Source organism: Pinus tabuliformis, chromosome 3_1, assembly GCF_031772625.1.
Source record: "Pinus tabuliformis cultivar Carrire ecotype Pingquan chromosome 3_1, CPIR1, whole genome shotgun sequence".
NCBI lineage: Eukaryota > Viridiplantae > Streptophyta > Pinopsida > Pinales > Pinaceae > Pinus > Pinus tabuliformis.
This window is the reverse complement of record NC_142301.1, coordinates 839,676,990-839,821,168: the sequence shown is the minus strand read 5'-3', so window position 1 is coordinate 839,821,168 and position 144,179 is coordinate 839,676,990. Positions and strand designations below refer to the sequence as shown.

Here is a 144,179-nt window from a genome sequence, read left to right as displayed (position 1 = left end):
CAATATTGTAGTGGTACTGTCTATTTATGAAACTGGTCTCTCCATTCTTCATCCATCTTCCAGCTTGGAGGTATAAGGATTGTAAATGCATGTTGCTTGTAATTTATCTCTTTTTATGCCACTTAATGAAAGAAGGCCTCCCCACTATTGAGCAGGGCCTGCAAACATAGTCCAAATTGGACGAACTCCATAATCAAATCCTTTTCTCAAGGTTTCATGCTTATCTTATTATTTCCACATTGTTTTATGTTATTTTAAGTTCCATGGTTAATAAGCTATGTTTCATGTAATTCTGATGCACCTATAAGTAAAATATCTTGGATCAAGTTTTGTATCAGAGTAGGTCTTTGTCAATGAAAATTGTATGAGTATATGCTAACCCAGAGCAAGATGCGAAAAGGTGAAGGAAAGATTGAGTCCTTTGATCCCGAAGTAGGATGTGCACAACGAAGAAGAAAGATGGAAAATGAAGAAGCTCGTTGGGAAGAGGAACATAATTTCTGCAAGGTATTTTAAAATATAGAAGGCAAAGTGGACAAGATGTTTTCAGAGTATGAAAGGAACTCGAGCACGAGAAAAAAGATGTCGATGACAATAGATCAACAAATCATGAGGGTGGTGGAGAAGAGCCTCCTCCCTCTCCTTCTTCAAGTGATATTTCCCATCACTCGAATCGTGATTCCAAACATACATCTAAGAAAGCATTCTTCAAGCTAGATGTAAAGTTTGACCTGCCCATGTACAATGGAGAGTGTAGTGCAAAAAAAATTAATAATTGGATAAGACAGATAGAGGTTTACTGCCGGATTCAGTAGATCGAAGAAGATGAGGCAAAGGTCCAATTAGCATCTCTCTGTTTGAGTGGCACTGCTCTCGTTTGGTGAGATAGAAAGTTGTATAAGGGCAACAAAAAGTTAGGTAACCTTCTTTCCTCTTTGTCCATTTTTATTTCTATATTGAAAGACAAAATTTACCCTTTGGGTTATAAACAAAAGGTACTGATGGAATGGAAATATCTAAGCCAAGGAAAAAATGTGCAAAGCTTCACTGAAGAATTTCAGAAACAAGCATTGAATTTGGGCATCTCATTAGCTTTGCCTGAGACGATAACTAAGCATGTTGGTTCACTACATAGTTTACATAAGACACTCACTATTATTGTTCGAGCCTACTATGATTGATGTGGGTAGCGTAAAGGTGATTCATATTGAAAGATGAGGCAACAATGAGAGAGATGATCAAGCCATGAAAACACCATTCAAACCTTAGCATGGAAAATTCCAGAAGAAAGACAAGGGGAAGGATAAAAAGGTAGCTGTAGCCAAGAAAGAGGACGGAGCAACATCATCTTGCAGTCATTGCAAGAGAGAAGGACATGATGAGGACCATTGTTGGAAGCTACATCCGGAGTTGAGACCAAAGAGATTCAACAGAAAGGGCAAGAAGAAGACAGTGGAAACAACGCAGCAGGACCTTGGATCAGATTCCAGGGATGAGACATTGATCACAACCGTGGGCGCAAGAGGTACTCTTTCTATTAATAATAATTATGATTTGATTGCAAGTATTAGTTCTTTGAATGAGCCTGTAAGTAATGAATGAAATAGAATTGAATTATTCCACATTAGGGTTATTATAAAACACAAAAAGGTGGAAACTCTGTTCGATTCAGGTTTCCAAGCAAATTTAATCTCGTAGTCCTTAGTTAAAAAGTTAGGCCTCGAAACTAAGCCGCATCTGAGTCCATACCTGCTTGGTTGGGTAAGCGATAAAGACAAATTACAAGTAACCAAGAAGTGTAGGGCCATATTTGTTATTGCTTCCAAATTAGTTGATGAGGTAGAGTTAGATGTTGTGCCTTTGGATATCTGTGGAATTATCTTGGGAATTCCGTATCTATATGACAGAAAGGAAGTTTTATTTCAGCATGAAAATAAATACCACCTCACAAAGGATGGGGTGGAATATATAGTTAAATCTCATCATATGAAAGTCAGTGCTAGCCTTGTAAGTGCAGGATAGATTAAATGACTGTTTAATTCCAGCAAAGGGTGAATGCTCATGGTATTGAGAGAGAAAGAGGTTGAGATGACTGATGCTTTCAAAGGTTGTGATCCTGATCATAAGAAAGAATTGTTTGAAATTATTTTTGACTATGATGGATTGTTTTAGGAACCGAGAGGATTTCCCCCAAAATGGGGAATCCAACATGAGATCCATTTACAAAAGGATGCTCCTTTACTGAATATTGGCATGTACATGATGGCCTTTATCGAGATGGAGGAGATCAAGAAACATGTGTATGAATTTCTAAATCAAGGGGTCATCAGACCAAGTTCTTCTTCGTGCAGCTCGCGATCGTGTTGGTTCCAAAGAAAGATGGCACATGGAGAATGTGCATAGACTACAGGGTGCCAAACAAAATTACGGTGAAGAATTGATACCCTCTCCATCGCATTGATGAATTATTAGATCAATTGAAAAATGTTGTCTATTTTACAAAACTAGATTTGCGTAGTGGATATCACCAAGTTAGAGTTGTAGAACAAGAAATTTGGAAGACCGCATTCATAACCCAGAAGGGGTTGTTCGAATGGATGGTGATGCCATTTAGGCTGTGCAATGCTCCTGCCACGTTTATTAGGGTAATGAATGATCTGTTTAGGCCTTTCTTAATAATTGTGTTCTTGTATATGTGGACGATATTGTTGTTTATAATAGGACATGGGATGAAAATGTATGTCATGTGAAGAAAGGGCTTGATGTTCTCTAAAATGAAAAACTGTATGTAAAATTGTCAAAGTGTGAGTTTGGGAATACCTCTCTAGTTTATTTAGGTCACAAAGTTGGTAATGGGAAATTGAAAATAGATCCTTCTAACGTAGATGCAATTATGAAGTGGCATAAGCCCACAAATGTTACAGAGGTCCAAATCTTTTTTTGTGCGGTATAGTATTGGAGAATATTTGTTGTGGACTTCTATGTTATCACAAACCCCTTACATGCATTAACAAGTGTGAAGCATGCCTTTCAGTGAGGAGGAAAACAATAGAAATCCTTCGACACGCTGAAATAGAAGATCAGCACAACACCAGTGCTAGCCTTACCAGACCTTCAAAATCCTTTTGAGATTGAAACAGATGTCAGCGGATATGCCATGGGCGATGTATTGATGAAACAAAGGAAGCTTGTATGTTACCATTCAAAGACTTTCTCTTAGGCTGTTGTGAATTATCCCATGTACAACAGGGAGTTGTACGACTTGGTTCAGAGTGTAAAGAAGTGGAAACACTACCTAATCGGCAAAGAGACCATCATCCATATGGATCATCAACCCTTGCAGTACCTTCAGGTATGGACCAAGCTTCAACAAGCCCGTCATTTCAGATGGATGGGATTCCTCCAACAGTTTCATCTGGTAATAAAATACAAGAAGAGTGCCAACAATAGAGTAGCAGATATGCTTTCTTGCCCTCTTATTTCTACATTTGTAGTTTTGCAAAATGTTTCTTTATCGTTAGAAGGTAATGTTGAACAATATGCTAACGATAATGATTTTAAAGAGATTTATGCAAAATTGACTTGTGGATCGCAGGTGGACAATTATTATTTGTAGGGAAAACCAAAACTTCACGATGGGGAGATGTGGAGTACTTTCGTGTTGGCTTCAAAGGAATGCATCCGAGTAAATATCGATGGATGGAGAAAGAAAAAGTGAGGGAGAAATTTCCTCACTTGCCAATTGACTGAAAAGGCTTTTGGCAGTCCAAAAGCTCTTAGTGGGGAGGATTGATCCAGGTGGATCTCTAAAAGGTACTAGTGGCATGGTAAAAAGGCTCAAAAATCAAAGTGGTAGAATATGGATAAACTGAGCATCATATCAAAGTGCTCGTCATCCTGATTCCAACGATGTGAACGACACTCGAATTTGAGCTCATATGAAGAGGTTAGAGCAAGTCAAATTTCATGTTTGACATGGACAGGTGGTAGGAGAAGATGAGATGGCAGAACTATCAGCAAATGGGGAAGCGCCAAGTGGTAGGCCACCATTGGCCCCACATATCGTAGATCATAGAAGGAAGAAGCCTCACCTTAAGAAAATCAGCCCCAAGCAGGTCAGGGTTGTGATGAAATAAATCACAGATTGTAAAGGAGGGAAGAGTTAAAGAATTGGCCCTGGAGCAAAGCTAGGTTGCGAAGAAATATATTGCATTCGCAAAGTCAGGTTGCGATGTGATATATCGCAACTGCAAAGCAGTTCGCAAAGGGAAGCAGTTGTATAGAGTACCACCCTAATCCCGCCGATTGCGATTTGTGATGATTCTTCTAGACCTGATATATTATGTACTATGGTCTAACAACCCGTTGGGTCTACCTTTATCGTAAGTTGCTTGTTGTAAAGGCACGATTCTATCCACTGATTGAGAATTGACGATTAAAAACATCGATTCAAGCACTGATGTTAAAATCCACCGAGATTAATGTGTGGTTAAGAGGTTCTAGAGGTTTTTCCATTTATGAAAGGTTTGTCACCTACATGCTATCACATGCCCAAGAACCTTGGTGTAGGAACCGCCGCTTGCTAAACTTGTCGTTTGTTCAAGAACTCCCCGGGGATTGAGGAGTTAGCCACTAGCTTATATAAGGGACTGTCCGCATTGAAAAAAGGGTAGAGACTGGCATAGTTCAGAAACCATTGAACGATAGTAACCTGACCTAGCAGTAGGCCGGGGCCTCGCCTTGAGCAAAAGGGAGGTTCCAAGAGGGTGCAGAAGTTTTATTTCTTCGAATTGGGTGTTCGGATAGGTGATTCTGCATGATTTTTCGCCAGGATTTCAGTGGTATTGTTTGTTTCTGAAGCTAGTCTCTCCATTCTTTGTCCATCTTCCAGCCTGGAGGTATAAGGATTATAAATGAATGTTGCTTGTACTTTATCTCATTTTATGCCGCTTAATGAAAGAAGGCCTCCCCACTATTGAGCAAGGCCCAGAGATGTAGTCCAAATTGGACGAACTCTGTAATCAAATCCGGGTGTCATGGTTTCATGCTTATCTTGTTATTTCCGCATTGTTTTATATGCTTTTAAGTTTCATGGTTAATAAGCTCCGTTTCATGTAATTATGATGCATTTATAAGTAAAATATCTTGGATCAGATGGGCAAGGAAAAAATATGGTTTTGCAGCCAGGAGAAATCCTACTTTAGTAAGGTTGATCACAATAATGCAAGCCAAGCGTAGCAACATAAAAGGATGTGTGTTGTTTGCGGTGAAAATATTAATTCATGAGAAGGTTCAGAGTGATGTTGGGAGTGAGGAAAGTGAATTTTTTAACAATTTCCTAGTTCGCCAACAGTTTGTAGATGTGTTTCTAGTGGAAGTACCTAGATTACCTCCCCATAGAGAGAGAGGTTTCTCTTTTGAGTTGGTAGCTAGAGCAACTTTAGCATCCAAAGCACCTTACAGGATGAGTACTCCTAATCTGGTGGAGCTGAAATTGTAGCTAAAGGAGATGCTAAGCAAGTGCTACATAAGGGCGCACATATCTCCATGGGGAGCACCTATATTGTTTGTAAGGAAGAAGGATGGAATCCTTAGACTATGCATTGACTACATGGAATTAAATAAGGTGACCGTAAAAAACAGGTACCCATTGCCAATGATTGATGATCTCTTTGATCAATTGAGAGGAGAAACAACCTTCTCCAAGATTGACGTGAGGTCAGGATATCATAAAATAAGGATCAAAGAGGAGGATGTTCACAAGGCTGATTTCAGGACAAGGAATGGGCACTATGAGTTTGTAGTGGTACCCTTTGAGCTTACTAATGCCCTTGCCACATTGATGTGCTTAATGAATAGTGTGTTGCACCCTTATTTGGACAAGTTTGTCACTATGTTTTTTGATGACATATTAGTGTACTCATGGACATAAGAAGAACATGGAAAACATTTGGTTGTAGTGCTGCAATTATTGAGGGAGCACAAACTCTAGGGAAAGCTCAACAACACATACCTAGATTGGAATGTACGAGCCAACCCTTGGGCCAATCAACCACCCATAGGGTTACACCCACAAGACAATGTTTAAACCCTTTACCTTAATCAACTCACTTGTCTACCAACCAAACTTCTATTCCCATCAAGGCTATCAGACAAACCACAGTAACACAAAGAGCACGAAGACCCTAGGGTTAACTCCTTCAAATAATGGTTGAGCAGAGAACATTCTGAAACTCTCACCTTGTCCCCTAAACGTCTCAACCAATAGAAATAATGAAATATTACTCAAACCATAGAAACTTCCACCAATACAACCATTGTCAAGTCTAAAAACCTTAGTCCCAACATAAAACTCTAAACACTGACCTACCACCCCAAAATAGACATATGCATACCCATTTCTAAAAGTATAACATAATAACCATACAATAATCTCGAGGGACATTACAAAATCCCTATAAACATAGGTTTACAAGCTCACCTCCCTCTAGAGACCCTAGCTTCCACACTTCTATATTAGAAAACTCAGCTAAAAATGTCGAAGACAAACTAGCTAATCTAGAAAACATAACCTCATCACAAATTATAAGAATTGTGTCGATAAACCATGTTGTGGGCCTAAAAAACCTTACCGAAGGCCAGTGACAAGAATGCATGTGAGATGGTCCTAGGAGGCTACCATGCAAAGAATTTGTTGCATGGGATTTGTTTACAAAATTCACTTCAATGAGCTTCAACTTACACTTAAACCTCACGTCTGAGTCCTAGATTATTCGTTGCTCTTATGCATATCAACTACGTATCAATTAAATGCTCCAGCTAGGGGTGAGGTGGCAAGCGCATCAATCCCAACGTAACCTTGTTCGACCACCCCATGAGGGTGTGAAACCAGAGCTTTTTTTTTTCTCTGTAAATACTATTCTATTAAAAAGTGAAAAAATATGTACAATGAGGTCAGAGCCTCAGAGGAGGCTGATGCCATTCCTCAAACATAGACTCAGGGAAAATACAGTTTAACCTGTCAACCGGATTTGCAATGCAGACCTCAAAAATATGATTTAGGTCCCTGACATACTGACAAAAAATACCCGGACTGCAACTAACATACCCTTCAGTGATCTTAAAAACATAGTAGCACCTATCATGTCTGACTTTACAATAAAGATTGCAGTCTGAGTTGACTGAAATTACTATCTAAAGCATAAGACTAAAAACAGACAAGAGATTTGAACTGTAAAACCGAAGACACAGAATCAAAAAGCATAGCATGTGCACCCAGTGGAAATTCAGTCCGCCTGACTTGGATCAGCTTGCATGTCCTCCTTCGCTGGGCTTGGAGAGGCGACCCAAGTGACAAACCCCTCTTCGTCCAGAAGCGGCTCTCCATCGAAATCAGTGACTAAATGAAAACGGCCAGATGGGCGTTGAAGTGGCTCGCAGACATTCTCATCATCCTTGTCTGGGGCTGGATGCTGAGGCATTTCCTGAGCAGGGGCGCCCTCATTCCTGCGGTCGACATGATAGACCAGCCCAGCCATATCTCCAAGTAAAATGTTTTTCTCCTGAGAGTTTGAGGAAGCCGGGGGGGTCGAGCTGAGTTGGTAACTCTCCTCCTCAGAAACAAAAACTGTAAAATTCACTGTCACCGTTGGCCTGTTGAGCCGGCTTTGGAAAACAAATCTGGATGTCTGGTAAGAGTTGTTTGGGATGGATCTCTCTTGGTTTGACAACGGAGAATCGGGAGGGACCAAGGCCATTGGGGCAATTTGCTGGGGCTCAGAATGGGTGGGGCTAGCTCTGATACCAGACCAACCCCCCCCCCCGACGCGGAATTCCTCTACTGCGTGGCATTGCAACAGAGCCTTTAAACCTGAGCAATCGACCAAGACAGAGGAAACCCGAAGAGGCGAGAATGCTACTGGTATCCAGACAATTCCGGAGCCAACCCACTAAAACGACATGAAAAACCAGATAAGGGAACGGAGGCGGCATGGTTTCATATAGAGCAAAGGCATTTACTGCAGCAGAGGAATTTAGGCGTTCCATGTTGGGGAGCCGAATCAAGGACAGAGGAGCCATGCGCGCATTGAAGTTCAGCGTACTTCGAGACTTAACAGGCTTAAATTCACCTGCCTTAAAACTTAAACCAGCTTTGATGACGCGTACCCGGTTGATCTCCCGCCTGCCATCCGTCAGGCCAGGTGTCTACGAGGTAGGCACGATCATTGATTGCGAATATGAACACCCGCATCCAGGTTGAAACCAGAGCTTTAATAAAGAAAGATTTTCAACATTAAATTTTATATTTTTAAATCTATAAAAGGAATCAAAATCATTGTGATGCAATAGAATGAGTCCATATAGTAATGAGTAGTTTGTATTTTGTATCAGTCTATATAGTAAATATGTGTTGAGTAGTTTTTATTTTTATTTCATTATATTAAACAAATTACTAGCAAAAGTAAGACGACAAACCTCATTACAGTATTGTTGTTATTACATATATTTTAATTTTAATTTCTTAACTAATTAATATTAGGTTGAATTTTTTTAATTAAAAAATTATTATTATAAGAAAAACACAAAAAGTTATATTGAAAAGAATTTAAATCAACTAAATACAAAATCTAGAGATAATTTAGTGAAAATCAATGGCACCTTTTAAATTAAACTAGCAGCGGTAGAAGAAAACTCTTCTAAACAGTAAGTTATTTCTGTTTCATTCTTGAAGTTCTCCTGGCTTAATGAAAGCTGACGTGGAAGATGTTAAGAAAAATATTATTTCTCAAAGAAAATATCTCAACAAAGTTTTCTTACAACTGTGCGTTGCATTTTCTATTTGACGTGATGATTAATCTCGTGTCTCTTTTTTCATCCAAAAACTAAAATGCCCACATCGAAATGACATTTCAAATTAGATATTGCCTCGGTGTTATCAATACCCATTAATGCAGTAATATGTTACTCTTATATTAAATTAGGTTATGAGTGATAGCAAAGTTGGAATTTGGATTTCTCTTTACTTATCATACAATTTTATTTTAATATTTTGGGTCTTTATGCTTCTCGTCAAGGAACGGTCTCTCTAAAATGTTTCCTTTCCAAAGTGATGTTTTCATAATAAATTAACACTTCACCAATAAAATTTTCATTAAAAGGCTACCCTTCAATAACAATGTGATGTTAAAAAAATTTGCAAAAAAAAAAATGACCATAACACACAAACTACTTATTAAATATTGAATCTTGTTTTGAAATTTCATGGAACACTCACAATAAAATCTATGAAAACTAAAATCAAGTGTCCTTACCGAGACATGCCACTGCATGAGTATATATCTTCACTTATAATTATAAGTGTATGTTATGTGTTTGATGTGATGATAAATGAGAATTAAGTATCGCATTCTTGTAATGAATTGGATCGAAAAATTAGATATCCCAACATTATAAATAACTGTATATGATTTTTAATATTTATTTCAATATAATATAAATTCATTAAATATGAGCCTAGATCCATATAACTCTGGATCTATCATGCGCCGAGAGGTATCAAGTCCCTCGAGGTGTAAACCTTCTTTTTAGAGTGTAGAATTTGAGGAAAGGTTTGCACTACAAGGGATTTGATCCCTCTTGGTGCATGATACATCCAAAGTTAGATGGATCTAGGCTGGTTCCAATTGAGGGAAACAATGACACTTTTTTAGATTATCATTATTATGCATATGTTTGAGATAAACTTCATACTTTGAAATTTATATTATGTTTTCTTTGTTTGACATGAATATATCATTCTCTTCTTTAATTTTGTTTTTGTTGCTTGCTTGAATGGTTTGTACATCTGTGCTTGGATGCTTTGCGTGGTTTGTCTGTTTATGTGTTTCAATTTAGATGGTAATGTTTGTGAATGTTACAATTGTTGTGTTATATTTCTATATGGGTATGTAATTATCTGTTAGTAATTAGTTAGTGATGAAGAAAGGAGTCAACCTTGTCAATAGTTTGCAAGAAGATTGATACTGCACATTTATTTCATTTAATTTTAGATATCAAAAGTTGACAATTAATTAATTCTTAATAGTGTCCCTCTAGGTATTACTAAATATATCTTGAAGAGTAGTTTTAATAATTTACCACATCAATATTACTCTTGAAATAATTTGTTTCATTGTGTTTGAAATAATTTATTTCATGATTTTTTTATATCTTTAGTTTATTTTGCAAAAGTTAAGAAATAATGTAATTTTGATTTTTTTAATGAGTGGTAAGATTTATAAATTATTTACATTATTTGTTAATTTTTCCATCTTTTCATATCGATTATATGAAAATGGTAGTTTAGATTGTAAACCATTTAATTCTTTAACTCAAACTATTGTAGTAAACATCATATCTTGTCTCTTTTGCTCTCTAATATTAATAGGTTGAATTACTTTAACAAAAATACAATACACATTGTCAATTATTTTTGTTTACTTACATTGAAATCAATGCACATTGTTAATCCAATCACTTTAAGTTAATGTACCATCATACATTGAGTTACATCAAATTAGAAATCATCATATGCATTGAAATCAATGCATATATTGCATGCAACCAAATATGATTATAAAAAATCTACACTGAAATCAATGAATCTAATTCAAGCAATCAAATAAGATTACAAATCAACATCTACAGGGGCTTAACTGGGGGAAGAATAACCTACCACATGGGTTCATCTTGGGGGATATATATTGAGGAAAAAATGACACAATATATTGAGCGTATAATAGGGGGTAAAGGGTTTTTATATTTGTAGGTATAAAAAAGGAACTCAAATAAGTGAAAAAATATAAAGGGGTGTAAACAATGTTAATGAAAAATTGATACCTATAATATCTAGTGAAGGTAGGGGTTTTTTAAATTGGGAAGGTGTATTGGGTTTGTATTGGTAGGGGATTAAATAATGTGATTTTTAGAGGTATTTTCCAATATATAGATAAATTAGAGGTATTGTTTAGTATGCCACGAAGACACGTGATATGTTAGAGGTTCATTGAGTGAAGCCCCTCTGCATCTACACTGAAATCAATGCATCTAGTGCGAGCAAAAAAATAAGATTAGAAATCAACATCTACACTGAAATCAATGCATCTAGTGCAAGCAATCAAATAGGATCATAAATAAACATCTACATTGAAAACAATGTAGCTAGTGCAAGAAATCAAATAGGATTAGGAATCAACATCTACACTAAGATAAATGGATCTTGCATAAGCAATCAAATAGGATTAGAAATCACCATTTACACAGAAATCAATGCATATAGAGCAAGCAATCAAATAAGATTAGAAATCACTATCTACACTAAAATCAATGCATCTAGTGCAAGCAATCAAATAGAATTAGAAATCACCATCTACACTGAAATCAATGCATCTAGTGGAAGAAATCAAATATGATTAGAAATAAACATATACACTGAAATCAATGTATTTAGTGCAAGAAATCACATAGAATTAGAAAAAATCTACGTTGAAATCAATGCATCTAATGAAAGCAATAAATAGGATTAGGAATGAACATCTACACTGAAATTAATGCATCTAGTGCAAGCAATCAACTATTATTAGAGATCAGCATCTAGACTGAAATCAGTGCATCTAGTGGAAGCAATCAAATAGGATTATAAATCACCATCTACAATGATTTCAATGCATGTAGTGCAAGAAATATTCTTCCCTCTCTCCCCCCTCCATCTATATTTATATCTCTCTCTATCTCACCCCTAAACATACTCTCTCTCTCTCTCTCTCTCTCTCTCTCTCTCTTGATGTCTTTCTTCTTCCCTCCCTCTCTCCCCTTCCAAATCCATCTCTTTGTCCTCCTCTCTCCTCCTCTATCTCCATCCCTCTCTCTTCCTCCCTCTCAAGTCCTCTATCTCCATTTATCTTTTACATCTCTCTCTCTCTCTCTCTCTCTCCAACTTTGTGACTACCCCCCTCCATCTCTCTCTATTTGTTACCTTCTCTCCCTCTCTCACTTCTCTCTTTCTCTCTATTTTTAGTCATCCTCTCCCCTCTCCTTCATTTTATCTTATTCAGTGCAAGAAATCAAATAGGATTATAAATCACCATCTACACTAAAATCAATGCATCTAGTGAAATAATTATTCTTCCCTCTCTCCCCCCTCCATCTATATTTATATCTCCCTCCATATCTCCTTCTTTGTCTGTTTATCTCATCCACCCCCCAAACGCACATTCTTTCTCTATCCATATATATATATATATATATATATATATATATATATATATATATATATATATATATATATATATATATATATATATATATATATCTCCCTCTCTCTCTCTTCACCTTCCATCTAGATACCTATCTCTCTCTATCTCTCTTTTATATCTCTTATGTATCGCTATGTCACCCCCAAAACATACATACTCTTTCTCCATATTTATCTATCTCTCTCTCCCTCTTCCTCTCCCTCTCTCTCTGTCTTCCCCTTCTCTCCCTCTCCCCCCCTTCAATTTCTCTCTTCCCTCCCTCTCCATCTCCCTTATCACTCCCTTTCTCTCTCTCCACCTTTCTCTCTATGTTTCTTTCTTCTTACCTTCCTATTTCTCTCCCTTCCTCTCACTCCGTCTATCTATCCAACTAGATCACTCTATGTCGTTGTTCTTCCCTCCCATATATATCTAGAATTAATATATATATCATGATATATTAAAATATATTATAATATAACAAATTTAATATTGTATTCATCCTGAGTTATTAAATTTATAATATTAATATTAGATTTAATGATATTTTGTATATGACATGATAAATAAAATTCAAATATTACAACTTTGACATGGAAATATTTATGTCTTTAGATTTTTAAATATATCCATAGGATATGTTTTTTCTTTTAAAGATTCATTTTACAAATATTTATTTAAAATAAATATTAAAATATTTTGGAGCAAGATTTTATTCTTTGTGTTGAATTAAACTTTTTGCTTTAATTTAAGAAATGATATTGACTTTAGTAGAGAGTAAATATGTTTAAAATTTTACCTTATTTAGAATTTTAATGTGGTAATTTTTTTGTTCAAGGTAACTTTATGATCCATTCAAATATAATGTATAAGATAAGTTAACTATGAAACTCATAATATAATTGTATTCTAGTTTTCTCATTGGTTTCTTTGATAAAAAAACTATAGTACAATTATCTTATGCGTTTAATAGCTATTTTATCATATATGATGAATTTGAATAAAAAATTAAATAACTATACAAAACATTTTTTTAATTATTATTATTATTTTGGCAGACATGAGCAAAATTTCAACTTTGGTGATGAACTAACATCTTTACACATCATACTGGCCTAGAGAATGGGCCTCTTGACACAATGAAATTTATCATATTTTTTTCCAATGAGACACTATACCGACTTAATGTATACCTATCCACTTTATGAAATGTCATTGTCCATATGTGATTATGTAAGTTGTTAATAATTCGAAATAAAAGAATAGCTTTTCTATTTTAGTGCACCTATATGGGATCAAAGTGTCTCACTAAACCCTATCATTAAAGAATTGTTGTTGTGTATATGTAAATAATATTAATGCATCATATAATATTAATATATTTACATATTAAATTTTCACAAATTTGCTTTTGCATTCTATTTGAATATATCATTCCAACTATAACACTTGAACAAAACCTAGCATCACCAGGATTCGAGAGGAGGGGAAGGTAATATGTGTGTTATGAAACCAGCTCACAAAAAGATAGAAAAGATAGATCAATGCCTTAGAATTAAGTCTCTTCGAGGGGAAACCTCCTTTACATTACACAAATGAACAATTCTTAGGTGATACAATTGAAAAGACTTCCTTTCTATATATAAGAGTCTAAGGGGTCATAATATAATCAGAGCTGACATAACAATAATAATGTAAGGGCATAATTATAACAGTAGTGGGCTTCTATGGGGCACAATAATAACAGTATGGAGACAACATGGGCACAACAATATAATAAGGGGGTTGTACTAATAACAATAAGGGGCTACACTAGTAGTATTGGGACCTAACCTGCCCCTCTCCTTCAAAAAGTGTTGTCCTCAACGCTTGAGTAGTTCTTGATGCTCCTATATAAAATTATTGTCCTCCCATGTGGAATCTTTAACTGGTAAGTTCTTCCACTTGATGAGATACTCTTAAATTGATCGATTTTGTAGTTGTTGGGTTCTTGTTTCTGTGATTGCTCTAGGCTCCAATATGATTTTTCCTTCCTCGTCAAGTTCTAGAAATATTGTTTGAACTAGGATCTTCTGCACCTTTTGAATGAGTGACCACACTTCTTCGTCCTTCTTCCATTCATACCTTGTTTCATTTATCCACTCTTGTTGGATAATAGAAATGGTGCACAATAATGCTTCCACATCCTCATCCTTTCTTGGGAGTGCATCTGCCACAACATTTTGCTTCCCCTTTTTGTAGATGATTTCAAAGTCATAAACCAACATCTTTGTGACCCATTTTTGTTTCTCTTCAGAGGATAATCTTTGTTCTAAAAGGTATTTAATCTATCATGATCCGTTTTTACCTTGAAGTGTCTTCCCATTAGGTAAGGTCGCCATTTCTTAAGGGCATGTAGTATTGCCAACATTTCCTTCTCATAAGTAACTTTCTTGAGGGATATTTGTTTGTATGTATGTAACCATAAAATACCCAATCGCCCACATCAAAACTTCTTTCATTGCGATGTTGATCTGCCTGTTGTTTCATTCGATTCTGCACCAAAGTGGCATTATCCTTTAAAAGTTGGAGAACTTGTTGTTGATGCTCGATGTGATCTTTCACTGCTTGAATCTTTTTCTTCTTGATACGTCCTTCTATATTTAGAGTTTGAGGAGTGGTAATTTCTTCCAGTGCATTACAAGATATGGTCGAATTCATTTCTTGATGCTCTATGTGATCTTTCACTTCTTGAACATTTTTCTTCTTGATATGTCCTTCTATCTTGATAGTTTGAAGAGTGGTAATTCTAGCCATTGCATTACAAGATATGGTCGGATGAATTTCTTCTTTCTTGATGTGGTCTTTCACTTCTTGAACCTTTTTCTTCTTGATGTGTCCTTCTACCTTAAGAGTTTGAGGAGTAGTAATTATTTCCAATGCTTTACAAGATGTGGTCGAATTCATTTCTTCTTTCTCTATGGTTGGTTCCTAGTATATATACTCTTCTTTTGACGTTTCTTGATCCTTTTCTTCCTCCTCTCCACAATCAATATAAAATAATTTCTTCTCAGCACACTTATGGCCTTTAATGTATTTTTTATCACAATTGTAACAAATCCCTTTTTCTCTTTTTTCTTCCAGTTGTTGTGGTGTAACCCTTGTAAGTTATGGAAGGCTAGGAGAAACAACACTTCCATCTTTCTAGTTGTGAGGGGTAGACTTCCTTGTTGCCATAATGTTTCTTTCCACTTTGTAACAAAGCCCTTTTTCTCTTTTTTCTTCCAATTGTTGTGGTGTTTCTCTAAAGAAGGTGTTTCTCTTTGTATCTTCATAATGTGCTATCATTTCCTCCGTGAAAATTGACCACGTAACAAGTTGTTTACGAAAACAAAGCCCTTTATACCATAAAAATTGATCCGGTTCTAAATATGAAGATGCAATACATACCTTTTGTAACAGTGGTACACCATGTAGATCAAAATATTGCTCCATCTGTAGTATCCAATTTATTGGATCCTTTCCATCAAACTTCCTCATATTGCCTTCTCTTGATTTCATGAGCTCGATCTTGAAATGATTGTAACTCTGTACTTTCAGATCTCAAAGTTCTGAAGTTGTCTCTTGCGTTGCCCTCTGAGTCCTCTTTCTAACCACACAAGTCTGATCAGAATTTGATTCTCCAAGAAAGAGTTATGCCCAATCTCCTAAGATGACCTGATTATATAATGTTTTAGTAGAGCGAAATTTTACGACGTGCCACGTGTCACTGTTTTGACCTTCGGATCTGAAAACTATGCACATAAATCTACAGTCTGTCCTCTTTCTATAACTTCTTAAGAAATTTCAATTTGTTGCTCAGAGAGAAAGTTATGACGATTTTCCCAAGGTCACCTATTTAGGATGTAATTTGGGAGTATGCAAAAACCCTAACTTCCTCAGATTATATCTCCGAAAATATAATGAGACAGGATCTAAAATTTGGAGTCAAGGTTCAAATCGATTTCTTCTCAAATGGGTTTTTGTTTTAGCTTCTGAAACGTTGTGGCAAAAGAGTTATAGTGAAAATCCCACGATGACTTGTTTTAGCTTAAATTCTGGAGCTTGCAAAAACCCAAACTTCCTCATATCGTATCTCCGAAAATATAGTGAGACAAGCTTTGAAATTCGGATCTAAGGTTCAGCATGGTTTCATCTCAAATGGGTTTTTCTTCACTTCTGAAACGACGCAGAAATGTTTTTATAGTGAACATACCATGATGGCCTATTTGGAGCAACGAAACCCTAGAATCCAAAGCTCTGATACCAAATGTTATGAAACCAGATCACAAAAAGATAGAAAAGATACATCAATGCCTTGGAATTAAGCCTCTTCGAGGGGGAAACCTCCTTTACATTACACAAATGAACAATTCTTAGATGATAAAATTGAAAAGACTTCCTTTCTATATATAGGAGTCTAAGGGGTCATAATATAATATGGGGACAACATGGGTAAAACAATATAATAAGGGTGTTGTATTAATAACAATAAGGGGTTACACTAGTAGTACAGGGACCTAACAATGTGTGACTGAATAATATAAAAGCCTATTGTTGGATTTGGAGTTGAACCTTCCATTCAAAACCCAACGAGATGTAAAATATTGAACATTTGATTGTGCCTCCTATTTTCAGGAAGAAAATTCAAAAAAAGATGTGAAATGATTATAGTTGCCTATAATATAGATATAATTTGTTTATTTTGGAGGTTTGTAATAGTGTTTATAAATCCTACAACATATTCTACAACACATCTGATCCTCTTTCTGTGTTTTGCAATATACAATGATAAAATATTTCAAAGAGAGCTTATATGTACCTAAAAAGAGTTCCCTTCGTGACAATAAATCAAATTTATCATGGGCAGTTCTCTAAAGCATAGAGGAAGTTGTGAATTCAATTTGTGACAAGATTTCAATTTGATATGGTCTACCACAACCTTTCAATTAGATGTTGATGCAACAATGCTACACCTTGTCGATTTGCAATTCGATATTACAAATATGAGACTTGATAGATCACTAAGATATTTGAGGGAAGTGAGTAATCAATACTACATTATATTCACATTGCAATTTTACAGAACTAACGATTCACTTGTAGGTTGGAGAGTTCATGTAGATTTTATCAATGCACTTCATTTTTGGAATTTATTAGTGAACATCTATAAATATCAACATCCTACAAAACTTAATTCTTTTCTAAATGTTTAATTAACCAAATATTTTATATTTAACATGATATTAATCTAACCTGCATTTCCTTCGAATAATCCTCTTGTAATTTCCATAATCCATTTTTGTCAATATTCACTAAATCACATGATTTCATTAAATCATGGTTGGTCGTACTCTTTCTTGAGGTCTTCTACCTACCTATATTTAATCACAAATGGAATCAGTCAAAAAATTGGCATTTTAGTTGTGAAGCAAGTTGCTATGAAGTAAGGTCTGAATTTGGATTTCTCTTTACTCGTGACACAATATTTTTTAACATTTGTGTGTGTCTTTATATTTATATTTCTCGTCAAGAAATGTTTTGGTTAAAAATTTTCCCTTCCAAAATAAGTTTTCACAAATAAAGAATTTATTAAAAAATTATTGGGCTTGACACTTCATGATTATGGATAGAAGTTTGGTAAATCCATCATTTAGACATGGAGAATAATTTCCACAAAATTTCCAAAGGGTCTCGGCATTTTAATCCACCTACTTTCGTTTCAATCATCTAATTACAATTTTTGATAGATATTGGCAATCTCAAACATTTTGAACTCCTCAATATCATATATTTGTGTGTTTCAATTTCATATATCTTCTTGCTTCAGTCATCTACTTATTATTTTCTATATATTTGGGAACTATATGAGGTTTCTATTACATAATTTCTATTTTTGTGGAATTTTGAATTTGTAACTTGTCACGTTTGAAGGTGACTATTTAGAATAGTTAATGAGAAGGGTGTGAGCACCACAACTCCAGTGGATATGCTAGTATAAGTGTACACATTCTTCCCTACCTTCTTGGATTCCCATGAAGAATTTAAAAGTTTTGGAATTGGAAGGGAAGGAATTATGAGTATTATGGGAATGTGAATATCAAGTATATATATTTTTTCTTTTTTCCATTGTTACAAATCATTTTCTAACCAAAACTCATTATAGAAATTTTCCTGATAGTTGAAACGTAAACATTGAAATTTCATCGCTAGTTGTGAGAGTTATGTATCCTCACTCCCCTTTCGAGCTTCCCCATATCCATAATGAAGATGAATCACTTAGTACAAATTGATGTAAGAAATGTGCTATTCAAACTTTTCCTATAAAACTTTGTAATGTACACTCCTTGAAATAGAGTGCTAATAAAATTTTCCCATCTACTTATTTTAGAAGGACTTCATACACTTTACAAGAACACTTCTTAACTCACCCCTCTCCTACAAGGGATTTCAGACAAGTGCAATTGGATCCTCTTCCTTTCAGAGGAAATCACTAAGCCCCCATTGTGAAAATGTGATTATGACTTGCTCAGAACTTTTAAATGATAAGTTTTTGCCTAGAACCTAGAACATTTGCAAGGTTCTAAGAAAGAACCTATCCTTTAAAGGTTCTGGACAGTTTTCAAAAGACCTCATAATGGAATTTCTTAGTGGTGCTCAACACTAACTATCTATAGAGGCTTTTCCACACACAATCAAAACTCCACATCCTATGTCTAAACTATCACAGATGAGACTATCAAATAAATGTAATTGTGCATGATATTTAAACTTGCCAACACAAATAAATGTAACTAATTTCTTTTAAGGTTCATATTGCACTATTAGTTCCTTGGAAAGTTTTACCATATAATTATCATCTTCATCTTCAACTAGTTTTAATGTTTCTTCATTCCCTTTCGATTCAATAATCAATATTCTCCCTTTCGTCCCACTTTGAGATTTTCTTCAAACATTTGAATCAAATATACCTACTTTCACCCTATATCCAACTTCATTGTTTTCATTGCCCACAATGTCATTAGTCTCTTCACCATTGTTCTCTCCTATGATCCATATGCCTCACAGTTCTTATCCATGTAGGACTCCCTTACCATTGACAAAAAAATAATAGTGAAATGAGTAGCACTAGTATTATGTGAAACTTTGATAATAAATCGTAACTATAAATAAAAAAGTTATAAATTTAGGTGAATTAATATTAGTACAAGTAAAAACTACAAAGAAAATTTTCAAAAAATTGAACTTATTGCACGTATGATTTTATTTTTACCAGTGAATATTCACATGATCAGTTTCAAATCATCAATATATGTTCACTTCTCACCACATGCTAATTTCAATGGAAGATTGGTATTTTAGACAACTCTCTTTCTACCACTCAGAAATTTTTCCATGACATAACTATATATAGCCTTGAAAAAAAATAATATTATTCTATTCAGCTTAAAGTTATTGCATATGTATAGCACAAAGTATGGTGTTTGAAAGAAAAAAAGAGAACAAAAATACAAATAACAAGACCATTTAAAGTGATAACCGAAGATAAAGACTAGAAACAGATTCAAGAAAGTAAATTAAGGAAATCACTTGGATGTCACCCACATCCTAGATGCAGTAAAGTCTAAGTCTCATGTAATCTCCTCATATGTTCAAAGACTGGTTATAATAAGTATAATACCTTTGATGTTAAACCAGAGGGTATAATAACATTTCTTTTTGGCATTTGGAGGCTCCTTTTATATTTAGTATAAAATTATTAAACATTTGTTTTGGCTACATACCAGGGATTCTAGGATTTCACCATATCTGAGCTCTAAGTGTACTTGGAATTAGATACCACACATGAAAAGACACTGAGTATGCTAAATAAAAAAAACCGATGTCAAATTACGTGCACCTAAGATGATAATTATGTCACAATCATTTCAACATGGCCAAATTATGAGTCCAAACAAAATTTCCCCTTACTAGGGCAATCAAATTCCATTAATGAATCAAACAATGTAAACTTTGAAACGGCGACCCATACTGTTACCCTTTTTGTAGAGATAGCAAAAAAGTGACCCGATTTCGAAAAGGGGTTATGCAGAACACACGTGTTTTTTAAAGCTTAGTTTTTGGCACTATAAAATTTTTTATGTACATTGTGTTTTATAATGGTAGTGTTTTTTATGTTGATTGAAAAACGTGGTAATTTTGCACCAGACTCTTTTTTTAAAAGATTTTTTTTTTTTTTTTTTTTTTATTTTTTTAATCTAATGTAAATGTAAATAATTATTTTGTAAACTTAATTTTTGAAGTGGTCTTTTTCTTCATATTTTCTTGTTTTTTTTTTTTTTTTTTTTTTTTTGTAGTGAGGTTTTTATTGTGTCGCATATTTAAAAAAGAAGGTTGATATTTTGAATTTTCAATATTTTACATATTTATACATTGTTAATTAATTTTTCAATCCACAAGAAATAGTTGTTTCTAAAAAACAATATTTTCTAACAATTGACATAAAAATAGCCATTTTTAACATAAATATAATTAAAAAAACTACACATTTTGATACTTTTTTGCTACAATTGACATGCGAAAATCACAATTTTTATACGAAAATTTTAACTAAAAATAGTTAAATAATAGTTTTTTTTTTTATGAATTTCATATCAAAACAATAATAATAATCACTTTTTTTCTCAAAAAATAATGGTTAACTTAAAAATTAATGCGAAAATCACATATTGAAAATATTCAACGCATAACAACCTTAATTGAGTGTATATTCTTCTCATAAAATGTCAAAGTCAAAACATTGCAAGTATAACTACTTAATAGTTACAAAAAAATGAGCTTGATTTCCAAGCATAACTTAAATTTAATCAACAATGTCACATAATCCAAGCTCTTCATCCTCTAGAGTTTCATCATTGTTTTCTTCCTCAATATTTTCTGCTTCCTTTTTCTCATTTTCATCTTCTAATGGATCTTTCATGTCTGCCAATCTCCCAATGTATGTCTTTCCAAACATCCCATGTAATGGTGGTTGAGGTTCCTTTTCCTTTTTTGCGACACGTGATTCACTAAAGTCCCCTTTCTTCAACCCAATTTCTTGCATTGCATCTGGAAGAAATTGAAGAGCATTAATTCTTTGCTGAATGAAATTGCATTGTTATGGATCTTTTTCGATTGCAATGCAATTTCTTCCTTTTTGAAGGCAGCATGCTAGTGTTGTACCTAGTTATCAAGCACAAAAGAAATAATGAAGTAAATTAGTACAATGACATATTAATTAAAAAAATAACATATTGAAATTCAATTCTATATAATAAAACTTACCTGAGCCAGAAAATAAATCCAGAACCCAATCTCCTTCATTTGAACATATGTCTATAAGATAGTTAATCAATAATTGTGGTTTTTGATAAATGTTAACTATCTCTCCTTTTGCTTCTTTGTCTTCATATGTTAGTTTTCTCACAACAGCATCATAACTCAGTATTTGGCTATGACTCTTTCCGTCCACCCGATTAAAAATCATAGACATACAGCTATCATCTTTTGCCCAACTATCAATATGAATGAACTCACAATCATTTATAAATACTTGATCATCACAATTAAGAAGATTTTACTTTTGCCTGTAACATGAAATAGTAAAAGTTCAATCAACTTGTACATAAATGAATTTTTCAACATTAATCACATATACATTTTAAACGTCTTACCATGTAAGCTACATCCTTGAATTTGTTTTCCCTTTGAAGCTTGACAATATCATTGCCAATTGTGTGTCTGAATGAAATGTCACAAATCTCCATAATGGTAATGACGTGACTTCTACAAATCTCGCGACCAGTTTACTAAAAGCTTGATAAGTATAAGGGTCACTATCATAGTCAATATTTGGAACATTGAAACCATGGGGAATATCTACAATAACTAGGGCATACTCCCTTTTAGGTATGAGTTTAGCAATGTCTTCACAGTCATCTTGTATTAGTTGATATTAAACAGTGTCTAGCCCATTCCAAATGAAATAAGTAAGAGTTGGATCCAGTTCAACATTCTTAACATGTTGCTTCCTCAGTCTTTCGGTCTTTATTTTTTCAATAAATTTTATGAAGCTAGTTGGCGCTCCACTATCATCCTTCTTCATCTTTTATAAAATAAAAAAATATATGTGTAAGTTATAAATTAAAAATAGGATGAATAAAAACGAATGTGTAAATCAAGATACCTTTTTAAATGCAAGATAAAAAACTTTTAATGTTGATGTAGAACTTGAATCTAGATAGTACGACATCATCCCAACTATCTTCATTCAACAATCTAACCATTTGTTCTTGAATTTTCATGTAAACTTTGTGACTACATAGATAAAGTAACAAAAAGTCAATATAATGATATGTATAACAAATATTACCAAGAACAACATGTTTTATTTAAAAGAAAATTATAATCTAGAAATAAATAAAAATAATTCAACAAACTTACTTTTGAAATTCCTTGGACATTTCCTCCAATGATAATTCCCCTCACTTCACATGAGATAATATTTTTTTGACATTTTTCTCATCTTTTACTCCTTGCATTGCTCTCCAAGGTGTGATAGTCATATCTTCTAGAAGCTACTTCAAGTCAGGACCTAATTTATTGCCGCCACATATCAATGGCTTAGACTTTTTAACCTTCTGGTTTTTAATGCCAATGTTTTCCCACATGCTAAAAATCTCATCAATCAAGTTCCAAACATCTCCAGTTCTAAATTCCAATTGGAAAATGTTATCAACACCTCTGAATATGTCACTAGGAAGGTTTCGCTTTCCACCTTTTGAATTGGGTTTCTCTTCAATTTGATAGCCTATTTCCATACAACATTCCCTTCGGAAATTTGCAGTAACATTTATCCTATCCCCACCACATTTTTCTTGAAATTCAGTATGAATAAATATAACCCTTTGGATGAAAGTCATAGACATCCTATATTCATTATCTGAATTATGATCCCATGCCACTAACTTTGCTTCTATATCTGATAAACCAGCGTAAATGATACATTTCATTGTTTCAAAATGTGGGTTATTTGGATATTCCTCCATCAATTGTCTTTGAGCTTCTACAGAATGGTTCCCCCCAAGCATATAATAATTGTATTCAAAACATTTTGACTTATCAAATTCTTCTTTGTTGGGAACTTGAACTGGATCAACAAGAAGCACATAATTAACCACATGAGCATATGATTATAGCTCATCAATGTCTTCAAGTTGTGAACATGCAGATGGTGTGGCTTTCTGACTTGATATTGACATTGTCCTTCACTTGCCTTATAAGTTTGTCTGACATTAAGCTGAAATGTACGACCACCATCAATTAATTTTTCTTTGTCAAATTTTGTCGAATGGCATTTTGTTTTGTTTTGATAATGCCATCCTCTAAATTAGCTCCTGGTGTAATGATTTCTCTGCTTTCTTTTGAAGTTTCACTAGCCTGTTCTTGACTGCTGGTAATGACTGCTTCAAAATCTTCAACTTTACTTTTCTTCGTCATAACATTCTCAACAGATTTATTTTTTGGCATTGTTACTTTTGGTCTTTTATGGCTCTTCTCAGTTCCAATGTCATCTTCAGTAACGACAACATATGCTTCACTGTCAATTTCAACTTTATTGCCATCAAAAGTAACTTGTTTACCCTTGCTAGATTTGTACACTAGAGGCCTTTTTTTTCTGATCCTTTGGATGTAGTTTTGTAGCATCATCAATTACTACATTTTTCTTGTTTTCCATATCTTTTTCTGACACTAAGTAAAAAATGCTGACAACTTTCATGATATCATGCTCTATGAAATGAATGCCTCCCAACCTAATTGAAAAACTTTCAACAAAATTCTGCCAAATAAAATATCATATGTCAATAAAAACAAAATTAAAAAAATATAGTGAGACACTTTCAAGAAAACAAAATAAAAATATAAATGAAAATACTTACGATGTTTTGTTTCATCTCATTTACAATTTATTTACACAACTTTGAAGATACATCTCTCGTATCATACAATGAATATGTTAGTTGATATTTAATCCTTTCATGTGACTTGGGAGCTTTTGTAAGTATGTAAACAACTTCCATGTCTGGTACCGAACACATATCTCTGACTCTTCCCATCAACTCAAAAATTCCATTTTCATTCGGTATATCAATATATAGATATATGTTCACACTTTGACTTTCTTTTTCTTTCACATACCATATTCTTGATGGGAATTTCACCTCTTTTGAATTCTTCCAGTCTGAAATCATCTTCTTATCATTTGAGGCACTTGAAAGATTTGTAGCCATGAGTTCAGGTGGAGTTCGTTCACCAATGTTTTTTGAAGATGCACCTTTAAGTGTCTTGGGTCCAGACATATTCACAGAAATCTTCTTTGATGCCATTTTCCTGAAAAATAGAAACACAAATTAGTAAACAATGAAAACATATTAACTTAAATCCACAATGAAAATATATCCTAAATTTTTAATTTGTATAATCAGATAAATTGAAATTAAAAAAATATTAACATTAAGAAATGGCAAAAGCCCACTGACACCACCTTGTCCATCCACGGAGTGGCGGGCGATTTCCCCACCACTTACCCCGCACGCCCCCTACCCCTCTTCCTCCTCAACCGACCCACGGCACCCCACCCTGCAATTGGGCGACCATCCAACCGCACCCTTACCCCCCTTCCACACCTCCCCCCTACCCCCACGCCATGCCACCCCACCCCCCAACCACTTCCCCTCCATGCCCCCCTCCACCCCCTATCCCCACTACCGGCCCACAACCCCAATGCCACTTCACCCCCTTTCCGCTCTCCCCAACCCCCAACAGCCTACCCCCTTCCCCCCAACGTCCGCCAGCCTAGCCCACCCTTACCCACCTTCCACCTATTCCGCCTACCCGCCTCGCCCCCAACTGAACCACCCCTCCCTGCAATCGAATGGCTATCCCAGCCCACGTTTACCCCTCCTTCCCTCTACCCCTAACCCCCCCCCCCCCTACCTCACTCCCCCCGGACTCACCCCTCATCCACCCCTCCTCCCTTCCTCTCACCTCACCCCTCATCCCCCCCTCCCCCCACCACTACCTGTGGCCACCCCTACCCCTTGTTCCCCCTCACTCTACCCCCCCTCACCCCTCATCCCCCTCACTCCCCTTGTTCCCCCTCACTCTACCCGGACCCCCCTCACCCCTCACCACCTCCTCCTTCCCAACCTTCCCTCTCACCCCTCGTTCCCCCCTGCCCCTCTCACCCCCACCTCACCTCACTCTACCTACCCATCCCCGCCTCACCTTTCATCTCTCCCCTCACTCCCCTTCTCCCCACTCACCCCTCGTTCCGCCTCATACCCCCTCACCTCACCCCTCATTCCCCCCCTCACTTTAGCTCCTTCTAACCCTGATCCCTCCCCCTCACCTCACCCCTCTACCAGGGTCGCCCACCCTCCCCCTCATCCCCCACACCCCTCGTTCCCCCCTCACTCTAGCTCCTTCTAACCCCTCATCCCTCCCCCTCACCTCACCCCTCTACCCGGGCCCCCTCGTTCCCCTTCATCCACCCCACTCATTCCCCCCACTCCCTCTACCCAGCCGCCCCCCTCCCCCGAACCCTTAACTCACCCCACCCACCCTACCTCTACCTCCCTTAACACCCTCAATCCCACTCCCTCCACCTCACCCTTACCCCTCACCCATCGACCCCCCTCCATAACCCCCCCAACCCACCTCCATAACCCCCCCAACCCACCTCCATAACCCCCCCATCCCCTCAGCCCTCCCCCTCTACCCCTGGGACCCTACCCTCACCCTCACCCTACTCCCCACCTGAGCGCCCCCCACTAAACCTACCTACCTGTACCCCCAACGGTCCCCCCTTAACCCTACCCCAGGCCCACCCCCTTAACCCCTCGCCCCCCCCGGCCTACCCCCTTAACCCCCTTCCCAAAACCACCCCCCCCCCCCATTAAACGTACCCCACCCCAGCCCGCCCCCCACTTAACCCCACCCCATGCCCCCAACCACCCAACCCACTTAACCCCCCCACCCAACCGATACCCAAACCACCCCCCGCCCCCCCTTAACCGTACCCCATCCCTGCTCGCCCCCCCCTAACCCCCCTCCCATACCCCCCCTCGCCCCACCCACTCAACCCCACCCAACCCATACCCGCCCACCCAACACATACCCACCCGTGCCCGGCCCCCACCCAACCCCGCACCCCGCCCGCCCAACCCATACCCGCCCCCGCCCCGCCCCCTCCCAATCCCGCCCGACCCCCACCCAACCCCGCCCCCCGCCTGCCCAACCCATACCCACCCCGCCCCGCCCCCACCCAACCCTGCCCTGCCCCCACCCAACCCGCCCTGCCCCGGCCCACCCAACCCTGCCCCGCCCCACCTCGCCCCCTCCCATCCCCTCTCGGCCCCCACCCAACCTCGCCCCCTGCCCGGCCCCCTCCCATCCCTGCCCCACCCCTCCCCCTCGCCCTCCCTCCCTCCCTCCTTCGCCTCCGCCTCCCGACCTCCTCCCGCTCGGACGGCCACCCGGGCGCGCCCGCGGGCTGCCGGGGTGGCGCGGGGCAGGCGGCAGTGCCCCGCCCCGTGTCACCCCAGTGGCCCGCCAGCCCGCCCGGGGTGGTCGTTCGATTCTGGCTATCGCCCGCCCCGTGCCACCTGGGCCCCACGCCACCCCGGCGGCCCGCCGGCCTGCCCGAGGTGGCCTTCCCATTCCCGGAATCGGACGGCCACCCCGGGCGGGCTGCAGGGGTGGTGCGGGGCGGGCAACAATGCCTCACCTAGCGCCACCTCAACGGCCCGCAGGCGCCCCCGAGTGGCCGTCCGAGTGGGAGGAGGTCGGGAGGTGGAGGCGAAGGCGGAGGAGGGAGGCCGAGGGGGAGGGGTGGGGCGAGGATGGGAGGGGGTTAGGCGGGGATGGGAGCGGGCTGGGCGGGGGCAGGGTTACGGGCGGTGGGTATGGGTTGGGTGGGGGGAAGGTTAAGGGGGGGGGGGGGGGGGTGGGGGGGTATAGGGGGGCAGGTTAAGGGGGTTGGAGGGGGGTGGGTATGGGGGGATGGAGGGGGGCGGGTATGGGGGGGGGTGGAGGGGGGCGGGTGTTGGGAATGGGAGGGGGGTTAAGGGGGATGGAGGGGGGCGGGTATCTGGGGGTTAAGGGGGGTGGGGGCGTATGGGGGGGGGGTTAAGGGGTGTGGAGGGGGGTTGGGAATGGGAGGGGGGTTAAGGGGGGTGGGTGTGAGGGGGCAGCAGGGGGGATGGGGTGGGGGAGGAGTGTGTATGGGTTTGGGGGGGGGGGGGGGGGCTGATGGGGTAGGGTTAAGGGGGGCCTGCCGGGGGTACGGGTAGGTTTAGTGGGGGGCGCCCAGGGGGGAAGTAGGGTGAGGGTGAGGGTAGGGTCCCAAGGGTAGAGGGGGAGGGCCAAGGGGATGGGGGGGGTTGGGGGGGTTATGGAGGCGGGCTGGGGGGTGAGGGGTAAGGGTGAGGTGGAGGGAGTGGGGTTGTGGCGGGGGGGTGGAACAAGGATGAGGGGTGACGGGGGGGAGTTGGGGGTTGTGGTGGGGGGGTAAGGGGGCTGTAGGGGTAGAGTGGGGAGAAACGAGGGGTGAGGTGAGGGGGAAGGGAAGGGGAGTTGGGTAGGGGGGCAGGTGGGTGGCTCCAGGGGAGTGAGGTAGGGGGCTGGGTAGGGGTGGGGGTCGTGTGGGGTAGGGAGGTCGGGCGGAAGGGGGGTTGAGGGGTGAGGGGGAAAGGGGTTGCTGAGTTTGGGGAGGGGCCCGGAAGGGTGTGCGGAGGGAGTGGGTGGCCGGCCAATTGTAGGATGGGGTTGCCCTGGGCCCACCATGCTCACGTCGAAAATATTTGTTAATTTGGTTGACAAAAAATTTTAAGTTTATAAAAAAAAAATCTAGTGGCTGGTCGATTGCAGGATGGGGTTGCCCTCAGCCGACCATGCTCATGACGAAAATATTTCTTAATTTGGTTGACAAAAAATTTTAAGTTTAGAAAAGAAATCTACTTCGTTAAACTAATTTAATATGAGAAATTTCAAGGAAAAAAATTTAACTGACCTTTCAATTACGGAAATTCTTCGTTGAATAATAGTGAGTAATAGTGATAATGGAATATATAGGTGAAACTACGAAGATGTTTTATCATACGGTGAATGCGGGATTAATTAGTTTTAATAAATTTTAACATGTTAATTTTTTTATGGCGATGAATGAAAATATGATAAAGCGAGCAATTTGGAATTGTTTTATAGCGGGGTGAATGTGGGATTACCTTGTTTCTAAATCTATTATAAAAAATTAAAAAAACATTCAATTGTTTAGTAAAAATTATATACTCTGACTATTAAAATAATTTAGGTAGAAGTTGTAGTTTACAATTTTAACTTTAATGATTTATTTCATCAAAAAATTAAGTTTAAATACATTTTTCATTAAATTGCATAATAAAATAATGAAGTGAAATATATCTCACAAACTTTTAGGAGGGAAATATTTTTGCAAAATTTTTTGGTTGGAAATTTTTGGAGGGAAATATTTTCCCGAAATTTTTTTGGAGGGAAATTTTTGGAGGGAAATTTTCATTCTCTAAGCTATATAATATCTTTAGGAGACTCTCCATTTGTATCATTCAACATCTTCTATTTGAAAAGGATGGATTGTCCTAATAGTGAAGTTTCGATTTATACAGCATCAACATATTCATCGCTTAACAACTCTATTCATATGGATGAATATAGTGGGAATTCTTCCACTATGAATAGAAAGTCAATTCTTCCACTTAGTCCTGATCCTAAGGAATATGAGAGCAGCACTGATGAAAGAGGGGATGGAGAATTTCAAATAAATAAAGAGTCATAGATTCCACTTAGTCTGAATTCGAAGGACTATGAAAGCAGTAGTGATGATGAGCTTGATGACAAATTTCAAAAGAATGGAGTCCCACGGTGTCCACTTAGTCCTAATTCTATGGACTATGAAAGCAGCAGTGATGAAGAGCAAGAGGGTGAAGTTCAAAAGAATGGAGTGTCACGGTGTTCACTTAGTCCTAATTCTATGGACTATGAAAGCAGTAGTGATGAAGAGAAAGATGGTGAAGTTCAAAAGAATGGAGTGTCACGGTGTCCACTCTGTCCTAATTCGAAGGACTATGAGAGTAGCAGCGATGAAGAGCGTGATAACAAATTTGAAAAGAATGGAGTCTTAAAGTGTCCACTTAGTCCTAATTCTAAGGACTATGAGAGCAACAGCGATGAAGTGCATGATAATGAATTTCAAAAGTATGGAGTGTCACGGTGTCCAGTTAGTCCTAATTCTAAGGACTATGAGAGAAGCTTTGATGAAGAGCGGGATGATGAATTTCAAAAGTATGGAATGCCATGGTGTCCAGTTAGTCCGAATTCTAAGGACTATGAAAGAATCTTTGATGAAGAGCGGGATGATGAATTTCAAAAGTATGGAGTGCGACGATGTCCAGTTAGTCCTAATTCTAAGGACTATGACAGCAGCAATGATGAAGAGCGGGATGATGAAATTCAAAATAATGGAGTGTCATGGTGTCTACTTAGTCCTAATTCTAAGGACTATGAGAGCAATAGTGATGAAGAGCGCAATGATGAATTTCAAAAGAATGGAGTGTCACAATGTCCTCTTAGTCCTGATTCTAAGAACTATGAGAGCAGCAGTGATGAAGGACATGATGATGCACTTAGTCCTAATTCTAATGAGTATAAGGTCGCAGTGATGAAGGACAAGATGATACACTTAGTCCTAATTCTATGGACCATGAGATCAGCACTGAAAATGCACATGAGGAAGAATATCCAATAAACATCGAGTCAAAATTTCCATTGAGTCCGAATTATATGGACTATGACAATCGCATTGAAGAAGGGGAAGATGAAGAATATCCTCCAAGTCAGTATTTGAAAAGCACAGTTGATCATAGTGTGGATAACATTCCTCTTAATGATGATAAAAATCCTTATACAAATGATGATCTAATGATGGAGATGTTGCCAAGAAAAATTGTATCGAGGAGTATGACCAGACCTTTTCGTATCAGCGCACTCATTTCAAGTGAATGTTGCCAAAAAGATTGCTTGAAACATATGGATTACAAATTTGCATTTGAGAGCAGGAAGAGATATTTTTCAATGAATAAAAGCATGCAAAATTCACATTTAGTTGGGTGCATGCAATCTACATTGTCAGGTTATGATTATCATATTAAGACTTTATTTATCTATAGAAAAACTTTAAAAATGTTTCATTCGATTGGGAATTTTCGTCTCTGGAGAATTCAAGAAAATTTGGAAAAGGATCCCACATTTTATTCTGAAATACGTCATAAAAGACAGTTTGGGCCATTATCAAACATTGCAATGTCATGGATGAAAGATTTCTTTTCAAAGCATGGAGAGTGTATGCCAAATAGAGAGACAATACATATTCCAGATAATTTTTCCAGATGCGAAATCTACAACTTATGCAAAGAATATGCAGAAGGTGCTGAGGGACATGGCCGGTTTATTACATATCAATATTTTGTAAAGATATGGGAAAGAATTCAATAATGTTCGTATTCCTAAGAAGACAAGGATGGGGATTTGCAGTACATGTGCTTCTCTTAAATAAAAAAGGGACAAATATGAAGGGTCAAAAAGAGGTAGGCATTCATAACTTTAACTTTTAAGATTGTATATTCATCAAGTATGAAAACATATTTCTTAATGTCTTTCTTTTATGTTGTGTAGATTCAATTGTCAAAGAACTTCAGGAGAATCGCAAACAACAAACAAATGAACGGAAAAAGTTTTACAAGCATCGAAAGAAGTGTTATGATAATCCGAATAAATATTTGGGTTTGATAATTGATGGTATGGACCAGAAGAAAACACTTTTACCACATTTTGTTCGCACACCCAAAAATTTACAGGAGGAAAATTTTATTCAGTATCACTTGGTCGGTTGTATGGTCTTCAATGGGAAAATGTTGCCAAAGGTGTACTTCACAGCTCCAAATATTCATAATGATGCAAATCTGACCATAACCATAATTCATGATGTGCTTTCTCATTGGTCTGGTAATCTTTCTAAAGTTTTGTATCTACAATTGGACAACACTTGCCGTGAAAACAAAAATCAGGTTGTTTTTGGATATCTAAACATGCTTGTTGAATTGAGAATTTTTCAGAAGGTAAAGGTTCGTTTCCTTCTTGTTGGGCACACTCATGACCATATTGATCAGATGTTCAGACATTTTTCAGTCACATTAAGGAGGAAGGAAGCTGGGAGCTTGCCATCATTAATTGAATGTATTAAGAAATCATACATGCCAGAGCCTACTTTTGATGTGTTGGAAGAAACTGTTGACATGCGAAGGTTTATTATGGGATCATATGGCGAGGGGAAATGCATTGAACAACTTAATGACATTAGCTTCCAACATCAATTTTGTATCAAAAAAATTGATGGGAAAACACTAATATGGGGCAAGAAGTATTCAACTACTACAGAATGGGCACCGGCATCAGGTTTGCAATTTTTGAAGTTCATTCTAGATCATCCAATATTTGCATCGAAAATATTGTTATTACAATCAGTTGGTGAAGTTCATAATGTACGCAAACAAAACAGAGATATAAATTATTCTGATTGCCTAGAAGAAATTAAAAAATGTATTATATATGCACATGAGTACTTTGACATTGCTGATTCAGTTTGGTGGGAGTCATTTTTCAATAATCAAGGTGAAATCATTTCAACAAGAACAAATGAAGATATACCTTTGAAAAATCCATTTATTTGGCCAAAAAATGTGTCGAATGCACATGAGGAAATAAACATTGTTGAACAGCAACAATCTCAAGGTATCATTAATTCTTCACAGGCAGAGGAAAGAGAGATGTATATTGGTTCCAGAAGATCTCGTGCACAACGTGAAGCCATGGAAGACCTTTACAGGGGTTCAGTATAGGATATTAAGGTTGTATGATCGCAGTGCTAGCAGATGGAGATCTCAATGGCTATCCATTTTGGGTTGCTAAAGTTATAAAGGTCTTTACAGAAAATGAGGATGTTGCAAGTGTTGAAGTACATTGGTATGCCACAAATACACACCCATTCAATGGTGTGTATAAGCCAGAGATGGTAGTTGACAAAAAAAATGGCGGAGAGAGAAAAAGAAAGGGTACAAATATAAATTATCGCCGCACAGACATATTGAAATTGGAGGATGTTGACATACTTGTTTATGACTTCAATTTAACAAAGAGGGGAACTCTTCGCTTCAAGATGATAGAGATTCTGAAAAGGTTGTTACGAGAAGCAACAATATTGAGATGGGAGTCTGCTAAAACAAGTAGTAGATCTAGAAGAATTTTGAAACCTGAAATGATGGGCATGCATGTGGACTCAGATGGGGCACTAGTTGATGAAAGAGAAGAATATGGAACATCTTCATCAGCATCCAGTGACTCATCTGAAGATGTGAATTCTGATGGTGTGCAAGAAAATATGAGTGATTTTGAATAATTGTTTAAGACAGTTTATCTAACTGATGTATGCATCGTCTCTTGAAATAAAATTTTTGATTTCCATATGGTGTTAAATGAAAAGTTATGAGTGACTTTTATGTTGTTAGATCATTTTACTAGCATTTTTTTTAAATTTTGAAGATTGACCCTAAAAAAAAAATCATCGTTCCAGTATAATCACTTTTTCATTTTCAGGCTATATTTTGCACAAAAAATTTGTTTTCACTGCCATTTTTAAAACATGTTCAAAATTGTCCCTAAAAAAAAAACCATCGTTCCAGTATACACACTTTTCGTTTTTAGCACTGTTTTTGATGTTTTTTGGCTTTTTTTGGCCAGAGTTCCTGTTTTGAGTTTATAGTTCCCGTTTCAAAGTTTACATTGTTATCAACTGAATTGAAGGCATTATCTCCTTTTGTTGACAATGGAGATTAAAAATCTACAACTGGTCCTGAGGAGAATAAAACCAGTAACCTCATAGATAGGTCTAGGTTGTGATGCAACAAACAATCATGAAATCTAGCATGTTTAAAATAAGTACATGATCACAACCAACCAGAAGGAAAAAACAAAATACGAGGAAAGCTTAATGAAGATAACAAAATTCCAACTTTTCACTCCAGTTAAATTTTCCCTTAGTGTCAAAACCAGTACCCATTGAAAATTCCCAATATGAAACTCAGAACCAAAGAAGAAAATGATATAACAAAGCATCTTAAATTACAAATTCTTGTGTTATATCCAACTACAGAATTCATTCAGGTGTCGTGACTTTTCCAGCTCTTCCCATTCCAGAAAAGAAAGTTATCCCATTTGGAACAAATTTATCATTTTGTGTAACATAACGAAGCCTTGGAGTGTCCCACGGAGCTAGGTACATTCCCATTATTTCATAAAAATTGGATGGACATTTCAAAGGACTAGACACTTTGTTTCTGTTTAATAACAAAGAGCAAACATTTAGTCAATTTTCTAGCTTTGAAGGAACTTTCCTAGTAAGGTTATTTTTTTAGTGTAAACAATAAACGCCCTATTTATCAGTATACTCAACATCCATCCATCCAACTCCATTCCCACCACACCCTCGTTCTTGTAAAAAATGGTTGGCCACATTAATAGAATCGACTAGACTCCATGTAGACCCCAAAAAATTATTTTCAATAAGAAAACCCTAAAACAATTATATTTACATTTTCTAAGTCCTAAAAAAATTAATGAGTGATAACATGGCACAAGTTTGGACAACACATGTCAAAATTTAACTGAAATGTTTCTGTAAATTGTCCATTAGAATCCACTGCAATCCAATCTAGTCCCATCCATGCAACAAGTTGAGTATGGTTAAATGTTTCTGTAAATTATCCATTAGAAACCACTCCAGTCCAATCTAATCCCATCGAGGCAACAAGTTGAGGAGGGTTAATAATTCCAAGTAGATGAATATAGAAAAGAATATCCATAGTAGTGGAATAAATAATAATACATTGTTTCTCCTTCTGCGTCTACTTTATGTTTTCCTCACTAGTATATGGAAGACTAACCTCCCAGACCACTAGCTTGTTGCCACTTTTGCAAAAATGGTGGTGGTGTTGTTGGTCTGTTATTCTCCTACCCAGTAAAGTGTTTCTTGTCATGTACTAATTTTCTAAATAGCATCCCAAATTTCATGTAGCAATCTTCTTCTTTTTTTCCCTTGAGGATTTTAGGTGGTCATGGTCATCATTAAGGGAGTAGGATTTTGACCCACAGCTTTAATTTTCTTCACTACATTTCCTTTTCCTACTCCTAATGGAGAAAGATGAAGATGATTATGCCTTGGTTTCCTCCTCTTCTACCATTTCCACTGATGTCAACCCTGACCCCACCTTCTCAATAATCATAATAATAACAAACTTTGTTGAATATCTGCCTCATTCATTTTTTTGGTAACCTCACTCATTTTTTGGTAACCTCAATTGCCTAGAGAGACAAATAGGAACAATATAGTTCTCGGTGAGATTATTATCATTTAAGGCAAGGTACCTAAGCATATTCAGTCCCCCAAATCATTATAGAACGATTCCAATAAAATTTGAGGATGAAAGATCCAAATTGATCAAGGACTACAAACTTCCCCAGTGAAGAGAATCAAGTGGTCCTGTTAGGGGATTGTTATTAAGGTAAATCCCTTGTAAATTATTCAGCTTTTTCAAGGAACCTAGAAGGTTTCCATGAATCTTATTTTTCCTTATATCCATAAATGTAAGGGATTTCAAATTCCACAATGTCCTAGGAATCGCCTCTTGTAATCCATTGTCACTCAAATCCATTTTTACCAAAGAATTCATACTCCCTAAAGATGTTGGAATTGGGCCCTATAATGCATTAAAAACTAAATCCATTATTAACAGTTCCCACAAATTCCCTGAAGAAGGAGGTATAATACCATAGAATAGGTTGTGGTTGAGGATAAGCTTTCATAGTTGGTTTAAGTTCTTGCTTCCCATTGGAAATTTTCCATTCATACTTCTCTATGTAACAATAAGTGATTAAAAATTTTCTAGGTTACCCAACTCATGTGGTAATTCTCCAAATAAAACACCATTGTTTTGGAAAATTAAGGTTTTTAATTCTTTAAAAATTTGTGCGTCAAACCGTTGAATTTGAACTCTTCGATATGGAGGTGGTGGCATTGAATGCATATTGCTGATGTCATCAGAGCATTGGAGCATGTTGAAGTTGAGCTTGAGCTTGAACCTGAGCAGGGTAACATACATAGTGACTGATAGGCCCCGGTCCAGATGGAATGTGTGTAGCATACATAGTATCTGATAAGCCTCGGTCTAGATGGATCGTTTGTCGAAGTCGAGCTCGAGCTTGAACCTGAGCAGGGTAGAATACATAGTGACAGATAGGCCCTTGTCTAGATGGAATGTGTGTAGGATACATAGTGACTGATAAGCCTCGGTCCAGAGGGAACATGCCTCTAGGATATTAATAACATTTTGGAAAAAATAAATTGTCAAATTCCAACCCCGTGGTGAAGCGCAAAAAATAAATATATACAACACTTATTATTACTCAGTTTGGTTAACGAGAATCTAATCATTCATAGGAGGTAATGGAATTGACAACTTCTTTAAGAAAGAATGGAAAGTGCCAAAGTGAGGACTTGTGCAAAATCTACATTTGGATTACCTAGGTGGATGAAGTTAATTTTTAATTACATAATGTGTGGTTTTAAGTTAAAAACACAAAAAAAACTAGATTTGAATTATCTAGGTGGATGAAGTTATTTTTTAATTACATGATGTGGCTTTAGAATAAAAAACACACGAAAAAAAAGAAGAGAAATTACATTTACTTCTCACATTTATATCTAACTAGCTTAATTCATTACATTTTATAGTGAATAAATAAAAATTGGTACTTATCTACTAGAGAAATTTATTTATCATTATTATTATAAATTAGTAATCATAATTATAATTATTGAATTGAGGCTTCTGTGATCCATATCACGTTTATGAGAGATTTTTCTGCGTAAATCATAAGATCTAATCTGTTTCTTCAACTTGTCGTGACGATGAATCACATTGGCGACAAATGATAGATCTCCCATTATCTAGTAAAAAAAAAAGAAATAAACTTTTTAAATGAGACACAATTAACAAATTGAAAATGATGAAAAATTAATATTCTCCTTATAATATTTAATTTTAATATAATAAATTTTTATTTTATTTGATTTGATTTTAAATCATTCAAATTTTAATTTAATTTATTATTTAACTTAGGATCTAACTTATTCGGAAATATATATATATATATAAATTTAATGCAAATTTATTTTAATATGAATATTTTTAATTATCATATATAACAAATTTAAAGTAGAGCTTTCATAATATTAACAATAATTTTTTTTCGCTATGTTTACCGTGCATCCATCGTAAACTAAAATATATTTAAAAAATAATTATTTTTTAAAATTATTAAAACTTAATATTGATGAACATAAATCCATTTTACTTAATTTACTATCTTTTTAAATCACTAAAATCAAATATTAATCTTCAAATAAACCGTTATCAACTTAATAAAATACAACATTATTGACTTAAAACAAAACACAGCAATAATTATCTAATAAATTCTCATACTTAAACCCTGTTATCCGCTACGCGTATTATACTTGCAACTAAAATGGGTTTGCCGTATAAAGCTACTAGCAACTTGCATGTGGACACTAAAAAATAAAATGGGTTTGCTGTATAAAGCTACTGGCAACTTGCACGTGCACACTAAAAAATAAAAAGGGTTTGCGGTATAAAGCTACTGGCAACTTGCATGTGCACACTAAAAAATAAAATGGGTTTGCTGTATAAAGCTACTGAACTTGCATGTGCACACTAAAAAATAAAATAGGTTTGCTGTATAAAGCTACTGGCAACTTGCATCTGCACACTAATAAATAAAATGGCTACCTGCATGTGCATTATTTTGGCATTTTGTATTGTGTTTTAACTAGCATTTGCATCCAAAGTTGCAAAGAAGACGCCGTAAAGCTTAGCGTGTGGAAGAATATCGAAATGTGAATAGGCTTTTGCGGGCTTTTCTGAAAGGAAGGGACGATGATTTTGAGTTTTAATTTGAGGAAGCCATGAAAAAAAACCATTGAAATGGAATGCAAGTAGCCATAAATATGCATCAATATTCAAATGGGAAATTAAGTTAATATGCGAACAACAACTCGGAAGCCATATTGATTTGGAAAGGGCTACTTAAGAAATCATTAATCAAATGGGAAATTAAATTAATATGAAGATATATTGAAAACATGTATTATATTCCTTAAAATGAATTGACTTTGTCAACAAAAATATGTTAAAACCCATTGACAATGAATTGGTTGTGAGGACATAAACTATCAAAATGGTAGTGATCTTGAAACATCCCTTCTTAAGTTTGAAACATAAAACAGAAATAGTTGTGAAGACACAAACTTTGAAAATGGCATTCGATGTTGAAACATCATTTTCTAAGTGTGTAATGGAAAATACAAATAGTGTATTGTAACATCCTTTTTAAAATTTGAAATGGAAAATACAAATAGTGTATTGTAACATCCTTTTTAAAGTTTGAAATGGAAAACACAAATAGTTGTGAGGAAACAAATCATGAAAATGGTATTTGATCTTGAAACATCCTTTTTCAAGTTCGAAATGGAAAATACAAACAGTGAATTGTAAGAAAAGAGGTTCGAAACATCCTTTTTCAAGTCTGAAATGGAAAATACAAATAGTGAATTGTAACAAAAGAGGTTCGAGAAGGAAGACAATAGTCTAAAGAACATTGTGCTTGTCATTCCATATTTGAAGTTGTATGAAAAAATGGTGGAGGTAGTGAAGACCTAAAGAAGCAGTAAAGGACCTGTAAAATGTATATTTAGTTAGAGTTAGCAATATGTAAATCAACTGCGGAAATTTATTAGCAATACTTTGCATGTGAGCTGTGTTAAAATGAATCTGGAATGAATGGAAATGAAGTTACCTTTGCTATGGGGATTTATATACTGTTAGTGGAAGATGCATGGAGGATAATAGCGTAGTGAACACCATTGGAGGTTAACGCGTAGATGGAGATGCAGTTTTTTCGCTTGCCAGGCGACCTGTAGTTGTGCAGGTATGTTATTTCTGAGGCCATGTGGCCTGTTGCAAAAGAAAGAAAAGGTTAGAATGAGATGTACAGACAATATAAAGACATTCAAATGTTTGCTTATTTACTAATATTCATTAAAGTTGGTTGTTGTTAAAAGATATGAAAAGTATGTTATGGAATAGAATGAGGTAAATAAATAGAGGAGACCTTTTGGCGAAGTCAAAGTATGGGTTGGAGCAGATTATCTGGGGGCGGCATTGAACGGAGAATTTCTTCAGCGTTTTTTCTGCGAGCAATGTTTTTGTTGTCTTTCATTTTATTGTAACGATCAAAACTGAATGCGGGGTTAATCCGAAGACCTTGTAGAGAAGGCACTCTTGAAATAGCTGTGAATGTGAGACCTTGACGTTCTGTTTTTCCAATGTCAATTGTTGCTTTTGGAAGCGTCATACCTTGAGATTTATGTATGGTTAAAGCCCAAGCCATCTTCAGTGGAATTTGTGTACGACCATTTCTTTTTACTGCTGGAATAGGCAAGTGAGTGGGGTTTCTTTCATCCCAAGGAGGCCCAATGTATTTGGGGAAATCTACAACAACAAATGTTGGAATTTGGGGTGGTGCAGTTGAATCTTTGTAAAAGATGGTAACAATTTTTCCGAGGGAACCATTAACAAGGCCGGCTGAAACCCAAAGGTTGGAAGTCAACATAACTTTTTCGCCATTGCATAGTAATAAAATTCGTTCAAGTTGCTCGTCTTCAGAGGAATTATTGGAATATGTGTTGTCATCTTCAGCAATGGACCGTGCAATAGGAGTGTTTAGAGATTTCATCATTTGCTTATTATGGACCATTGTTTGAGCATTAGTTGGAAATAGATGCATGGAATCATGGAATGAACATATTTCTTCTTCTGATAGAAAGGAATCTGTGTGCGACATGAGTATGTTGTAGTCGGCGATTGTTGGATGTGCATCTCTAATGTTTTGGAAAATGTTCCTAAAAGTAACCTGTGCGATATCGTCGCCTTGTTGATGAAATATTGTGTCTAATGTGATGACTATGTTGAAGGTGTTCCATAGTGCGCTTCCGTGGCTCGTCCCTACATACAGAGGTATGTCTTTGACGGGCGGTAGCTGACCGAGATCACCAACCAATATTATGGAACAGCCACCGAAAGGAGTGTTTCTTCGGTGGGGAAATGCCTCGCGAAGACGTTCATCAATATGGCTGAGAAGCTTTGGCCCAATGAAGCTCATTTCATCGATTAGTATGTATCTTATATGCCTAAGTTCTTCTTGGAATTTTGCAAGAGCATTACCTTCTAAGGGCATAAGATCCTTTATAGGAAGGTGCAAAGCAGAATGGATTGTCGATGCTTGTATGTTGAAGGCAGCAACCCCTGTAGGGGCGAGGAGCATGATCGGCGAAGGTTCCAGGTTTGCAAGGCGTATGAGCATATCTTTGATGCAATTTATAAGGAGGGATTTTCCCATACCAGTAGTGCCTTGTATTATCATTCTGAGAGCGGGTAAATAATCCTTCCTAGCAAAATGATTAGAAATAATATTTAGAGCTTTTCTTTGCATTGGAGACAATGTAGCAAGGATCGGCAGGACATGTTGATTTGTTTGAAGAATGCGGTGGATGGAGCGGCTATTCTCAATGAATTGTATCGCACTATTTTGTAGATCGAATGGGATAGTGGTATGATTCCAGTTATGGGTGTCATCAAAGCCACGAAGACCAAGCATGTCAAGGTCATTTATGAGAAGCTCATTCGTAGGGTATAATTGGGAAAGAAATTCCCATTCATTTATTTCCATGGTGTCTGTTGGACTGGTTTCATGTATAGTTGAGGGATCATTTGTGGCAGATTCAATATCAGATAGTGTGCGGTGTTGATGCCAAGGAGTGTAGAATGGACGAAATGTTTGCCAATTTGCGATGAATTCTGTAGCAGAATTTCCTATATCTTGTACGATATCGTGAAAAGGTTTGTATAGCATAAGCTCAACCCTGCAAAAGTCAGCGTAGCAAGGTTCTGTAGTGGATGGTATGGAGGAGTAACGTGGCACGACCCGAACAACTGCTTCTGTAGGCCTTTTTTTCCATTTGTTTGTTTTGCGACGAGGATCATATGACCAGGATCTTGCCAATTCTATTAGTGATGTGGACTCTAGCGTATAAGGGCGTTGGATATATGTATCTATGATGTGCGGGGATGCAGTGGAGGTGGTGTTCATTTGTGGAAGGCGCATAAGAATTTTTTGGTTTACATTTAAAGAAATGAATGGCCGACTACATAATGTTAATGGCAATTTTTGCAGCATATGGCAGGTTTCTTGTGCTCCAATGTCACGATCAACAAGGGTTTCTGCAAGAAATTTTCGAAATGTAGATGTTGCTGGGTCAGCAATGGGTGAAGCGAGGACAATTCTACGTAGCATGTCGTGGAAACTTTCAGATTTTTTTCTGCTTTGGATGCATATTTGGCGATATATTTTTGTACAGCATGTATGGACAGTACTGGTTGGCAGTCAACATTTGCACGCCAAATAGATAGGATGGTAGGGTTATGGCTATTGAGTCGATCGTCGTTGCGAGCAGGGGTGTATGTTTTTTGGCCTTTGGAATCAATGAATAAGGCCGAGTTTGGATGCAATTCCCACGGTGCTTTATAACGACATTGGAGTGAGGATCCATTTTTTTTTAGGCACGTGCTTTCTGATCATTTTGTGTGACGTTCAACACAATTGACGAGTTGTTCATAGTCACTGAAAGGATTGGTTCTGAAGATTTGCGGTGTGGACAACAGACAAGGATCTTCAAGATTTGTCCAAGGATTTGGCTGGTTTGAAGTCGCAGGAGCACGAGGGTTCCAAGCAGAAATATATTTGTCGAAGAACTGCCTTGCAATATCAACTGCTTATGTTTCTTCCCAGTTGAGGTTTTCCATATCAGGTGCATTTTCTAGCCAAAGGAATCCATGGATGTGCGCAGATCCCCTATGTTGCCATTCATACCTATCAAATATGCGTTTTTGTAAGATAAATTTGCAATAGGTGAGGAATGTTGTTTAGAGTTATTGGAGGAAAAAAAAAAGTGGTAGAATGCGTACCTGTACCAGTAATCTTTTGTATTCAAGTGTTTCTCTAAGATAATCTCATGAAATGCTGTGAATCTATGGTGCATATAAAGTGATGTTAAATGTGGGTTAGAGATAATGTTATCATTTCTCCACTTTTGTTGTTTTGCAATATCAGAAGGAAGACATCCGGGCATGATTGCATGAAGATCAGGCCATTTTGTATCAGCTGCACTTAATGTGAAGAAGAACGTCGGGCAACCGAGTTGAGATATCATGTCGGTTAGTTCGTTTTTAGCTTTGTGCCAAAATGACCTTGTTCCACGCAAAGAGCTACCGAATCGCATGACTTGCTCTGCCAATTGTTCATCTGGAAATTGTTCTAATCGGATGTTCAAATCTTGAATAGATATTGGAAAGCTATCTGAGATGTTTTTTTTCACAAAAAACGACGCTGTTGCTTGACTGCAATGCCGCATCATGAGATTATATACGTAATAACGAAAGCGTGGGTGGTTTCCAAATCTGTTTTCGTAGTAACGTATGAGATGAAGTGCATATTCATGTAGCTAAACTGCTTTCATTCTTGGTTGATTTGGCATTGCAGCGCCTGTCGGGAAGAGGGCGGGGAAAGCCATAGAGAGTAGACCTTATGTGTTGTATTCATTGACTGGCGATAAACCAATTGTCGGCCACTCAATTCTAGTATCAGATTGGTGGTTGTAAGCATGCAAATAATGGCAGATTTCTTAGATTTCTGTATTTGTATTAGGTATGATGGGTACGAACGATGATGTTTGGTCTATGGATGGGTCTGTGAAATCTTCGGTGAGCTCATGGGGTGGCTCAAGTGGAAGGTGGACAATGGTTTCTGTAGTATTGGAATGGTGAAGGGAGGAGGAGACATCGGTGGGGATCGCTGGTAAGGATGCCAGTGCATTGGTATCAATACGAACATTCTTATAGTATGGGTCATTTTCCAATTTGTATTCTAATGCAGCGAGAACGCGATGTCTATTGACAATGAAATCACAAGTCTTATGGTCATTACTATGACGCGTGACAATTAGGATGTCCAAGTGTTCAACACGACGTGGCAACATGTCTGCGATTTTTGTAATGTCCTGAGGAAAACAAATTGTGTGGCCACTGTATTTATACTGGCCACCGCGTGCATGTGTTACCTGCAGTATAGGGTTAAACCTAGCAATGATAATTTCTTCTATTTGTGAAAGAGATGTAAGGGCAGCTGGCTGAGGACCAGGGTCCATGTTGTTTGATAATGAGAAGCGATGACCCTTTGTTTCAGAGGTGCATCTGGAGCAACAAAACATGTGGTTGGAATTGCGGATATGTATTCCAGGATATGATTCAAGACAAATGGAGCATGGGCATTTAGGTAGAAGTTTATCAAGCTTTGCACGGAAATCTCGATGTGCTTGATTAGTATAAACATTGTTGAAAGCATGTGTGAAGGAGGGGTTAGGGCAATGAGGCATGGATGTATTTGTTTGAGAGGCTTGCTGAGAAGATAAAGAGTCTGATAGTTGCAAGGGAGGATTGTTTTCAGGGAGGGCCAATGTAGACGAGGAAGGTTGGTCAACCTTTTGTTTTTTGTGTTTTTGACATTCTATGGTGTTTTTTTTTGCTTGGTAAAGCTCACGGCGCTGTGCATTTATTCGTTCTTTATTTGTTGCATAGTATCTCCGAGCACGTTCATTATTAGAAGAAGAAGCCATTCGCAAAATTTATGGTACCTATAAGCAAGAGAGGGGAAAAAGAAGAATGTTATTTGGAGACAACAACCATGTTATTTTATGAAAGCGAAAGAAGCATGTTCAGTTTTTTTTTTCTAAATGAGTGGCCATCTAAGGTTGAAAACATAACGAAAAAAGATATTTATTACAACAACTGTTATATGGCCATTTTTTTTGAAGCATAGTTCCACCAAGGGAAGAGGAAGAAGGAGAGGGAGAATCAAATGAAGTAGAAGGTTTGGGGGAAACTCTAGTACCATCTGGTTGTTCATTTGATTGCCCAAGAATCAGGGTGTTTTAAACGACAGAGGTCGAGAAAATCCATACCGGCGGGCGAAGTGCAAGGCCTGGAAGGGACAATGTAGCCATGTGAGATACACCAACATCTCCCCTAGAGGAAAAGGGAGTAATGAGGGAGTAATGTGAGTAATGTGAAATCCTTGGTTGGCGGACTCCATTTTCTCAAACTGAGACCAATGAGGGAGGAATGATGTTATTTTGATTAGAATAAATTTTATGATGCTTTGACACAACTTGCTTTTTCAACTTGTAAGAGTCAAGGAAAAGCTAAAGATGACTCTAGTCATCTTCGATTTGGGCCACTCTAGTATTATCTGGTTGCAAAGTTGACTGTTCAAGAGTCACGGTGTTTTGAACTGCATAGGGCGAGAAAAGGGATACTGGCAGGCCAATTGCAAGCCCTGGAGGGAACAATGTAGCCATATGAGGTGCACCAACATCTCCCCCTAGAGGAAAAGGGAGTAGGATTCTCCAAAGGGGAAATCCTTGATTGGTGGACTCCATTTTCTCACCCTAAGACAAACGAGGGAAAAGTGAGTTTATTTCGATTAAAATAAATTTTATGACGCTTTGACACAATTTGTTTTTTCATTTTTTAAGAGTCGAGAAAAAAGCTAAAGATGACTCTAGTCGCCTTCGATTTTTAATGAGCCTGAAGTGACAAGTGCTCAGATGGTCCTTTTCTTTTAAGGAGTCAGAAAAGGAACGAAAGTGACTACTCTGGATATCTAGACAAGGGGATTACCAAACCAATCGCAAAACTGCAGAATACTTTTTACGGTACGGCAGTCAATCTTCCCGAATGTTGTGTTCAATGCATTGCGATCGATAGGACGGTAGACACAGCTTCCTAAGGATAAAGGATATAGCCTACTGTGGTCTCCCAATATATACTCGACGGTACGTGGGAGCACAAGTCCGTACTGGCACTTGTCGTTTCAAAGAGGAGGAATCACCCAACCTACGATGAAAGTGATAGTTACCAGGCTTAACGACGCCGGAACACGTCTCTAGCCTAGACCTCTAAATGGTGTGCGTTAGGTTCCAAAGCGTTTTTATGTTTATTGAAATGTATTTTACAGTTGATCTTTCTTAAGAAGTTTGCCTTTAAGGTTGATCGCGTGATGTACATATACAATTCCTAAATATGCAATCTAAGATGATAAACAATCATTTACTTTCTTTTTGCAGTGAAAATCCTAGCTACTAAGGAAAGAGAAGTGAAATTGTTCCATAAATCAATTTATGCATGCATTCTAAATGCAAATGTACATGCATGTATTTGTTTTCTGCTTTCTTAATGTGTGCATGACAAAAAAAATGCCAAGTGGAATATAATATCAATACAGGGATATGACTATTCAAGAATTCTGACAGACATAAGCAAAGCTATTGAAGTTTGTATATAAGATGTTCCAGAGTTTGTTCACTAGAAACAAGACAGACACGATGGCACCACTTTGCATTAGTTTAACAGAAAGGGATAAAGTTTAAATTATCAAGAAAGCATATATATAACTAAATCATTTCAACCAGGAAATAATTTTGAATCAAATTTATAAGGCTCTGTAGCTACTCAGTGGCTAATGTACAATTGATGGAAGAGGATTTTCTATCATGGTTCATGGATGAAATAGGAATGAAGCAAAAACTTGGGAAGGAGATTAAGGCTGTTACCGGAGAAATACAGAGAACGCCCAAAAAATGTCCTTCAATGCTGAAAGTTGAATTGCCGAGTGAGAAAATAGAGTAGGCAAAGGCAAAGTATCTGTATTTAACATTACTGTGTGAGCAACCAACATAAGCTGCAAAGTGCTATGCAAATTAAGAAGCGATTAACCAACATAAGCTGCACAGTGCTATGCAAAATAAGAAGTGATTATTATATCAGAATAGTTGAAAAGCATTAAGGGAGCACACGCTTTCCTAAATAGTTGGTGAGATTTCCCAATTTTTAAAGTGATGCAAGAATTCTGACCAGCAAATGAAGAGCTTCTATCCACTTCTATATATTTTGCTTGGTTGAAAAGTTATGAAATATAGCAGACGCAAAAAAAGACCTAGAATGCAAAAAAACAACAACTACAAATTAGTTAATATCACATTTAGCTTGCAAATGCGTGCTATATAGAAAAAAATGGCCATTGTCAGATAAAGGTAGGGAGAAACAACTGCAAATTCAATAACAGAAAAGGGATTGGACAACATGCAAGATGATCCGAGAACAAGTAGTAAAGAAAAAAATTGCCAACACTTTCTCCAAGGTGCGCAGATATCAAATTCAGCTGTGCCCTGTTCCCATAAAGGCACTGAATAGCTTGCCTCGATCCTACAATTTCTTTTGCCAAATTCTGCCCAAGAAGATTTTGACTCATTAAAGATAAAAGCGAGCCCTGTATCTGAAGAACTCCTAGCAGCTGCAAAGACTACTATGAATGCAAGTGAAACTGCATGATCATGACCATTTTTGAATAAACAAGACAGACACAATGGCACCACGTTGCATTAGTTTAACAAAAAGGGATAAAGTTTAAATTATCAAGAAAGCATATATATAACTAAATTATTTCAACTAGGAAATAATTTTGAATCAAATTTATAAGGCTCTGTTCTCTGTTCTCTGTTAGGTGTGGGATGTGCTCATACATATATCTTGAAGAAAAAGTCTTTTATAACATTGGAAAAGACTATACATTGATCTGTCTGTGCAGGGCTTGCCTGAACTGCTTGACTTCTTTGACCATATATAACAGAAAAATGTATCTTTACTCTGCCTCCCTTAATAGAGATCAGCAACCATATTCGTGAAACAACCAAAAACTTACAGCTTTTCCATCATACCGAATGACTCCTTCAGTATCTTGCTTATCACTACAACAAACTGAATTTTCATTTTTATCTAGTTCATAACATGCAATAAAAATAAAAGACAAAGCAAAGGCTAAAAGAAAAACTCCATTGCTTCAACTTCGTGGACATCAAGAATTTAAGAAAGAAAGATGTTAACAAAGCAATCAATAAGTTTTCACGTGAAGGCAATGTTATAGATACATCTGATGGCATTTGTAACCATTTGTTTTGAAGGTGTATCTTTCCAATTACTTTGGTTTTAGTTTATTATAGTGATGATGTTGTTGTTGGTGTTCTAATGGTTGTTTCTTGAAATTGTTCCTAAACCTGGATCAAGTTCAGGTTCCCCTGCTCCAACTAACGATCTACCTCAAAATCCAAAACCTAAGACAAAGCCCTCTTCAACAAGTAGGAGCTAATATAGGGATGATGGATGGTGCCTACTTTGTAGGCAGGAACGAGCTTCTAGCATGGATCAATTCTGCCCTGCAGCTCAATCTCTCCAAAATAGAGGAGGTAGTCAATAGTCAATACATACCCAATTCATTGTTATTGCCAGTATTTGAATGTTGAGATGTTAAAACATGACAGTAGCAGGATGCCATCATTGAACGATCATTTGTAAGGGATTCTGTATGTATCATTTGAGGGCCCAACACATTTTCATGTCTTGATTTCTGAAATGAGGATGATGGTTATGTGTATATATACAGGCTGCATCAGGAGCTGTTCAATGCCAAATGATAGACATGGTTCACCCAGGAGTTGTCTCCATGCACAAGGTTTTAATTAAATAAAACTCAGAATGGCTTAACTAGAAAACAATTTCTAAAGTTCTATATTTATAGATTACATCCCAACCTTTTATAGTGGGACTTGATGTGCAGATGCCCCATTAGGTGTGGGATGTCCTCACATGTATATCTTGAAGAAAAAGTCTTTTATAACATTGGAAAAGATTATACATTGATCTGCCTGTGCAGGGCTTGCCTGAACTGCTTGACTTCTTTGACCATATATAACAGAAAAATGTATCTTTACTGTTCCTCCCTTAATAGAGATCAGCAACCATATTCGTGAAACTACCAAAAACTTACAGCTTTTCCATCATACCGAATATGAGTCAAGGAAGTTGTAACTTTGATTCTGAAGGATGTTTATAAAAATTGACAAAGTAGAAAAAAGGGATATGTTTTCATGAATACCTATCAAAAATAATGTAGACAAATTCATTTCACTCATCATGCCATTTGGATAAGAGGATGTAAACATAAAAGGCACCATACCCTTCCAACAGCTTCATCGTGACAACAAAGGAGGTCCTTTTTAATACAGGAATCATAATTTGTTTTATGAGCCTTGGTTATATTAGTAATTCCTTTGAATCTTGCAATGAATGGCAGCATTATGCCAAGCCCTTCAAAAGTTTGATCCTAACAACAAATGAGGTCCTTCTAAATACTGGTATCATAATTTGCTTTTATGAACTTTGGTTTTGAGTCTTGCAAAAAAACGGTAGCATTATATTACATCTTTAATAGCATTTAGTATAGGAATGCATAGAGACTGATATGAAATGTGCTTGCAATTTACACAACCAAAAGTTATCATTTGTGCACATTGAAATCAATAATGTTATGAATCTCATTCTCTAGTCAACAATTTTAAACCATATGCAGGATGTTTCCATCAGAGATTTGAGCAAAACTTCCAGGGCATATGAGAAATTAACTGTTCAATTTAACATCATTTGTAATGATTAGTTTTTTGATGTCTTGTACATGGGAAACGACCCTTTCTAAACTTGCAAGCAACAAGCAATTCACAAGCAACAATGTCTTCAACCAGCCCATCCTAATCAGAGTGTTGTAGATAGACATCTATTTCTAGGGAATTAAACTTGTTAAAAAAATGAGTTTTTTGTCTCCCAAACATAAGTCCCCAAAACCATTCGGAACAAGCTTGGAGAAACTTAGAAATATTTCCATTGCTTCCTCAACAGAATTTCTCAGTTTAGAGTGGGTTCTCTTGAAGCTCATGGGAGGTATGTAAACTTGTTGCTTATAATATTAAGCAAGTACAGAGTTGCAGCGTAAGTTACCAGAGAACAATAAATAAGTTAAAAGAAATATATCATTTAATATTCAGTGTTAGATTCACTATGACTAGTGGGGGTTATGAGTTTGTGAAGGACCTAGAAATGAATGATTAAGAAGCTTAACATGGCTCTCTGAATTAGTGAATGAATCCTGCTAAGAAAATGACCAACTTGTGAATCGAATTTGGATGAAAGCATTCTAGTAACTACATATCAGAAAGGTTCATGTAACAGGTAAGGAGATTAACCAAACGAATATCCTTTATTGACCGAAATTGTTTACAATACATTCACATAATTAAAATTTGATCAAATTTTGAAATTCACAAAAATTACTTTCCATCTTATTTACATGAAACCATTACAACAGAGGCACTCTGAAAATGCCTCCATTTTTACATAAAGGAATCGGAACTTGATCACTTGAATTTCTCCAATTGAGCCCAGACTCCATGGCGCCAACCTTCTCAGTTTGGGTCATTTTCCTAGCATATCTCTACCATTATATGGAAAATGCTGAAAACCAAACAACCACCAACTCTCATCTTCTATCAAATCCTCGATTTTTATTGTGGATATCTCTGCTTTGACGGACATCTAACAGTGTTGTTTGATTATAAGAATTAAAGCCGAGTACTCTTAATTTCTCCAGCAATTTCGCAGGTTCTTCCCATACATCATCCAAAATTAAGGGAAACCTCTTTGTCTGCATGCTCTGATTCACCCATCCTTTTACACCTCGTGTAAAAGACAGACTGTGAAACAATCTACCTAAGTAATGGACCATCACATTTTGTCTGCTAAAGAGGGCCATGAGAATCAGAGTTTTGCCAGATCAACCCATCCCAACCATACCAGTGCGCCACAACTCTAATGGACCACTAGTCTTGCAAAAGCCTTTGGTTGAATGCATTGCATAAGCTTATGTGGAAGCCAGGAAAATAGAAATTGATATCGCACAGACATAAACTAAATATCGAGATGATGCCCACTAATGCCAAAGATTTTCTCAATGATATGAGCGATGCAGTGCAGATTTATACTTGTTTCAGTCATAAACCTTCCACTCTTAATGGAATGATAATGAAAAAGAATTAACTTATTTTGTTTCAAATAGCAGGACTTTCTTGTGATTAAACAAAGAATGAAACGAGCAACAAATAAATATATTTAAATTAAATTAAAAACCAACCAACGAAGAAAAAAAAATGAAAGAAGAAACGTTGGACTAATTTAAGATTTCCCTTCACTACAAATAAACAGGCCCTTTGCACAGTTTGCTTTTCGTAACTGTTACTTCAAATGAAAACTCAGCAAATCAGCTCTAAGAGAAATTTGTACCTCGAAACTAAGCTGAGTTCCTAATTGCACAAGGAGAGAGCAGATTAGACAAGAGCAGAATGTTTTTCTCTGGGGACCCATCAAGGTGAAAGACTGTGGATTTGGGAGGGTGGATCTCAAGAGAGAGGGAGATGCAGAAACATTTGGAACAAACTAAGCTTGTGCGGGAATAGCGCCAGATGCTTCGTCAGTAGACTCTGAGTGCTCTGGTAGTCCAGAAATTTTTTAGAGGAAGAAGGGAAGCTCTTGCTACAAGGTCAGTGATACATAAGAGTTTTGTCTTAGTTATGGTGAAAATAGTGGAAAGTTTGAAATAAATGCATTCAAACCCAGTTCACAATATTTCCACCAGTTGTTTTTCTTTAATGCAACTGACAATGGGGATATTCTTCATCGTGTAAGCCTGTAAATTGCCTGTAAATTGCTTCATCGATCTATCCAAGTTTCTAGCAATATCCTAACCGTATTTATAGATGGGGATTATAATAATTCTTCTGATCGAACCATTATAAAATACAGAGTAAAACATTTTGCCATTTGCTGTCTACAGGCAATGCATCAAAACGTGGAGCAACTAAAGTCTGAGCTTTTAAGACCACCAAGGGAATTTGCTGATTCACCAAGTTGCAGTTGTTAGATACAGCTATCAGTTTAACAGATTTTACACTTCCTTGGGATGGAAACACTTTGGACTATATTTTGCAGATATACATTTAGTCAATTCCAGAAGCTAATCTTCACCCTGCAGGGCATTTAAACCAGCATTGCTGGAGATGGGATGTTTTGGGGAGAGATTTTACTTACAAGACTCGCTTACAAAAGTGCTCAGAAGACCTACAATAGTCACAATAAGCATTTGAGTTTTCCAGCACAATTTTTCTCCATTCCTTTTCAATGGAAGCAATTCCTAAAACTTAAGCAGGCTATTGTAAGTCAAGGTCTCTGCCTTTGTTACATTCAACAGATAGCAACTTTTTTGCCAAGTCTCCTCAATTTTCTTCCTGCAGATACAACTTCACAACTTCCTAGTAATGCTCGTTTGCTCAGTGAGGTCTTGGAAATTGCTGGTTTTGCTTTATCTAGGCCAAATTGTAATTTGCAGACTTTTGGAGATACCCCATAATTTTAAGCCTTCAACTGCAAAACAATCTGATAATGATATGGGAGAGGATGAGGGTCAGATAATACTGCACAAAGATTTAGAGAAGCAAATCCTTAGTGCCGTTAATATAGATTTCCTGAAACAGTCTGAGATTTATTTATGGAGACATGGCAGATTTTGGTGAAAGCACTAATTCCAATGAGGAGACATGGCAGATTTTGGTGAAAGAACTAATTCCAATGAGGAGCCATCTACAATAGAAGCAACAACTGTTACTTTAATTTGTAGATTTTTGCATCTTTCTATCACAATGTTTCCCCTTGAGAATGTAATGACTGGGCTGGCATATACAACTGAACTTGTTACTACTCTTTGGCATTACATGAAAAGGCATCACTTGAGCCAAAAGTGAGCATTTATGGAGGATTTGGCAACATTCCTATAACTAGGAGATCCTCTTTCAAGTGGTTGGTTGCTGTCTTTTTCTGTTTTCTGTCCATTTTATAAGCGCATGTTGACAATAACTGATAATGAGGAGTTATATGAGCAACAGAAGCCACTTTCATTCCAAGATGTGAAGGAGCTAGTTAACATTTTGAAAGAGGCACTGTGGTTACTGCTATAGGTGGTCCCCTCTAGGTTTCCTAAACATCTTGAGAAGTCTGTTCAGTCTGTATCAAATCAAAAAGGATTTCAGTTATAGGGAGAGAGATTAAGCATGTTAACAGCTGTACTATTGGCACAGTTGCAGGATTGGAATTGTAGGAAACAATTTTACATCGCTAGATGACCTTCATGCTCGTGATGCAGTTGAGGGAAGATTCTCCTATACTAAGGCTGGAAATGAAAATCCAATTGTCAGTGACCTGCTGAAACAAACACCATTGTTAGTGCCATTTATAAAAAGGGTTCAGAATCCAGATTTATACTTCAGTGCTAGCCTCGGCCAGAGAAAACAGAAGCTCTCACACAGTCTTTTGAATGATACCAAATCAGGATAAGGCAAGACCGGGTTGTTGAGGATTCATTCAGGGAATTAAATGGATTGACATGAGAATAACCTAGAGGAATAATTCACGCAACATTTGTGAATGAATTTCGAGTTGAAGAGGCTGGAAATGATGGGTGTGGTATTTTCAAGGAAACAGCTGATCATCTGCTCTATCCAAATCCTGCCTATGCCAAAATATATTGTGAAATCAAGTTCAGGTTCCCCTGCTCCAACTCATGATCTACCTCAAAATCCAAAACCTAAGACAAACAGACCCATTGGAATTTGCTACATTGCAGGTAAATTTCGATGCAAAAACAGAGCATGACATGATCTAGAATTATAAAATTCTGCAAGACGTGTTTACTAAATTGAAGATAGACTATTTCCAGACGCATGTTATGCAGAAATGATCCAATACGAAATTCCAATGTTGACATAACATTTCACATGGCATCAAGTAGCAGTGGTGTGGTTTAAACAATGACTTGGTGATTTCAAGTAATGTTCGATGGCGTTGTCATAGCGATGACATGGCTTCACATGTAGCAGTCAATGGTGAACAATAAGAAGTGACAAGTACTCATTCCAGGTGGATTTCAAACGGTTTAAGTCCTTGATTTAAGCCTCAGATCATAGAAAAAACAATTAAGGCACAATTCTAGGTATCTGGTATTCGACAGTTGTAAAATAAACGACTATTAATAAATCCAAAATAACCACATTTAACAGTTAACAAGAAACTGATACTGGATTATTTGATGACCCTTTGGAATTTGCTACATTGCAGGTAAATTTCGATGCAAAAACAAAGCATGACATGATCTAGAAATATAAAATTCTGCAAGACGTGTTTACTAAATTGAAGATAGACTATTTCCAGACGCATGTTATGCAGACTTGTTTTGTATTATACATTAGAAGCACAACAGATCTGATAAAACCTATTCCAGCTAAGAAAAATGTTTGTGATCAAGTTGAAAGTTGAAACAGAATAGACCAAATATATGTTTGAGGTGTGACATTCATTTAAGGGAAATGACATTTTGTTGAACGACAGTCATTAATAAAAAATAGCAAGGAAACCAGAGAGGAGTTAAGAATAGGCAGAGGAACGAACCGAAAAATGTGAAGGTCGGCCGGATAAACAACACTGGTAATCTACGCAGACAGCAATTTTGACATCAGATCCCTCCAAGGAGCGCACAGGGTTGCTATGGACATGGATAGGCCGAAGGAGCTTGCGATTCGTGAGGCAGGTGAGAATAAGAATAACCTAGAGGAATAATTCACGCAACATTTGTGAATGAATTTGGAGTTGAAGAGGCTGGAAATGATGGGTGTGGTATTTTCAAGGAAACTGCTGATCATCTGCTCTATCCAAATCCTGCCTATGCTACATTGCAGGTAAATTTCGATGCAAAAACAGAGCATGACATGATCTAGAAATATAAAATTCTGCAAGACGTGTTTACTAAATTGAAGATAGACTATTTCCAGACGCATGTTAGGCAGACTTGTTTTGTATTATACATTAGAAGCACAACAGATCTGATAAAACCTATTCCAGCTAAGAAAAATGTTTGTGATCAAGTTGAAAGTTGAAACAGAATAGACCAAATATATGTTTGAGGTGTGACATTCATTTTAGGGAAATGACAATTTGTTGAACGACAGTCATTAATAAAAAATAGCAAGGAAACCAGAGAGGAGTTAAGAATAGGCAGAGGAACGAATCGAAAAATGTGAAGGCCGGCCGGATAAACAACATTGATAATCTACGCAGACAACAATTTTGACATCAGATCCCTCCAAGGAGCACACAGGGTTGCTATGTACATGGATAGGCCGAAGGAGCTTGCGATTCGTGAGTCAGGTGAGAATAAGAAAAAACAAAGCATCAGATTTTCCACATAGCCTTCAAATACGTACAAAGAGTAGGGAAGAAGGACATGAAGAGTCTCATTGAAGAGTCTCATCGCCAGCAGAATAGTCTCATTTGCCAGCAGGCAGTCTCTGCAAAGAGTCTCATGGCCAGCAGAAGAATCTCATCGCCAGCAGGCCAAAAAAACCATTTTTTCTATGAAAAACAGAAAAAACGAACGACAGAAAACACTCCAATCATCTAACACACAGAATCAATGGCTCAGGTTCGCACACGTCACATTTTAGGGATGTCTTTCTCAGAGGGAACGCCTTACGGCGTAATTATATAGTTCTTGGAGTTGGTGCACGCCAATAAAAAAGACGGAAACGTGTCAGCTGACCACTATTTTGATTTTAATGGAATCAATATTTTGATTTTAGTGGGTTATCTTATTTATCCATTGATATTAAATTATGTTTTTGAAAAAAAAAAAACGGATTAGGCTATGGAGGTCGAAGAATTGCTTGGACTGTCAAAAGTAGCTGTAAGTTAGGTAAAAAAATTTCATTGTGAAAATAAATCCAACACCATCAAATACTTCTAAGTCACTTAAAATTATAAAATTTGATAATTTTTACTTAAATTTACAAAAGTCTCTGTCAAAATTTTTCAAAATATGACCAGAATTTCCATAACTTAACCAAAAAATCATTAAACTACCGCCAAAAACTATCAAAAATACTTTTTACATACTTGCCAGCAGATCACAAAAGCGGGCCTTATAAAAAATTTGAACTTCAAATTCCATCACTGACCGAGACTGATCGTGCTTACATAAATGCCGCTGCATTTAATCAATGTTATAACATCATATTGAATATATTGTATTCATGGAAAATAAATAAACGAAATTTCAAAAAAAATCATATATAAGGCTTACCCATATTTCAATAATAAAGAATACAAATATATATATATATATATATATATATATATATATATATATTTCCCGGTAGCCTTGGTATTTGTAGTTGCATTAACAATAATACAAAAAATCTATATATAAAAAATAGTTTTTTTTGTAGACATCGTATCGTAGTTGTAGCAATAATAATAATACAAAAATTATATATATATATATAATATATATATACATTATTTTAGAACAATATGAAAATATTTTTAAGAATAGATATTCACTCCAATTTTACCATGTATATTATTCATTTGTAAATAGACTTTGTGATGACAGCATAGCTGCTTCGAGGCAGCAAAGCTGCATCTTTACTTAATTCCGCGTGGACCTATGGGTTATGGACCCACGTATATATCAAAAGCTTTCAAATCAACGGATTTCAACAAAACCCGACCAATCACCGTCGATCCTTCTCTAAATGCATATGGTCAGAAACCAAATACAATTAAACCCTCTTTGATAACACATCGGGTCTGCTCAGGCCATTAACCCACACACATGTTTGCGGGCAATTACCGTCCATTCAATCAACCAACAGACGGTCAAGATGATTGGAACTCAACGAGGTTTTAAGCCCATTGTATAAAGCCTTATCACATCCGTTTTCTGAATTGATGTCCGCGCTTATTAGCATGCGATATGCGTCCGATCGCCATTAAACAGACAGTCTGATCACGTTAAACTTTAAACTCTTTTTGATGATTTTCTCAGTCCCGATAGCCGAGGTAACATACTCACAAGTTTCCATGCGATCACCATGGATCTTCTTCCATCGGACGGTTATCAAAGTCGTCTGCTCACCAACCAAACTGGTCAATCTCCACTGTCGATGTGACCCCACTCAATCCAATGGCTGTCACGCTATCTCGTGGTCCAACTAGCCCGATGGTTAATACTTCGAATGCACGCGAGAAAAGTAGTTTTGGCATGCTACGTATCGAGCGCTAAGGGCAATCACATAGAATTTAGGGATAGCGCTTCCCACCTTTCGGGCACACGAGATACCACTTACCACCTTTCTGAATATTTCCCACGTGCTCGATATAGAACTTAAAGAAACTTGGCTTAACAAAGGGTTAGCACTTAATCTTGGGTTAATCCTTCATATGCTAATTGACTGTGATTGTTGATAAAAACACACAAATAATACATAAACCTGAATACATAAAAATACAACGATTTCATTAATAATTTGAGCTCAATTACAACTATGTGGCCTCGATGGGCAGACACATGGCTTGGTATTACATTGCATCAGCCTCTCTATCACAACACGCGGGTTCAAAATTTATAGAAATGACTCCAGAATCATGGATCATTCTAGATCCATGATCTTCTCCTAAGATCGTTCACATCTCTCAAAATCTGTGTAAAATAACAAGTTACAAACAAACTCAATCCAATTTGGAGGAAACCTCGTCCTCATGCCACGCATTCTCCTTTCACAGCATTGGATTCCAATTTTACTAAAGGGTGCTCGGATGCTTCTGCATCAGACTCCCGAGATACAAAAATTTATGACCTCCTGGTCATATGCTTCTCCTTTGTCCCTTAGCAATTCTACCCACATCCTCTGTGGAATTTCCTTTATTATCTTTCTGTGAGCTACAACGAAAACTCTACAGTAACAAGTCCTCCCTGCTACACGATACCTCACCAAGCTTCTCTCCTCTGAGCTTAGTCTTTTAGTGTCTATCTAGTTCTCTCTTCTTTGGAACCATTTGAGCACTCCTCGCTCTAGGTTGCTGCAATCTTCTCACTTTCTTCTATCGTTACCTGTATGACAAGATAAAGACCACAAACTCACCAATCTTCACCATAATTGTATCTCCTTCTTTTGATCACAACTCTTTCTTGTAGGAAACCTTTCCCTACTCTAATACCAAAACGATGACAACATAGCTGCTTCGAGGCAACAAAGCTGCATCTTTACTTAATTCCATGTGGACCTGTGGGTTATGGGCCCATGTATATATCGGAAGCCTTTAAATCAGCAGATTTCAACAAAACTCGACCAATCACCGTTGGTCCTTCTCTGAACACATATAGCCAGAACCCAAATACAATTAAACCCTCTTTGATAACATATCAGGTTTTCTCAGGCCATTAACCCATGCACATGTTCGTGCGTGATTACCGTTCGATGAATCAACCAACAAACGGTCAAGATGATCAGAACTCAACGAGGTTTTAAGCCCGTTGTATAAAGCCTTATCACGTCCATTTTCTGAATTAATGTCTGCGCTTATTAGCAAGCGATATGCGTCCGATCACCTTAAACTTTAAACTCCTTTTGATGATTTTCTCGAGTCCGCTAACCGAGGTAACATGCTCGCAAGTTTCCACGTGATCACCGTGGATCTCCTTCCATTGAACGGTTATCAAAGTCGTCCACTCGCCAGCCATACCGATCAATCTCCACCGTCGATGTGACCCTGCTCAATCTAACGGTTGTTGCACAATCTCGCGCTCCAACTAGCCCGATAGTTAATACTTCGAAAGCACGTGAAGAAAGTAGTTTTTGCGTGCTACGTGTCAATCGCTAAGGGCAATAACGTAGAATTTAGGGATATCGCTTCCGACCTTTCAGGCGTGCGAGATACCACATACCACCTTTCCGAATATTGCCACGTGCTCAATACGGAACTTAAAGAAACTCGGCTTAACAAAGGGTTAACACTTAATCTTGGATCAATCCTTCATACGCTAATCGACTACGATTGTTGATCAAAACACACAAATAATACATAAACCTGAATACATAAAAATACAACGATTTCATTAATAATTCGAGCTCGATTACAACTATGTGGCCTCGATGGGCACACACTCGACCTGGTATTACATTGCATCGACCTCTCTATCACAACACGTAGGTTCATAATTTATAGAAATGACTACAGAATCATGGATCATTCTAGATCCATGATCTTCTCCTAAGATCGTTCACATCTCTCAAAATATGCATAAAATAACAAATTACAAACAAACTCAATCCGATTTGGAGGAAATCTCGTCCTCATGCCACGCATTCTCCTTTCACAGCATTGGATTCCGATTTTAATGAAGGGTGTTTGAATGCTCCTGCATCACTTTGTTACAACAAGTTGATCCAATGCCATGGCTTATCATTACTACATGAGCAAAAAACATAGCTTATTTCATAATCAAAATTTTTCATAACAATATGACAAGATTGTTAATCATGGATATTCACCCCCACTTTTCCATTGACATTATTAACTTGTGAATAAGCTTCATTATAATAGCATGGGTTAATGGTTTATCAATACCACATGCCAAAAAAAAAATTGACAATCAAAATAATTTTCAACAATATGACAAAAACCATGGATATTCACCCTCACTTTACCATGAATATTATTAACTTGTAAATAGGTTTTGTTACAATACCATGGCTTATCAATACCACATGCCCCAAAATCATAACTTATTTCACAATAAAAATATTTTATTTTAATTTAATTTTATAACCCTTTTCTTAGTTGAAGCTAAAAGGAAAAATGGTATAATTACGTTTGAGATATATCTAAATCATCTATCCTCACCAATACTAAAAATATTCCCATGGAAATTAAATTAATGTTTTAATAAAATTGAAAATGAGAATACTTTCATATTTAAAGATGTGGAATTTATATAGCATAAATAATATTAGCAAGAACCAACATAGATCTATCTTGGCTAAGGATCCAAGTGATGAAAAAGTGAGATAGTGTTTGAATTATATTTGTGATGGTAAAAATGAATTTAGCATCATCAAAAAATTTTAAAGCACTTAAAATTTTGAAATTTAATAGTTTTTACTTGGATTTACAAAAATCCCTATGAGAGATTTTCTAAATATGACAAGAATTTCCAGAACTTTCAAAACAAAAAACAAACAATGTGATTAGACTACGGCAAAAAAAAATTGTCAAAAATACTTTTTACATACTTACAAACACATCACGAAAAAACACTGATCGTGCTTACATAAATGCCACTACATTTAATCAAATGTTATAGCATTATATTGAATATATTATATTCATGGAAAATAAATAAATAAAATTTCAAAAAATATCATATACAAAGCTTAGCAATATTTCAATAATAAATTCAGATGCAGAAAGGAGAATACAATAATTATATATATAGATGCAGAAAATAGTTCCTTGTAGACTTGGTTTCTGTCGCTGCAGCAACAATAATACAACAATTATATATATATATAAAATAGTTCCTTGTAGACTTGGTATCTATAACTGCAGCAACAATAACTCCTCTTATCGATATCTGCACGCTCTAAGCCAACTATTTTGAATTGATCATTGCGCTCCATTCCGTTAGAATTATGAAGATTTTGACTGACAAAGTGAGTCATTATTATATTACCCATTATCATTATTTATACATCCATGAGCCAAAGAGTCAATAGTTATGCCCACGGATTGCTTTGGGATAAAATTTGAATGGGAAAACATAAGAATGCCGCAGGCCCTCAAATTAAACACTGATACTACTATTTGAACGATTGCTGACCCATATTATTTCACTTCCCTAACCTTGTTAAAAGGTTCACTCGATCTATATTGCTTTTTCACTTCGTGTAGTCTTCACCCAACTGTTGAAGCTTTTGAATGAAATCATGGACATAACTCTGCTTATTGGCCGCTATAATCTCACAGGCCTTGGGCCGCGTTCGATCTCCATTTCTCCCCCTCAGCTCCAGACATTGCAATTGCTAGTGTTTTAGATATCTTTTCTCTTAGAAAAGAGCCATCGTCTCCCGTTTCGATTTCGATCCCCGCCTTTAATTCCCCGGCTATTAGCGGAGCATTCAAGCCGTGGTCATATTGAAGGGGCAGAAACATGAGGGGTATTACGAAGCTCAGTGACTCCATGACGGAGCTCCATCCCCCGTGGCTGAGATACCAACCGACCGCTGGGTGCGAGAGAATCCGTACCTGCGGTACCCAGCCCTGGACGACAAGCCCCCGGTCCCGGGTATGACTCTCGAATCGAATCTTTTGGGAAGGAATCCCAGCAGGGCTGGAGTTAACTAGCCATATATTGGGTATTTAATGCCCTCATAGCAGTAGGTAACTTAAGGAGTTGGCAAATATTATTTAATGCCGAATTTGCCAGCTCTCGTGTTATTGCGTTAAGTGCGTGCTGCTCTGAGAACATTAAATACCCAATATATGACGGGTTATCTCTTTCCCTCCTTATCTATACTCACAACAACTCTATGACAAGTACAGATTTCATTGGAAGAATACGTTGCTGTCACAGTAGTATTGCCAGCTTTAGGGGAAGTGCATGATCAGTTCCTGTTGAAAGAAGTTGAGAAATGTTGGGGAAATTATCACAACGTGCTGGTTAGACTCATCTCAAATATGTTCTTTTATTTGGATCTTTACTTCGTGGGGCAAAACTCCCTGGTTTCGCTAGTAAAAGTTGGAGTGATGTGTTTCCACGTGGTGTATCACGGTATCAAGATTAATGTGAAGAATGTGGTGATTGAGTTGATTAATCGAGAGCGCGAGGGAGAACAAATTGATCGCGCTTTGTTGAGAAACATTGTGAATTTTTTTGTGGAAATGGGAATGGACCGCTTGGATTTGTACCAAAAAGACTTTGAAGCTCCCATGTTGGAAGACACTGCAGCTTACTACTCTAGGAAGGGTTCATTATGGATATTAGAGGAGGATTCGTGTCCTGACTATATGATAAAGGCCGAAGAATGTTTGAGACGTGAGAAAGAAAGAGTTGCTCACTATTTGCATTCCAGCAGCAAGCAGAAGTTATTAGAGAAAGTAGAAAATGAAATCCTCTCCCGCTACTATATTCAACTTCTGGAAAATGAGTATTCGGGGTGTCATGTTTTGCTTACAAATGACAAGAAAGACGATCTTTCGAGAATGTACAGGCTGTTCTGTAGAATACCTCAAAGCTTGGAACCTTTTGCAAATATTTTTAAACAGCATGTAATCAGCGAAGGAATAAAATTATTTAAATGGGTGGAAGATGTTGTCAAGAATAATAATATAGATGACATTCCAGCACATGAGTTTGTGGAGAAGATTATTGAAGTGCATGATAAGTGTAGTGCATACGTTGTGGAGGCATTTCAAAGAAGCAGTATTTTTTATAAAGCCTTGAGGGAGGCATTTGAAGAAATATGTGATAAAAAAGTCGAAGAAAGCACATGTGCAGAGTTTCTGGCTACATTTTGTGACAACGTGCTTAAAAAGAGCGGTTTAAGTGATGATCATATTGAGGGTATTTTTGAGAAGGCGGCGAATCTCCTTCAGTATGTTAGTGATAGAGATTTGTTTGGTGAATTTTATAGGAAAAAACTAGCTTCCAGATTACTACACCATAAAAGCGCAAATGAGAGCCATGAACGAGCCATGTTGTCAAAGATAAAGCATCAATATGGTCTCCAGCTAAGGTCAAAGATGCAGGGCATGGTTAATGATTTCACACTGGAAAGGGAGACTCAACTTGACTTCAACACATATCTTCATGATTATTCAAATGTGCATCCTGGAATAGAGTTGACTGTTACAGTATTAAATAATGGGTTCTGGCCAACCTACATGGATGTATTGTTTCGGAAGTTGTAAAATTATAGGAAACTTTGATACTAAGCCAATAGAAATTGCAGTATCAACCAACCAGGCAGTCACGCTTTTATTGTTCAATGATTTTGAAAGATTGAGCTGTGAAGAAATCAGTTCACAATTAAATTTGCGAGAGGAGGATGTTATTAGACTCCTTCATTCATTTGTATGTGGAAAGTACAAGATTATTTTGAAGCAGCCGGTGACTCAAACAATAACAAAAACTGATAGTTTTGAATTCAATGCTAGCTTCACCTGCAAATCTGCGAGGATTAAGATTTCACTTCCACAAATGGATGAGAAGAAGAGAGTCAGCGAGGTTGTAGATGGCGATAGATGCCATTCCATCGATGCTGCAATAGTTCGGACAATGAAGGCTAGAAAAGTCTTGAGCAGTCAGGAATTATTCGTTGAATGCGTTGAGCAAGCCACCTTCAAACCAAAAGTTAAATTAATGCAGAAGCAGATTGAAGATCTGATTTCAAGGGAGTTCATAGAACGGGACAAAGAAAATTCTAATATCATTCGATATATTGTTAGATTTAATTTGTGAGTTTTCCTAATTACTTTAAACCCCAACCAAGATCTACTCCTTTGTAAGAAATTGAAATTAATGCACAGCGGAACTTACTTTCCATCCTCAAAGGCTCCTGGTCTTGACTTGAGTTATTGGCTCTTGAATCCTTCCAAGAACTTGCAATCCTTTTCTCTGGCTATCCCAAATGACAGAGTATCTAGTCTTCAATGGAGCAGACAATTTTTCTGAGATGATTGCAAGCCTTGGAGACTCAGCCCTTTTATAGCAGTGCAAAACCCCAATCCTAGGGCAGCTGAAATTTAGCTGAAACAAGTCTGTCAAGAAATCTGAAATTTCAGATTTTGAAATCAATCAATCAATCAATCAATCAATCAGAATAGATTCTGATTTCCTTATTCAGCTCAAATTTATTACTGCTATTATTTTAATCAATTATAATCGGTCCATTAACAATTATAATTGTTTAATATTATTCTATATGTATTTGTATCCAAATCCTTATTTAAATACGTATAATGCCATGATTTAATTAATCACATTATTTGGCATATTTTAATCATTACATAAATGTAATCTCGCTGACAGTATTTGACATTATAATCACAATGCACGTATGTCCAACTTAATATTTGTAATTAGACGTCTCTAAATCCAACAATCTCCCACATGGACAAGTGCAACCTTTTGATTATATATCCTTAACTTTATTGCATGCAACTTTTCTGTCTTTACTTATCGTATTTCTAAAACAATTCCGTCCATCAATTATGCTAACAAAGGACTTAAGCGGCATTTGTCACATTTATTCGCAACTAAACTGACATAAATCACGCTGCCAACATAACTGAATGACATGAATCTGATTTGGACATATAGTTTAGAAATTTCACGCAAGTGTGATTAGACGTGCCTATTTCTAATTGAGTCACCTTTACTTTACTTTATGAGGCCAAAAATTTAAACTTTTAAAGAAAGAAATAATGAAACTGAAACTGAATGCAACTTGTATATATCATCAAAATTGTTTACAATTGCATTACATAGAACATCAAAAACAGAACTTAAAACATATTCAGACTCCCACATTTTTCTAATTATCCTAAACAGATATTACACCCATACAAGCAACATGTTGGTGAAACTTCTTGGGTGGTAATCCTTTAGTAAGAGGATCCACAATCATGGAGTCTGTACCTATGTGTTTTATACATAATTCATTATTCTGCACTCTCTCTTTTACAACCAAAAACTTAATGTCAATGTACTTCGACTTTGACGAACTTCGGTTGTTGGTTGCGTATAACACTGCTAAATTGTTGTCACATAATAATTTGAGTGGTTTCTGAATAGAATCCACAATTTTCAGACTTGTGACGAAGTTCTTCAGCTATACGCCATGATTAGATGCTTCAAAACATGCAACAAATTCAGCTGCCATAGTGGAGGAGGCTACCAATGACTGTTTAGCGCTCTTCCATGACACAACACCACCTGCCATCATAAAGATGTATCCTGATGTTGACTTCATGCTGTCGACACATCCTCCAAAATCAGAATCAGTGTATCCAATGACCTCGAGCTGTTCCGATCTCTGATACGTGAGCATATAGTCCCTTGTTCTCTTTAGGTATCTCAACACTCGCTTGGCTGCCTTCCAGTGTTCCATACCTGGGTTACTCAAATATCTCCCTAGCATTCCGGTAATGAACGCAATATCCGGACGCGTGCATACTTGTGCATACATGATGCTACCCACGGCTGAGGCATAGGGAATATCTTTCATGAGGTTTTTATCTAAGTCAGTTTGGGGACATTGTTTCAGACTAAACTTATCTCCTTTTGATATAGGGGTATCTCCTGGTTTGCTGTTTTGCATGCCAAATCTTGTTAGAATCTTATCGATATAGTTCCTCTGGGATAACCTCAGAATACCTTGAGATCTATCTCTAAGTATTTCAATCCCTAGAACAAATGATGCATCACCAAGATCTTTCATTTCAAAGTTCTTAAATAAAAAATTCTTAGTTTGATGCAACATGTCCTTATCGTTACTGGCAAGCAATATGTCATCTACATATAAAACCAAGAAAATAAATTTACTCCCACAGAACTTAAGGTATATACATTCATCTACTATGTTAGACTCAAAACCAAATGAGCTAATAACTTGGTGAAACTTATAATACCATTGTCGAGATGCTTGTTTTAGCCCATAGATAGATTTCTTAAGTCTGCAAACCATAGACCCTGCATCACCTGATACAAAGTTTTCTGGCTGCTTCATATAGATCGTTTCATCAATGTCACCATTGAGAAACGCCGTCTTTACATCCATCTGATGAAGTTCTAAATCATAATGTGCTACAAGCGCCAATATAATCCTTAAAGAGTCTTTCGATGAAACTGGAGAGAAAGTCTCTTTATAATCAATGCCTTCTTTTTGTGTGAAACCTTTCGCAACAAGACGTGCCTTGTATTTTTCAACATTGCCTTTAGAATCCCGCTTAGTCTTAAATATCCATTTGCAACCAATGGGTTTCTTGTCTTTAGGCAACGGAACGATATCCCAAACGTCATTGTCATACATAGATTTCATCTCTTCATTCATGGCATTAATCCACATTTGAGAGTTAGAGCTTTCCACAGCTTGTTTGATATTAACAGGATCATTTTCAAACATGCCAATGTCAAACTCATGTTCTTGAAGATATGCATAATCCTTTGATTGTGTAGATCTTTTCTCTCTAGTAGATCTCCTAATTGGCACAGGCTCTAGATTTTCTTGAGGTTCATTTACAACTTGATCTTCAACAGGAGGAAGAACATCATTACCAACTTCTGAATCTCCCACAGGCCCTAGGCCATCAACATTTGTCATGTCAATGTGAGGGTTTGGGTTGGGTTCAGGTCCATTTGTGTTCTCTATTCCCTGTTGAGTTTCTAACTGAGTCGTTTGGGATGATGAAGTTTGCACATTGTCAAAAGATGTATTTCTAAACGCAATTGGAATTTGAACAAAACTAGGACTTTGGTCCATAGTCTCATTCGCATTCGTCTCTTCTTCTTCAAAAATACTATCTTTTGTCATATCTCCCCCCACAAACTCATTATCCTCAAAAAATTTTGCACTTCCTGACTCGAAAACTATATGTTCTGTTGGATTATAGAATTTGAACCCCCTAGATCGTTCAGAATAGCCTATAAAGTAACAACTAACGGTTCTTTCATCCAGTTTATTTTTGCTTGGCTTGTAAGGCCTAGCTTCACATGGACATCCCCAAACTCTCAAATGATTCAAGCTAGGCTTGCGCCCAACCCATAACTCGTAAGGGGTCTTGTTAGCAGCTTTAGTAGGCACTCTGTTAAGTATGTATGCTGCAGTCTTTAAGGCTTCTCCCCACAAATTCTCAGGTAGAGTTGTACGAGCAATCATACTTCTCACCATGTCTTTAAGGGTGCGATTTCGTCGCTCAGCAACACCATTCATTGCAGGCGAACCTGGCAACGTATACTGAGGCACAATTCCGCATTCCTCTAAGTATTTTGCAAAGGGACCTTGACGCTGTTCTCCTGATCCATCATAACGACCGTAGTATTCACCACCACGATCAGAACGAATGGACTTTATACGTTTGTTAAGTTGTAACTCAACTTCCGTTTTGAACTTTATGAACACGTCTAATGCTTCCGCCTTTTCTTTTATTAAGTAAATATGACCATATCTTGAATAATCACTATGAATGTGATAAAGTAACGGTCACCATTTCTTGTAGCCTTTGGAAAAGGACCACAGATATCCGTATGAATTAATTCTAAGACATCATTACACCTTTTTGCATCATACTTACGTTTATTAGTTTGTTTTCCCTTTATACAATTTACACAATCACTTAAGTTTGTAAAATCTAAAGGTTGGAGAATATCATTAGACACAAGACGTTCTATCCTTTTCATAGAGATATGTCCTAATCGCTTGTGCCATAATGTTGCAGATTTCTCACAAGTTAATTTACGTTTTCTATTATCTATATGCAGTGCCTCTGAATGTGAAGTGTCTATATCTAGAAAATAAAGATTATCATAAGAAGACAGGATACCAGAAGCAAGAAGCTTAGAATCTTGACACAAACTGAAATTTCCATTACCAAATGAACATACATAACCAATTTTGTCCAAATAAGATATAGAAATTAGGTTCCTTCTGAAAGATGGAACCACTAAAGCATCAAAACTTAAATAAAATCCTGTCTTACATAATAATCTAAATTTTCCTATGCTTTCCACTTCTACTTTATTGCCATTTCCTACGTAAACGTAGCGCTCTGCCTCACTTGGCTTGCGATGGCTTAGGCAACCCTGCATCGACATACTGATGTTAGTCGTTGCACCTGAATCTATCCACCAAGTATATCTAGATACAGAACTTAAATTAACTTCAGAACAAACCAAAGCAAGAGACATACCTTTCTTTGCCAACCATGCATGATAGTTGGTGCAGAATTTCTTTGTATGTCCTGGCGCTTTGTAGAAAAAACAGTTCCTTTCTCCTGCTTTCGCAGAAGTATCTTCCTTCTTGCTTTTCTGCGCGGCATTGTTTGCAGCTACCTTGGTAGGTCCCTTTTCCTTGGCAGTAAACTTGCGCTTCTTGCCTTTACCCTTAGGATTAGATGTTACTACATGAGCACTTTCTCCCTTAGTCATTTTCTGTCTCTCTTCCTCCTGCACCAACCAAGCCTCAAACTCAGGTAATGTCCACGTCTCTTTTTGACAATTATAAGTCATCTTGAATTGACTAAAGTTAGACGGGAGAGACAGAAAAATGAATTCAATGAGAACCTCATCAGAGATGTCATAATTATGCCCTTTCAAGGCACGTTGAAGTCTTGTCATCTCAATAACATGCTCTCTAACCCCTTCTTTTCCCTTGTATTTTATTGTTGCCAACTTCACAAAGAGTGTACTAACATCAGTCTTTTTACTCTTTGTGAATTTTTCTTCAAGGGCCTTAAGGTATGCAACAACGCCTGTCTCTGTATCAGGTATGATGCCTCGAAAGGTCTCATGGATCGTTTGCTTCATCACCATTATGCACATGCGATCTGAATGCTCCCATCTAGCAATATCAGCCTTCTCTTGAGGAGTTACCTCACTCTCTTTATTAGGCTTGGGGCGATCAAATCTCAGTGCTGTGTCCAATTGCATGATCCCTAAGACTAATTTCAGCTTTTCCTCCCACTGTTTGAAATTGTTCCCCATGAGGGGCTTAATCTGACTCAGACTTGACATTATGTTTGGATTTGAAAAATTCAAGAACAAGGAAATAATTTAGATACGATGTGTCACGATTTGATCCTTAATCATAATTCTAAAATCTATCTAAAGGCATGTGTAAAACTATTTGCTCCATTAAAACTTTAGCCAAAAACACCATTCAGTAATGAAACACCTTTGGGTGCAATCATTACCTTCAGGCAACCCTTATGCACCAAACAACTTAGCAGGCGCCAACCCTCCTTTGGGAAAGCTAACACCCACGTCCATTGCCAGCACGTTACTTCAACTTGTCATGAGTCATCCTTGCAATTGTCTTACAGAGAGCGGTTCGTTTGCGAACATCAATGCTTGACTCATGCGAAAACAACACATGTATACCAAACACCGTCTTTAGTTAGATTCCAAAATTATGTCTAAAACCTAATCTAGGACGTATCTATAGAATCTACTCGTCCTATATAGAATACAGTATCTTATAACACTTTTAAATTTAATATGTCAACTATATTCATCAAAATAATTATTAGATTTTAGTAAAACTTTAGCAGTTTCTACAATGATTACCTTTTAGAAATGCTTCAATAATTTATTTAGAGAATACTAAATAATTTATTTAGAGAATACTAAATAATTTTATGGTTGCCATGATTAGCATCATTGTGATCAAATCCGAATTTAGTATTATATCAATAATTAACGTTAATACAAATTTTATGCCATAATTAGCATTATTGTGATAAAATCCGAATTTGGTATTATATCAGTAATTAACGTTAATACAAATTTTTATGCCATAATTAGCATTATTGTGATCAATTTAGAATTCAGTATTATACCCTTTAATTGGTGTTAATACCAATTTTAAATAATATCTAAATCCTAATAATTAGCCTAAATATAGCATATAGTAATTATAGTAATTATAGTAATTATAATTATTATAACCTAAATTACAATCACTTACAATTACTTACAATTACTCTTCTCGATGATAAGAATTTATTCCAATAAACAGAAATATACATGTACATTCTATTTGAATAAAATTCAGACATAAAAATGGCCAGAGTTGATGCACATATGGATAGAGCCAACCTTACAGGGCGCTGGTGGGTTTTTATTGTTTGTAAACACTGATAGACATACATGTACTAAATTAGATAAATGTGCTTGACAGCAATTTAAAGACTCCACAGGTTATTAGAACCTTGGCTGCTAGCAAAGACGCCCCGAGCCAAGTTAGAGCAACAGGCATCTACAGCAATTCTGGAGGGTTTCCTTTGAATGCGGAACCACACCAACTTAGAATCAAAATCATAAAGTTGCTTATTAACTGTTCAACAAATTAGGAATAACATGTTTTTCATGCCATTCCCTAGCTCATCTTTAAAACAATCCCGTGACTATTTTTTTATTTTATTTCTTCCAACTGACTACCAACCAGAAGGCAACATTTTATACAACAGATTGCTTAAAGTAGGTTCATTGTTTGGGAGACTGATTTTCAACAATATATTTGTATTGGTAAAATTATTAACAAAAATTATAGTTCGGAGAAACCAAAATAGTCAATCCCAACCACTGTAAATTTACAATACATCTCAACCGAAACACAAACTAGTGAACCAAATTCTCTTTAAATGAAGGGAGATTTGAAATTAACCTGCAATTAAAACAAGGGTAGAGAAGGAATCGAAAAGTAAATCTCTGAACAATATCGTGTTATGCAAGATTCAAATTCCAACTTCGATTTCGTACTGGCCATATATAAAACGAGATGCAAGAAATCGAAAACCATAAGTGAAAGGAGAAATAAGAGCTGAAACATAAACCATCTAATTTCTCCAGTTATATGTCTGCATATTCGATCCTCTTCTGCGTGAGCATTTGGATTAAAATTGTTATGAGAGTTCACAACTTCACATACGAAACAAAATCAGCTAATCTCCAAAAATCAAGCACGGATTCTTACATAAGGGAGCTCTGATACCAATTGTTAGATTTAATTTGTGAGTTTTCCTAATTACTTTAAACCCCAACCAAGATCTACTCCTTTGTAAGAAATTGAAATTAATGCACAGCGGAACTTACTTTCCATCCTCAAAGGCTCCTGGTCTTGACTTGAGTTATTGGCTCTTGAATCCTTCCAAGAACTTGCAATCCTTTTCTCTGGCTATCCCAAATGACAGAGTATCTAGTCTTCAATGGAGCAGACAATTTTTCTGAGATGATTGCAAGCCTTGGAGACTCAGCCCTTTTATAGCAGTGCAAAACCCCAATCCTAGGGCAGCTGAAATTTAGCTGAAACAAGTCTGTCAAGAAATCTGAAATTTCAGATTTTGAAATCAATCAATCAATCAATCAGAATAGATTCTGATTTCCTTATTCAGCTCAAATTTATTACTGCTATTATTTTAATCAATTATAATTGGTCCATTAACAATTATAATTGTTTAATATTATTCTATATGTATTTGTATCCAAATCCTTATTTAAATACGTATAATGCCATGATTTAATTAATCACATTATTTGGCATATTTTAATCATTACATAAATGTAATCTCGCTGACAGTATTTGACATTATAATCACAATGCACGTATGTCCAACTTAATATTTGTAATTAGACGTCTCTAAATCCAACATATATAGCATAAAACAAATTGCTCAATATACATGGTATCATTTTCGGGTATTGTTTACGCCCTACATTCTCAGTCATTCATTTGCAGGATACGAAACTTTTCAATTCACTTTGAACATATTGTTTTGTAGAATTTGATTTTATGTAAATTATTATTCCTGCCGTTGTAGAATTAGATTTTATGTAGCCGTGATATAACGAGTTTGGTATGTGCATTGACTATTATTTTCTAGATTATTTTATATCTAATTTTTTATGGTGTTATTGGTTGCCTAGGCTCTCATCTTCTTGAGTCATCATTATAAGCTTATATTTGGCTGGAAACAAAAGTTAAACAATGGATTGTTCTGTCTCTTTTGCCAAAAATTGAACCAATTTTATTTGAAACAAATCGTTTTACTTTACCTTGATATGTGGAATTGGTTGAAAGGTCATAGTTTTTAATTATTTACTGCTAGACATGTCTCTTGTGCTAAAATTTGAACCAATTTTATTTTATTTGAACAAATCGTTTTACTTTACCTCGATATGTGGACTTGGTTGAAAAGCTATGGTTTTTAATTATTTACTGCACGACATACAGAATTAGATTTTATGTAAATTAGATTGTTTTGTAGAATTAGATTTTATGTAAATTATTATTCATGCCGTTGCACAAGCCATATGACCTTGCTTGCTAGCTACATTTTCAGCACTCCCTTCTATCTGTTTTTGTAGTTGCTCCTTATGAATTAGAATGCTTCTTGGCTTCTTACTGTGGAACCTTATTTAAAGACTTTTTTCTTCCAACCATGTTCTTATGATCTGAATTTATCACCTCACTCATAAGTGCCATGTACCTTGTGTATCTTTGTGGCTTCTTACTTTGGCTAAACGTGGTATTGGGAGGTCCAACTCTCTCCTCATCATCTTTAAACAATTTTTCTACTCACTTGGCTCTAACTCTCCCTATATTGGGTGTCTCTGATTGAGTGGCTGCCTCCACTTACCCTAGTCTCTTCTCCTCATCATCCTACTTATTGACCCACTTGTGAACTAACCAAGACTCAAACTATGATATTGGCTGAGGGTCCTTCTTGGAAGCTCTAACATGTTCTTCTTCTAAGAACTCCCTCATAGCCCTGCTTTCATCAACCCTATGTTCTTTACTCTTCGCACTTCCTTTCTTGATGCTCAAGGCTATAAATTATTTTTCCTCCACAACAAGGAAAATACACTCTAGTGAGGGTTTTGAGGAATCCCATATGAAAATAGCCCAAAAATATATTTATAGCGGAGGTCACTAGTGGAGTTGGGCGGGTGGATGTTTTTAATGGTGTGTCTATAATACACTAACGCATCAGTGCGTTACTATAAATAGATGCACTGGTGCTTAATAACATATGGTGCATCATGGAAAAGTTAATATATATATAGATCTCTCATCCTAGAGATCCAGGAGGTTGGAGGCTGGAATTTTGTATCTTGTAAGGAAGTGCTGCTGGTTTCTTGGTGCAATATCATAGTGTTGGGTGATCTAAGCTTTTCATGAGGTGAAGAAGGGCTTTCTTGCTGAGAGGATGATGCTGGGTCAGAACAATTGGTTGTAATCCTCTTTGCTCTTTCTTGATTATCAATAAATCTATTCAAGTTTTCTTCCACATTCTTGTATGATTGATGATTTATGCATTTGTGTGGTCAATGTACATCTAGTGATAATAGATCTATGTTCTTGGATAGTGTTATGCTGCTTTGATTCTACAGGTACTCTTTGAAACTAGGTAGACATGAAGCGAGTGGCAAAGACCTATCAGAAGAGAGAGGAAATGAGCAAGGAACCAAGCGCAAGACAGAGGTTGGTCTCCTTATTCTTCTCTCATCTATTTCTCATAAAGGAAAACGAAAGTAGTTTTTAGTGTGTTTGTTCCTAAGGTAGCTACCAGCCTTAGTGGGACTAGCAGCTCTGCATAGACACTAGTTTTCCCGATAACAAAATGGCGACTCCGCTGGGGAGCGAATAGATTGTTTGTTTATTTGCATTTGTTTAATTTATAAACTTACAGACGAAGCCTGAAGTCAAGCCAGCTAGCCTTCGAACTACATTTGCTATGCAAGTGCAAAGTGGATCAATGCTGCTTCAGTCTATCTCTGGGTTTTGTTTATGAATTAAACGATTGCTTTACAAGCTCTCTAATTGCCCTTGTGGTGGCTCTAGTAACCTCTTTAGATCTACCCCTGTGATTGACTTACTCATTACCACTTGCTTGGCCTAAATCCCTGAACTGAGCTGCAAAATGTGACCCGGAACCCAGCTAAAGTCTCGTCCCTGGTCCATCGCACTATGTCTTCTTTGAAACCTGAATGCATTGCACTTACTGAGTGTAGTAGGTGCGTTGCATTTCAGTTTCTCTGTGCTACATGTGTGCTAATCAGACCTCTTCTGCTCTTAGATTTTGGCTTCTGTGTTCATTCTTTTCAGCTCTATTCAGGAGTTTTGTTGCCTGTATTCAGTACACCTCTGTGGAAATCCCCTTCCTTGCCATTATTTTGCCTACATTGTGCAAAGAACTGTAAATGTTTTTATGTATTTTTGAGTCATTTTCAGTTCTCTTTTACAAAGAAGTAGCGTAATTGAACTGTCATTTCTTGATTTGAAAGTGTCGCAAGTGTCGTTTTCAGTCATAGGAAAGAATCTGATTGTTCTTTATAGTCGATTACACTGTTACTCTTGTATTTGATTTGAATTGGTAGTTTCGAAAGTTTCGAAAGTAAGTTTTCAATTCCAAATAACAAAGTGTCATCATTGTCCTCATTTTGTTTTGAAAAGAAGCTTGTTAGCAATTCTCGCTTTGAAAATAATTCAGATTTGCGCTTAGCTTTCTTTTTATCATTCACACATTAAGGAAGCTGAAAACAAATACATGCATGTGCATTTGCATTTAAATTGTTTGTTGGTTTGATTTAGGACATTGCATATAGTGTGTGCTCTCTGCTCTTTGTTGAAAGAACGCCATCTCTCTTTCCTTAGTAGCTAGGATTTTCATTGCAAAAAGAAGATTAAACGACTATTTATCATCTTAGATTGCATTTTAGGAATTGTACATCTACATCACGCGGTGAACCTGAAAGGAAAATTTCTTAAGCAAGATCAACTATAAAATAAATTTAATGAATCTAAAAACGCTTTGGAACCTAATGCACAACATCTAGAAGTCTAGGCTAGAGACGTATTCCGACGTCGTAAAGCCTGGTAACTATTGTTTTCGCTGTTGGTTGGGTGATTCCTCCACTTTGAGACGACAAGTGCCAGTACGGACTTGTGCTCCCATGTACCGTCAAGTATATTTTGGGAGACCACAATAGGCTTTATCCTTTATCCATAGGAAGCCTTGTCTGCCGCCCTATTGATCGCAATGCATTGAACACAACATTTAGGAAGATTGACTGTCATACTGTAAAAAGTATTCTGCAGTTTTGCGATTGGTTTGGTAATCCCTCTGTATAGATTTCCAGAGCAGTCCCTTTCGTTCCTTTTCAGATTCCTTAATGGAAAAGGTCCATCTGAGCACTTGTCACTTCAGGCTCATTAAAAATTGAAGGTGACTAGAGTCATCTTTTGTTTTTTCTCGACTCTTAAAAATTGAAAAAACAAGTTGTGTCAAAGCGTCTAAAATTTATTTTAATCGGAATAACGTCACTATTCCCTCCCGGTCTTATAAGTTAGTCTCCCTTCATCACAAGTTCTTGTAGAATCGCTAGGAAATCTTTTGGATAGACTAGATATGTCTGAACAACCGTCGACATCCAGGACTGTGTCATCTGACGCAGCAGCAGTAGAGCCTCCTACTGCTACTCCAACGATGTTCGACGGTATACCATCTGTCCCGGCAAGTTATCAACAACAAGCCAGAGTCTAATCAGGGACTGTTTCGACGACATGATCAGTTCCTTTTTCTTCATCCGGATTATCATCTGGTATTTCTTATGTTGAAACTCAACAAATTGATCCAATGTGTCTTCAAAGGCCAATCTACCTTGTGTCCTTTTTTGTGGAAATGGGAGTGGATCGCATGGATTTGTACCAAAAAGACTGAAGCTCCCATGTTAGAAGATACTGGAGCTTACTACTCTAGGAAGGGTTCATTATGGATATTAGAGGAGGATTCGTGTCCTGAATATATGATAAAGGCCGAAGAATGTTTGAAACGTGAGAAAGAAAGAGTTGCTCACTATTTGCATTCCAGCAGCGAGAAAAAGTTATTAGAGAAAGTAGAAAATGAAATTCTCTCCTGCTATTATATTAAACTTTTGGAAAATGAGTATTCGGGGTGTCATGTTTTGCTTACAAACGACAAGAAAGATGATCTTTCGAGAATGTACAAGCTGTTCTATAGAATACCTCAAAGCTTGGAACCTTTTGCAAATATTTTTAAACAGCATGTAATCAGCGAAGGAATAAAATTATTTAAATGGGTGGAAGATGTTGTCAAGAATAATAATATAGATGATATTCTAGCACATGAGTTTGTGGAGAAGATTATTGAAGTGCATGATATAGATGACATTCTAGAACATGAGTTTGTGGAGAAGATTATTGAAGTGCATGATAAGTGTAGTGGTTATGTTGTGGATGCATTTCAAAGAAGCAGTATCTTTTATAAAGCCTTGAGGGATGCATTTGAAGTAATATGTGATAAAAAAGTCGAAGAAAACACATGTGCAGAGTTTCTGGCTACATTTTGTGACAACGTGTTTAAAAAGAGCGGTTTAAGTGATGATCATATTGAGGGAATTCTTGAAAAGGCGGCGAATCTCCTTCAGTATGTTAGTGATAGAGATTTGTTTGGTGAATTTTACAGGGAAAAACTAGCTTCCAGATTACTACATCATAAAAGCGCAAATGAGAGCCATGAACGAGCCATGTTATCAAAGATAAAGCATCAATGTGGTATCCAGCTAATGTCAAAGATGCAGGGCATGGTTAATGATTTCACACTGGCCAGGGAGACTCAACTTGAATTCAACACATATCTTCATGATTATTCAAATGTGCATCCTGGAATAGAGTTGAGTGTTACAGTATTAAATAATGGGTTCTGGCCATCCTACACGTTATTCAACCTCAATCCACCAGCAGAAATTCTTAAATGTATTAGGGCGTATGAAGGCTTTTATTCTACAAAATATCAGTATCGTAAACTTACATGAATGTATTGTTTTGGAAATTGTAAAATTATAGGAAACTCCCTTTCATCTGTTTTTGTAGTTGCTCCTTATGAATTAGAATACTTCTTGGCTTCTTACTGTGGAATCTGATTTGAAGACTTTTTCCTTCCAACCATGTTCTTATCATCTAAATTTATCACCTCAGTCATAAGTGCCATATACTTCGTGTATCTTTGTGGCTTCTTACTTTGGCTAAATGTGCTATTGGGAGGTCCAACTCTCTCCTGATCATCCGTAAACAATTTGTCTACTCACTTGGCTCGATAGCACTAGAAAAGGGTTAAATTTAAAAAATATTAGTCATAAAATTATTTTTAACTATATTGACGCTATATTGTAATGAAGCACCAATGTTATCCCTATTTATGATAGCCCTGGTGCATAAACAACATGGTGCACATGGAATAGTTTTTAATTTACAAATGGCAGTATACTTTGTATAAAAGAAGCACTAGTTCAGTTAATAGAACTATATGCCCGATGCTTAACAAACAATAGTGCACTGTGGCATGGTTATTTTTTATAAAAATAAAAACAAGTGAGATCTGGTGCATATATTAATTGATAGCACCAAACAAGGGCTAAATAATAAAAAAATAATGTTGGTCGTAAAATTCATTTTTACCATTTCGGTGTTATAGTCACATAAAACACCAGCTTTCCCTTTTTATGAAAGCCTTGATGCGTAAACAATAGGGTGTACTGTGGAAAGGTTTTTAATTTAAAAAACATTGGTGTGTTACTCATATAATAAGCATTGTGCCATTAATATAATAGTACATGTCGGTGCTTAATAGACAATGTTGCACTATTCGAGGGTTATTTTTTAAATAAAATGTAACAAGGCACTAAGTAACTCTGGAGCACTAGTGAGGGTTTTGAGGAATCCCATATGAAAATAGCCCAAAAATATATTTATAGCGAAGGTCACTAGTGGAGTTGGGCGGGTGGATGTTTTTAATGATGTGTCTATAATACACTAACACATTGGTGTGTTACTATAACTAGATGCACCGGTGTTTAATAACATATGGTGCATCATGGAAAAGTTATTATTATATATATAACTGTGTGTTAAGTACATAAGGCGCCCCGATACATATACTAATCGAGAACATTGGAAAAGGTTAAGTTTAAAAAAATATCGGTCATAAAATTCATTTTTCCCAGTCCAGAGCTATACTCTCATGACACCTGGTCATTTATGTGGTGAAAATGATCGAATGAGAGTTATTGCTATTGGTGTTCTAAGAGTTTATGGTAGGCACTGAGAAAGTCGAAGCTAGGGATCAATGTAGATAGTCTGAAAGTGAGTTGTGGTTAGCTTTTTTATTCATATTGTGTGTTGTAAGTTCGTCTCTAGTTGCTACATTGACCAAAACCGCCATCAATGCTTCCTTAGGTACGAAATGTTATTATATAGGTCATTTCTTGTAGTTCTCTTCGCATCACCAGAATCATATTAATCAAGAGCATAAATATCAAAATGTGAATCTTAGGTTCTATATGTCTAATAATCCTTGCAGAATTACCCCTTATCGTAGCAAGATTTGAATGAAAATCTATGTCTATAGGATGGGGGGGAATAGTGGAAATGAAATACCAAGTCATTTATGTTGAAAAATGAGGCATCTGGGAGGTGCTTATGTTGGTGTATCAAGGGTTGGTTATTAGCATTACATAAGTCAAAGTGTTTTTCTAGCACATCAGAATCTGTTGAATTCGCACCACAAAGATCAGATTAATCAATGACATTGAAAGTTAGCTGAAAATCAGAACTTCTGTATGCTTAAGAACCCTTGTAGAATGACCCATCTGTCAAAGCAAAAGATTTGAACGAGAAAGTGGGTATATGGGATGGATGGGGACATAAAGGCCAAATACCTTGCCATTTTGATAGCTCAAATGGTCATTTGAGTGGTGCTTCTTTTTGTGTCATAAGTAGGAATGTTGGTTATCATTGCAGAATTCGAATAGTTGGTGGTTTTATCGAGCGTTGAAGAGATAGTTGCATTGGTGTTCTTGTGGGCTAGGAATGGTTGCATAATCCCAAGTCAAACCCGCCATGAGTGCCAGGTTTCCTGTTAGATTCCTCTGGTAAATCTATGAAGCATGAAGCATGAAGAAGGACAAGAGATGTCTTAGCCTGAATCTTGTTCAGGGGTCCAGTTTGACAAAACTCTTTACTTGAAGAAACCCTCACCTCTTCCTTAGGTACCCTCACTGTAGGGTGATTTGGCCGTGGTATTTCCTCGCCAAGCTTCCCCATAAAGTGACCCCAATAGCCTAAGCCTGTCCTCTCCACGGGGAGTAATGACTCTCTGGTGTTATGGGTGTAGTGAGAGGGGATGGGACTACCATGAAATTTTGAACCCAATCGTTGGGCTTCTCTAAATTTACTTTAAAGGACTTAAGTTAGTTGTTAGAGAGGGTGGGTTTAAAACCCCAGGGTAAGGCCACGGTACTTGCATCCATGGGTATGGCAACAGAAAGTGGCCAACCACTTGAAATGAGCTCACCGAGTGGGCCTGAGGGGATTACCAGGTTTTCTCTCCCAACCCAACAAGGTTAGGGAAGTCAGGTTCAGGCTTCATCAACTCATCTGGACCTAAGCTTAACAGAACTCCCATTTCTTGCTGGGGTGTCCCTGCTAGCGTCACATCAATTTTAGGACCTCGCTAGGATACCATCTCTAAACGTATGAGGTTAGGGAGCCAGGGGACTACCTTGCCTCAACACGGTGGTTACCACCTGTCCTAGTGATACAACGAGTGGGCCTGATGGGGCAAACATGACTCGTAGCCCATTGTTTGGGTGTCCCTGCTAGCGTCACATATCTTAACGGATGATGTTAGGGAGCCAGGGAATTGCCTTGCCTCATTGGTTATGGTTACCACCTCGTTAGTGGGCCGGAGGGAGCAGACATGATTCGCTGCCCATTGCTAGGGTGTCCATCATTTTAGGTTAGGGAGCAAGGCTGCCTTACTGAGCTATTATGGTTACCACCCGTATATCACTGAGGGGGCCTTCAGGGGAAACCAGGTTTTCTCTCCCAGCCCATTGCTGGGGTGTCTGAGATTCTTGGGGTGAGGTTAGGGAGAAAGCCCACCTTGCCTCTTTTCCTAGGTTACCACCCATCCTCCTAAAAGCGAGTGGGCCAGACGGGGAAACCAACTTTTCTCTCCCAGTCTCCTCCTTATGGGAGGGGGGTGTCCTAGGAAATTGTTGGATCTACCATAAGGTGCAATCATACAATGATTGGACATGGGCCTGAGGGGGCAGACATGACTCGCAGCCCATTGCTGGGGTGTCCATCATTTTAGGTTAGGGAGCAAGGCTGCCTTGCTGAGATATTATGGTTACCACCCGTATACCACCGAGTGGGCCTTCAGGAGCAATCAGGTTTTCTCACCCAACCCATTGCTGGGGTGTCCCAGATTTTTGGGGTGAGGTTAGGAAACAAGGTTGCCTTGCCTCTTTTCCTGGGTTACCACCCGTCCTCCTAAAAATGAGTGGGCTAGAGGGGGCAACCAGGTTTTCTCTCCTAGCTGCCTCCTTGTTTGGGGGGGTTGTCCCAACTTAGCTATTGTGTTGCTAATTTCCATGGCTAGCTGAGCTAGCTCCTCTTGTTCGATCTGGTTATGTAAGCTATGTAGGCCACATGATTCAACTAGCAGGTGCCCTATTCGTTCTTCTAAAGGTCGGGTGTAAGTGCTTCTGCCTTTGCTTTATGAAGTGCTTATTAAAGATCATAGTCAACTACATAATCGAAAAAAAGAGAAGAATCAACTGCTACTGGTGCTTCTGTAGGTTCTTCTGCATTTGGATTTGGAAAATCTGACTAAGAGTTTAAGATGGATGCCTAGATCCATGGGTATGAGGGTTTAGGATGCCATGTTAGACCTGGGGTCCAATGTGAACATCCTTCCAAAGAAGTTGTCGAAAATGATGGGGAGTGCGCGCCCAGTTTGTTCACTCATCCAGTTGAGGCTAGCAAATCATTATCAAATTGAACCTATTGGCCATCTCGAAAATGTGAAATCCAAACTTAGAATTGTGTAGATAATGGTGTATTTCAAGGTCATTGGGATTGTAGATGATCAAAATACTTACCTTGCCCTATTAGGGTTTGAATGGAAAAATGACAGCGAGACCATCCTTGGAGGGGGAAATGCCTTTTGAAGCTATTGTAACAAGAGTGATACAAGACATTAATCCTATCAAAGGATCCCCATACATAGAGCCAATGAACGGCATTATGGATAATGCAGTGATAGATTAGTTGTACAACTTAATAGCTAGAATGTGGGATTACTATGTCAATCCCATAGCAAATGGAGCGATGAGCTGACGTAGCATTTGCTCCTATGATTCAAAAATCCAAGAATCATTTTCAAATTGGCAAGAGTGCAACCAGAAGATTTCGTCTCATCATTGCACCATGTTCAGGTCATTCCATTAGATTGGCATAGAGTTGAGGGACCCTCCAATTTTTGATGGTACCAAGGATGTGGAGGAGTTCATGGATGACACAAGATCAATGATCCCTGAAGAAAAGTGAGTTTCGACACTAGATGCAACCTTCAGGTCCACTTCTTATAGATGGTAGGCCATGCATAAGGACAACCTAATAAGTTGGCAAGAAGTCCAACCCGCATTGAGACATCAATTCAACGCACCGATAAAGTTTTAGGTTATTTATATTCTGGGAGAGGAAAAAGACCCAATCGCCTTGACAGAAAAACGGAGAATATTAAGTACTAAATATTTGCTCATTTCTCTGATGGAAGATTATGCAAATTTTTTGTAAAAACCCAAACTATGAGAATCTAAATGTGCATATAGAATCTTTTCTTCTATTTTTTTGGCTTACAAAATAAAAGAGGAGGAAAAGCACCTTTTATTCATTTTCTCTCATTAGGAACAAACCGTAACTACCTCAAGCTACCAACCCTATCAGGTAAAACTAAATGCGAGTCAGTAAGGTAATGTGTGGCCACCACCCCTTGCCTTACTCCTGGATGGCTCGCCAGTGGCCTTAACAGAGTACTCCTATACCTGGATGGGTGAAAACCCAGCCCCTTCTTAATAAGAGTGGAATTATTTTGTCTCAAGCACAAATTCAGCTTCACATTAGTGGGAGTAGAACTAAACCATAAGGTTCATGAGTGGGAGTAGAACTCAACCAAAAATTCAGCTTCACATGAGGGGAGTAGAACTCAACCGGCTTCATAGAGTGCAAGATTCATCCTCAACCACCAAATGGTGTCAGGGCCTCAGGCTTTTGGATTTTCCAGGGGCGAGCCATCACTCCAAAGATATATACGATCTTACGATCCTTTGGGATCCAGCCTTGTAGTGGTCTGACCACCATTGGGATTTCCAGGGTGGGTTGGGTATCGTTGAGCCCCAAGGCCAATTCACAACCGTGTGAGGTAACATCAGGATGAGGTGAAGAATTTAGCATCCTAGAGGAGATGGCTAGTCAAATAGGATGTCAAGTATGGAATTCTAGCTAAGACCGCATCACGAGGCTTCGTAGAGATCCGGAGCGGACAAACGGAAACTAGCTAGGCAAACAGAAAACTGAATATGGGATACTAGCTCTACTTACAGTTTTGCTATGAAATTTTTTGAACGCCTTAGTGCATATACAACATGGTGCACTGTTGTAGGGTTTTTAATTTGAAAATAGTGGTGAGCTAGGTGAATTTGGAGCACCAGTGCATATACTACTTGATAGCACTAGACACGGGTTAAATTTCAAAAAATGTTAGTCGTAAATTTTATTTTCACCATTTTGGTACTATACTCCCATGAAGAATCAATGTTATTCCTTTTTCCAAATGACTCAGTGTGTATAAAACATGGTGCATCATGGAAAGGTTTTTAATTTAAAATGAGTGGTGCTCTTCTTACATAGCCAACTTGATGACCCTAATCCTTAATAGAAAATGTTGCACCGTTGGAGGGTTATTTTTTTGAAAATTGAAAAAGCAATGGTGTGCTAAGTAAATAGGAAGCTTCGGTGTTTATACCGCTCGATAACACCAGAGAATGGTTAAATTTAGAGAAATGTTGGTCATAAACTTTATTTTTACAATTTTGGTGCTATACTCCCTCGCAGCACTGGTGCTATTCCTATTTGGAAATGCCCTCGTGCATAAATAACATGGTGCACCGTGACAAGGTTTTTAATTTAAAAAATGGTGGTGCACTTCATACATAATTTGCACTGGTGCGTCAGGTAGGCAAGCACACTGGAATAGGGTTAGATTAAAAAGAAACTTACCTGCTATAAAATTCATTTTTACCATTGAAAATTAAGTAAAAGAATTCATTATTTAAAATTTTATTTTATTTCGTTATTTATTTATGTATTTTTTTTTCCGCATAGTGCATTCAAGAGGTTTGGCTCACACTATTCGTAGTTTATCTGTAAACTGTTGTGGATATATCACTCGACAGTTTTTCACAACAGATCTAATAATATTATATTAAAACTCTGAAAAATGTACACTATTACAGTTTATTAAACATTAAGATCTATAGATTTAACTCTAATTAGTGCATGCGTGCAAATATAAATTATGCAGAAAAGTAGAGAATGAAAAAATAAGCTCACACACACATAAGAGACAATATATGCTCTCTGGGAAACCCTTTCAGGAGAAAACCAAGATGGAAGGTGAGGTTGTTTCGCTCTCTTTCTCTATCTGAAAATATGGCTGTGGCTCGTGGGCTACTACAGTGCACAAATCCTCTTCGTGTGCTCTACCTCCTATCTCTCCTAACTATCTTTGCTCAACTATGGAACAAAATTCTCTCGAAAGAATGGAATGCCTCTTCCGCCTAGTGGCCCGGTTATAACACAACTAGATAGCCTACTAGTGGTTAAGTTGACTACATCAACTCTTAACTAGAGTTACAAAATAGACTCTTCTAGAGTCTTTTAAATCACAAACATGTGGCTAGCGCCTTTTCCATGAATAATGGGGGCTAACGTGACATCCTTCTAAACTATAGTTGTGAAAATAGGAAGGTCAACTTCTTAGTGGCATAAATTTTGCAGAGAAACTATGATTGGCATGCTTCTTGCATTGTTGGAAAGGAATCTGTGTGTAGAATAGAAATAAAAGGTGCTACGATAACGCAGAAATGATTTACCCACAAAAATATCATTTGATGCCTCAAAATTCTCCCGAAAGGTTTTAGACCCTGTTTCGCCAAATTGGATTCCGTTGGTAAAAACAGTCCCATGAGCTTATTCCTCCACTTTTCCACTCCAAATGCATCGATATGGATGACAAACAATATAATGATCCAATTCGGATCGATAGTGCACCCTTTAAATTTATAGGGTGCACCAAAAATTAGTGCATAAAGTTAATGCATCATAATTTTTAATATTATGTGGTGTGTTTGGTAAATGGAAATGCACCAGGTCGTGAAGTTCCATGACACACTGCTTTAAAAATTTTAATTTTTTAGGCGGTGCATCGGGTGGAAGATTAAAAGTACCATTAGCCGATGCGTAAGATTAACACACTAGGAAGTTATGTTCGAGGACGCACTGCTGTAAAAATTATTATTATTTTTGTCAGTGCATCTAGTAAAAGTAACTTCCTAGTGTGAACTTTATTTTACCAAATGCACTTCATAATATTAAAAAATTATAGCTTGCTTCTTTCGTTAACCTGAACATTTTGGTGTGGTGCGTCGACATAAAATTAACACATTAGTGTGAAATGTTATGTCGACACACTGCATTGAAAAATAAAAATAAGTAATATTATGTATGTATGTGCACTAAAAGTGGTGTGTCAAGTTGATGTACAAACCATGTTTGGTGCATCCCTATTTTTTTGGTGCATTGAGCCTGATTTTTTTTTTTAATTGAAATTTATATGTCCATATTTATAAACACATTTTTCATTTAATAAAAAAAGTTTATGTTTTATGTAGAGGTTGATGTATTTTATATGTCAATCATGTAGAGACGTCAATGGAGAAAGGAGTGATAACAACATGAGCAAAGGGTTGACCAATACAATATGGTACAAGAGTGGGAGGCACAGGAGAGAGAGAGATATTTGTATCATCACCCTATTACGGAGTGATCCTCACATGTGGTACCAACCCACTAAGGACTACATCTATTTTATCACTGGCCTATCCAAGAGAGGGGAGGATTTTCCCTAGTTCCCTTATGTCCCCCTTGGTGTTGCAATAGAGATTCAACTTATCTACTCTTAGAGATACGTTGGGGATCAAGTAGTTTCTTTAGCGGATTTTTAGGTGCCTGGTGGACAACTACAAATCTCTTCTTTGGTGTAGTGGAGGTTAGGTGGCTCTCACTATTGGTGACTACCATTGCGCACTCTACTAATGACAGGAAGCACATTAGTTTCCCGCTTTTATTTTATGTTGATCCATTGGTGTAGAGGCCACAATGTATTAGATGGTCTGCCATTTTTTCATGACAATTTTGTATAGTTTTAGATAGATGTCGTGTTATGATACATGGGAGGTTGAACGTCCCTTAGAGTTATTTTGTTTAATTCTTTAGAGGTTTCTAGAGATGAGGCCTACTTTTGAACATCGCCCTCCTAGGCTGATGACTAAGTTACATATGCACATGTGGGGTGAGATGATGCCCAAGAGTGGCCAGACGGAGTATTCGGCCAGGATTTCCATCGACGCACTGGGAATACTAACTAGTGAGGACGGCCACATGTTTTTCATGGTGTGGTGTCCATATGTGGGGATGGATTGGAGATAGTGTCCCAACATCCTCTTCACCTAGCATGATCTCATAATCCTCTTCACATTATTGTTTTATTTAAATTAATCTAGTTTCATTTTATTATCTTAATTAATTAGAATAAAATTTATTCTATCACGTTCTTTAACTTGTTTTATTAAATTGTTTAACGAAATTGTCTAATTATTGTTATGTACTATATATTTTTTAGATATTGGTGCATTCGTTGGGGACATGCCTCCTCCCCCACTAGATGAAGATGTGGAGATGGTTGAGGCTGCAACAAGTGAGGGACATCCTCACATGCAGATACTTGTGATCATGCAGCTGCATAGGCATGATGTTAGATTCAAGATGGAGTTGGGTGACCAAATAGCTACACTTTTGGTTGGGGAGGGAGTCTTCCCTGCAATGGTTCGAGAAATGAGGGCATATTCTAGGCTCCTAAAGCTATAAAGGGACTTATCACATGATATGATGAGTCTTATGCGTTACATCATTGAAGTTACTGGCCTACTAGCAGCGAGGAGGGATGCTCATGTAGATACACTGTCTTCACCCATTACTACCCCATCGAATTAGGATCAAGGTGGTGATCCTTCAAGTAGTACTCCACCTCCTCCTCCTTCACCGCACCCACTGCATGTTTCTTCTCAGAGAGCATACCAACCACCACCTCCTACTTCGACTCTTGAAGCAGTTGACCATCCATCATCTTCTACTACAGACTAGGCCTCCAATAGTATTGTTGTCACATCGGTTGGACCACCAGATATTTTACAACAGTTATTTCACTTGTTTGTATATATATATATATATATATATATGGTGAATTTTTTATGTTCATGTACTTAATTTATAAGTTCATGTTGATGCGTATATTGTTAGCTCATGTTAGATATGTTCATTTAATGTGCTTGTAGATAGATGTGTATGTTATAGTAGTTGTTTGACATGAGATGTATATTTGAGGACCAGGGAAAATTTTCAGGATGGAAAATTATCGTGAAGTTTAAAACATTGGCGAATCTCACTAGTCCCTAATATGCAAACTAAAAAATGTTTATTGATATGTTTGTAAAATTATTCAAATTTATAATGATTTTATATATATTCTATATATAATATTGGTGATTTTAAAGGTAAAATAATTTTATATTGTAAAATTTGGGTGAATCATTTTTAGAAAAAAAGGAAATTAGCGAATAGTCTTTGGAGAAGAATAATGGAAAATTATCCCACTTGAGAAAATTAGCCCCTAAAATTTTCCATGTTGAGGATGTCTATGGTGATGGTGTGCACCAACATTTTTAAAATTAAAAACCCTACCACGTTGCACTATGTTGTTTACGCATCGGGGCTTTCGTAAACAGTTATTTCCCACATTCACCCACTGTATTCATTCACCCATGGAATTGACTCGTGGTATTGTAACTGAAAAATACTATAAGTGCACCAACATTTTCAAAATTATCACCCACATCCTCATACTATGAGCGATATCTCCCACATCCAAACTCCAATTCGACCCATTTTTTTTTTTGAAATTGGGTGATTTTCCAAGAGGAGCTCAGATCTACAATCCTTTTTCTGAAATTCTACACAAAATCTTCAAAAAACTATAGGAGAGTCGCCATCCACCAGTTGTCATCAAAAAAAAATTATACAACATAGTTGATTTTAAGTCAGCGATATCTCCCTCATCCATACCCCAATGTTTTTTTGAATTTTGGTATTTTTGCACAAGGAATCCCAATATGTTATTTGTTTTTGTAAATGTTATACCAAATTCTTCAGATCTGATTTGCAAACTCGCCACCCAAAAAAAAATTCTTTCAAAAAAATGAAAAAAAATAAAAATTCTTCCTGTTTGGCCCAAGAAAGTGCTTTGTGGAGGTCGCAACACATGCCTGAAGTTTGTTGAATATTGTTGAAAATATTTGAAACTGAAATATGCATGAAACCCTCATTCCTATGGAATAGTAACCTGCTCTGATACCAATGATCTGGATCATAGGGGGAGGCCCCCAAGATCTAAATGATTGAAATGGATTTTGTGGGGGAGGCCTCCAAGATCTGAATAATTGCAATGCTAGAAAGAAAATGACAAAACACATAGTAAATAAAACCACAAAAAAACTTTTTATTAAAACCGATAATAGCTATAAAGGCTACATTGTGATGAACCATCTGTCCTTTTACAAAATGCAACTTGTTACTTATAGTATTTTCAGTTACAATACCACGGGTCAATTCCATGGGTGAATGAATACTGTGGGTGGATGTCACAATACCATGGGTCAATTCCATGGGTGAATGAATACCATGGGTGGATGTCACAATAACATGGGTGAATGAATACCATGGGTGGATGCCACAATACCATGGGTGAATGAATACCATGGGTGGATGTCACAATAATATGGGTGAATGAATACCATGGGTGGATGTCACTTACAATACCATGGGTGGATAAATACCATGAGTGGATGCCACTTACAATACCATGGGTATATTCCATGGGTGGATGAATGCCATGGGTTGATTTCATTTTCCATTCGGATCATAGGACCTTGTAGAACTTCTTATAGATAGAAGTGTTTTTGGACGTAAATGGTTCTTCAAATTGAAGAGAGATGTTGATGGAAATATTGAAAGATATAAAGCGAGGTTGGTAGCAAAATGGTATTCTTGAACAAATGATATTGAATTTCGTGGGAACTTTTCGCTAGTTGTAAAACTTGTTTCTATTCGTATAATGTTTGTGCTAACTACATTACTTGACCTTGAGTTAGAGAAGTTAGATGTTAAAACAACTTTTCTTCATGGAGATTTGGATGAGGAGATCTATATGGAAAATCCATAAGGTTTTGTACAAGATTGCAACAGGAGATTAGTTTGTAACTCAGGAAATCATTATATGGCCTAAGATAATCACCCAGGAAATGGTACAAGAAGTGAGCCAGAACTTCACTAGAAGTGAATATGACCATTTTGTGTACTTCAAAAGTTTCAATGGTATATTCATTATCTTGGTTTTGTACGTTTACAATATGCTTGTTGCAAGAAAAAACATGGAAGAGATTAACAAGTTAAAGTCTTAGCTTGCTAGGACATTTGATATGAAGGATCTTGGAGCTGCAAAATGGATCTTGGGCATGGGGATACACAGAGACAAGAAAAATGGAAAGATTTGGTTATCATAACAAAAGCACATGGAGAATATACTTGTAAAGTTCGAGACGAACGACGTGAAACTTTTTAATGTCCCTTTGGCTTCCCATTTTAAGTTTTCTTTGAGTTTGTTTCCTAGTACTGATGAAGAAAATAAGTAAATGTCTTGTGTATCGTATGCTAATGCAGTGGGTAGCTTAATGTATGTTATGGTTTCTACAAGACCTAACATTTCACATGCAATTGGAGTTGTTAGGAGGTTAATGGAAAATACAAGAAAATAACATTAGCAAGAAGAAATGGGTGATTCAGTATTTGAGAGGCACAAGTGACAATTAGATCATATTTAATATTTGTGGTGATTAAGTATGTGAATATGTTGATTCAGGTTATGCTGGTGACTTGGACAAGACGATATATACTTTAGGATATGTCTTTACTCTCGCAAGTGGAGGGATTAGTTGGATGTCAAAGCTTCAGGAAACAATTGCTTTGTCTACTACTGAGGTATCATATATAGCTGCTTCACATGCCTATAAAGAGACAATCTGGTTGAAGGGTCTATTAGATGAGCTTGGAAGGATGCAAGAGAAAGTGAATGTATTCTATGACAGTTAGAGTGCTATTCATTTGGCTACTAATATGGGTTATCACAACAAGACTAAACATATTGATGTAAAATACCATTTTGTAAGACATGTAATTGATGGCGGCAAAGTAGCTCTCAAAAAGGTCCACACACAGGAGAATTGTGTAGACATGATCATGAAACTAGTTTCGGTAGAGAAGTTGCAATGGTGTTTTGTTTCTCTTGGCTTGTAGAAAAGATGATGAATGGGAATGGGCAAGGGATTAGGAAAATTGTTGTCAAGGTGGATATTGTTAAAAATGAAAACAATTAAAGAATAATGCAAATGTAATTTTAACCTTAGTAAATCTTGTTTTACCGATTAGATGGTTGTATAACAATGGACAATTTGTAACAATGTCTATTGATTAAAATATTGAATCTTGAGAGGAAAACTTATCGGAGAGTCATTGTTTGACCTTAATTAATAAACGTATTCCAATCCCTTGCCCCGTGGTGTTTCCCTTCACACATTGTCAGGGTTTAACCATGTATATCTCGTGTTTATGTTTATAATTTCAGTTTCCTGCTTGTTTTTTATTATGCATTTTTGTTCTCGTTAAATTAAATTTATGGGCTTAAAACTACCAACAAAATTGTCTTGAAAATGTAAAATAAACCATGTCTTAATAAAACTAATTTTAAATTACTACACTTATAACAATATAAAATTAACCACAATCTTCCCAAAAACAACATCTTTTTCCTATAAAAAAATTTAGATTTGCTAAAATGGTTTTGACAATGTAGGATCAACCATGATCTTCAAAAAAGAACGATGCTTCTATATTTATGGATATATAGGGTGGATGATCCTCTCTAAATCAAACGTGCAAAAAGGAAACATGCCTAGCAACAAGAGTTAAACCATAACAATATGATGACAAATTGCATGGGTTATAGTTGGAAGAACCAACACTTTATTATAAACAAGGGATGTTGCATCGCAGCTAGTCCCTGCTTTGAGCAGGGAGCCGCGGGGCTTGACAAGCCCAAGTGTCGGACAACCTAGCCATATAATAAACGCCAAGATAGTCAACCAAATCTAGATCTAGACTATAACAAGATAGTAAGCCAAAGATAGATCTAGACCATAACTCACTTTGTTTTGTGAAGACAAAGTGAAAATCCACAAAGGGTGGATATGCTTCGTGCTTGTTAAGGCAGGTCTCATTTGAATCATGGCAGATTCATTAGCTCAACCTTTGGGCCAAACTCTCAACTTTTAGGAAACGTGCAACTGCGTCTTCTACATAATTATTGCTTGTTTCACTATCATATATTCCCCAAACTCAGAATAGTTTATGGGCGTGTCATCCCCAATCAATTTTGCAGCAAGTATAAAAAGCTCCTCCTTCATAGATTAGATAGGTGAAGAACTGTATGTTAATACCAAACAAATTATCCCCTTGCAGAGTGACTTGACAACTAATTCATGAGATCGAAACAAGATGGTTTAGGAGGTGTCAAGATATTTAGAAAAAACATACTTCCTTTCAGACATGAGTGTTTAGGTGATTGGTCTTCCTCCTTCATAGATTAGATAGGTGAAGAACTATATTTTAATACCAAACAAATTATCCCCATTGTAGAGTGACTTGACAACTAATTCATGAGATTGAAACAAGATGGTTTAGGAGGTATCAAGATATTTAGAAAAAACATATTTACTTTTAGACATGACTGTTTAGGTGATTGGTCTTGTTATCACTCTAGGAAACTCTCCTAGGTTGTAGCTTGGAGATGCCTGATAACATATAATGTTCAATATTGTTCTCGGAACTATTGGAATGGATGATGGTTTGGATCAAGTCAGATAAAAATTTCAGCTCTATTCTCACTCAAGACATGCATGAAGACCCTCAACAATACAAGGCTTTAGATCACTAATGCTTAATAGTTTATAGATTCAATGGATAGATGGAGAATACTAATTGTACCAACAGATGCATACATAAACACATATGAACGGCTAGCTACAAAAAGTAAATGAAGCTTGTAAATTTAATTTATCAATGCAGAGATAAGATGGCAATTATCTGGCATTAGACACAACAGAAAACATGAATAACCTATTCAAGTGAAAGCATAGAACAACAGAGAAAATGGGAATTGAACATGTACCAGCAAAAGAAGCTTATATTGCTGGAATGAAGATGAGAAGCTAGAGGAGTAGAGTCTCCACAGTCTCCAAAAGTTGAACCCTTGTTCCTCTGAACTTACAAATATTTATAGGCCCTTTACAATTCTCTCGAGTCTTCTGAGGTTCGAGAGGTCTTAATCTATCCTCTCTATCCTTTGTTTAACAACTTGATGCCACGACTGGAAACATAGGAGCTCAGAGGCCTCTTTCTCTAACAGCTGAGTAACTGCATTCGTGTAGTTTGCTACGTTGTTTGGGAGCTCGCTCGTGCAAGCGATGCTCCATGATCACTTTGTTTGTTTTGGTTGTGTTGTGTTGTCTATGCTCCATGATTTCTTTCCAGCCTCTGTCTCTCGACAATTGTTTCCCAACCTCTGCTTTGTGATGGAATGGCTCTTCGGGCCTTTTTAATCCCTTCAATCAACCCCTTTCTGTTAATACAGAGGAATGATGCAATATTGTAAACTTCCACCCATCTCTGTTCATTTCGGACTTAAAAATTCCTTAAACATGGCCTATTCCTCTATCATGTCCGCCCTCTGGGTCACTATCGCAAGTTGCTAGTGGCCTATTCCCTTGCTTCCCTTTGTATTTTTGATATGTTAAAAACATTGAAAATCATGAGAAATTTGCTTTTGCGGATCTGAAAAATTATATATTTTCATTCCTGAACCCTTTCGGGTCCGGGTCTTATCACATCGGTGTTGCTCCAAGGTTCCCTTTGTATTTCGTTAAATAACAAAAAACTATGAAAATGTATTAGAAATGGCCTTTCTACGGACCTCAAATATTATGCAATATCATGTATATAACCGTCGGGTCCGCTTAATCGCATCGCACATATGCCTGTATAATGGCCCTGCTCCATAATGTTTCCCCGATTGCGATCCTCCGATGCAATTGATTGCAATTGTATATCGCTCATGCCCCGGGCCCATGGTTAGCTCCTTATTAATCTCCGATAGCAATCCTGCGACGCGATGTGGGTCGTCGATTTGCACGCTTGATTGACGGTCCACATTGCATCGTTGATCACCATCACAAGTTCCATTTGGTCCGCCCTTAATCCACCGGTTACCCCCGTCGATTACAACCCGTCGATCCAATCATTGGAGATCACTGATGTGGGGTTTCTTTTGCCCAACCTTAAGTCCTCCTCTGTGTTGGCCAATTGCGACCCGCCGATCAAATCTGGACCATTGATTGGCCAGATCGGACGACTGCTGTGCATTTCAATGTTCAAGCCTGCGATACATGATTTTTCACTGTTTTTTATGTGTTTTAGTCTCCCGATAGTTCTTTTCCATCATCCCAAGGGTTCTTCTCCTACGTTGGTTTTGATCTTTGGATGATTCTTAAGAAAATTTTTAAGACTTCGGGAGTGTTTTGGATTCATTTTTGGGCTATTTACTGATAAGGCTAACACTCACTCCTTCTGGGGATGAAATCCTCCCTGTGAGGTTTCAAGAATCACAAAACAATGCCTTTCCTGTGAAAACAAAATCAATTCTTCCTCTTAGTGTTCCATTGGGCATGGAGTCTATTTTGCAATAAAAAAAAAACTGAAAAAAAAAAAAAAAACATATTTACAGTACCAAGGCTTTAAAGCCTTAAATGAAATAAAATTTCAAGAACTGCCCATTGACTGGGCTAGCAAAAACATCTCCTCCTTCCAGACTGTGCAGAATAAAGGAATTGTTCTACTGAATTTGAGTGATGACAAATGGACCTGTCCATAAGGAGTCAAACTTACCATGATTACCTTTCTTTTCCTTAAATGCATCCCATTTGAGAACCCAGTCACCAACTTGGAAATTTTCCACTTTTGCCTTTCTTTCAAAGGTTTCTTTGATTTTCTTTTGATGAGCTTTTGACTTCTCAACTAGCTGCTCTCTGATATGTTGTAGTTCAGCCAGGTTATTCATTCTCCTTACCATGTCATTTTCTTCATCTTGTTCTTCTTGCAAGAATTTTACCACAAGAGAATACGCTGGATAGGGAAAACAACATTAGTGCCATAAACCAGCTTAAATGGAGAATTTCCTATGGAATTTTTTATGGTAACTCTATCAGCCCACAATGCAAACATCAACTTAGAATCCCAACTGTTTTTGTTGTCCTCTAATAGTTCTTTGATTACCCTTACCAGAATCCTGTTAGATGATTCTTCCAGGCCATTGCCTTGAGGATAATATGAGGTAGAATGCACCAATTGAATGCCCATGGATTCAATCATGTTCACCAATTCGTTTGCCTTGAAAGCTACTGCATTATCAGTGACTAGTTTGGTTGGGCAACAAAATCTAGTGAAAATATTCTCATTCAAAAACTTTATGACAACTTGATGATTGGCATTCTTAGTGGGTATAGCCTCAATCCACTTGGTGAAATAATCAGTGGCTACCAAGATCAATTTGTGTTGGCCACTGGAATGTGGGTTGATCTCACCTATAAAGTCCAAGCCTCACTTCTGGAAGGGACCACTGACATGTACTGGCTTCAAAGGCAGAGATTTTAGTTGTTGTCTTCCTACAAACCTCTGACATTTGTCACAAGATTTCAGAAAAGAAAACACATCAGAGAACAGACTAGGCCACACCATTTTCCTCAGCCATAAGTTTAGCCACACCCTGGCATTTGACAAGCTTAGTGGGCTTCACCTCTATGTTAAACTCTATGAATTTTGCAATCCATTTAGCTCTCTTTCCATCAATATCTGGCTGAGTTAAGACATCTTTTACTGAGGTTGAAGGTACATATGCAACCACTTTGGAATGCAAAATATAAATTCTGAATGCCTTTAAAGATTTTATGAGAGCATAAGCTTGTTTTTCAATAAGGTCATACCTTAATTCAACATCCCTTAGAGTTTTGCTGAAGAAGGCCACGGGGTGCTCTATGCCTTCAACATTTTTATGTAATAGAACTGCTACTAGTGTATCATAAGGGGCAAAAGAGAAGATACAAAACTCCTTAGTGTAATCTGGGTTGATTAGAGTGGGAGCTTCCATGATAGCTTGTTTGATGGCTTCAAAAGAGCTTCTTGCAACATCTGTCCATTTTATTTCTGATCCTTTCTTCAGCATGGAAGTGATGTGCTTCACTAGCTCTGCAAAGTTTGGAATGAACCTCCTTACAAAGTTAATCTTACCTAGGAAGGATTGAATGTCCCTTTTTCCCTTGGGATGGAAAATGTCTGAATTTCTTGAACTCTTGCTGGATCAATCTTCACACCTTCAGCAGAAACAATATGTCCCAGAAGTTTGCCTTCTTCTAGAGCAAACTGTGACTTCTTTGGGTTCACCGAAATTCCAAACTGTCTGCACTTTAGAAAGAACTTCTTCAAATGCTACAAATGGTCCTTGTGACTACTGGAGAAGACTTTTATGTCATCAAGGTAAATAAGGACAAACTTGTCCTTCTCTCCCACAAAGGCTATGTCCACGGCCCTCTGAAAAGTAGCCCTAACATTCATCAGTCCAAAAAGAATCTTGAAGTACATGAGAGTGCCCTAAGGAGTAGAGAAGGCGGTCTTTTCCTGATCTTCTAGATGTACAACAATCTGATTGTAACCTGAAAATCCATATAAGAAAGACATGACTCTAGCCCCTGAAACTTTTTGCAGCAAGTGTTCCATCTTAGGCAGGGGGTAGTTATCTTTTTTAGAGCATTTGTTCAGATTTCTAAATTCAACACAAATCCTAATTTCTCCATTTTTCTTTCTTACTACCACAAGGTTAGCTATCCACTTTGAATACCTTAGGGGAACTATGATTTTGGCATCCAACGGCTTCTTGATTTGTTTCTCAATTAAAGGAAATAAGGGAGGGTTGATAGGTCTTAATTTCTGCTTAAAAGGGATGGTGTTCTTTTCTAGTGGAATCTTATGCTGAATGATGTTTGTGTCATAGGTTTTAAGATCATTGTATTCCCAGGCAAAAATATCAGTGAATTGCTTCATGAGGGTGCAATACTTGGAATTCCGGGCAGAAGACAAATGAGTGGACGAATTTATGTATTTCAGATGGGTCGTGCTCCCTATATTATGTTTACGAACAACATACTCATTTTAATTTTTGGCAGGCTTATAAGGCACATCGTTATGATTGAACAACTTCTCTAGAGGCACCAATCCTTTAGGTATATGGTTACTAGGTAGCTATACAATGCTTCCTTGGTCAATCTCATCCTTTAGCTTGGAATGACTGCATTCTTCCATGGTTTCATTTTCTTGGTTGATGTGCATTTCAGAAAATTCCTCAACAACTTGTAAAAACCTATTTATTTCATCATCATCTTCAAAAACTTTCTAGTATTTGACATTATCAGGCAGAGACGGTCTATACTTCACCTGAACTTCATACATCAATTTAGGAGGCAAAGGAGGAATAAACGTGCTAGCAGACACAGCAAGGGAATCAACACACTGGTTCTTCATTCTCGAGATGTAAGAAATACTGAAATTATTAAAGGAATCCTTGAGCTTCCATACCTCATCTCTATATGCTTTCAGCCTTGGATGATTTTCTTGGAAATTTTTATTGACCTGTTGAATGATGAGGTCTACTTCTCCAAACACTTTCAGGTCTTTGATGCCCATTTCTTTAGTAGAATTTAAGCCCAATATCAAGGCTTCATACTCTGCTATGTTATTTGTGACCTGAAAACTTAATTTGAAAGATAAATGAATGTATTCCTATGTGGGGGACACAAGGAATACACCTTCCCCTGCAGCTTCCTTAGAGCAAGCTCCATCAAAGAACATGTCCCAAATTTTTGGGCCTTCTTCCTCTGTGATCTGGAAAATTTGTTGCTTAAGCTATGTGGAGGCCAACTGAGATTCTTGAATATGAAGAATACAGGCTCCAAAATCAGTGTTGACAACGTAGATGGGATGATTAGTGGGATTCTTCTCATCACTGATGATATAAGTCAACTGAGCCTCTCTGTACAATCTCCTATTTTCACCTCCAAAAACTGGGATAGTAGCATAGGACAGATCATTTTGCAATGTTCCACCTAATCTCTTGATCCATCCTCTGGAAAGCAACATACCAAACTTGGGGGGTACATTTGCTACCACAATATCCATCATCATGATTTTCATGGGCATCTGAGACAAGGTGATGGCTAGATCATTGGTTAATCCCAAACATTTCACTTTTCTAGAGTCAAAAGAAAACAAGTCATGATAAGGCTTGGTAATGTCAATACCCAACTCATCCATGACAGCCTTGGGCATTAGATTATGGCTAGCTCCAGTGTCTAGAAGGCAGTTGTGAAGGATTTTATCATGAATAGTTAGAGAGACATAGAATGATGGGGAGCTATCCTCGCAATTTTCAATCATTGGGCTAAGAATAACAGTTGGTTTGTCAACTTGCAAATTTACATAGTCGATGGAGCTTGGATGGCATTATGCTCAAGTGCCTCAAGGATGGATCTTTTGAAGGACTCATTCTTCACTAGTTCGATTGGAGGTATAGGTATTCTTAGCTTCTGAATTTCTGATTACAAACTGAAAGGAGAAGGAGACTTCTCAAGGCCTCTTACCTCATGAGCTGGAGCTTTGAGGATGATGGGATCAACTGTCAGTCGCTTCTACTTATTAGCTTGTTGTACTGCAGGGACAACAACTCTTTGAACAGGAGTTTCCTTGGCATTATTCATCTTCGACCTCAAATTATATCTATGCTGATCTTCAGTTTGCAGAATAGCTTCACCATCCCATTCTTGGTTAATTTGGTCTTTGAATAATGACTTTTCATAGCTAGCTGAGGTCAAAAAGGAGGCACTGCCTTTGTCTTCAAGACAATGGATCTCGTCATCTTCTTGAAACTGCTCTTCCTCCATGACTACATTCTGAAAAGGGGTCTTTACCCTTTGGTCTTCATTGGCATCTTTGCTTCTTTGCAGAATCTGCAAATGCTCATTTTCTCTTCTATATGGATTTTGATTTTTGGGAGCAAAGGTATTAGGAACTCTTCCTTTCCCAGAGTGTTGCTCAACTTTTAATTTGGAGATTTTAGAGGCTAATGACTCTATCATCTTAGTCATTTTATCGATCTTGGGATCTGAAGATGATGAACACTCGCCCCTCTGTCTCCTTCTATCAAAATTACCTTTGAGCTTTTCTGCAGCCATGATGTTTGATTCTACTTCCAAGGTCGCATCTTGCATATCAACCAAAGTAGCACATCGCCTCTCCCTCAACAGTAGGAAGAAGTTATAATCAAAAGCACTGGCATAGGTGAGTTTAGCAGAGGTAGTGATGGGTTTTACTTCAGCTGGTATCTTGCTATACATGTGGTTAAACCTCTTATTAAAGTCAGACAGCAACTCACCATTTTCCCTCTTTAAGTTCCCAAACTCAGTGTGGTAGTAGAGGAGATCCTTCTTATCCCCCAAATGCTTAAGCCTCAATATCTGCTATAGATCTTGGGGTCAGTTCTCTGAACCATTTTCTAACCTCTCCATCTAGGCTTTGGACAAAGACTCTCATCCACACATCATCTTCACTAATGTCCAAGTTATCAGCATAGCTATAGAATGACTCAAGATGTTCATCAGTTGTAACACCTTCAGACCTAGTGAACTTGGGCCTATATTTCTGATATTCTCCAGTAGGCATGGCATTCAAAGGAGTGGGCAGTACTAGAGGCCCATACCTAGCAGCTATGATTCTTTCCATTTTGGTGGGTGCTTGTGGACCTGCCATAGCTGTGGTGGTTATAAGAGTACTGGTAGTCTGAATGATAGAGGGCTAAGGAGTGACTGACAAGACTAAAGGAGTATGATGGATAGGAGGTGAGGTTTCCTTTGGGCTTACAACAAAAGGAGAACCCAAAGAATAAGTAACTTTATGAATCTCTGAGAGTTTTTCTTCACTGCTAGTATTAGATGCTATACTCTCAACATGTATTTGTTCTATTGAAGGATTTTCTTGAAGAGATATAGAAGATTTTTTAGATTTACCTGAACCTGATGCTCCTTTCTGCAATACCTTTCTTTCTTTGATGATTTTTTCAGGGTCAGGTATTGGGTCAGCTTGTGGCTTCTGAGGATTTCTCCGAGTATGCCTCACAAACTGAGCCAGAACTATGAAGTGGAGTCGCCAAGAGGTTCGTCCTTCAATAGAGTCGCCAGATAGATGATTACAACCAAAAAAGTGCCTAGAATTTGTCTATCATCAAAGCTGGATCTGTGTCGTCTCCCAGGGAAGCTGAGCTTCAGTTTCCTCTCCCAGGAAACTGTGCCAATTATGTTATCACTCCAGGAAACTCTCCTAGGTTGTAGCTCGGAGATGCATGGTAACATATAATCTTCAATATTGTTCTCGGAACTATTGGAATGGATGATGGCTTGGATCAAGTCAGATAACCATTTCAGCTCTATTCTCACTCAAGACATGCATGAACACCCTCAACAATACAAGGCTTTAGACCACTAATGCTCAATAGTTTATAAATTCAATGGATAGATGGAGAATACCTATTGTACCAGCATATGCATACATAAACACATATGAATGGCTAGCTACAGGAAGTAAATGAAGCTTGCAAATCTAATTTATCAATGCAAAGATAAGATGACAGTTATCTAGCATTAGACACAACAGAAAACATGAATAACATATTCAAGTGCAAGCATAGAACAACAGAGAAAATGGGAATTGAACATGTAACAACAAAAGAAGCTTATATTGCTAGAATGGAAATGAGAAGCTAGAGGAGTAAAGTCTCCACAGTCTCCAAAAGTTGAACCCTTGTTCCTCTGAACTTACAAATATTTATAGGCCCTTTACAATCCTCTCGAGCCTTCTGAGGCTTGAGAGGTCTTAATCTATCCTCTCTGTCCTTTGTTTAACAACTTGATGCCATGACCAAACACATAGGAGCTTAGAGCCCTCTTTCTCTAACAGTCGAGTAACTGCATTCGGGTAGTTTGCTATGTCTTTTGGGAGCTCACTCGTGCAAGCGATGCTCCATGATCGTTTTGTTTGTTTTGGCTATGTTGCACTGTCTATTCTCCATGATCGCTTTCCGGCTTCTGTCTCCCATCCCGGCCTCTGCTTTGTGATGGAATGGCCCTTCGGGCCTTTGTAATCCCTTCAATTGGCCCCTTTCTATTAATACAGAGGAATGATGCAATATTGTAAACTCCCACCCAACTCTATTCATTTTGGACTTAAAAAGTCCTTAAACATGGCCTATTCCTCTATCAGGTCCGCCCTATGGGTCGCTATCGCAAGTCAATAGTGGCCTATTCCCTTGCTTCCCTTTGTATTTTGGATATGTTAAAAACACTGAAAATCATGAGAAATTTGCTTTGGCGGATCTGAAAAATTATATATTTTCATTCCCAAACCCTTTTGGGTTTGGGTCTTATCGCATCGGCGCTGCTCCAAGGTTCCCTTTGTATTTCATTAAATAATCAAAAAACTGTGAAAATGTATTGGAAATGGCCTTTCTGCGGACCTCAAATATTATGTAATATCATGTATATAATCATCGGTTCCGGTTAATATGCCTGTAAAATGGCCCCGCTCCATAATTTTTCCTCTATTGCAATCCGTTGATGTGATTGATTGCAATTGCATATCGCTCATGCCCCGGGCCCATGGTTAGCACTCCTTGTTAATCTTCGATAGCGATCCTGCGACACGATGTTGGCCGTCAATCTGTGCGCTTGATCGATGGTCCAAATTACATCATTGATCACCATCGCAAGTTCCACTCGATCCACCCTTAATCCGTCGTTTCCCCCGCCGATCCGATCATCGGAGATCGCTGATCGGGGGTGTCTTCCACCCAACCTTAAGTCCTCCTCTATGTTGGCCGATTACGACCCGCCGATCAGATCTGTACGTTGATCAGCTAGATCGGACGGCTGCTGTGCGTTTCAATGTTTAAGCCTGCGATACATGATTTTTCATTGTTTTTTATGTGTTTTACCCTCCCAATAGTGCTTTTCCATCATCCCAAGGGTTCTTCTCCTGCGTTGGATTTGATATTTGGATGATCCCTAAGCAAATTTTGAAGACTTCAGGAGTGTTTTGGATTCATTGTTGGGCTATTTGCTGATAAGGCTAACAAGTCTTTAGTAATAGTTTAGTAGTTAAAAATAGGTTCCATCACTCTAATCTCACCAATGCTGCTTAAAAATGGCAACTCAATTTTTGGCTGCTGCTAAGTGATGAGAGAAACATTATTTTATAGAGGTATGGTGCAAGCCTATAGCAAAGGGATCATGAAATCCTTGAATGAATATTAATGCTATATATTTCATTTGTCCCTAGCTATCGTCCCTATTGAAAACCACAACTATTACACCTATCTTGTAGGTAAAATGTAATGACAGTGGACGTTACACAATATAGTTGTTTTGAGACCCTTGAATGTTTTGTGATTCTTCAAAGGAATTAATACTGGTAGAAAAGGATGATCAAAGTTGGGAAAACAATGTAAGAGACAAGTTATAAGTAGAGTTTCACTAGAAATTGGGGGAAAAACACATTTCTAAAATTCAAAAACTCATATATAATCTCAGACAACTTGAAGCAAACAAGGCCTGCAACAGACAAGAGAATGGGTGGTAAAATGCTATAATCTCAGACAATTGGAAGTAAACAAGGCCTGCAATAGACAATAGAATGGGTGGTTAAACACTATCTTTGACATAAATAATCATTGTTTACAACTTTCCTCATGAGAGCATAGTAAGATCTTCTGGGAGTTTTAGGACAGAGACTAACGATTTTAGATATCCAGGCCAGAAATGCCATACATCTAAAATATTGATTAGAAATAAATTTATTCTTTCGACTAGTGGATTATCGGAAGAGTACAAAAACTCAATTTTGTTTTGTCACTTGTTTTAACACTCCACATCTGAGATTTTCTTCTTCCCTGAAGCACGATTCTCAGCATTAAATGCACAGATTTTTCGGGTTTCACTAAGTGCTAAATCTTCACCATACACCCTATATATTTGGAATTATTGAAGTAAATTCTTTCCCATTGTTACGTTAACTTCATGGCCAAGCCTCTTCCATAGATAAGTCTACATTGCCAGCACACGGTCCAACAAATAGAAATATTTCCAAAGCTACAAACAAAAGTTACTACGAGTCACACGGGAGCTTCAAAGGATCATTGACCCATGATTATGTGTTTTTTGTTTGAAATGTAGGAAAGCAGGTAATCTATGGCTCCAAAACATAGTAGACATAGGAAACAGAAACTAGCTATTAGGCAATCATCAGGGCCACAACAACAAGCATGAGACCAACATTTAGGGACATAGCAACCAATTTGAGGATTAGAAAGCTTCTCTGGTTGGGGAGAAATATTTAGAATATCTCAAGACGTATATGACCCACAGGTGGTTCCTCCAATTGACCCTGATGACTGAGAGATTAATGAAAATGTATTTACTAATATCAGAGCAACACACTTGCCTTGCTTAGAAAGAATTGAATGGATTCTTAATCATCTTGATATAGATGCTTGGACCATAATGAATGACCAAGGAAGAACCATAGCCTTTTTCCAACCTGTTAACATATAGAAGTAGTACAAGTTCTATAAGAAAAATGTCTTCATGACCACTTCCTGGGTGCAATATTTTAATAAGACAAAAGAGACTATAAAAAGACTGAGTAAGTGGTGGGTAGAAGACAGAAAGTTTTAAGGAAGAAATGATGGTGTCTACCCTTCCATTCATCTTTGAGTTCCATACATCTATGCAGTTTCCATGGTAAGCAGGATCTATGGAGAACCAGATGCAATGCATGTTAAAGAACCTTGGGTGCCTTTGATATATGCCATAGTGGAAGAGGGACTAGTTTGAAACTGGGAAACCATCCTCTCTCATACCTTGAGACAGAAAATCATCATAGTAAAATAACATAACCCTTACTCCCTTTGTGCTCACAATCCTTTTCAGGGAATGTCATAGGCATGAAGCATATCCAACATTCATGTACACGAGTACTATAAATATCTAAGAGAAAAGAAGTATAAGATGAAATATTCACTCATATGTGATTCCTTCTTCGCCCAAGTATTTCACTAATTTTTTGCAAGCTTGCTCCAAGATTTTCATATGAGGCCATGGAAGTTCTGAGTAACATAGGGGATTGGTATATTGAAAGGTATTTCACGTATATTAGAATATATGGAGCCTCAAAATCCCCACTCCTGCTCCCCAATTTCATGCCTAATAGATTGGTGCCCTGGGAAATAGCCCACCAAACAATACTACATGGTTTCAATGCCTATCTAGTTAAGGAGAAGCTGCAAATATTTATAAGCTATTTAGTTTGAATTGGCCATTATGGCCTCTTAAACTCTGTGTTTGCAAGGATGGAGGTTCATGCTATGTTGGAGTATGGATTAGTAGATGGAATATTTAGAATGCATGATCCACATGGATTGGTAGCTCAGCATGCTACCCAAGGAACAATCTTATGGCCATATTCCCATGACTTCTGGGAAGATGAGGAAATTGATAAAAGAGCCACATCCTGGGAGGAGGTCCAAGTTAGGATCAGACAAAGGGATCAGTTGTTAACACATCAATAGAGAATGCTATTGGAAGAGAAAAGGACAAAATAATATTTCTGGTGCAGAACATGAACTCACTTACATTATTTCTTTCATGCCAGATAACACTGAATCATCCAATACAAGCAGCTCAACAAATACATTTTTAAAAGGGGAAAATTTGGAAAGGGAATGATCTTTCCAATGGAAAATCAATCATGAAAGCATTCCAACTCGAAAAGAAAGAAAAATAGTTGTAGACATTTGACAGAAATTAGAGTTTGTATTGATGCCATTGTTTTTATATCATTGCACCAAGCTAACCTTTTCAATTACTTAAAATATCGATGTAAACTCTATAACAGGGAAAATAAAATTAAATGCCCCTTGTTTACTGCTTAAAAAACATAAAACAGAGGGGAAAAACCCACCTAAATCCATCTTCACCAAATCTTTTAAACAAGAGTTTTGAATTTTATGTTTTTATATCCCTCTCAACTTGACAAATTGAGAGTGGGGTTAAGATAGGTCGATTATAGTTGTTAAATAAGAAACCACACATATAGCTACAGATAAGAATATTCAACACTATATAGAATATGCAATAACTTACGCATTGAAGATGATATGTACAATCAATTTCGGCAAAAGATGAATTGGTAAATTATCTTGCTTTTCACTACCAATTTTGGCAAAAGATAGAACTAGCAAGTTAGCTTTCTTTGAAAACCACAAGCTTGGAGAATAAGGAAATGGTTTCATAAGAATAATGAAGGAGATTGGGACCAACAAAATTCCAAGCCAAAGAACATGCAAACCAATACTTGCAGCTCGTAGATTAAGTATAAATGTTCCAGCATTTGCATCCCATATGTAGCGAAAAGTGACGAGTCCAACCCTTGAAGGTCATGTAGTTTGGGAGTTGTTAGGCTCGCTAGAATGTATTTTGTACCAATTTAAGTCCCCAAATGCTTTCTTGGCATTCTAGATCTCATTCTTTCAACACCTCTAGTCAAATTTCAACATTAATTAATTAAAACCTTCATATTTAAAATATGTTTGGATAATTGAATTTCTAGCTCACCGCCAGCACGAGTAGATCCAACAACAGCATAGGTGGTTGATCTTGGTCTAGTTCCTTATGATTGAGAGCCAGAATCCAGGAAACTGAAGCTTGTAACCAAGGGCCATAAGCCTAAACAGGGCCAATAGAATAAGCATGTTACATTTAGCGAATCACATTAGATTAGCACAGGTGTATTGCATTCACGTAGAATCATCATAGTCACTCTCATTGATTACAGGGTAATGACTCATAAAAGGATAGTGATATTACTGGAATGTCACTCTATTATCTTACTAGATTGTACAGAGTTATAATCATTGCTCTATAGGAATATTAGCTATAATATGGAGTGATACTACCCATGATCTCTTATGGAATTACTCTTATCTATTACTATGAATACATTGGAACCATGAAGTATCACCATTGACTGTTATGATTATGTAGTAACCACACTTCTTGTAACCATTATAAGCACTAAGCTAACTAGTATCATTACCTTATAAGCTTAATCGTAATGAGTAATGGCTTGTACTATATTAATTGTCTGTATTGTATAGAAGTTATCATAGTTATGGGAATAAAACATCATGTTAGTAAGTAAGCATCAAGCTGAACTAGGTGTTACTTATGTTCCAGTAATGTAACTATGTTTGATATGATGGGAATAAGACTGATATTGAAAGCTCAGTATAAGAGACAGGTTACATACTCTATCAGCGTCTGTCTTAAGTACATGTTGTAATCATGTGATATGAAAGAGTAATGACAATGATTTATATCTAAGCTATGTTTATCCCAGCTTATTAGTGGTATCATATATTATGGATATGTAATTAGATTCAGATTAGTTTATGTATCCTTACTGTGTAAGAGATATATGTGGCTTTAGTTAGGGATAACTTACTCTATTACAGAGTAATTACAAAGGCATATGTGTATAATAGAGTTGTGTTTTATTACTAGATCATATATATTAATATTGTACATATATTTGATATAACAGACCTTTATAGGGTGTTCTATTCCAGTAAGATTACATGTTGCAATGGTTATTATTACCCTTTTTCGGGAATGTCATGCGCATGGAGCATATCCAACATTCCCATACACGTGTACTGTAAAGACCTTGGAGAAAAGAAGTATAAGATGAAATATTCACTCATCTATGATTCCCTCTTCGCCCAAGTATTTCACTAATTTTTGGCAAGCCTACTCCAAGATTCTCAGATGAGGTCATGTAAGTTCTAAGTAACATAGAGGATTGGTACATTGAGAGGGATTTCATGTATACCAGAATATATGGAACCACAAAAGCCCCACACATGCTCCCCAAGTTCGTTCCTCATAGATTGGTGCTCAAGGAAATAGCCTACCGAAAAATACTACATTGTTTCAATGTCTATCTAGTTAAGGAGAAGCTGAAAATATTTATAAGCTATTCAATGTGCATTGGCCATTATGGCCTCTTAAAATTTGTGTCTGCAAGGATGGAGGCTCATGCTATGTTGGAGTATGGATTAGCAGATGGAATATTTAGAAGGCATGATCCACATGCATTGGTAGCTCAACATGCTACCCAAGAAACAATCTTATGGCCATATTCCCATGACTCCTGGGAAGATGAGGAAATTGAGAAAAGAGCCACTTCCTGGGAGGAGGTCCAATTTAGGATCAGAAAAAGGGATCAATTGTTAACACATCAATAGAGAATGCTATTGGAAGAGCAGAGGGAAAAATAATATTTCTGGTGCAGAACATGAACTTATTTACATTATTGCTTTCATTCCAGATAACATTGAATCATCCTATACAAGCAACTCAACAAATACATTTTTTAAAAGGGGAAAAAGTGGAAAGGGAGCCTTTCAAGATATTTCCAATGGAAAATCAATCATGAAAGCATTCCAAATCGGAAAGAAAGAAAAATAGTTGTAGCCATTTGACATAAATTAGAGTCAATCTTGATGCCATTGTGTTTATATCATTGCACTGAGCTAACCATTTCAATTACTTTAAAATATTGATGTAACATTTATAACAGGGAAAATAAAAATTAAATGTCCCTTGTATACTACTTAAAAAAACAAAAAACAGAGGGAAAAAACCCACCTAAATCCATCTTCACCATATCTTTTAAACAACAGGTTTGAATTTGATGTTTTTATATCCCTCTCAATGCTTGATAAATTGAGAGTGGGGTTAAGATAGGTCCATTCTAGTTGTTAACTAAGAAACCACACATATAGTTGAAGATAACAATATTCAACACTATATAGAATATGCAACTTACGAATTGAAAACGACATATACAATCAATTTCGGCAAAAGATGAATTGGAAAATCATCTTTCTTTTATGCACTACCAATTTTGGCAAAAGATAGAACTAGCAAGTCAACTTGCTTTGAAAACCACAAGCTTGGAGAATAAGGAAACTGTTTCATAAGAATAACGAAGGAGATTGGGACCAACAAAATTCCAAGCTAGAGAACATGCAAACCAATTCTTGCAGCTCGTAGATTAAGTATAAATGTTCCAGCATTTGCATCCCATATGTAGCGAAAGGTGATGATTCCAAACCCTTGAAGGTCATGCAGTTTGGGAGTTTTTAGGCTCATTAGAATGTCTTCTATACCAATTGAATTCCTCAGATGCTTTGCTGGCATTCTAGATCTCATTCTTTCAACACCTCTAGTCAAATTTCAACATTAATTAATTAAAACCTTCAGATTTAAAATACGTTTGGATAATTGAATTTCTAGCTCACTTATCTAATTTAATGAGAGCGTTGATTCCTACAAGTTACTCCAATGAGCTAGAAATTGTTGCTGCTAATTTTTTCTTTCTATGTGACTATGTTGTCAAAATTCAACTGCAACTAGAACAAAACCTTCTGCATAAACAGATTCTCTGCTAGACTATTAGATTCTCGTGCCTAAATATAACACGCAAAGGGCAGAAACAAATACCAATTACATAATGCCACTAATACATATAAACTACTCAGAAGATCAAAGAGCAAGAAAAACTAGGAATGAAAACATTATTGAATCTCTCTCTGTATATAACAAAATAGCTAGCCAAAGGCCAAGCAACATTCAGACCAATGCAACTTCACCAGATGAACGCACCGAAAGTATGTATGTACATTGATGAAGCCTTGGCCTGGGGTTTTGATTCTATTTCAGATGTTTGGATCATAACACATATTGTAGAAATGGTTTAGGGATGGTTGCCATTAATCCTATGGATATTAGAAGATAACCAAGCTATGTCCAATATAAATGGCAATCCTGGATTGATTGATTATAGACAGTCATAAATGGCACTGCTGGATTGATTGATTACAGACAACCATAACTTATGAGATCACATCAGATTATTGGGTTTTCTACTTAAGGGAATAAATATAAGATGGGAAAGAAATACAAGGGCCCGCCTCTCCCACACCAGAGAAGCTTGGTATTTCAAAATACTTGTTTAGTATTTATGAAACAATGAACCACTACAAATGCTTTGGCATACCTTTCAGAAAAATGTACATGATTCATTGAGTTGAGAAGACTGCATTTTTGCAAGAGTAAATGGTGGTTATGCTTTCTTGCTTGTTAATACATGTCTCATTTGAATGACGACATATTCATTGGCCCAACCTTTAGGGCCAAACTCCCAACTTCTAAGAAACATGCAACTGCATCTTCTACGTAATTATTTTCTTGTTTCACTGTCATATGTTCCCCAAGCTCACACTATCATATGTTCCCCAAACTTAGAATAGTTTTTGAGCATGTCATCCCCAATCAACTGTGCAACAAATATAACAAGCTCCTCCTGAAACTATGAAATCTCCTTGTCTTCATTTGTTACAGTAGGCCTCAATGACTTCATTTGTTACTGTAGGCCTCAATGACTTTATTGGATCTAGAAGTGTTTCTACACAAAGTGGTTGCTATTGTTAGCTCTTATATGGTATATATAGGGGAATCCAACAAATTTCTCCATAAACCAAAGAAAAGAGTCAATCATGCCATCAACATTCTCAAGACAGGCAACATAGCTTCACCAATTAACTAGTCATGAAAATTAGGAGCTAGGGAAACAATCCCTTCAAGTTCCTTTGGACAGCCAAACCCTTTTCTCCATCCCCTTTTATTTTACGGTGAGGGATGTGTAGTCCATGCGGTGAGGCACGTGTAGTCCATGCGGTGAGGCACGTGCAGTCCATGCAAACTTTAAAATTTATACATTATAATTGACCATCATTTTATTAAGATTTATACATTATAATTGACCATGTTTTTATTAGTAAGTAACCATTGTCGACATAACAAAATTAATTTGACACATAACACAATGGGACCTAGCATGAAGGCATGTGTCTCATCATTTCATGCACTGGAACATACTATGGGTCATCTCAAAACTCTTCCCTCCTTACCCTCAACCGCATCTGCGCATCCGCATTCATTTCGACATGGAGTTCCTATCTCTGTAACTAAGCATGGGATTTGTCACTACTTTCTGCGAAATCATATCCAAAGCGTTTTGTTGACATTTTTTATTTTTGCAGTGAAATAAACCATACATGGATATTGGGAAAAAGATTGGGGCACAACAGTAAGGAGAAAGCATATGCCCAGCAAAACTGGAGGTAAGGTTCTCTATTTCTAGCCTCAAACTCATTTATTCCCCTAAAACAGTTCCAATCCGCACCCCGTGTAGTCTCCAGGAGAAAAACAATAGAAAAATGTAGTGTACAAGAAGTTAGGGCACTTCAAGTTCTTATCATGGTAGAAGAAGTCCATGAAGAAGACATGGTCTAGATGTAGCATTACATAGATCTAAGGAAGATGGATTTACCTTTCACCGAAAGCTAGCATGGTACATGACATAGGTTTCTAGTTGAGGGATGCAAAAATGACACAGAAATTACTTCCTTACAAAAGGCCACACGAGGAAGAAAGTAAATATGGGGTGGCCATGAAAGAAGAAATGAGGCTTGAGGTTGCCCAAGGCATCGAAATGGAATAGAACATGGATTTCATGAGGCTTGAGGCTGCCCAAGACATCAAAATGGAGTAGAATGACATAGAATTGGAAAAAAGCAAATATGGGGTCGCCATGAAAGAAGAAATGAGGCTTGAGGCTTCCCAAGACATTGAAATGGAACAGAATAGAGAACTGGCAAGCTGGTCTTACACCAGCCAATTAGCCCACAATGAGAATGTTAAAAGGGCCGACGAAAGTAGCTGAAGTTGCCTACATCTACATCTGCCTACATCAACAGAGAACTGAGTATCCATTTCTCATCAACGGAGAATTGAGTAGCCCTTTCTCATCATTAGCCCACAATGAGAATGTTAATGAGGGGTGCCATGAAAGTAGCTGAAATCTTCCTACATCAACAAAGAACGAAATTGAGGAGCCCTTTCTCATCCTTACAGCGCAACACTCTCATCCCTTGCATCCCAACGCCAAAATGGTGAAGTTACTGATTATCCACCTGAAGAAGATTTAAGAAGCCTGAAGAATAGGAAAAGTGAAGGTCGCCGAACATTAGGTGAAACTAGAACTATTGGTGGCAATGCATGGTGTGCAGGTGGCAGTTATAAGGAAAAACAATGCATGGTGTGCAGTGGTATTTATAAGGTAGAACAATGCATGGTGTGTAGGTGGCAGTCATAAGGAAGAATAATGCATGGTGTGCAGGTGGCAGTTATAAGGCAGAGCCAAGTTATAAGGCATAGACAATTACCCAAACAACTTTAACACTGCAGACTGATGTTAGTATTAGTCTACACTGTGAACTTATACGATTAATAAAACACCTTTAAAACACATATAATATACGGTTTGCCTTTGTTTTCCTCGGGAAGAGGCCAAATAAGATGGTGAAACCATATGTGCTTAAAAACGTTGTTTATAAGTGATCAGGAAAGCTAATAAACATCTAAATTAATGTTTAACATCGCGATATTGATTACAATAATCCCAACCGAACCTGCGGCAAGGACTAATAAGAAAAATCCACCCTCCAAATGTCTACATCTCGAGGAATGCAATGCCCCCAATCACATATTTAAGAAATACCAAACTCCCTAAAGTCCATCATGAACCCTCAGTACTCATTCCTATATTCACATACTAAATGTTCACTTCAATCAGTATGGACTTGCTTTTCAATTAGTGCTCCAACAAATCCAAGCATTCAATAAGGAACACCAACTCAACAACCTTGTGTTATCCTTCTCGTTAGTCGTAGTGTTAATGACTTCTCAATGTCATTACCTAGTCCATCCTATATTCACATGGTCAACGTTAACGACCACAAGTACAAAGTTGTTTTTTAGTTGGTGCTTCAATGAATCCAAATATTCAACAAAGAACTCCAACTCAACCAAACATTCTTTACATTGACTAAAGAATTTCAAGTCAACATAGTAAATGTTAAATTTCTTCTTTTTTCTTTTCACAAAAGAAAAAACCAACAAAATTTTATATTAATAATAGGCCGTTTACGTATATATATTATTTATATAGTAAATGTTCGTTGTTGTTGCTCCAACTAATCCAAATATTCAACAAAGAACTCCAACTCAACCAAATATTCAATAAATAATTTCAATTCAATCACCATGTGTTTTCTCTACTTAGATAGAGGTATTTATTTAGTTTTTTTTCTAATTAATTAGGTACATAGATGTGTTTATGTTGGAACAGCTCCACAACCAAGTATATGAGGGGACAACCCAATATATGAGGGGATGATGTCACCTAATGTTATGTTTAAAATTATATGTCGGCTAAATAATGAAAAATAAAAAATATAAGGAAGATACTGTCATATAATAATATCTGAAAAATAATATTAATATTTATTTTTTTTAATTATTTAAATTATGAAGAAAATTAATCTTTCACCTATTTTTTGACCCACTCAAAAGTAGTTGTCTCTTTATAGTCATTGGAATGGTCTGTGTCTCTATTTAACCCACTGTCATGATCAGATTATTCATCTTGTCCTAACGATGAACCACACTGGTTGGTTCGAAACACATTGACCAATGTTTCTAGATGTGATGTGTCTCTATTTAACCCACTGTCATGATCAGATTATTCATCTTGTCCTAATGATGAACCACACTGGTTGGTTCGAAACACATTGACAAATGTTTCTAGATGTGATGTGTCTCTATTTAACCCACTGTCATGATCAGATTATTCATCTTGTCCTAACGATGAACCACACTGGTTGGTACGAAACACATTGACAAATGTTTCTAGATGTGATTATTACCGATTTTTTTCTTCTTAGAAACTAGATAGAAATGTTTCTAGATGTGATTATTACCGATTTTTTTCTTCTTAGAAACTAGATATGGATCAAAAAAGCCTAAACTCGATCATGTAACATTATGTTAATATATATTTGTTGGGTAATTAATAAAAATGTAAACTCGTGTTAAAAAAATTAAAAATATATGTCCCCTAATTAATGAAAAATAAAGAATGTGATGCAAGTGTTGTCATTATGTTAAAAATATTTTAAAATATATGTAGGCTAATTAACAAAAAATAAAGAATATGAGGGAGATGTTGTCATTATGTTTAATATATATATATATATATATATATATATATAAAATGAAAAATAAAAAATAATATTGAATATGTTGCTCAATTTAACTTTTTAACAAAAAAACACATATATACAATTATATTGTTAATGGAAAAAGGAAATTAAGTGTGGACAAAATTCAAATCAAATCGAAAAGTTTTTGATTTGAATAAACAATTCAAAGTATAGTTATAATAAATTCAAAAATTTACATATATGCAGTTTTATTTAGTCAAATTATTCTTAAATTCAGTTCATGGAATTCCAATATAACTCAAAATATAATTGGGATTTGAGATTCCACCTGACTTCTCAATAATGGAATTGATTAGGTATCTATGTTCCACCAAACCCCTCTCTAATGGCATTGAATAATATTTATTTAATGGTATTGATTAGTATTTATGTGCACTTTGGCTTTGAGCAAACCCCTCTCTAATGGTATTGAATAATATTTCTCTAATGGTTTTGATTAGTATTTATTTGCAGTTTGGCTTTGAGCAAACAACAGTTAGAAAAGAATTGCATATTCAATCAATAATGGAATTGATTAGGTATCTATGTTCCACCAAACTTTTCTCTAATGGTATTGGTTAATATCTATGTGCAGTTTGGCTTTGAGCAATTAGAACAAGAGTTATAAAAAAATTGCATATTCAATCAACAATGGAATTGATTAGGTATCTATGTTCCACCAAACCCTTCTCTAATGGTATTGATTAGTATCTATGTGCAGTTTGGCTTTGAGCAACTAGAACAAGAGTTATAAAAGAATTGCATATTCAATCAATTGCTAAAAGAACTGCATTTCATTCAATTAGCATTGGTATAAATTGAGTGAGAATTATTATTTTAAGTTTTATTGAATTAAAATAAATTTTTAAAAAATTGACATTTTTTTTATAAGATGAATATTTATGGGACAGTTAAACTAGTAACTTTTTTGTATGAAGTGCTTTTCATAGAGTTTCTTAACAAAATACTCATTTATTGTCAATCCAAAATACAATAAACAATTTCAAAATTCAGTAAACAAATTCTAAATAGTTGATAATAAAATTTTAAATAATTAATATATGGACAAAAAATATTTGAAGAATTTCATTATTTTGAAAATTTAAAAGTTCTACTACTAACTAATTCAAGCTTAATATCTAGCTCAATTTTATGGTAAACAAAACGAAAATCAAATTGAGGTGGCACCTTGAAATGTATACAAAAGGTAAGTATAAATCCAACAATATTTGAGCAATGACCGCCCTCATAGGGTTGTAGTTTGGGGACCAAAGCCCCCAAACTAATATCCCAAGGGTATCTAGAATAATTGAACCCATGACCTCCCAATAGCAATGTGCTTCAACAAGGAGACTTAAAAAAATTGAGCTAACCCCAGGCTACATTTTATTGTTATTACACAAATCTACATTATAGATCTAAGGCTTCTATGATTTTTGTTGTGCGAATTTGTTTCAAGATTCATTGCATTGATATTGGTTAATGTATGGACGTTTCGAACCATTTTATGTGATTCATCATTAAGATGAACCAAATAAAATTATTCGTGATGAATCACATAAAATGGTTTGAAACATTAATACATTAACCAATATCAATGTGATAGATCCACCATTTTATGTGATTCATCATTAAGATGAACCAAATAAAATTATTGGTGATGAATCACATAAAATGGTTTGAAACATTAATACATTAACCAATATCAATGTGATAGATCCATAAACTAATTCGCAAAACATATATTATTTAAAAATATTTTAATGTTTAATTAAAAATTTACACATATCTAATTTAGTAATAGAGTTAAAGATTATTTTGAAAATATTTGATTAAAATTTAAACATACCTAATTTTAATTTTTTAGAGAGTTGATAGCCAAATTGTCTTTGATGCTTATCCTATTTGAATGGTCAAATAGGATAGAATAACAAAGAATGATAGCCAAATTGTGTTTGATGAACGATAAAATCACTTAACTGATTTCTCAAATTCTAACCTTCAATTTACTGCGCATATTCTAAGCCTATTACTCTCGCGTTTATGATTCAGTTTACCGTATTTTATGATGAATTGAAATTTACTGGACATATTATAACCCTATTACTCTCGCATTTGTGATTCAATTTACCATATTTTATGATGAAACTTTTCAATGTGGATGATTTCTAATCGTATCTGATTGCTTGCACTAAATGCATTGATTTCGGTGTAGATGGTGACTTCTAATCCTATTTGATTGCTTGCACTAGATGCATTGATTTCAATGTAGATGTTGATTTCTAATAGTATTTGATTGCTTTCACTAGATGCATTGATTTCAATGTAGATGATTTATAATCCTATTTGATTGCTTGCACTAAATGCACTGATTTCAGTGTAGATATTGATTTCTAATCCTATTTGATTGCTTACACTAGATGCATTAATTTCAATCTAGATGTTGGTTTATAATCCTATTTTCTTACTTGCACTTGATGCATTGATTTCAATGTAGATGTTGGGTTATAATCCTATTTGCTTACTTGCTCTAGATGCATTGATTTGAGTGTAAATGTTGATTTCTAATCCTATTTGATTTCTTGCATTAGATGCATTGATTTCAGTGTAAATATTGTTTTCTAATCTTATTTGATTGCTTCCATTAGATGCATTTGATTTCAGTGTAGATGTTGATTTATGATTTGATGTAATTGGATGTATGATGGTACATTAATTTTAAAGTGATTGGATTAACATTGTGCATTGATTTCAATGTAAGCACAAAAATTTATAGGCAATGTACATTGATTTTTGTGTTATAGTAATTCAACCTATTAATATTGGATAGAAAGAGAGGCAAGGTATGATGTTTAGTACAATAGCTCGAGCTAATGATTTAAATAGTTTATGATTGATCTAGGATTTTTTTGCTTATAGATGCATTAGAATTACATATAACAGGGCACTTAAAAACCATGGAACATAAGCATATACAATGGAGATCAAAGAGACATAATCACACATGAGATCAAGACACAGAGATTTGATTACAGATTTCGTCCAGTTTGGGCTACATCTTTGGGCCTTGCTCAATAGTGGGGAGGCCTTCACTGATTAAATGGCATGGAAAGAGAGAAGTACAAGCAAATTTTTCATAAACATCCTTATACCTCCAATCTGGAAGATAGCTGGTAAATGGCGAGCCGATCTCTAGAAACAGAAAGTATCGCTGACTTCCTAGTGAAAAATCATGCAAAAACGCCTATCCAAACACCCAATTTGGCTAATAGGGCCTTATGCACCTTCTTGGAACCTCCCTGCTGCTCACGCGAGGTTCTAGCCTGTTGCTAGGGTCAGGGTCTGATCCACAATATATTATGAGTTAATCAACCAATCCTCTCTGCCTTATTCCCACACAAAAGGGTCTTTTATAAGCATGACGACAATCCCACAATACCCAAGAAGTTTTAACACAATAAACCAAGTTAAGCAAATGAAATCAGGCCGAAATGATACATGGAAACAAATTTACAATTATGGAAAGCCCCCTTACAAATATGGCACGAAACTTCTTCAACTGCACGCAGAAACCAGCGGTTTTTACTATGGGCATTTCCAACCATCGACAGATAGTCCCAAGCCCAAACAATCTGGCACTCTACAATAGAGAAGACCCACAGTGGTTATAAATCACAATGTATAAGACATTGCATTTGGAAATCCCCATCGTAAATCGTAATTGACACTTCCCTCGACGGATATCAAAGTCCATACATTGTGATAACAACAGAACCGTCGGGCTATGAAATATAGTGTATAACATATTGCATCTGGAACCCTATCGCAATCGCAATCAGGATTACTGTCGGGGCCACTTCGCAAACACTAGCCCATTCTGGGATTGCCATATGTGATATATCACATCACAACTAGGCTTTATCGGGGGCCGATTCATAACACTTGTCCACCTTCGATATGCGATATGTGATATCACAATCACAAATCGGCAATGCTGGTGGCTGATTCCTTAACCTGTTACCTATGTTTTCCCATTATATGCGATATGAGGGACCCAATGGCATCCTGCCACTTGGCGCTTCCCCATTCGTTGAAATTTTTGCCATGTCATCTCCTCCTGCCACCTGGACAAGTCAAACTTGAACTTTGACCTGTTCTAACTTCTTCATATGAACTCAGATTTGAGTGTCGTTCGCACCATTGGAACCAAGATGACGAGCACTTTGATCTGATGCTAATTTTATATCGATTCTGCCACTTTGAGTTTTGAGCCTTTTACCATGCCACTGGTACTTTTTGAAGATCCACCTGGTTCAATCCTCTAGGATCCTCCTAGATCAATCCTCCCCACTAAGAGAAGTTTTTGGTACTCCAAAAGCATTAAATAATATGCAACTGCTCTGTACTTTTTCTACACTGTAAGTGTCCTAATAGTTCATCCTTCCTTCTCCTTCACCTGTTTAGTGATGAGCCGACACTTGCATCCCCTGCAAACTTGTAGTACAATATCTTGCAAATTACATGTTTAGCTATATGACCAAAAAAATGAGCCAAGCATCCCATACTTTCCACGAGTTTATAACATATACTCTGCGGTCAAGTTTACATAAAAATGGAAACAATACTCCAACTATCAATACCAAGCCAAACATCATTGTTGCTTCAACAAGTGATGGAAAACACATCATCAGTGTAACACATGATTTACAAAAATAAGGCCATGATACTATGGTTGCTTCAACAAGTGATGGAAACACATCATCACTTTCACAGTTTAAAATGCAACACAAAATAAGGCCAAACATCATTTTTGTTGCAATAAGTGATGGAAAACACATTATCACTTTTACAATTTAAAATGCAACACATGATTTGCAAAAATAAGGCCATGACATTATACCACACCTAGAAGAACCATCTCTCACTTATCAAAGTGAATGGTTTACCTCCTTGTGGCACATTCACTGATCAAACAATTGTTTCACTTGGTTCAGGCACGAATGCTTTGTCCTTGCGACACTTCTCTAGAGGAAGCCTCCAATGTGGCTCTTTTATGACCACCTGTTGGCCGGATAAATCGATCTTACGGACAAGACCGATCTCGCTAGTATCAAAAGATAGTCTAGCAACAAACAAACAAACAAACCTATCTTTCTCTAGACATATGTGATTTATAAGTAAATACTACAAAGGTGTTAAGATCCTACCTTGGATCCAGTGCTTGTTCGTAGTAGTCATCCTCTAGTCATTCAAAAGAGTTATCTTTGAAGACCTGCAATCACAAACAAACAAACATTAAATAGCACCTGCATAGAAAATATTATAAATCATGCCTATTATGGTGATCAAGGAATCCATAAAATAAACAATGAATTAACAGCTTATTGAGAAAAACAAATATATTTGTATTAACTTTGAATCGTAGAAGAACTTTACAACCTTTTCAGCCTTGATGTTGAACAAGTTCTTCCTGGGGTCCGAAACAGGAATTTCCTTTACTTTGACAAGTCTTGCACTCTTCCAAATGAGATTCATAGAGGTATGTAATCTCTCCTCATAAAAACTCAACTAAAGAAGACTAAGTTCCAACAGCATTTTACCTCAAAAAATACTAAGCTTCTAACTCTAATGAGTTAACCAGCTCAATGATTCTTTTTATAGTGCAGAGGAGGAGGTTAGAGCTCCACCTATGAAGGGATAGAATCCTCCTTCAAAGGAATAAGCTCCTCACATCAAGGGGTTAACTCCTTAAGGTATGGGTTACATGAACCTTAAAAGAGCGAACTTGCCACCTCAAAGTTCCTGCCAAAAGCTTCTAGAAATAACTGAAAATGAGTTTTTTCAGAATATACTTGCGCCTTTTTAATTTTTACAGGGGTCCGCACCTTTAACACAGAGACAGTGCAGTCAGGTGTGCCAGAGACATCACCATTAGGTGCAAGACCACAGGTAAGACAAAGAGAAAGTGCAGAACCAGAGTTTTAAAAACTTTTGAGAGCTTTTCTCTTATTTTCAAGACTTGATATGAGGAACTGATGTTTAGAATTAGAGAGGAGGAAAGTATGAGTGGTAATGAACTCACACAGATAGCAGAATGTCAAGGTGATAATTTTCAGTGCAAGAGATTTCCCCCTAAAGTGCGAAGTCTGTAATAGATGAAGATAGAATCTGTCATGTATGAAGATTGAAGTACTTTATCATTTCAAGGATCATCTTGTGGACACCCCATTTGGAACCCGTAAAAACATTCAATGCAAAATATATATATGTAGACATATCATCGCTGAGGTAGCCATTCCCATACTCAGATCAAAACTGACTAGAAAACTGACTAAACTATTCTGATACAGGAATGATTTTGTAATACATCAAGAGTATAGACATGTGTAGACATAGTATGGATGCAGCCATCTATTTATGAATAGTCCACTGTATAATGAATAACAAAATTCCTCGCAGCCTGGATGGTAGAAACTAGATCCAGGATCTTGATTTCCGCTTCCCAAACTAGTACGATTCTATCCATGTGAATGAATGCATCGAAGTTGAACATGGTAGAACCCATTTGATTACCAGTCAATTATATGGACTGTTAACAAGTGTGAGAGCAACCACCGGTAATTTCAACGGCTCTCAAAGTATTCATTACAATCCATGAAATGTGAATAAATGAGCTGAAGTTGAACATATCATAGAATCATTCGATCGAAGGTCAATGAAGCAACCTATCATTGAAGGCGAGAAACTTGCCATCAGGGCATGCAAATTTCAAGGTACTAATGATTTCTAGATCAACTTCCTAGATAATGAGCTGAAGTCAATAGAAAGTGATCCGTCGTAGGTAAGCCCACAACACAAAATCATAAATCAAGTTTTGAAGAAATATATTGGCAAGGACTGACTCGGGGATGGTCAAAATGAATGACATATATCTTGCAGATGAATGGTTTGTTTGAACTCTCCTCTTGAACACATAACGACACTACAGATGGCTTGATGACAATTGACCCAAAGATAATACCCAGAAACCGGCTGAAGACTTTCAATGTGGTTTGATTAACTGTCAGGCAAAGGATTTTCCCAACCCAGGTGAACAAAAAGTGCCGTGTTCAAGAGTGGTTTAATGGATTTTTAAAAAACAAAGTGTAACAAACAAGTTCATTTTTATCTCTTTTCCCCCACCATTTCTGGCAAGTACCTCTTTATTTTTGACAAGCTTGAGGAGGATAACATTTCTTGTTTATAAGCTCATCCTTCGGATGAGTCAACCTTAGTTTAAAATTTGAACCCTAAGAAGGAGTGGTTCGTTCCCGTTTAACATTGAACAAGTCCTTTACTGTTAAATTTTAACGAGTCCAATATAGGAAAAACTTGGTGTTTTTCAATTTTAGGGAGTCAGAAGAAAAACTTAAGAAAACTCCATGGGGGTACTTTTTCGTAAATTTAGTCCCTCAAGCTCGAAAAAGGATAAAATAATGCGGGAGAGAACTCTATTGACTGTAATTAGTCAACGTATACCTTTTTCGTAAATAGTCCATTTCAGTCCATAAAAGGGGTAAACTTATACTGAAAGGACGATTATTCATTTATTTTAACAAGTTCAAACAATCAAGTGCTCGACAATCTTTTCAATTTTTGAGAGTCTGAAAAGGGCTTAAAGAGGACTCCAATGTTTCGCTTTCTCGTAAATTTTTGAAAGAGTGATAAAAGTATGCTCTTTGTTGAAAAATGATCAATTTTCCTGAAAAATCCAATATTCTGCACAAAAACTCGAAACATTACACAGACCTGTTTAAGATAAATAAAAATGTTTTTAAAAATTTACCTTTTTAAATTGAAAAATAAATAAATTAAAAATTCATTTATTCGAAAAAACTTATAAAAAGGGCTTTTCTAACTTCATTTTTACCATTTGAGTTCAGAGTGAGAAGCGAAAGATTTTGGGTAAAAAAGTTCCTTTGAAGATTTTGGAAAATCTGTCCGTCGGAATCGAAAACTGTCGGCTCCAGGTAATCCATGTCCTCCTTAACTTGCATTTCATTCGTTTACATTTTTTTTAGACTTTAAATTTGATTTTTAAAGGAAAAATAGGTTTAAAAAAATTCGCTCGCGAGGGTCCGCAGGTGCAACACGTGGGCCTTGTGGACCCCAAATTTTTTCTATAAAGAAAAAAGTCGTGGGTCCGTACCTATTACTCACAACCCATGCGGACCTACGCATTGTTTGTAAGCAGTGGGTGTGAACCCCGTGAAATGAATTTTAAAACTTAAATTTCTCCATTTTGGCCCAAAATTTTTCGAACAAGCTTGTTCTAATATGTCTTTTTATGCATTGTAGAACATTCAAAATACTTATTTGGTGAGAACACGAACACGAGGATGTACATAATGCCGCAATAAATCATATGCCCACATTCCAGGCATTGAGAGCATGCAGAATGTATAAGTTCTGGGCCATACCAGGCATGAGAGCCCTTGTAGACCTCTTGACATGGCTGGTAGACAAATGGAACACACAGGACCAGTGCTTTGTGATTGGTGGCCATCGGCTCAAAATCGAGTTGTAGGACATATACTTTTTGATTGGTTTGTCTAAGAGGGGTGAACAATTATCTCTTTTCGGGACTAGGCCAGGTGGCTAGTCTGTCGCTAGTCTCCGATTGGAGTTTTGCGATGATCAAGCAGACCCCAAGGATAAACAGATTGATATTAAAACTATCACCCGTCTCGAGCTTAAAGTTATTGCATTTACTGTTACCAGACTATGCGGGAGTGCAGCATTGCATGTGGCTACTAGATCCCAAATGCAGATGGCTATAGACTATTTTCGAGGCACCATATACAACTAGTGTGAGGCTGTGTTGGAAAATGTGAAAGGCCAACTAACCAGAGCAAAGAATGGAAAGCTGAACAACTTTGGATATGGATTTATCATCGTCACCTTTCTCTAGAGAGGATCCCCATGTTAGCCCCGCAACATATTCCTATTGATGCTAGTCTTCCTCGAGAGCCTAGAATGGTTCGTTGGGTTGCTTTGATGGCCCGTCACATTGAGGGCATAGAGGTTGTTCGATTTTCACCTGCATATTTTCATTGGTTGAACAACCAACTTTTGGTGATTCAGGACTTTCCTTATGTCAGGATGGATTACCGTGGCAATCAAGACATGATTCTTCCACCAGGATAGCAATGGGATGATTCAGGTAAAAACCATTTTCAACACTTTCTAAGTTTTATTTTTTTATTATTATTTTAAATCGTTCAAAACTGACAATCAAATGTTTAAATGCAGATGTGGGTCCACGACGACCAGCCACTCTCTAACCTTATGAAAGGAGACACCCAACTACAACAGCACCAGCCCCACAGGGCCAATCAGCAAAGATCGTGACTGACTTGGAGCATCATCTAGAGTGCTTGACACTAGATATTCTAGAGATTGATATAGATGATATTCCACTTAGGTTACAAAGATATGTGATTGGGGTCCTAGGACCTTTTAGGAGGTTCCTATGTAGGGTGGCCCAAGCAGTAGTTTCTTATCATGATCATCACCAAGGATAAGATGATCGATTTTGTAGACTCACATCATTTTTGTCTTTTTGTATTATCATTTTTACCGATCATAAGGTGTTTTTCAACCTATGATCGAAGACGATGTATATTTTAAAACACACTTCTATGCTTTGATATATCATTATTACCTGCTATCTCGTGTAACATGTTATCAAATGTTATTAAATTTATTGTTTTGATTATTGCAAATGTATGTTTATCATACTAGAAGCAACTGCATCTGCTAATGTATTTAAATGTCTTGGAATATGCTGATATTCAATGTAATCAAATTCACGTTCCAAGAGACGAACTCTAAAAAATAGCCTTAATAACACTAGATTTCTAATGGCATAAACCCTGTTAAGCTGTAATACAATGAGTTCAGAATCCAAACTAACAATCAAACTCCGAATCCCAAATGAGATGGATTCAGATAATAACTCAATCACTGCACTATACTCTGCAATGTTATTCATTGTTTGATCGAGGCTTACCCCATGCATAGACACTAACTCATCAGAGGGTGAATAGATAACCCAAGCTGCAGAAGAAATGTTCCATGTACTACGACAAGCACCATCAGCAAAACCAATGTATGTTTGAAGAGACGTCAACATCTGCAATATCAAGAGTAAAATCAAGATAAGCAGGAATAGTGATAAGAGCACTCTCTAAACTAGGCACACTTTTCTAATCTAAAACACACCAGCTGTAAAGAAACTAATCTAACAAAAAATCTCCACATAGAATTTAAGCATAATATCTCTTCAAATAAAGTCCATTTCTGGGTTTACCCAAAGAGACACCGTCAAAATCTATCAATTCATAAGCCCCTTTTATCAGCTTTCGCTTAACAATGTAAGGACCATGCCACATAGGTACAAATTTTCCAGCCCCTAGCTTATCGTTCGCTTGATCATATAGTAAAACTAGGTCTCCTTCTGAAAAATTATGAGGTGTAACACTTTTGTCGTACTGAGCTTTCATTCGTTTCGCATGAGTCTCGTTTGCTATTGTAGCAGTGTGTCGATTCTCATCTAGCTGAGCTAAGTACAAAAAACGTTTCTCTTCTTTAGAAGTAGCTGGGAGTAATTCTATGGCTAATTGTAATGACGGAATTTTGCATTCAATAGGTAACACTGCTTCTAAACCATAGACCAGTTGAAAAGGAGTGAAACTAGTCGATGTTTTCACTGAGGTCCGATTTGCCCAAAGTGCTGAAAATAGCATGGTATGCCAATTTGACTTATGAATACCAATGATCCATTTGATCATAGTGCCTAAAACTCTATTGATAGCTTCAACCAGACCATTAACCTGCGAGTAATACAGAGTAGAACTATCGTTGCGCAGGCCAAGTTGATCTGTCAGTTCAGTCATCATGATATTTAGAAAGTGACTTCCATGATCAGTAATAATAGCTTGAGGAACACCGAATCTAGCAATTATATGATTGAATATGAAAGTTGCAGCAATCTTGCCATTTATCGAAAATGTAGGCATTGCCTCGGCCCACTTAGTAATATAATCTACCGCTAGGATAATATACGCACGCCCCCCAGCTGAGTGAGGGTTACATGTAATAAAGTCAATACCCCACTTTGCGAAAGGACGGACAACAATTATAGGGTGAAGAGGAGCGGGTGGAGCACGCATTTTACGATCAAATATTTGACAATTGTGGCATTTCCCGATTGCATAGATACAATATTTGAATAAGGATGGCTAGAACTAACCGACGCGCAATATCTTTTGGGTTGTGGCATACCCAGACATATGACTGCCACATGTTCCAGAATGACAGTCATTCAGAACCTTTTCAGCTTCTTCATGAGTTAGACAACGTTGGAAAATAGAATCCGCTCCACGACGATAAAGTGTATCACCTATAATATTGTATTTTTGGGATTGGAAACATATTTTCCATCGCTGAGATTGTGAGATTTCAGGCCAAAAATATTGGGTTTGGAGATAAAAAATAATATCTCCATACCAAGGATCAAGAGTACTGGTAAGAAACAAGGATTCATCCGCAATGGGATGCTTTGCCACAGTTTCAATATCGGTACTCGGGAAATCACACATCAGTTCGGTAAAAACCAAAGATTTCTTTGCCTTGGATTTTTCAAATTCCAAGTCAAATTCCTGCAGGATAACTATCCATTTGGAATACTTGGCCCCTAGAAATTGTATAGTCAAGATATACATCATAGGGTTACAGTCAGAAATTACTGTGGTTTTGCATAATAAGATGTAGTGATGAAATCTTTGGACATCTTGGATAGTTGCTAAGGCCAATTTATCCACATGCGAATATTTAAGCTCAGTTGGATGCAGATTTTGACTAAGATAATAAATCACATGTTCATTGTTGAATTCATCTTCCTGAACTAAAACCATGCCAATGGTGGAATGAGAAGCGGTGAGATACAAAAAGTAATCCTGGTTGTAATTGGGAGGATGCAGTAATGACGCATGGGTCAACGCGTGTTTAATTTCATCAGGAGATTGATCAGCGATCTCATCCCAAAAGAATGGAATATTTTGTTTTAACAACCTGGTAAAACCTTTCGTTATCTTGGCATAGTTAGGAATGAAATGACATAAAAAGTTTGCATTCCCTTGCAAAATTTGGAGTTGGAAAAGAGTCGAAGGAGGAGGTAGATTGATGATAGCTTCAACCTTCGAGGGGTTGACACAAATGCCAGCCTTTGAAATGACAAATCCCAGTAAGCAACCCGTTTCTACACAGAATACACATTTGTGTGGATCCAGCCGAATTCGATAATGCCTACATCTCATAAAGATAGCTCGTAAATGAGTGAGATGATCAGCTCTACGTGATGATGTATCTACTTTTTTGTTTTAACTCTCTTGGAGAGTTAATTACTCCCTACTCGAAGATATTAGCCTAAGCTATATTGGTGATAAGAGCCCTAGAAATAGAAAATATTAATAGACCAATTTTAATTAAGCGTTGATTTTATGGGTTGTTCTTTAAGTCAATAGGTATGGAAATGAAACTTTGATGGTGTGAAGACTCAACTCCAAACACACTAAAAAAATGCACCTAAAATGATAAGAAATTCGTTTTTCTTTCAATGAAATTCTAGTTAAAAGAAAGAATTTGAGAATGCAATTCTTTAAGAAACAATTCTTTCTTTCAACATGGAAGTGGAAAGAAATTTTTTTTTTTTTTTTTTAAATAAGAACTCAAAACGAGACAAATAATTAATGCTCACAATAAATCCCTTTCACTTTTCAAAACTTGAAACTACAAAAAAAAAAACAATTTGCTTCAAAAGAGATTTACAAGTTCTAGAAAAACACTCAAAACTACAAAAAACTAATTTTGAGATATAAAAACTTTAAAAATATGATTGAATAAAAGCTTCAATTCTTTTTTGAAGACGTTTTACTTAGTTTTTTAGTAAACTAAGGATTCATTTGCACAGAATAACAAAGCAATAAAAAAACATCCAGATATGTTTTCTTTTGTAAAAATGAAATTCAAAACTTATAGTAAAGTTTGTTCAAAGATTTGCAACGAGAAAACTAAATCTATTTCTCACAAAGGATATTTTTCACAACTAATTCAGACTCATCAAGAAGATAAAAAGAGACTAGGGTGATCTAAGTTTTCTCAATCTTCTAATCTTTGAGTCACTACAGAGACAAAGTGAAAACCACTTCAAGCATGCAAAACTTCTGGAAAATCATTCAAAACAAAAATACTATTAGAACTCACTCACAAGAGATTTTTGACAGGAAAAATACAGATCAGGGTAGACACTAAGAATCCTAAATCAAACCTAAACTTAACTAGAAGAAGATATCTTAAGTTTTTCAAAAAACAATTACAGGGTCCGCAGGCTCCAGAAGCAACAGGAGCGGTCCCACACTGTTTACTCAAGGAAAATGCGGAGATGTCTGCACTGTCTGTGAAGACAAAGTGCAGTCCCCAAAAAAATTCAAAAAAAACAAAAATGCTTCAAGATTTTTGAAAGCTACACAAGCCAGTATACATCAATCAAAAACCAGAAAAAATAATTTTCTCAAGTCAAAACAAAGGAAAACCAAAAATCAAATACCTTTCCCAGCAGAGTCGCCAATTTGTTGGCCGGATAAATCGATCTTACAGACAAGACCGATCTTCCTAGTATCAAAAGATAGTCTAGCAACAAACAGAAAAACAAACCTATCTTTCTCTAGACATATGCGATTTATAAGTAAATACTACAAAGGTGTTAAGATCCTACCTTAGATCCAGTGCTTGTTTGTAGTAGTCATCCTCCAGCCATTCGAAAGAGTTATCTTTGAAGACCTGCAATCACAAACAAGCAAACATTAAATAGCACCTGCGTAGCAAATATTATAAATCATGCCTATTATGGTGATCAAGGAATCCATAAAATAAACAATGAATTAACATCTTATTGAGAAAATCAAATATATTTGTATTAACTTTGAATAATAGAAGAACTTTACAACCTTTTCAGCCTTGATGTTGAACAAGTTCTTCCTGGGGTCCGAAACAAGAATTTCCTTTACTTTGACAAGTCTTGCACTCTTCCAAATGAGATTCATAGAGGTATGTAATCTCTCCTCATAAAAACTCAACTAAAGAAGACTAAGTTCCAACAACATTTTACCTCAAAAAATACTAAGCTTCTAACTCTAACGAGTTAACCAGCTCAATGCTTCTTTTTATAGTGCAGAGGAGGAGGTTACAACTCCACCTATGAAGGGATAGAATCCTCCTTCAAAGGAATAAGCCCCTCACATCAAGGGGTTAACTCCTTAAGGTATGGGTTACATGAACCTTAAAAGAGCGAACTTGCCACCTCAATATTCCTTCCACAAGCTTCTAGAAATAACCGAAAGTGAGTTTTTTCAGACTATACTTGGCCTTTTTAACTTTTACAGGGGTCTTCACCTTTAACACAGATACAGTGTGGTCAGGTATGCCGAAGACATGACCATTAGGTGTGGGATTGCAGGTAAGACAAAGAGAAAGTGCAGAACCAGAGTTATACAAAGTTTTGAGAGCTTTTCTCTTATTTTCAAGACTTGATATGAGGAACTGATGTTTTAAACTTGCAGAGGAGGAAAGTATGAGTGGTAATGAACTCACACAGATAGCAGAATGTTAAGGTGACAATTTTCAGTGCAACACCACCTCTCTCCCAAAGGCCACAATAAGCCTTCTTCCTCCCTATCTGCTTTACCTTCTTCTTTGCTTGCTGTTGAGAGGGTATTTCACGCCTCATCCTTTTTCGTGCTACTATTCTTTTCCAACAACAAACATATGGTTATGCAATCCACAAAAACTACAAGTTCTTTTATGCCATTATTTCTGTTCATTATTAATAATACAACTATAATCAAAATGAACATTACAATACCGAGACTGGTTATATCTTTCTTGTTGGCTTCTGGTATGATCATGGGAATAAGAGTTTGCCTCAGCTCTTTCTCTACAATGCATACTACCATACGTTGATGGTGACTTGTTCCCATCATCCCCTTTCCTCGACGGTTTCAACAATGTCGTGGAAGCTTCTGAAATGTTTGAGCACTGTCCTTCAGTTCACCCCAACCTTGTGAATCGAGGTCTTTTCCCAATCTCCAATGGTTGAGTTATGTTGTTGCTTTTAACAACAGGTCCTTCTTCTTCCTTGTACCTCGTCTAGGTAAGGAGTCTCATGTTTGTCCCCATAATTGATATCTCCACATTTCCAATATAAATTATACTATGTGAAGATGAAACTGAAGGGAAATCAACATCTTTTACCTCCACTGTCGAGTTGGAAAGGACTGTTGAGGACTTCTGATCATCTGTTGTTGATGGTTTGCTAGTTGTTTTGGTGCATTCCCAAAATTCCTTCCTGACATACCCAAGTCTTGCATGATGGGGTAATTCCTCTACTTTGATGGGGTTTATGAGTCCTTGGCAATTAATATTGAGGCCCTTCCCCTCATACCCCATTCTCCTTAATATTTTGGAGCCGATTCTCATGGTATGATTATAAAAAATGACAGAATCATCATCAGGAAAGATACATGAAGTCGAAGAATTACTTTTTACCTCACAAGGGTAATGCTGCAGCTTTTCCAAGGCCTTGTCCTTAGCTTGCAGTTGGCGTAGCAACCTCAGTTTCTCCTTTTTATCTTCTCGTAGTAGCCTTCTTAACTCATCATTCTCTTCTTAAATCCTCTGGTTTATATCCTCATTCGAGGAAGGTGAGGAACAAAATGCATAAGCACCAGAAGATGTGGATGACGCGTCGCTATCCTATCTCTTTGTCTCCTCCTCTCTTTGCTTCTCATATGCTTCATACATGATGTCCACCATTTTGGACATTCGTAGGAAGGTCTTGTGCATTTCTTTATCATTCTCCATGGCTGCACACTCAGTCATTCACGCTCGCAATTCTTAAAAGCAATAAGACCGCTTCTCTTCCCAACGATCTTTAACATCCACCATGTCTCCTCTTTGTGATGCACGTCCTCTGAAGCTTATCTCTGGCTAGTATACTCATACAATTCACATCAACTAAACCTTGCTTTGATACCACTTGATCTGAATTTTTTTGCTTATATATGCATTAGAATTACATATAACAGAGCACTTAAATACCATGGAACATAAGCATATAAAATGAAGATAAAAGAGACATAATCAATCATGAGATGAAGACACAGATATTTGATTATGGAGTTCGTCCAATTTGAACTACATCTCCAGGCCTTGCTCAATAGTGGGGATGCGTTCATTCATTAAATGGCATGGAAAGAGAGAGGTACATGAATATTTTTTCATAAACATCCTTATATCTCCAATCTAGAAGATAGTTTCAAAATGGCCATCCCATCTCTAGAAACAGACAGTAACACTCACTTCCTGGTGAAAAATCATGTAAAAATGCCTATCCAAACACATAATTTAGATAATCGTGCCTTCTGCACCTTCTCAGGACCTCCCTACTACTCAAGTGAGGTCCCGACCTATTGTTAGGATCAGGGTCTATTGCACAATAAATTCTAAATTAACCAGCCAGTCCTCTCTGCCTTCTTCCAACATAAAGGGGCCTTTCATAAGCATGGTAGAAATCCCACAATACCGAACAGTGGTAAGACAATAAACCAAGTTAAGCAGGTGGAATTGGGTCAGAATGATGCATGGAAACAACCTTACAATTATGGCGAAACCCCTTACAAACATGGCACGGAAATTCTTCAACTTCTCATGAAAACTGGTGGATTTTACTGTTGGCGTTTCCAACCATCAATGGACTGTCCCAAGCCCAAACAATCTAGCACTCTACGATACAGTAGACCCACCGTGGTTATAAATCACAATGTATAAGGCATCGCATCTAATAGTCCCCATCGCAAATCACAACCACAACTTCCTTTGGCAGATATCAAAGTCCATACACTGCGATAATAGCGGACCTGCTGGGCTATGAAATATAGTGTATAACATATCGTGTCAGGAACCCTATTGCAATCGCAATTGGATTACTACTAGGGCCACTTCATAGACACTAGCCCATTCTACGATTGCGATATGTGATATATCGCATCGCAACTAGGATTTGAGGGGTCGATTCATAATACTTGTCCACCTCCGGTATGCGATATCACAATCGCAAATGGGCAATGTTTGGGGCCGATCCCTTAACCCGCAACCCCTATTTTCCTGTGATGTGCGATATGTGGGACCCAATGGCATCCTTCCACTTGGTGCTTCCCCATTCGTTGACACTTTTGCCATGTCATCTCCTCCTGCCACTTGGACAAGTCAAACTTGAAATTTGACATGTTCTAACATCTTCATATGAAATCATATTTGAGTGTCGTTCAAACCGTTGGAATTAAGATGATGAGCACTTCGATCCGATGCTAAGCTTATCCAGATTTTTCCACTTTGAATTTCGAACCTTTTACAATGCCACTAGTACTTTTTGAAGATCCACCTGGATCAATCCTTTAGGACCCTCTTGGATCAATGATTTAACCTGTCCTTTTGATATAATCGATATGAAAAGATGACAAAAGTAATAATCGTGACAATAAGAATAGTAGAAGAAAATAGTTTGAGATTAAGCACCATGAAGACTATTTTTAATTGAATATATTCTTATTATTCACATTTTCTATCATTCAACACTATTACATTGTCACTTTACATTCAAAAAAATTATTTCATCATTAAAGTTATTAACAATATTTATCATCTCAACAAAGTGAGGTAACTAAGAAAATTTAAAATTAGAATGACTAGATTAATTTGGGACATATTTAGCATATTTAAAATGATTATATTAATATTAGATGAATGCACATATTATTGATAAAATTAATCATATGTTCATTATATTTTCTTTGGCTGCACACGACTGAAACGAGCCTAAATCCATCTTAACTCTGTATCTATCAAGCGTTGAAAGGGATCAAATCTCTCGAGGTGCAAACATTTCCTCAAGTTTTGCACTAAAAAAAGAGGTTTTCACCTCGAGAGATTTGATACCTCTCGGCACTTGATAGATTCAGAGTTAAGATGGATATAGGCTGGTTATATAACTAGGGTGCTTATAATCGTTGGTCGTTTGGGTTGTGAGATGTAACAATGGTTTTTTATATATGTTTAATGTTTCTATTGTGTGTTTTTTTCCTAAAGTTAGAAATGGTTAGATTTATTTGTTTGAATTTTAAATAAACTTATTTTAAAATGTTAAATTTATTTATTGTGTTGAGAGGCTTATTTTATATTTTAGTATGAGGGAAATGTGGAATGTATTCTTTCCTCAACTTTAACTTTACAATTATCCTTTTTAAAATTAAAAACAAAATTGAAAATATATGTTTAATTAATTGTAATTAAATACATGATAACATATCAATAATCTTATCTTCATTTCATTGTTCTTGCTCTATTATGATTGAAATGATTTCATTCTCATTCTAAGTCATAAATAAAAGATATATTTCAATATCCATATAAAGTAACATAATTTTATTTAATTATAAAATAAAAGATAAAAAAATTAAAAAATTCTTATATTTTCACTTTTGAATGTAAGAAGATGCATAATACTTGTAGTTTTAAAAATATTTCAATACAATACTTAAATAAATGATTTAAATATTTATTTTTCTCTCTATTTATAGGTATAAAAGAGAATAAAGATACATGAAGGACCATGCATTAATATGCAAGCTTATTGGAGTTTGGCTGACAGAAAAGGACCTCACCAAATGGTGTAGGTTTTAACCCTGTACAGAAATTACCTGCATATGAAGTCTAAAACACAGAAAAATAAACAATGCGAGAGCATAAGACATAAAACACATATACACAGAGATTTTCCCACTGGATCCCAAAACCGAGACTACCAGCTTGATTTTTCATTATGTTCCTTTCAATTTTATAATACATATTTATACATGTCAAAGCATCTAATACCATGGACCAAAAACTATCACGTCCAATACCATGGACCGAAAACCATCGCGTCCCATACCATGGACTAAAAAATCATTGTGTCCAAAAAACATGTGTGAAAATCATGCACAAAACCATAGGTGGGTCCGCCCAACCTAACACAGGGTCCAAAATCAAAATTTTGGGGTTATGGGTACCCCTCAAACCCCCTGTTAACTACATGGAAAGAATATAACACAACCCAACATTCTCGCACTTCTTGTTTTCTTTCCACAAGGGGCCACAGGAGAGCTTAGTCATTTTTCCAGCCCTGAAATGCTCATTGTTTCTCTACACCATGAGAACTTCTCAGAGCTCACAAATTTTGTCAATGCATCTGCAGTATTCTTCAAAGTGTCCACCTTTACCAGCAACACCTTTTTGTATTCTATCATATCCCTCACAAAGTGATACTAAACATCAATGTGCTTTGTCTTTGAATGACAAGCATGGTTCTTTGCCAAGAAAATTGCACATTGGCTGTCACAGTGTATCCTTATAGCTCCCTGTACTAACCCCATACTTGAATACAATCTCTGCAACCAAACTGCTTCCTTGCTTGCATGAGTAGCTGCCATGTATTCTGCCTCTGTAGTTGACAATGCAACTACAGATTTTTTCTTACTCATCCAACTGACTGCACCTCCAAATAGGTTAAACACATACCCACTTGTAGATCTTCTCTGATCCAAATCTCTAGCCCAGTCTGCATCAACAAAGCCACAGATATCCAAAACTTTTTCTAATCCTGGTCTTCCTTGGTAGCACAAACCATAATTACTAGTGCCACGCAAATACCTGAAAACCCGCTTCACTGCTGTCCAATGCTCCTTCCTTGGTTTTGACATAAACCTGCTCAATACTCCCATTGCATGTGCAATGTCTGGTCTAGTACAGATCATTGCATACATCAGGCTACCGATTGCACTTGCATATGGAACACGAGACATATCCTCTTCCTCTTCTTATGTCTTGGGACACTATTCAGCAGATAACTTTACACCTATAGGAATAGGAAGCTTCACCGGTTTACTATCCTGCATATTAAACCTCTGCAGTATTGTCTCGACATACTTCCTATGGTTTAACCAGAGCTTCCTCTTTCCCAATATCTTTTAATTTCCATGTCCAAAATATAGTTTGCAGCACCAAGATCTTGCATGTCGAATTTGGAGGACAATTGGGTCTTCAAATCCTAGATAATTTCTTTGTCATTTCTAACCAGCAACATATCATCCACATACAAGACCAAATAAATAACACAGTCACCAATAAATTTAAAATGCACACAATGATCTGCTTTGCTTCTAGTGAAGCCAAGTCTCCGTATAAATGTATCAAATTTCTGATACCACATCCTTGGTGATTGTTTTAACCCATACAGAGACTTCTTTAACTTGCACACCAATTCTTTCTTACCCTTCACTCCAAAGCCTTCAGGTTGCTTCATGTAGATCTCCTCTTCTAGATCCCCATGAAGAAATGTTGTCTTCATATCCATCTGTTCTACCTCAAAATCAAAAGCAACAACAACAGATAAAAGTAATCTAATAGAAGTTACCTTGGCAACAAGAGAAAAAATATCACTAAAATCAATTCCCGACACCTGGGAATAACCTTTTGCTACCAACCAAGCTTTGTATTTCTCCACCTTTACTTCTGCATTTGTCTTCTTCTTGAACACCCATTTGCGGCCAATGGGTTTCCTTCCAGCCGGCAACTCCACCAGATCCCAAGCCTCATTTTTGTGCAAAGATTCCATTTCATCAACCATGGCCTCTTTCCAGAGTTTTCCATCCTCAGAATCTACTGCTTCCTTCACAGTTCTGGGATCATCATCAGTAATGGATAAAGCAAAATTTGAACAGAAAGCAAATGGACTATAACTTTTTGGTTGTATTCTTTCCCAAACTGATCTTCTTACACCCGGAGTTTGTGGCTCTTCATCTTCTGATTCCTCCTCTGATGTAGAGTCTAATTCTTCCTCCTTTAGCTCAAACTCTATCTCCTCAGGTTCCTTTGGTTTAACTTCATGTTTAATAATACCTTTCACCTCTCTAAACACCACATCTCGGTTGTACACTACCTTCCTTGTTACTAGGTGTTATCACTTAGAACTATAAAAATTTGCATGTAATCCTTTGTTCTAAGTTCAATGTCAAAAGTTGGTGTCAAATTGTTTTTGTTTTATGTTTCTTACTTAGGGTTGGAGCTTTAAAGGTGTTTGATTTAAATTATACTCTAATCCTATTGGTCGTCCTCCACCATCATGGTTTCATAAGCCATGTCTTGTCATATCCTAGTCACCGTCTCTTTCTGTGATTTCGCAGCGCAGTCTCTTATTGGTCAGTTTCGCAGCGTAATCATTGTTCAGCCATTCCGCAGCGCGTCATCATTAAGCCGTTTCGCAGCGCGTTATGAGAATTCAAAACTAACCGCACTGCGAAATCGTAGATTCGTGCGTTTGGCAGCAAATTTTTCCCAAAGTGTCAAGTCTGTTGATGAGTCATCAATTCCGTCCTCTCATGTCAGTCATTAACCATAATTCCACCAATACATTTGTAGACATGCACAGAAATATCATTCAAATGGATTTTACCGTGCATGGATCTTTATGATGATCATAAACGATGCATAAGTGACCAGCTTGTGTGATGATGTATTTGAGTTTTCAAGCGAGCCTGTTTCCAAGTGAGCCTGATTACAAGCGAGGCCAAGTCAAAGAGAATTGAATTACCATTTTAACTGAAGCTGTTGGTCATTGTCTATGCGAAGATTTCAAAAGCAAAATGGAGAGGAAAGAACATAGATCTGGAAGATGTCAGAGAACAGAACCTGAAGGTTTAGACCTCGCATTAAGAGATGAAGACGTGAAGAAAGCATTCAAAGATGCTGGGTGTTGGAATTTCTGTAAGAAGCTGCAAGGTGGCCATGCTCAGGTAACAAAAGATTTTGCTTTAAACTTCACCGGTTTAAATTCTAAAATAGCTATGTTGGAAGTTCAAGTGTCTCCGGAGGCAATTGCTGCTGTAACTGAGATCCCAAGAGGGGGGCAAGAATGGTTTAAGAATTTGAAGTTTGATATGAATCCATGCAAAGAGTTCTTAAAAGAGGCATATGTGAATGAAGACCTAACAAAAGCAGTGCCAAGAAACTATGTTAAGGAGCATTATGCCCTTCTTCTCACCTGCATTCAGAAGTATTTAACATGTGAAGGGAGATACAATAAGGTCTACTCTTATCACTTCAAGTTGCTATTACATTTTACTGGTAAAGCATCCATAGATATTCCCTTTTACTTGTTTCGCAGTCTGAGCAAAATGTGTGACAAAGTGCAATTAAGAAAGGAAGATTGTGAAACATCTTTTTTTCACCATGGTTTGGTTAAATTGTTAGTTTTGGATGGTCTCCAAAAAATAGGTAGAGACTGGAACTCGTTCATTTTCATGGATGGTTTCCAAAGTAAAATAGGTCTTACTCCACAGCCAGTTAGAGAAAAAGAACAATCAGTCGAAGAACTCACGCTAGCTGAGCTTCAAAAGGAGGCAAAAGATAAAAAGAAAGCCAAGTCACAGTTAAGAAAATCAGTGAAGCCACTGATCATTAAAGAACAATCTCAGCCATCAGCAAAAGAAGAAGCTCATCATAAGAAGACTGTACCTGGACCAAGTGGATCTGAAACAGTGTCAAGGGTAAGGACAAGGAGCCAAATAAGCAAAGAAAAAGGCAAAGCATTAGCTGTTGAAGAAAGCCCGGTATCTAAGGCAAGCCTGAGTGATTTGTTGGAGGCCATTGAGTTTGAGCAAATTGAACTGGTGCACATTGAACCAGTGCACATTGATTTGACACAGTCATCACCAGAAAGTGCCAAGAAGCCTAAAGCCTCAAAAAGGCTGAAGTTTGATGAACCAGGTGAAGAGTTCATTTTCAAACCAAGAAGACCTATTACAAGGAAACAAGTGAAGGAAGCTGAGAAATTGCCCAGAACAGAGGAAGCCGAGGAGTTGCTCAGAACAGAGGAGGCAGAGAAAATTAAGCAAAAGGACACAAATACAACAGTTATCATATCTCAAGGAGGTAATACTATAGCTGTAAGGAACTTGTTAGAAACCGCTAAACATGAGATTGCTAAGCTGAAGAATACCACTAGGGAGTCTGCAGTCAGGTATGCAAATTATCGTAAAGCTGTTTTGAAAGGAAGTGAAAACCTAGTAAACCAGGTGGATTCAGTAGCTGATGTTTATACATGGACAGTTCCCGCAATTAAGGAGGCCAAATTCATCAGAAAGATAAATATATGTTTAAGAGCCGAAAACAAAGCTATGAAGAAAAAGATTGAAGACTTGGAAGCACAGCTAGGCCAGTGGAGGAAGGTTGAAGACTTAAAGGCTCAGCTAGATCAATTAGCTGATAAATGAAGTTGCTGTTCAAAGAAAGGTTTTGTTCCCAATTTTGGTAAATTTTGCTTAGTTTTGTTGTTTTGAGGACATGTATATCCCTGCTATATGTATCAAAGATCAAAAAGGAGTTTTGGCAAGCAAATGTCTAGGCGGTAAGTACCTCAGGAAAAAGACAAGCTGTTTTAAACAGTTCAGCAGTTTCGTAGCACGCTACGAAACTGTTGGAGGTGGTGTTTTCAACACAGAAAGACAGTTTGGTGATATGTGCGGGGATTTTCAAAGGAGACACCTAAAGGACATCAAAGGGACCAGATTAAGCCATCCCAACCATTCTGATCAAGATAGGTGTGCCTTCAAAAAGGTGAAATGTTTAACTCAGGTTTAAATTTTTTTCGGTTATAAAGCCACTTTATTACCGGTCATAGGGTATTGAATGAATTGCATACATGGAATTTTGGCTTGCACACTTGGCTATCGATGGAGCATCTGACTCATCTGGAAACATGGCGGTGTTCTATATTTTTGGGTTATTAAAGGGACTAAAAAGACATGCTGCTGCATATTCGAAGTGATGGGGGACCAGAACTGGAAAGCAAGGGATATTCCCTAACATCGCTGAGCAGTTAAAGCCTTCAGTATCCAAAGCCAACATGGAGCATTAACTGCTCATCTCAGCCATCTCAGCCAAACGAAAAGGAAACCAGGTGTCAAAGCTGCAAGGAGGAATCATTCTACGAAGGAGATAGAGTTAGAGTCATAATCAGATTAGAACTCTTTAGAATTTCAATTATCAGTTATTGTATTTAATAGTTTGTTACAAAGCAGATAGGTGTCATTAGTGGCAGTCATCGAGCTCCCCTCATGCTGGAGGAGGAAGCTCCAAGTAGTTAGAATTATGTTTCTATATATAGCTAAATCATCGATGTAATGAGGGTTGGATATTTGAGAAAACAGAGTATTGTTTTGGCTTGTGTAAAAACTCAGTTTCAGTAATACAATTTGCTGCTTTTCTTCTCAGGATTCATACAGTGTTTCAATGCTCAAGATATGTGGTTTTGCTTTATCCTTTATGTTTTTACAGTTGTATAAATACACAATCACTCAGAATTCACTTATGCTGCTCTGATTTCCTGTGTGTATTTGTTAACTGAGGTTCTCTATGAGATGTTGTTTTGAGTATTTAAACATCACATGCCCTGACTTCTATGTATGAGTAGTGTTATAGTTTACTGAAGTATGATTAACTCCATAAGCCCAATGGAAGTCTTTGTAATGTCTGTCCAGCCAGCATGTTTGTTAAATTCACTTTACAAGAGTTAGCCATCTTATCAATAGTCAAAATCAATAACCTTTTGAGAGAGCCCTCTCAGGCTAAGGAGGCTAAGCCTTAGTCAAAAGATTGGTCTGAAACAGTTACACAGAGTCTACCTGATCAGCAGCCCTTCAGTGCTTGATTTTGTGATAACACTAGGTTCCAAAGCTTATAACCCTTTAAACCATCCTTATACCCAATAAAGATGCACTTTTCAGATTTACTATCCAACTTGATTCGTTTCTCCTTTGGAACATGTACATATGCATCGCATCTAAATACTCTCAGATGTGAAAGAGAGGGTTTGTTACCAGTCCATACCTCTTGTGGAGTCTTATCATCCAACGCTGATGAATGTGACTTGTTAACTAGGTAACATGTAGTATCCACCGCCTCTGCCTAGAATTCCTGTCCTAACCCGGTACCACTGAGCATGCTTCTTGCCCTTTCCATCAACATCTTATTCATTCTTTCTGCAACTCCATTTTGCTGAGGTGTATATGGAGTAGTCTTCTGTCATGCTATACCACACTTCTTACAGAATTCTTCAAATTCCTTACTGCAAAACTCTTCACCATTATCTGTCCTCAGCACCTTTATCTTCTTCTTTGTTTGGTTTTCCACCAGAGCCTTGAATTCTTTAAATCTGTCAAAGACTTCAGATTTATTCTTAAGGAAATATATCCATGTATTCCTTGAGAATTCATCTAGAAATGATACATAGTACACATACTTACCCAGTGATGGAACCTTCACAGGTCCAAACACATCACTGTGCACAAGCTCTAATATCTGTTTTTCCCTCTTACTTCCAGAGGGGAAACTCACCCGATTCTACTTCCCATATACACAATTTTCACAAAAATCAAAATCCAGAGAGCTATTACTCATACCTTCTACCATACCTTTACCATGAAGTATTTGAAGGCCCTTCTCTCCAATATGTCCAAGCCTTTGATGCCACAGCATGGTCCTCTCTCCAGAGACAACTAGATTTTCTGCTCCACTTTCAGGAACCACAGAACTGTTGCACCCATCAACGATAGTGCTACCTTGCAGCTTGTACAGAGTTCCAGTCCAAACTCCCTGCATCAATACCAGTGCTCCCCGAACCATCTTGCAGGTATCCTTCTTGAACATTATTTTTACATCTGCATCATCCAGCTTGCTTACAGAAATCAAATTTCTGGCCAATGCAGGAATATGTAGAACACCCGGAAGTGTTCTAACCCTTCCACCTTGTAACTTCAACTTTAATTTTCTGCGACCAATGATTCTAGCCTTCCATTCATCCCCCAAGAAGACATCACCACCATCATATTTTTCATACTCACAGAAGTGAAAGGATGCACTTGCGTCAATCAACCATGCCTCATGATCTACATGTGTACTTGAAGAAGCCAAGTACACATCCCCACCTTCATCTGAGGTGGGTTTTGCCTCTGTAGAAGGAGCATCATCAGATCCCTTTCCTTTATCAGGAGCTTTAGATTTACAGTCCCTTCTGAAGTGCCCTTCCTTTCCACATTTCCATCACACCACCTTTACAGGTTTTCCTGGAGATTTAGATCTCCCTCTAGATTTAGATCTCCCACTCGATGACTTATTTTTGTTTCTTTTCTAGGACCGTCCTCATACAGACAAGGCATCACCATTCTGACTGTCCATATTTTTCCGTCTCATCTCCTTCGTCAGCAAGGATGAGACTATTTCATCAAAATGCAAGGCAGTTGCATTGCTACCTATTGCAATAACTAGACTATCCCATGAATCTGGTAGAGAACACAAAAAATTGATGCACTTATATTCATCTGAAATTTTAATATCAACAGATGCTAACTGACTTACCACAGTATTAAATGTGTTCAAATGCTCTATCACCGAGTCTCCATCTTTCATCCTCAGGTTATACAGCTTTTTCCGCAGGAATAGTTTATTCACCAGAGACTTAGATTGGTACAAAGTCCCTAACTTGTCCCACAAAGCCTTTGCCATAGCTTCCCCTGATACATTCAGCAATACTGAATCTGAGACACACAATCGTGTTGTGTTCTTTGCCTTCCGATCCAACTTCTTCCATTCTTCATCAGTCACTCCCGTTGGTTTAGTACCTGGATCTACCGTGATCCACTGATCTTTATCCACCAACAGATCCTCCATCTTGAGTTTCCACAACTCAAAACTCTGACCATTAAATTTCTCGATCTCTATCTTTCCACCGCTTGCCATCTTCCTTCACCACCAGAATCGATCTCGCAGATCTCCCACTAAACAGGGTCTACCATAGGCCCGAGCGAAACCCCTTAGCAACAAAGGCGTCCCCTTAAAGACAAAAACAGCTTCGATACCAAAAGTAGGTTTTAACCCCATACAGAAATTACTTGCATACGAATTCTAAAACATAGAAAAATAAACAATGCGAGAGCATAACACATAAAACACATATACAAAGAGATTTTCCCACTGGATCCCAAAACCGGGACTATCAACTTGATTTTTCATTATGTTCCTTTCAATGTTATAATAAATATTTACACATGCCGAAGCATCAAATACCATGGACTAAAAACCATCGCGTCCAATACCATGGACTGAGAAACCATCGTGTCCGAAAAACATGTGTGAAAATCATGCACAAAACCATAGGTGGGTCCGCCCAACCTAACATAGGGTCAAAAATCAAATTTTTCCGGGGCGCTGCCCCAGACCCCATAAAGTGGGGATACGGGTACCCCTCAAACCCCCTGTTAACTACGTGGAAAGAATATAACACAACCCAACAAATGGATCCAACAAAAATGGCAACTCCGAGGCCACATAGAGCTAAAGCTGGGCGTAAGAGGCTTCTTTACGGTAATTTTCTCAAACCTGCAAGACAAAGAAAGAGTGTTTGAAAATGGTCCATATTTTCATTATAATGTAGGATTTTTCATGAGGTACTGGGAGGAATGTTACAACCCTGATAAAGAAAAATTCCTAGCAGCCCCGGTTTGGGTAAGACTGTTTAGATTACTAATGGATTTCTGGGATCCAGAGATCCTAGAGGGAATAGGAAATACCATAGGAAGTTTTGTTAAAATAGCTGAATCAACAAAGAAGGGAAGATACACTTCATATGCAAGAATCTGTGTCTATATGAACATATCTGACCTGATCCTGGGGTCAATTGAGCTAGAATACCATGAGGAGGTATGGCAACAAACATTGGACTATGAGCATATACCTTTCAGATGCAAAAGGTGTCATGAATATGGACATCTTTTCAAGGAATGTCCTCTCAACACAGAAGAGGAAGAATGTAGAAACAAGCAATAGAGGACATATCAAGAAGATAAAGAAGGGTTCCAAGAGATAAAAACAAAAAAATACCTATAAAGGAAAACCCCAAGGAAGGAAGAAAGGAATAACAAACCAAAACAAATAAGTCAAACAGATTTGAATTTCTACAGGTAGAGGAAGAATATAAGGAAATTTGAATAATGGACTATTAAGAGGAGAAAGAACAGAAGGACAGCACAAGCCAAGGCACAAAAATTACTAAGAGAAAAACCCAAAGTGAAACAACGGAAAAGGAAGGAAAGGAAAAGGGAGAGAATCGAGAAAGTGAAGTAATGGAAATCGATATCAATAGAGGGGGAGATCCAACATCAGAAGAAGAAATCTTGAGGAAACTTCTAGATGAATGGAGACACTTGGATGAAAGGTTCATCCCAGAAGAGGAAAAAAACTTATACATAGAAACCTTTCAAAAATACAAGGAGAAATAAGATCAGTGAAAGATAGAAATGGTTGAACAACTAGGCATCCAACCAGAAAATAATCAAGATCAACAAAGTAAAGCGAAAGGAGGAAAGAAAAGAGGCAGGCAGAATATTCAGGAATCGATATATATCATGGGGGAAATGTTAGTAAACACTGGAAGAGTAGTTCCGCTTTCAGCAGTATTCCACCAAACAAACCCAACCACCCAATGATAATAATATCCTGGAATATACGAGGACTTAATAGAAAAGGTAAACAGAGATACCTAGCAAAAAGGATAAAAGGAGAAGGACCCAAAATAATGTTGTTATAGGAAATAAAAATAGCAGGGAGGAAAATGGAGGGGATCTTAACCAAAATCAAACCTACATATGAATGTATACAATTAATGCCAAAGGCAGCGTGGGGGGATTGCAATTTTATGGAACCCCGTGGACGTCACAATAGATTATTGGATAGGAATGAAAAGGATACTCACGGGGAGGTTCTGCTTTATAGGCCATACAGAATGGTTCTTGGTTTCTGCAGTTTATGGACCTCACATACTAGTGGAAAGAGGAAGTTTCCTCCTTCAACTGCAACAGTTAGGAAACCTGCATAAAGAAAATTTGTGGCTGATAGTAGGCGACTTTAATATGACAACCTCAAAAGGTGAAAGGAAAGGTAGACTTGCAAAGAGAAGAACCAGACATGGAAAGATTCAGGGACATACAATCATAACTAAAAATGATAGACATCCATACCATTAATGGAAAATACACTTGGAATAACCATAGAAGAGGAAGCAAACAAATAGCTTCCAGGCTTGACAGGTTCCTTGCAACAGAACAATTCATAGGGAAGGACATTTTCTATGAAGCAACAATCCTACCCTGCCAAGGGTCCGATCATTGGCCCATAAAATTAGAAATCACCATGAACCAACAGAATCAGAATAGACCCTTCAAGTTCGAGGCTTTCTGGTTGAGATACCCAACCTTCATAGAAAAATGGAAAAGTGGTGGAAGGAAAATGAGACTGGAATAAACAGAAGAAACAAACTTCACACTCCACAGCTAAGATTAAAAGATCTCAAAGGTAAAATAAAGAAGTGGAATAGAGAGGAATTTTGACATATTAAAAAATACCAAGAAAAGCTTCAGACAGAAATGAAAAGAATACAACAGAAAATCATAGAAGACGGGAGAACAGAGGAATTAGCAAAGGAAGAAGGAATGGTTCTAAACAGGCTAGAGGAAAGAAGAAAACAAGAGGAAATCTTATGGAGACAAAAATTGAGAATACAATGGCTGAAAGAGGGGGAGAGAAATATGAAATTCTTCCACAAGGCTATGCAACAACAAAGACAACAAAATAGAATATTCTCTCTAAAAGATAACCAAGGCAAAAAGTTAACTCAAAAAGAGGAGATGGAGAATCTACTGGTACAACATTGCAAAGGAATCTTGATCAAACGTAAAGCAATAGAGAGGAAGATATAGCAAAAATAAGCCAATATATACCCAAAAGAGTAAATAGAGAACAGAACATGGCACTCATAAGGGTTATAACAAAGACAGAAGTAGAAGAGACAGTGAAGATGATGGCAAAGAACAAAGCACCAGGATTGGATGGATACACCTCAAAATTCTTCTAAGACACACGGAGCTTCATGAGTCAAGACATTGTAAATGCAGTGGAAGAATCTAAGTGCACGAAAAGAATGCACCCAGCTTTGAATGCAACCTTCCACGCCCTGATTCTGAAGGAAGAAAAAGTTGAGGAACCATAAGGATTCAGAATGATAGTACTATGTAATGTAATTTACAAAATCCTAGCTACTATAATGGTGAATAGACTAAAATCTATACTCCCAGAGTTGATTTCATAATAATAGATGGGGTTCATCAAAGGGAGACAAATAGTGAACGAAATCATAGTTTCTCAAGAAGCAATCCATTCATTGAAGAATTCAAAACACAAGGGGATGATGATCAAACTAGACTTAGCTAAAGCATATGACAAGCTAAGCTAGGAATATCTCCAGAAAATCCTCAAAGCTTATGGTTTTGATGATATATGGATAGATTGGGCAATGTCTCTGATAACTACGCCAATTATGTCCATACTACTAAACGGGACACCTATAGAAGCCTTTAACCCATCCAGAGGACTCAGGCAAGGGGATCCACTATCCCCATTTATGTTCATCCTAGCTGTTGATGGTCTAGGAAGACTAATAAAAGCTAGAGAGAATAGTGGACAACTAAAAGGACTCAGACTGTGGGGAGAAGAACTACCCCTATCACATCAACAATTTGTGGATGATGTCATGTTGTATGGACAAGCCAACCTCAAAGAAGCAAAGAAATTAATGTAAATCCTTGGCGAAATTACAAAAGCAACAGGTACTGAGATAAACAAAGAAAAAAAGGAAATTTACTTCTTCAACACTCAAATGACTTCCCAATTATTCCTGGCAAGAACCATGGGATATCGAAAAGGAAAATTCCCCACTAAATACCTAGGCATTCAATTAAGTGATAAGCAAAATATAATTGCTAAATGGGGACGTCTAATGGGAAAGATACAAAAACGAATGGATAACTGGACTTTTAGGGCTCTAAACACACCCAAATGCATCATTCTTCCCAAATCGGTCCTCCAATCCATTCCAATTTATCAAATGACTAGCCAAGCTATACCAAAAACAATATGTCAAAAAATGGTGGAGATCTTCAAAAAATTCCTATGGCAAGGGACAAGCAAAGCTAAAAAGTGGGCGCTGCTATCCTGAAAATGGCTAAGTAAAACATTAACAGAAGGATGAATAGGGCTATGAGATCCATATATCCTAAATCAGGTAATAGGGGAAAAATTGTGGTGGAGATGGATACAAGGGGGAGAAGACTTGTGGAAAAATATGTGGGAGAAAAAATATGAGATGGCCAGATCTCCAGAAGGAAAACTAAGAAGCCAATCGAAAAATAAAGGCTCTGCAATATGGAACTTGGCAAGATCAAATAAGGACCTGATAAGAGAACATAGCTTCTGGGAAATAAGGGAGGGGGACAAAGTGAATTTCTGGGATGAGGCATGGCAACAAAGAGAAAAACTTCGTTAGCAACCTCAAATCCAAGAAATTCACCAGTTCACCACCCAAATGGAGGAAGACGCAGTCCAGAACTATTGGCTTCCCAAAAGGGATGGATACTAAAGAAAATGGAAAAAAAAGGATTGTTAAGAAGCACCAGAAACAGAACAATAGGCAAACTACGAAAAGGAGATGGAGACAAGATAAATAGCGGTCAAAGAAGAGACAAACATCATAAGATGGGGAAAAAGAATTAAAGGGATGTTCATGATAGCAGAAGGATACTACATAAAAGTTGGTAGTACTAGCAACCACGAAACAAAAAAATGGGACAGAATTTGGAAAATCAAAACCTGGCCAAAGATAATGCTATTTACCTAGATTATGACCCATGGACGAGCTTTAACCTAGGACCAACTGTGAAGGAAGGGGATGCAAGGCCCATCATGCTACGTACTATGCTAGGAACAAGAAGAAACGATGGAACACCTGACTAACACCTATCGAGTCAGCAACATCCTGTGGCGACACCACCAACAACTCTTCGAAATCAGTGATAGAGACACAAACAATATGAAACTAACAGTAGAAAACTAGAGGAGTAAACCGTACCAAAATGCAATCCTAAATAGAGCTTGGAATCTCTCCATAGGGTTTATCTTGTGGAACATATGGAAAGAAAGGAACCAGTTGATTTTTAAGGACGATGGCAGAGCACCGAATGATATATGGAACCAAATAGTCCAGAACATAAGATAAACCATAATCATAGAGAAGTGGAACGACGAAGACTAGAAAGCAGACCAAACAGAGACACGAATGTTGAACCGACTGCAACTAAAAATAAGCATAACAGATATGGCTGTAAGGAAATATCAAGCCAAAGACGTAGAGGACAACAATTATTATAGGAATCCTCAGTAGGGATTCATAAAGTTGAATTTTGACAGAGCTGCAAAAGAAAACCTAGGGGAGGCAGGCATTGGAGGAATATTCAGAGATGACAGAGGACAGACGCTAAGGGTATATGCGATGGACTGTGGAAATGCATCGAACAATGAAGCATAATTCCATGCACTGAAAAGGGAGATAGAAATAGGCATACGAGAGGGGTATTAGAAAGTCTAGGTAGAAGGATATTCGAAGCTAGCTATAGACATACTCAAACAGTTACAGCATGGGACACCAACAAAAAAGCTGAGTCGTAGCTGGTGGACCGCATGGATAGTCAAGGAGATAATAAAATTGCTGAGAAGGATAGCATACACACTACCATCCCATGTGAGAAGAAGAGTAAATGAACCAGCAAATTTCCTAGCAAATTGGGGATGAAAGAAGGGAGACCAGCAGTTGGATGTAAGAAGGGTAGAGCTAAATCAAAAGGAGGAAATGGCACAACTGATACAACTCATAGAAAAAGATAGGAATATGAGTGAACATCTAGAGAAATCGAAGAGAGAAGACCGAAGTGGAGAGGGAAAAGGACAGACGCAGGAAAGGATAGGGGAGGAACACAACAGGAGTAGACAGGTGATCGAAAGGATGATGGAGCAGGGAGAGGAGGTACATCCCCTGAGAGTATGGGGGAGGAGCTGGAAAGGAATGTCAGGAAAGGATAGGACAGAGAAGACGAAGGTGGGAAGAGGAATAAAGACAAGTGGTAGATTAGAGCCAGAAATAATATGGAAAGAGCAGCTGGGAGAGGAAAGAAATTAATGCAAGACAATAGTAGATAGGATAGGAGGGCAGCATCCCGAGACAGGAAGGAAGGGATCAGTGCCGAGAATAAAATAGGACAACTGGCAGTAGAGACAAGAGTCGGGAACAAAAAAGAGATAAATCTCAAGGAAAATAGGAAAGAGGTATTATGCATGCAGACAAGAATGAGGAAAGGTGATGAGAAAGGAAGGGGAGGAAGCGAGAAGACGAAGAAGGCGGAGGAAAGGCGAAGTTTTGTAAGCTGGTATGTAATACCTCTAGCTCTAACTTCCAAAAGCTTTAAATGTTTGAGAAGTAGGACTTTAGGAATTTGGTATTGTAATCAAATCTAGCATCTTCATATCAATTTCTATAGCAACTCCAGTGGAATGGGGGAAAATAGCCCCGAAGTGAGTTCGTCTACTCTAGACAGAGAGAGTGAGAGAAGAGGCATAGAAACCTATGAGAATGAGGGCCACCCTGAGCAAAAACTCAACAGTTACCCCCTCAGAATATGATTCATAGCCAAACCCATCAGTGTGAAAGGCAAAATGCCTGTAGACCTGAGAGAAGGAAGTTGGGAAAGGAAATCCCCAATTTCTAGTGTGTTGACACTACAACCTAGGGGGAGGGGAGGAAGCACAACTAGCAGAAACCCTGTAAGAAAGCTTGAGAAAACCGGGTCCAAGGGATACCTCTCCCTCCTACTATTATCTAAGGGTGAGGTCCCAGACAGGAGGAGGCCAAAAA

The 144,179-nt window shown here is 37.3% G+C and overlaps 1 long non-coding RNA gene and 3 pseudogenes across 1 annotated transcript; 3 read left to right on the top strand and 1 right to left on the bottom strand.

Annotated features, from left to right (window-relative positions):
• Positions 1-38,038: 38,038 nt before the first annotated feature.
• Positions 38,039-53,377, bottom strand: LOC149190131 (uncharacterized). The gene is made up of 4 exons (XR_016256454.1): positions 53,165-53,377; positions 45,340-45,430; positions 38,412-38,569; positions 38,039-38,291 (listed from the first exon to the last, which is right to left on the bottom strand). It is a non-coding gene; the product is annotated as an uncharacterized LOC149190131 (long non-coding RNA).
• On the top strand, positions 49,244-53,490 carry LOC149190130 (E3 ubiquitin-protein ligase UPL6-like; annotated as a pseudogene).
• A 6,302-nt stretch (positions 53,491-59,792) lies between these two features.
• Positions 59,793-62,072, top strand: LOC149190129 (cullin-1 pseudogene; annotated as a pseudogene).
• Positions 62,073-74,057: 11,985 nt separating this feature from the next.
• On the top strand, positions 74,058-75,164 carry LOC149190128 (cullin-1 pseudogene; annotated as a pseudogene).
• The last annotated feature ends 69,015 nt before the right edge of the window (positions 75,165-144,179 follow it).